Source organism: Henckelia pumila, chromosome 2 (genome assembly GCF_033568475.1).
Source record: "Henckelia pumila isolate YLH828 chromosome 2, ASM3356847v2, whole genome shotgun sequence".
Lineage (NCBI taxonomy): Eukaryota > Viridiplantae > Streptophyta > Magnoliopsida > Lamiales > Gesneriaceae > Henckelia > Henckelia pumila.
The window spans coordinates 122,530,383-122,671,288 of record NC_133121.1 but is presented as its reverse complement, the minus strand read 5'-3'; the positions used below and the strand labels follow the sequence as shown (position 1 = coordinate 122,671,288).

Below are 140,906 nucleotides of genomic sequence, written 5' to 3'. Positions count from 1 at the left end.
TCGGAACGTGGAGGTATATGTGGATGATATATTGGTGAAATCCAGGACCCGGGATTGTTTTATTCTCGACTTGGAGGAAACTTTTTCCACAGTTCGGCGGTATGGGATCAAGTTGAATCTAGCCAAGTGTATGTTCGGAGTTAAAAGGGGTAAGTTTCTGGGGTTCATGGTGACTGAACGAGGGATAGAAGTCAACCCAGAAAAGGTAAAGTTGTTGTAGGAAATGCCTTCACCCACATCAATCAAGGAGATACAGCGATTGACCGGGCGAATTACAGCCCTGGCCCGGTTTATCGCTCGGTCAGCTCATCGTAGTTATCATTTTTTCCAAGTGTTGCGCAAGGCCCAGAGGTTTGGCTGGTCCGTGCAATGTGAGCAGGCTTTTCAGGAATTGAAGGAACATTTGGCTAGTTTGCCTATCCTGGTTAAGCCTGAGCCGGGGGAAAGGTTATGGATATATTTGTCTACTACCGAGAGAGCGGTCAGCACTGTTTTAGTAAAGGAGGAAAAGTGAGATCAGAGGCCTGTATACTATGTCAGTTATTGTAGTGACCCTTACCCGGATCACCTACAGAAATTATGCATGCAATTAACTTAATTAAACAGATATCAGAATAAAACTGCGGAAACCATAAACGTTATACAATCCCAAGTAAAGGAATCTGTAATTTATCCAAATAATATACAACCAAATCGAATAGCTGTATAAACCCAAACAACAGTAATAAAACCTAGACGAAGCTCCAGCTGGCCAACCACTGACTAGCCCCTCCTGGATCCACCTTCCTCGTCCAATCGCAAACCTGCCCCATGGAATTGGGTGTCCAGAAAATACAGAGTACGAGACATGAGCATAAAACGCTCAGTACGAGAGTATGAGTATACATGCATGCAAAGTGAACTCCCTAGAGACTCGAGGTCAAGGATCAGATAACAGAGACAGACCGGGCCCTGGTATGTAGCACGCTGTGCCGTCGCTTCAGGAGGTGGCTCCCATACCGAGATAACCGTGAATACGCCGGACCCAAATCGATGGAAGTCCATCCACTAACAGGATAGGGCACAACCCTACTAACAAACATCTCGAAAGAGATACAGCAAGATGCAAGTGAATGCAACATAATATCATGGCATATAAATCATGCAGTCACATAATACATGCATACTCAGTCAGGATATCTCGAACAGTACTACCGTACCTCAAAAAGAGTGCAAGCTCTACCAACTCTAGGTCCACGCCTATAGTCTGCTCTACACTGCCAAATGATACTACTATCATTAAAGCGCTCTAAAAGCTTTAACTAAGCTGTTGCATACTCCTAAATATTTATAGGAAGCAAAAGCTATACCTTCGTCCGTCGTTAGCCCTTTGATGTCGATGCCTCCAAAACTTGGGCACAACTCCGCTACGACTACCGAACGCCTTGCCGACCGCCGGGTCAAGCCTAGGAAGGCTAGAACAACTCAAATAGACTAGAAAGGAGAGAAAAACACTCGGAATTGGCAATTGGAAATGAAGCCTCGGCCCTCTATTTATAGACAATGATCGGAACTTCCGATCCTTGATCGGAACGTCCGAACCCGATCGGAACGTCCGATCCTACCATCGGAGCTTTCGAAGATCCTGATCTACCACGTGTCAAAATATCACTTGTTGACTTCGGATAGGGGTGATCGGAGCTTCCGATCTAGCCAATCGTCATGGATGACGTAATATCATCGGTGACTCCGATCGCTCATTGGAGCTTCCGATCCTGTTCGGAGCTTCCGATCGTGCCTTCGGAGCTTCCGATCCGTCCGATACCCAATTTATTTAATTAGCATTAATCCTTTAATTACTCAATTAGGGTACGGGCTACTACATTCTCCCACACTTAAGATATTTTGTCCTCGAAATCAGATCTTAAGTACCGAATGCAAATACAGAAATCAGAAACATTCTTTATTCAAATCAAACGTTTACAGAGTTTGCAACTGAATACAACTTAAAGAATGAAATCAAAACAACTCAGGATGGTCTTTACGCATCCTGTCCTCAAGCTCCCAAGTAGCTTCCTCAGTGCCTCGGCGCTGCCACTGAACTAAAACCAAAGGAATGACTTTGTTCCGTAAAACCTTATCCTTATAATCCAGGATACGAAGAGGTTTCTCAACATAAGTCAAATACTTGTCTACCTGAACCTCAGACCGCTGCAGAATATGAGATTCATCCGCCATATACCGTCGCAACAGAGATACGTGGAACACGTCGTGAATACTGGATAGCTGCGGTGGCAAAGCTAGTCGATAAGCCAAATTGCCAATGCTCTTCAAGATCTCAAACGGACCGATAAATCTGGGAGACAACTTGCCCTTAAGGTCAAATCTGAGAATCTTGCGGAAAGGTGACACTCTCAAAAACACTTTCTCCCCGACCTCGAACTGCGAGGGCCTACGCTTGATATTAGCATAGCTGGCCTGACGATCCTGTGCAGTCTTAATCTGTTTCTTGATTTGATCAACAATGTCTATCGTCTGCTGGATAAACTTCGGTCCCTCAGCCTGTCTCTCCCCCACTTCTTTCCAGAAGAGTGGAGTACGACAATGTCGCCCGTACAACGCCTCAAAAGGTGTCATCCCAATACTAGTATGATAGCTATTGTTGTACGCGAACTCGATCAACGGCAAATGATCCTGCCAGGCTGAACCAAAATACATGACGCACGCTCTAAGCATATCCTCTAAAGTACGGATAGTGCGCTCTGACTGAACATCAGTCTCCGGATGATAGGCAGTACTCAAACTGAGAGTAGTACCCATCGCATGCTGAACACTCCCCCAGAATCTAGAAGTAAACCTGGGGTCCCGATCGCTGACAATGCTCACAGGCACTCCATGAAGTCGAACGATCTCCTGAATGTACATCCGTGCCATGCGATCCACAGAGTACTCTCGGCTATAGGCAATGAAATGCGCTGACTTAGTGAGTCGATCCACCATAACCCAGATAGCATCACAGTTCCTCGGGGATAACGGCAAATGGGTCACAAAGTCCATTGTGATAAACTCCCATTTCCATTCAGGAATAGGCAGACTGTGAAGCAATCCTCCAGGTCGTCGGTGCTCTACCTTGACCTGTTGACACATCAAACATCTCGAAACAAACTGATAAACACTGCGTTTCATTCCCTTCCACCAGAAATGAGTACGTAGATCCTTGTACATCTTGTTGCTCCCAGGATGAATACTCAACTTAGTGCGATGCGCCTGAGACAAAATCTCCTCTCGCAACTCTTCATCCTGCGGAATCACAAGCCTACCAGACAAACACAGAAAGCCATCTGACTGATAATGAAATCCATACGAGCTACCCTCGTTAGCTAGACGAGCTAAACGTTGGGTCTTCGAATCAGACATCTGAGCATCTCGGATCCGAGAATACAAGGCTGGCTCAGATAATATTGCAAACATCTGGATACTCTGCATACCTTTCTTATGCTTGAAGGTATAACCTGAAATACAACAGTCACTGATCGCACTAGACATCGAACAAATCTGAAGTGCGGATAGTCGCACCTTGCGACTCAAGGCATCAGCGGTGAGATTAGCAGCTCCCGGATGATACTTAATCTCGCAATCATAGTCCTTAAGCAAGTTCATCCAACGTCTCTGCCTCATGTTCAACTCCGCCTGAGTGAACAAATATTTGAGACTCGTATGGTCGGTGAAGATCTCAAATTTCTCGTCATACAGATAATGACGCCAGATCTTCAAAGCGAACACAATGGCTGCCAATTCCAAATCATGAACTGGGTAGTTGTCCTCGTGAAGCTTCAGCTGTCTAGAAGCGTATGCGATCACATGCCCATTCTGAGTCAGGACACAACCTAACCCCTGAAGAGAAGCATCCGTGTAAACCACATACCCTCCAGATCCTGACGGTAATGCCAACACCGGCGCAGAAGTCAATCGCCGTCGAAGCTCACAGAAATTCTCCTCACACTCGGAGGACCACTCGAAATCCACACCCTTGCCGGTAAGCTGCGTCAACGGTCGAGCTAACTGAGAGAAGTTCAGAATGAAGCGATGATAATACCCTGCTAGACCCAGAAAACTACGGATCTCAGCAACTGTCGTCGGACGCGACCAATTAAGTACCACTTCAATCTTGCTTGGATCAACAGAAATCCCCTCCCTGGATATGATATGGCCAAGAAAGACCACTCTATCCATCCAGAACTCACACTTGCTCAGCTTGGCATACAACTGCTCATCCCGAAGAGTCTGCAGTACCAACCGCAAGTGAGAAACATGCTCTTCCGTATTACGCGAATATACCAAGATGTCGTCAATGAAGACCACGACAAACTTGTCCAAATACTCCCTGAAGACACGGTTCATCAGATCCATGAATATAGCCGGCGCATTGGTCAAACCAAATGGCATCACTAGGAACTCGTAATGCCCATAGCGAGTACGGAATGCAGTCTTGGCTACGTCCTGATCATGGACTCTTAACTGATGATACCCAGATCTCAAGTCAATCTTGGAGTAAACTGACGTGCCCTACAGCTGATCAAACAAGTCATCAATACGAGGCAACAGATACTTGTTCTTCACAGTGACTTGATTCAGCTGCCGATAGTCAATGTACAGCCGCATCGACCCATCCTTTTTCTTTACAAAAAGAACAGGAGCTCCCCAAGGAGATACACTAGGACGAATGTACCCCTTGTCCAAAAGATCCTGTAGCTGATTCTTCAACTCACGCATCTCTGGCGGAGCCAGACGATACGGTGCTCGAGAAATAGGCGAAGTACCCGGCATCAACTCTATGCCAAACTCGACTTCCCTAGCAGGAGGAAAACCCGGAATCTCGTCAGAAAATACATCTAGAAATTCATCCACGACAGGAATGCTCTCTATCCCAATACTCTCAACGGACAAATCAACTGCATAGATAAGGTAGCCTTCCCCGCCAGACTCTAGAGCTCGACAGGCCCTCAAAGCTGATACCAAAGGCATCGGGGGTCGCGCTCCCTCACCATAGAAAAACCAGCTCTCACTCCCCTCCGGATGAAAGCGTACTAATCTCTGATAGCAGTCCACTGAAGCTCGATAGGTAGTCAACATATCTATTCCCAGAATGCAATCAAAGTCGTCCATTGCCAGGACCATGAGATTCGCAATCAAAATGTTACCCTCAAACTCTAAAGGGCAACCCATCACTAGACGCTTAGCCAAAGCAGATTGGCCCGTTGGAGTAAAAACAGACATCACTACGTCTAGTGCAATGCATGGTAACTTATGCCTCTTAACAAAACGTGCAGAAATGAATGAATGAGATGCACCAGTGTCAATAAGTACAAGAGCAGGTATACCATAAAGCAGAAATGTACATGCGATGACTTTTTCATTCTCCTCCATAGCCTGATCATGTTTCAGGGCAAACACCTGGCCAGAAGCTTGTGGCCTCAAATGAGAACTCCCAGCAGACTGTCCCTGTGACCTCTGCTGTACGGTGGCCTGAGAACCAGATCCTGAACCAGATCCAGAACCGCCTCCCCCAGATAGTGGGAAATCTCTCCGGATATGACCAGTCTCTCCACAACGGAAACAAGCTCCAGAAGCTCTACGTCACTTGTCGGATGGATGGTTCTTTCCACAGTGATCACACTTGTACTTCTTACCGAAACGGACAACACCTCCAGAACCAGAGGAAGAAGAAGATCCAGACTTTTTGAAAGTTTGGGCACGGGGACCCAAAGAACTAGCAGGCCTCGACTGAGGAAAAGACCTGTTCCGCCGAATGCTGTCCTCCGCCTGGTGACAACGGCTCACCAAACCCTCGTAGAACATGTCGTCGCCAACCGCCACACGGTCATGGATCTCAGGGTTAAGGCCCTGAAGGAACAGATTATACTTCATCTCTAAACTATCAGCAATCTTGGGGCAATAGGATAGCAGATCAAAGAACCTCTGCTGATACTCATCAATAGACATGGCTCCCTGTCGCAGACTCAGTAGCTCACCTGCCTTCGACTGACGGAGTGCAGGAGGAAAATACCGCTTTTGGAAATATTTGCGGAACTCGGCCCAGGTGGCCACTCCTCTCGCCGCAACAAAAGGTGCAGAAGTAAACCTCCACCACCTGCGCGCACGCCCATCCAGAAGATAGCCAAGGGTCTCCACCTTCTGCTCCTCGGTGCATTGGAAAGTCTGAAAAGTCGTCTCCATGCGGTCTAACCAGTTCTCCACATCCTCCGGAGACTCACCTCCAACTAAGGGCTTAGAACCCATAGCTAAGAATCGACGCACAGTGAAACGCTCGTCATCATGATGACGATGACGCCATTCTCGACGAGGCTCCCGGTCGGCATCACCCCAACGCCCACCAACACTGCCATGAGAACTCCGGTGGTCACGATTTGCCATCTACAAAAATACCTCATGATGAGACTAAATCCCAAGAATTCTTTTGCATGCTCTGATACCATAAATGTAGTGACCCTTACCCGGATCACCTACAGAGCTTATGCATGCAATTAAATTAATTAAACAGATATCAGAATAAAACTGCGGAAATCATAAACGTTATACAATCCCAAGTAAAGGAATCTATAATTTATCCAAATAATATACAACCAAATCGAATAGCTGTATAAACCCAAACAACAGTAATAAAACCTAGACGAAGCTCCAGCTGGCCAACCACTGACTAGCCCCTTCTGGATCCACCCTCCTCGTTCAATCGCAAACCTGCCCCATGGAATAGGGTGTCCAGAAAATACAGAGTACGAGACGTGAGCATAAAACGCTTAGTACGAGAGTATGAGTATACATGCATGCAAAGTGAACTTCCTAGAGACTCGAGGTCAAGGATCAGATAACAGAGACAGACCGGGCCCTAGTATGTAGCACGATGTGCCGTCGCTTCAAGAGGTGGCTCCCATACCGAGATAACCGTGGATACGCCGGACCCAAATCGATGGAAGTCCATCCACTAACAGGATAGGGCACAACCCTACTAACAAACATCTCGAAAGAGATACAGCAAGATGCAAGTGAATGCAGCATAATATCATGGCATATAAATCATGCAGTCACATAATACATGCATACTCAGTCAGGATATCTCGAACAGTACTACCGTACCTCAAAAACAGTGCAAGCTCTACCAACTCTAGGTCCACGCCTATAGTCTGCTCTACACTGCCAAATGATACTACTATCATTAAAGCGCTCTTAAAACCTTAACTAAGCTGTTGCATACTCCTAAATATTTATAGGAAGCAAAAGCTATACCTTCGTCCGTCGTTAGCCCTTTGATGTCGATGCCTCCAGAACTTGGGCACAACTCCGCTACGACTACCGAACGCCTCGTCGACCACCGGGTCAAGCCTAAGAAGGCTAGAACAACTCGAATAGACTAGAAAGGAGAGGGAAACACTCGGAATTGGCAATTGGAAATGAAGCCTCGGCCCTCTATTTATAGACAATGATCGGAACTTCCGATCCTTGATCGGAACGTCCGAACCTCAATCGGAAAGTTCCTATCCTGCCATCGGAGCTTCCGAAGATCCTGATCTGCCACGTGTCAAAATATCACTTGTTGACTTTGGATAGGGGTGATCGGAGCTTCCGATCTAGCCAATCGTCATGGATGACGTAATATCATCGGTGACTCCGATTGCTCATCGGAGCTTCCGATCCTGTTCGGAGCTTCCGATCGTACCTTCGGAGCTTTCGATCCGTCCGATACCCAATTTATTTAATTAGCATTAATCCTTTAATTACTCAATTAGGGTACGGGCTACTACAGTTATGCTTTGAAGGGGGCGGAAGTCAGATACACGGAGATTGAGAGGATGGCTCTGGTTTTGGTAATCACAGCACAGAAATTGAGACCTTATTTCCTGTCTCACCCAGCAACTGTCCTTACCAATAGCCTCCTAGGGCGGATCATGACTCATCCAGATGCCTCAGGGAGGCTCGTAAAGTGGTCAGTAGAGTTAGGAGAGTATGACATTGAGTACCAGCCACGTAAGGCCATCAAAGCCCAGGCCCTATCCGATTTCTTGATAGAGGTGGCCACTTTTGGTTAGGAAGAAGTATGGAGAGTATTTGTAGATGGAGCCAGTGGTGTTGGAGGCAGTGGCGTAGGAGTCATCTTGATTTCACCCACCCAGGAGAAAATCAAAATAGCCATGAAGTTAGATTTCCAGGCCTCCAACAACGAAGTTGAATATGAGGCTGTGATAGCTGGGATGAGACAGGCTCGGAAAGTTGGGGTAAGTCATATTATAATATACTCTGACTCGCAGTTGGTTGTCTAGCAAGTAAAGAAAACCTTTTGTACCCGAGAAGAGAAATTGATAAAATATTGTTAGGTGATTGAAGAGCTCGGGGCTGGGTTCATTACTTGGGGTATAGAGCAGATACCCCGGGAAGAAAATATGGAAGCCGACGTCTTGGCTAAAAGAGCTGTCACTGGGGAAAACGATGATAAAGAATCTTTATTACAAAGGGAAATGATGGATGCTTTAGAGGTCCTGGAGCCGGTCGTCCGAGAAGATACATGGATGGCCCCGATGGTCAAATACCTTACCAGTGGGGATCTTCCGGCAGACAAAGGACGAGCCCGGGACATGCGGAGACAGGCACCCAGGTTTGCTATCTTGGGAGGTAGGCTGTATAGGCGTTCTTATCAGGGCCCTTTGCTCAAATGCTTAGCAACAGGGGAAACAGAATATGTCTTGAGGGAAGTGCACGAGGGATGCTATGGAAACCATGGAGGATCTATGAGTCTGGCTAGACGGATATTGCTGTCAGGGTACTGGTGGCCCACTTTGCAGACGGATGCATCCAAAATTGCCCGGTCTTGTGAAGGATGTCAAAGGTTTGGCAATGTGCAGCATAGCCCGACAACTAATTTGAAGCCGGTATGGGCCTCGTGCCCTTTTGATCAATGGGGTCTGGACATAGTAGGACCTTTCCCACAAGCTCGGGCACAGAAAAAATTCTTGCTAGTGGCCGTGGATTATTTTTCAAAATGGGTGGAAGCGGAGCCTTTGGCAAAAATAACAGAAGGCGAGGTGATGAAGTTTTTGTGGAAGAAAATAGTATGCCGGTTTGGGCTCCCAAGGAAGTTGGTCTCGGATAATGGCAGACAATTTCAGGGGCAGAAATTGGCAGATTGGTGTGCAGAGATGGACATTAAGCAAGCCTTCACCTCAGTCGCCTACCCTCAAAGTAACGGTCAAACAGAGGTAACCAACCGTACTATTGTTCAATCTTTGCAGGCTCGGTTGCATGGAATGGGAAAGGACTGGGTAGAGGAGATCCCGAGTGTGTTGTGGGCATACCGAACCACTCCTCATACTGCTACACAGGAATCACCTTTTAGCCTGGTATATGGGTCGGAGGCTATTCTGCCAGTAGAAATCGGACAGCCTTCAGCTCGGATCAAGGCATATGAGGGTACAGAAGAAGGGGCCCGGGCACAAGAATTGGATCTCATTGAAGAGCGAAGGGAGAAAGCAGCTCACAGAATGGAGGCCTATTGAGCTCGGGTAATGAGAGCCTATAATCGAAAAGTCAAGCCCCGGGAATTCCAAGAAGGGGAGTTTGTGTTGAAAAGGGTTAATCCAGCAGGTGAAGTGGGGAAGTTAGATGCCCGATGGGAAGGGCCGTACAAACTTGCTAGAAAAGTCGGTGCCAATACTTGGTACCTTGAAGATAGTCAGGGACGGCTACTCAAACGACCGTGAAATGGATTACACTTGAAGAAATATTTTGTTTAAATGTTGTACTCAATGTTTATTAATGAAGGTATTTATTCGTTCAAGAAAGTTTTGCCATTATATAAGCCCGGGAGGTTCCAGGCCCCGGCACCAGTCTAAGCCCAAGGCATATATGAGCCCTTGGCATTATATAAGCGCGGGAGGTTCCAGGCCCCGACACCAACTCTAAGCCCAAGGCATATAATGCCAAGATTAAAGTTTCAAATTTTAATTTTTTTATAGGGCTCTAGGGCTATACGGGCTCGAACCGTAGATCCCTCTTTCATAGCCACATATCTTTCCGGCTAAGGAAAGGCATATATAAGCCCGGGAGGTTCCAGGCCCTGACACCAGTCTAAGCCCAAGGCATATATAAGCCCTTGACATTATATAAGCCCGGGAGGTTCCAGGCCCCGGCACCCACTCTAAGACCAAGGCATATATAAGCCCTTGGCATTATATAAGCCCGGGAGGTTCCAGGCCCCGGCACCAGTCTAAGCCCAAGGCATACATAAGCCTGGGAGGTTCCAGGCCCCGGCACCCAGTCTAAGCCCAAGGCATATATAAGCCCTTGGCATTATATAAGCCCGGGAGATTCCAGGCCCCGACACCAGTCTAAGCCCAAGGCATGTATAAGCCCTTGGCATTATATAAGCCCGGGAGGTTCCAGGCTCTGACACCAACTCTAAGCCCAAGGCATATATAAGCCCTTGGCATTATATAAGCCCGGGAGATTCCAGGCCCCGACACCAGTCTAAGACCAAGGCATGTTGTGGGGTCTCGGGTTGCTAATCTCGTCTTAGGGCACCTAATAATTAATTAAACAATTAATCAAACAATTAAAAAAATAATAAATCAAGAGCATAAATTTTTTTTAAAAAAAATTTTGGTCAGGATCGATCCTGGGACTTTAGAAAAGTTTCTGCCCAGCATCATTTTGTGCCAGGATCGATCCTGTGAAATTCCAGGATCGATCCTGGAGCTCTGTTCTGAAAAAAATAATGTTTCAGAAGAATTCTGGTGCTGTCAAATTCGTGCACCAACAATCTAATTCACCAAAAGCATGCTACAATATCTAGGAACATGCATATAATCATATATAACTACTTGAGCATATAATCATACAATTCTTACATCAAACAGATAACGTAAAAGACATTAAATCACAAGCTACACCAACGACATAAGTGAGCTTCAAGTCTCAAGTCTTCTACTAGGTTTGATGTACTCTAATACATATTCGTTCAGCTATAAATCCAAGTCCTCACGTGCTAAATCTTGCTCCCAAGCTGTCAATGTCATCTCAGACCAGCTCCTGCCCCATCTGTTGTGATGCACACATACAAAACAAAACAACAGCCGGATAAAATCCGGTGAAAAATCATTCTCAGTATAATCGACATATAAATGCGTTAAATAAATTCATATCTACTCTAAACATGTCAACTCAAGAATAGAGTAAAAATAACGCATATATCGACTCAAATTTCAAATCAAGACTTCAATTTATATAGCGCGCTTATCTCAAGAATTGATTCTTATCACTTCATTGCCATCAAGATTCGTAACCGATCTTGACATGGATATCCATCTATCGTAGCCATTCCGGACTAGAAAATAAGGTTAACCGCAACCTTGGCATAGAATCAATTCAATATATTATCACATCATATCGAAAGCAATAAAGATCCACTACCTGTGATGGATCGACAATAACATAAGTTCTACCTCAAGAACAAATTACTTAAACAAGTATGTGATTTGTTCGGGATAACTCAAGAGGTATCATTCTTGAGTATCAAATCTCTGACTCTCGATGTCATCTTATACCTGTCATTCTAAAGTTTGCGATGTTCCACATCTGAACAGGAAGTACAAAAACTCATAGAAAATCTGCTCATTCAAACAACATTCAATCTTCAAGGTAGAACAACTTCAAACCTTGAGCTGATCTTAATCGATTCCAGGTTTGCATTCTCAAGTCGTCAAACATCAATATAAATCTGAAAATGAAGTGGTAACAAGTTCTAAACATCAACAACAACTCATCTCATATTCAACTCAATCAACCAATCAATTGTCATACAAATTCCAACTACACTTCAAGTCTAGAAAATTTTAACTTTGATCGAATCCTTCCTCGGTTCAAAACTTGTGATATCGAAGTCTTAACTCGTCACTATCAATCTGAAAATGAGGTATACATAGACTAAACATATCAGCTAAAAGCTCAAGTCATTCTTGATACAAACAACATGCCAAAAGTTTAACAAATTCCGATCCGGCGGCGTAGCGATTGAAAATCGGTAATCGACTCGGTATCGAATTCATTATTAACTTCTTACCAACTTCTAATCAATTCATATCATTTATACTCCTCATATCAGCAGCTATAATCGTATGCTAACAATACAAATACAAGCTGAAATACTCAGAAGTTCATATAACAATAAATCATTTTCGGTCTCGACAACGAAACACATATAAGATCAAGAACATGAAACTATATAAAAGTACTGATCTCTGCCAAATTTCGTTCTTCAAAACATGTCGAGATGATTAAATACTTACATCAAATCGAAGGCCTCGTTGCAAGGATTCCAGAACACTTTTCGGAATCAAAATCGGACGATCGGATCAAAAGTTTTCGACGTTTGAAAATCGAAAATCAAAAGAAATGGAAAAGCTTCGGCTCCTCTGTTCAACTTTAAAAATTCCATATCAAACATACACGTGACATGCGTACAAATCTGATTAAATCGGATATGTATTGCATATTTGCAATTTAACCCCTCAAGTCTTCATTAATTGCAATTCAGTACTCGGCCCTCTTTTTAATTCAATTTCAATCCTAAATAATTTAAGAATATTAGAATTTAAATCAAAACTCTAAATATTCCCAAATTAAATATACTCGGATTAAAATTAAATAAATTCGAATTAATTAAATAATCCCAGCTTTTTGCATTTTAGCCCTTCAAACTTCGATATGTGCAAATCAGTCTCTGATCGGGTTTCATTGTCAAAATCAATCTTCTTTAATTTTCGAAACATGGAAGTTAATCTTAAATTCCATAAATATTCAAATCGAATATTTATTCTTTTAATTTAAGAATTCTCGGAATTTAATTCTCAAAATCCGTAAATTCTCAAATTAAATATTTTCGGCTCGAAAATTAAATCTATCATTTCCATAACTGCTCAAATAAATATTAGCCCATAATATGGAATTTAATTCTCAAATTCCATAATTAATAATTTAATATTTTCGGGCCTTACGCATATATAAGCCCTTGGCATTATATAAGTCCGGGAGGTTCCAGGCCCCGGCACCAACTCTAAGCCCAAGGCATATATAAGCCCTTGGCATTATATAAGCCCGGGAGGTTCCAGGCCCCGGCACCAGTCTAAGCCCAAGGCATATATAAGCCCTTGGCATTATATAAGCCCGGGAAGTTACAGGCCCCGGCACCAGTCTAAGCCCAAGGCATATATATAAGCCCGGGAGGTTCCAGGCCCCGACACCAACTCTAAGCCCAAGGCATATATAAGTCCTTGGCATTATATAAGCCCGGGAGGTTCCAGGCCCCGGCACTAGTCTAAGCCCAAGGCATATATAAGCCCTTGACATTATATAAGCCCGGAAGGTTCCAGGCCCCGGCACCAACTCTAAGTTCAAGGCATATATAAGCCCTTGACATTATATAAGCCCGGAAGGTTCCAGTCCCCGACACCAGTCTAAGCCCAAGGCATACATAAGCCCTTGGCATTATATAAGCCCGGGAGGTTTCAGGCCCCGGCACCCACTCTAAGCCCAAGGCATATATAAGCCCTTGGCATTATATAAGCCCGAGAGGTTCCAGGCCCCGGCACCAGTCTAAGCCCAAGGCATATATAAGCCCTTGGCATTATATAAGTCCGGGAGGTTCCAGGCCCCGGCACCAGTCTAAGCCCAAGGCATATATAAGCTCTTGGCATTATATAAGCCCGGGAGGTTCCAGGCCCCGGCACCAGTCTAAGCCCTTTACATTATATACCCCCGAGAAGTTACAGCCCCAATACTTATTAAAATTCCGATCATTCAAGCCCAGGATACTTCATATTTGTTTTTGAAGTAAAAAGGGGACAAACGAGAAAGCACATACATACGAAGAAAATTAGTTTTCATTAAGGGGAAAATTACAAGAGGAGGGGCTTCAATAGCCCAATTACAACAATATTTCAAACTACAGGATTGTCAGAAGGGCCCCCGTCCTCAGTGGTCATGGTCTCCTTTGAAAGGTTAGCCTCTGCACCCTCAACTCTGTCTGGACTGGGAAGAGATTCAATTGCCTTGTCCAGATCTGGAAATCCTTCTTGGCCAGTGGACCAAAGACCCGCCTCTTCAAACTGATCGCGGCATTTATAAAAGCCGGTCTGGAAAAAGGCATAGGACTTATCCTCCACAGCTTTCTCAAATTCTGCAGAGGTAGGAAAGATGCTTTAAGTTCTTCCTCGGACTTCAGGCGAGTCTCCAAGGCCGACACTGCTTTCTCCGCCTTGTCTTGGGCAGCACTTATCTCGGCCCGGGCTTCCACGGCTGCGTGCTGGGCCATTTCCAGTTGGGATTGGGAGAGAGCGAGGTCTGCATAGGCAGAATTAAGATCCTGCGTAGCCACCTCCCAAGAAGAACGCAGACTGGACAAGGCTCGATCATGGGCCTGCCTCATCAGCTCCATATCTTCCTCAAGCTTTTTTGATAGCTCAGAAGCAACCCGGGACCTCTCTGCCTCAATATATTGGCCCGATCCGTCTCCATCCGACCAAATCGGGTGGCATCCTCATAGCTATCCACTAACAGGTGTAGCCCTTGAAAATACAAGTGTTAAAATAGGGAAAGTTAATACTACTAACACTAGAGGGAAAAGGGACTTACAGACAGAATACGGTTGGTGCCCTCGAAATATGTAGTAACTCGGAACCCATTTTAAGATAATAATATGTTAAACATGATTAAGGGTTGGTAATTGATCTATTTCGGAGTGTTATTGGACTTCGGAAGAAGAATTTGGGCTTTTGACTTTGGGCCAGATCAAAAACTCCGATACCAGTTCGGAAGCTCCGATCCTGACCACTTCGGAAGCAGATCGGATGCACGGTGATCGGACGTTCCGATCAGGAACGGAGGTTCCGATCTCAGCCAGCCAGCAATGCTCGATGACTCAGCCGTGAGTTTTGACAAGTGTTGGTCGGGGGTTCGATCGGAAGTTCCGATCCCGGAACGGTGGTTCCGATCCCGACGTGTCGGACATGCACAGAATGAGCTGGAATCGGAAGCTCCGATCCCGAGATCGGTGGTTCCGATCGTTGCCGAGATTTTGGCTATAAATAGGGCTCATTTGCTTCAGTTTTGAATTACGAATTCCCGCGTTTCCTTCTTCAGTTATATAGTGTGAGATATACACTTGAGGGCCCTATCGATTATAATAGAGGTTCTGGAATAACCAAGGTGTGGTTATAGTCATCCGGGACTAGCGACTCCAAAGGGCTAACTACGGACGAAGGTATGGTCCGGGAATCTATTTAAGTTTTGGGAGTACTTATTAGCTTAGTTAAGGCTTATAGAATTTATGTAGTGATACGGTGAACTTTTGAATATAGGCTTGGAACCTAGGATCCTATTATACTTGAACTAGCCTAGAGGTACGTACACATTGACTGAGATTGCCAGCGAGTATACATGTTTATATGTTGCATTTATTTGGCATTATTATATGGCATGATGTATGATTTACCGTTTTCTATACTCGTATGTCATGTGCATATACACGTTGAGCCTATTCTTTGTTATACCTGATTATAGAGCCGCTCAGCTCTATACTCGTTAGTCTGTCACTGAGAGTACCGCGACGGCGGGGGCATTTATGTCTGTCTACTCTGGTGTACTAGACGAGTGTGGTTGCACCCAGAGGTTGATCCGTGCGGTGGCAGCACTCATATGGCGCCGGTTCTGAGCATGACTTTTCAGATGACCCTGTACCAGTCATCATGTTGCATGCATTATATACATATGTTTACTCATGTCTATGTACTGGGCATAGCGCTCACGTCCTAGTTGTTATCTTGGACACCCTATTCTATGGGGCAGGTCGCAGGATGGACGGAGCTGGTAGTTCAAGGCAGGACTAGGGAGCAGGAGCTTTGAAAGTTTTTATACAGCACGATTTATTAGCTGTATAATGTTTACTTTTAAGAATTTCGATATGGTTGTATCACTACAGATTTAAGCCTGGATTATATTACTAAGCTGATATGTAAATTATGGATTACGTTTCCGCACGTTTTTACTCTGTTAAGTATTTTGCTGTATTTAAGTTTAATGCATGCTATTAGTTGCCAGTTAGTAGGTGATTCCATGCAGGGTCACTACATTTTTGGTATCAGAGCATGCATAGATTTTGGGATTAGTACTTGGGATTTAGTTTAGTCTTGAATAATTCTTGCGCATTTGGGATTTTAATGTGCAATTCTTTTCAGGATATGGCTGACGAGAGTCACGGTAGTGTTGGCCAGGGAAGTGGTCATCATCATCGTCGCCATCATCATCATCAGGATGATCAACATCGTCCTCATGAGGGTCGACGTCGCTATACTATTAATAAGTTTATGCAGGTAGGACCGAAACCCTTAGTGGGAGGCAAGAATCCTGAACAAGCTAGAAGCTGGATGTCTAAACTTGAGAGCACGTTTCGAGCTTTTGAGTGTACTGAGGAGCAGAAACTGGAAGTTCTAGAATTCGTTCTAGAGGATAGAGCACGTTTTTGGTGGGATGCCAAGGTTGCTCAGGCACGTACTGAGAGAGGACAGGTGACTTGGGGGGATTTCTGTCGGGAGTTTCAGAAATTGTATTTTCCTCCGGCTGTTCGCCAAGCACGATCTATGGAGTTGCTTACTCTGAGGCAAGGATCAATGACTATTGATCAGTATCAACAGCGATTTCTTGATCTGCTACCTTTCAGTCCTCATATCAATGAGAGTGATGCGTCGAAATATGATATCTTTCTGCAAGGCCTGAACCAAGATATCTACTCTCAGGTTGTCGTCTGTGATGACCCGGTGTCTTATGAGACTTTGGTGAATCGTTGCCGTCTTGTGGAGACTAGCAACAGGCGTGCACAGTTGATGATGCCAGCACAGCCTAGTGGATCTTTTGAGCCTCGAGCTCAATCTGTTGTGCCATCTGTACCTACGTCTTCTTCTACTCCTACTACTTCGTCTGGATCTCGTGGTTCACGAGGTACTTTCCGCTTTGGGAAGAAGAAGAAGAAGGAGGAGTTTTGTAGCCACTGTGGTGGGAAGCATCCTGCAGCTTCATGTCGGAGAGCTACTGGGGCGTGTTATATTTGTGGTCAGCAGGGACATCTGCGGAGAGATTGTCCTCAGCGTATGGGTTCTGCTAGTGGATCGGGATCACAAGTTGGATCTCAGGCTTCTATTTTTCCACGTCAGCAGCCAGCACCACAGAGTTCTTCTGGTTATCGTCCCCAGACTCAAGGGCAGGTGTTTGCTCTGTCTCAGGAGCAGGCTACTGAGGGAAGCGATCGCATGTTGGCAGGTAACTTCTTGTTATGTGGTATTCCTGCACTTGTATTAATTGATACTGGAGCATCGCATTCCTTTATTTCTAGTCGCTTCGTTAAGAGACATAGATTACCTTATGTATCATTAGATATGGATTTAGTTGTATCTACTCCGTTGGAGCAAGAGATAGTAACTAAGTGTCTAGTGATGGGTTGCCTTCTGGAGTTTGAGGGTAATGTGTTATCGGCTAATTTGATGATATTAGCGATGACGGATTTTGACTGTATCTTGGGAATAGATATGCTGACTTTGTATCATGCTACTGTGGATTGTTATCAGCGTCTGGTACAGTTTCATCCTGTTGAGGGTGATAGTTGGTACTTTTATGGTGAGGGTGCGCGACCTCCGATGCCACTTGTTTCGGCTCTGAAGGCATGTCATGTCTTGGAGTCAGGTGGGGAGGGCTACCTCATCTATGCAGTTGATATGTCCATGAGTAGTACGGGTATTGATCAGCTACCGGTTGTCAGCGAGTTTCCTGACGTATTCCCTGATGAGATTCCTGGTTTTCCTCCGGTTCGAGAGGTTGAATTTGGTATTGATCTAGTACCAGGAACTACGCCTATATCCCGAGCACCTTATCGTCTGGCACCGTCAGAGATGAGGGAATTGAAACAGCAGTTACAGGATCTGCTTGATAAGGGATATATTCGTCCGAGTGTTTCTCCGTGGGGAGCACCTGTTTTGTTTGTCAAGAAGAAGGATGGATCGATGCGATTATGTATTGATTACAGGCAGTTGAATCGTGTCACCATCAAGAATAAGTATCCTTTGCCGCGGATTGATGATCTGTTTGATCAACTACAGGGTACTTCTGTTTATTCTAAGATAGATCTGAGATCTGGATACCATCAGATGCGGGTACGAGACTCAGATATATCTACGACTGCTTTCAGGACCAGATACGGGCATTATGAGTTTCTGGTGATGCCATTCGGTTTGACGAATGCACCGGCAGTCTTTATGAATCTGATGAATCAGGTATTTCGAGATTATCTGGATAGATTTGTCATCGTCTTTATAGATGATATTCTTGTTTATTCTCATGACAAGGATGAGCATGCACATCATTTGAGGATTGTTCTACAGACGTTACGAGATAAGCAGCTATATGCGAAATTAAGTAAGTGTGAATTTTGGCTTGATCGGGTAGTATTTCTCGGTCATGTGATTTCTAATGAAGGGATATCTGTTGATCCTAGTAAGATAGAGGCAGTGCTGAACTGGTCTCGACCGACGACGGTTGCTGAGATTCGTAGTTTCTTGGGTCTAGCGGGATATTACCGTCGGTTCATCGAGAATTTTTCACAGTTGGCCAGGCCTTTGACTCAGCTTACTCGGAAAGATGTTGCCTTCATTTGGTCCTCGGATTGTGAGGAGTCATTTCACGAGCTGCGTAGACGTCTTACTACTGCACCTGTGCTAGCTCTACCTTCTGGATCAGGAGGTTATGTTGTCTATACTGATGCCTCTGGTCAGGGGTTAGGATGTGTTTTGACACAGCATGGACATGTTATTGCTTATGCTTCTCGACATTTGAAGTTGCATGAGAGTAATTATCCAGTGCATGATCTCGAGTTAGCCGCCATTGTATTTGCGCTCAAGATTTGGAGACATTATCTTTATGGCGAGAAATTTGAGATATTTACGGATCACAAGAGTTTGAAGTATTTATTCACTCAGGCAGAGTTGAATATGCGACAGAGACGCTGGATGGATCTCCTGAAGGATTATGATTGTGAAATCAAATATCATCCAGGTTCTGCTAATCTTACTGCTGATGCCTTGAGTCGGCAGGTGAGACTGTCTGCACTTCAGACTAATGAAATATCTCATATGATTCAAGAGTGCTGTTCATTGAGTTTTATGCTCAAGCACAAGAAAGGGAGGAATGGGATTCGTTTGTATACTATTCTATCTGAGCCGGTATTGTATTCTCGGATCAGAGATGCTCAGATATCTGATGTTAAGACTCAGCGATTGGCTCGTCTAGCCAATGGAGTTAATACATCTGGATTCCATTTTCAGGCAGATGGTTTATTGTGCCTATCCAATAGAGTGGTTGTACCTAATGTTGCGGAGCTCAGGAATGATATTTTATCTCAAGCTCACAGGAGTCGATTATCAGTTCATCCTGGAAGTATGAAAATGTATAAGGACTTGCGAACTAGATTCTGGTGGAAGGGGATGAAACGAAGTGTGTATCAATTTGTTTCGAGATGTTTGGTTTGTCAACAAGTCAAGGCTGAATATCGACGACCAGGTGGATTACTGCAGAATCTTGAGATTCCCGAATGGAAGTGGGAGCACGTAACTATGGATTTTGTCACCCACTTGCCTATGACTTCACGTCAGTGTGATGCTATCTGGGTTGTCGTTGACCGTTTGACGAAATCAGCACATTTCATTCCTTATAACCGGGAGTATTCTTATGATCGCATGACACGCTTATATATACAGGAGATTGTGCGATTACATGGGATTCCAGTGAGTATTGTCAGTGATAGAGATCCGCGATTTACTTCACGTTTTTGGGGTAGTTTTCAGCAGGCGTTGGGTACCACTCTGAGTTTGAGCACGGCGTATCATCCGGAGACTGACGGGCAGTCAGAGCGCACTATTCGTACGCTGGAGGATATGCTACGTTCTTCTGTCATGGATTTTGGCTTATCTTGGCAGGATCAGTTACCTTTGATTGAATTTGCCTACAATAACAGTTATCATCGTAGTATTGATATGGCACCTTTCGAGGTATTATATGGTCGACGGTGTCGTACTCCGTTATTCTGGGATGAATTCGGGGAACGGCAAGTCGAGGGTCCTAAATTGGTGCAGCAGATTGTAGACAAGGTAGATTTGATCAAGCATAGGATCAAAGTTGCTCAAGATAGACAAGCCAGTTATGCGAATATTCGCCGCAGGCCACTTCAGTTTGAGCCTGGTGAATATGTTTTTCTCCGGGTATCACCTTTCAGGAAGGTGATGAGATTTGGTGTGAAAGGCAAGTTGTCTCCTCGTTACATTGGGCCTTTCCAGATACTGGAGAAGATCGGAGATGTTGCTTATCGTTTGGCTTTACCGCCATCTCTTTCCAGTATACACAATGTTTTTCATGTGTCGTTGCTTCGACAGTACATAGCTGATGAATCTCATGTGATTCAATCTACTGATATTCAGCTAGAGCCAGATCTGTCTTTTGTTGAACGACCAATCTGTATCCTAGACAGGAAGGAGAAAGTTCTTCGGAACAAGACTATACCACTTGTGATGGTACAGTGGCAGCGCAGAGGCGTTGAAGAAGCAACTTGGGAAACTGAGAGTCGTATGCGAACAGAATATCCTGAGTTGTTTGCTTTGTATTTTTGATTACCATATAAGATGTAATTACCGTTGTTGTAATAAGACATGGTTTGTTGTTTCATATTGTTATCTTGATTTATCTTTAGATGTTATTTCGCGGACGAAATATCTAAAGGTGGGGAGAATGTAGTAACCCGGAACCCATTTTAAGATAATAATATGTTAAACATGATTAAGGGTTGGTAATTGATCTATTTCGGAGTGTTATTGGACTTCGGAAGAGGAATTTGGGCTTTTGACTTTGGGCCAGATCGGAAGCTCCGATCCCAGTTCGGAAGCTCCGATCCTGACCACTTCGGAAGCAGATCGGATGCACGGTGATCGGACGTTCCGATCAGGAACGGAGGTTCCGATCTCAGCCAGCCAGCAATGCTCGATGACTCAGCCGTGAGTTTTGACAAGTGTTGGTCGGGGGTTCGATCGGAAGTTCCGATCCCGGAACGGTGGTTCCGATCCCGACGTGTCGGACATGCACAGAATGAGCTGGAATCAGAAGCTCCGATCCCGAGATCGGTGGTTCCGATCGTTGCCGAGATTTTGGCTATAAATAGGGCTCATTTGCTTCAGTTTTGAATTACGAATTCCCGCGTTTCCTTCTTCAGTTATATAGTGTGAGATATACACTTGAGGGCCCTATCGATTATAATAGAGGTTCTGGAATAACCAAGGTGTGGTTATAGTCATCCGGGACTAGAGACTCCAAAGGGCTAACTACGGACGAAGGTATGGTCCGGGAATCTATTTAAGTTTTGGGAGTACTTATTAGCTTAGTTAAGGCTTATAGAATTTATGTAGTGATACGGTGAACTTTTGAATATAGGCTTGGAACCTAGGATCCTATTATACTTGAACTAGCCTAGAGGTACGTACACATTGACTGAGATTGCCAGCGAGTATACATGTTTATATGTTGCATTTATTTGGCATTATTATATGGCATGATGTATGATTTACCGTTTTCTATACTCGTATGTCATGTGCATATACACGTTGAGCCTATTCCTTGTTATACCTGATTATAGAGCCGCTCAGCTCTATACTCGTTAGTCTGTCACTGAGAGTACCGCGACGGCGGGGGCATTTATGTCTGTCTACTCTGGTGTACTAGACGAGTGTGGTTGCACCCAGAGGTTGATCCGTGCGGTGGCAGCACTCATATGGCGCCGGTTCTGAGCATGACTTTTCAGATGACCCTGTACCAGTCATCATGTTGCATGCATTATATACATATGTTTACTCATGTCTATGTACTGGGCGTAGCGCTCACGTCCTAGTTGTTATCTTGGACACCCTATTCTATGAGGCAGGTCGCAGGATGGACGGAGCTGGTAGTTCAAGGCAGGACTAGGGAGCAGGAGCTTTGAAAGTTTTTATACAGCACGATTTATTAGTTGTATAATGTTTACTTTTAAGAATTTCGATATGGTTGTATCACTACAGATTTAAGCCTGGATTATATTACTAAGCTGATATGTAAATTATGGATTACGTTTCCGCACGTTTTTACTCTGTTAAGTATTTTGCTGTATTTAAGTTTAATGCATGCTATTAGTTGCCAGTTAGTAGGTGATTCCATGCAGGGTCACTACAAAATATTTGACATTGGGGCCCCGATGGTAGAGATAATTCTGTTCTGCCGGGGTCAGGAGACCCTTCAACGTTCGCACTCCTCGGCCAGAGGCCCCAGCTTGGAATATACTCTCTTTAGCACCCGAAGGACTACCACCTAGTGCAGCTTGGTAGAAGGGTGCTAGAAGGGGAAAAAAAGGAGACAGGGGAGCCCTTTCTTCGGGATCGCTCAGAATAACCATGTCTGGATCCCCTACAGCTTTCCTTTTCCATCCTACAAGGTAAGAAGGATCATTAATTGGGGAGGCCGACTCCTCCACCATGACGGATTCAAGGGCGCTCACCGTCGGGGGCACAACCACCGATGAAGGGGCAGTAAACCCTGTAATTGGGGTAGATAGAGGAACCTCCTGCCCTGGTGACCCCCTGGCTCGGCGTTCTTCGGTCAGCTGTAGAACTCGGGTTTTCCTGGCTGCTTCAGCGTCCCGTTCTCCTTCTTTCTCTTGAGCAGCTGCCTTCTCAGCCGCCCTTTTCTGTGCAAAGGCTTGTTTCATCAGTCTGGATTTATTATTTTTCTTGGGAGCTGTTTTCTCTGTACAAAAAATGGTGAGAGTTGGTATATTAGTAAAATCATATAAAGAAAAACAAGCACATAATGGTAATAGAGCATACCAGAAGCTGGGTCCGGGACTTCATACTCATCAATTATCCGTTCTACCGGATCTATTACCCGGGCACCCAGGCCCCAAGCGATCAAACTACTTTCCTCCAACAGAGGAGCAGAGGGAAATTTTCGGTTTTCCACCAATTCTTGGGACCAGAGATAGGGCTCCTCAAATTTATACTTTTTTGGAAGTTCTGGTTGGGAGGGAAGGGCTGTCAGAAACTTGGTGGGTCTTGTCCAGGCTGATGGAAGTTGGATAAAAAAATACCTCTCTTTCCATCCTTTCCAAGAAGAGGGGGTGTCATCTAAGAAGCGAGCGTTTTGCCGAGCATTCAAGGAAAAGGCCATCTCGGTAAACCGGTAAGCATAGTAATAATAAAAAACTAGGGGGGTAATGGCAAGATTATGCGTTTTGAACAGCACATAGGTGGCAGCCATCATTCTAAAGGCATTAGGATGGAATTGGTTTAAGGGCACTTTATAAAACTGGGCGATTTTATAATAAAAAGGATGGACGGGAAAACGAAGCACATTCCTGAGTTGTTCCCTGAAAAAAGTATAAAAACCTTCAGGAGGTTGGTCAGCCCGGCCCAGGGGGCCGGGGATAAGGATAGAATATGAAGGAGGGATGTTACCCATAACCCGGAGCTCTTCTATAGATTCCGGGCGAAGGGTTTGGCTAAACCAAGGATCCTCAGGGCTTGGTTTGGGAAGGGGGGGTAAGAACAGTAGGGTGAGTCACCTTGGCTTTGCCCTTATCCTTAGATGCCCCGGCTTGGGATTTCTTGGGACGAGAGGAAGAAGGGGCGGCTGCCACCGCCTAGGCAACAGAAGTAATAGGAGAAGGAGAATCATGGCGCAACGCTGCGGACTCTACACACGCAGAGCCACGAGCATTGGCCCCAGAAGTGGAGGAGGCGGATTCCGACATTATTTTAATGGGAAAAGATAAAATAAGGGGAAAATATAGTAGAGGAGAAGGGGAAAACTTACAGCAAAGAGGGTAGATGCGAGAAAAATCAAGTAAGTCTAGCTTGAAATGCAGAATCGCCGGAGCCGGAGAAATTTGGAAGCAGGGAAGGAATGCAGAAAGTAAAAAATGAAGGAGGGGGTTTGGTATTTATAGATGACGAACTTACATCCAGGCCGTAGATTTAGAGAGGATCGGATGGTGAGGATGAGCTTGGGAAGTTGAACTGGGCAGGGTAATGATGATGCAGGCAGGTGAAAGGACAGATAACGTCCACTGACAACTGCCCGTCTTTTCAAAATTTTAGGGTTGATGTCAGCCCTATCACATTTTCGCAATCTTTGAAAATATATTTCTCCAATCCCTTAAGATAGGCGCATCAGGAGTGGTCATACACCGGTAAACCAGGGGTAGCAGGGCTATGCGAAGGCAAGGGAGTCAGGGCTGCTAGTCAGGACAGCGAGTAAGACTCTAGCCCGACTATTTTAGGGAAGATGGGTGATACCCCGGTAAGCCAGGGGTAGCAGAGTTATGCAAAGGAAAGGAAGTCAGGGCTGCTAGTCAGGACAGCGAGCAAGGCTCTAGCCCGACTATTTTAGGGAGGAGTGGTGATATCCCGGTAAGCCAGGGGTAGCAGAGTTATGCAAAGGCAAGGGAGTCAGGGCTGCTAGTCAGGACAGCGAGTAAGGCTCTAGCCCGACTATTTTAGGGAGGAGTGGTGATACCCCGGTAACCCAGGGGTAGCAGAGCTATGCAAAGGAAGGGGTGTCAGGGCTGCTCACCATAACAAAGGCAGGCCAGGAGCCTCAGGAGCCCCGGAAGACCAGGTCTTCATGATGTAGACAATGCCCATTTCTCAAGGGCACGATCCCCACGATTACCATCATCCCGAACCTTCCGGTTCCATCGTGCGTGATAGGTAAGCGTGGGCAACTCCTGCACCCACGACCCAGATCGTGGTCACTTTCCTGGAAATGCAGAGTGACTCTCTCACTTCAAGGCCTATAAATACCTTGCCATAGGTATTCGTAGAGGTATGTTCATAAGAGATCTCAAAAACACTATATTCATTTTTTCTAAAGCCCACTCCATTTCTGAGCCTGACTTAAGCATTGGAATGGCTCCGCCGGAAAACTTTTCGGCGTTCCACTAACGTGCTTTCGGTTCTTTCCTTGCGTGCAGATTACCTCAATCGAAAAAGGACGGATCACTTATCATTCTTGTTAGCCCGGTCATTTTGTCAGGCCCACTTTACTATCCTGACAGCCCGGACCCCGGTTTAGCAAACCATCATCAAATATGTTCTATAAACTTAATATAATGAAAGAATAATATATGTTGGGATACAGATGGGTTACCTTTTATAACCCCTCCACATCCACACAACAACTCCGATTTCATAATTTCCTCGTGCAGTCCACTATATATAAAAGCTTGCTTGCATGTATGCTAATGTATCATCCTTGAGCCAACCACCACATCTTTACAAAATCATATATCAGAAAACCATTATTTCAGAATACTATACATTATCATAATGGCCAAAATCAATAATGGGATCATGCCAAGTTTAATTGTTTTGGTACTTATTTCTTGTTCAATTGTTGGTGTTCGAGCTGCAAGTTACACAGTGGGGGATTCGTCCGGATGGTCCTTGGGCGGTAGCTATGGAAGCTGGGCTAGCGACAAGACCTTCGCTGTGAGTGACACCCTCGGTAAGTGCAACGATGGTAGATTTTATGTTACATCGGAAGAATTTTATTCGAGACTAAATTTTTTGTATGATCGATTCAGTATGATATATCAAATGATATTCTTCATACTATCCGAATCGATCATGCATGATATAACTCAATTAAAACAAATTAGTGTTGTTATGTATAATTTTCTTTTGTATAAAAAAAATTTATTTTCAGTTTATAATTATTTAATGAATAGAAGAATATAATGTAACAAATTGGGGTGGCAGTATTCAACTATGCCCCTGGCCACACTGTGGACGAAGTGAGCGCAAACGACTACAAGACATGCTCCGCCAGCAACTCCATAAGCACAGACAGCAGCGGCGCCACCTCTATCACTCTCAAGACCGCCGGCACACACTACTTCATATGCAGCGTCCCCGGGCACTGCGGCGGCGGGATGAAGCTTTCCGTGAATGTGGCTGCAGGGGGTACTTCCTCATCCACTTCTCCACCGTCCACCACCGGCTCTACGCCGTCCACCACCGTTTCTCCGCCTTCCGTAACCGGTGGTTCGGGCAGCACTTTCCCATCTTCTGCGTCGACGATTTCTCCGGCGTGGGTTCTGTTTTTCACCATTTGCGGCATGGTAGTGTTGAAGTCGTTTCTGTGAGAATTAAGCGTGGCCAGGATAGAGGCAGTGCTTCCATTTTCTCTTTACCTACAATATATTATATTTTTTTTTTTTTTGAAGAAATATTATATTATTATTGTTATCTATATAAATGCGCTTTTGGATAATTGGATTGATATCCAATCTAGAATTTGCACTTTTTTTTATTTATCATCATTTTGTTGTACCATTTTAGTTTCCTAGAGATTATTTTTACTTAATAGTATCCAGTCCTATCCTCATGTCTTTATCACGATAAGATGCAACTTTCGGTTATTTCCCTCTTTTTTAGCCAAATAATTACAATATTGTACTCCCTCCGTTCCATATATGTTGTTTTGTTTTAGTTTTCACACGAATTAAAAAAAATTTATTAAAAAAGTAAATTTTATATAAACTTTCTATTTTATCCCTATTTAATGTATTAAAAAATAATTGCACAATTTTCAAGGTGTAGTTAATAGAGGTGTATTAGTAAAGAAGTGTAAAAAAGTATTACTAAATATGGTGTATGACTATATATTTGAAACAAACAAAAAAGAAAACATGGACAACATAATTGGGACAGAGTGAGTAATACTTTTCAAGAATAAAAAAAAATACAATATTGTAATAAAATGTAATAATCACATAAAAATATACTCAAGTGAAACGATTTCATCGGTCAATTTTGTGAGAAGAATCTTTTATTTAATTATTATTGTACATATGAGCATGGTTGATCGCGTTTTACGGATAAAAATACATGATACCGACTTACAAGAGACTTACACAAAAAATATAAGATTAGATTTGGATAGATGAATTTGAAGTTCGAGATTTCAAATTCATTTTAACGGTTTAGTACATGTCACCCGCAGGGTAGTGTCCTGCGGGTGACGTGGCGGCTCATGATTGGTCAAAATTAGTGGATCCCCTATTTTAACATGGATTATGGAGTCATTTAAGATAAGTGCTTCAATTAAATTTTTTCGAGCCACGCACAACCTAAATGAAAAATATGGGAGAATTAATCGAGTTTTGTTAGCATTCTTAACCAATTCCCTTCAGGTTGGACGATGCTTTACTCTCAATCCAACAGAAAAAACTTTTTTTGAAGAAGCGTAGAACTTATGATAAATGAATTATCTTAATATTAATGGAATGATATACTAATTTTAACTGCCTGTTACAAATATATCTATATATAAAAAATATTTTCCAAGATAATTATTTGATTGCATTATTTTAAGTTACCTTAATTGGAAATTTACTCAGAGTTGACAAATGACAATCCTATCCATAGTAGAAGGGCACGGAAGCCCACAAATGCCTACCTAAGTAATAAAGTTAGTTGTGACTGCCACGTCATTATTCATTAGCCAAGCAATAACAGCCGTTGATCTTCTACATGTCCAAGATCATTACCATTTTGGCTTTTGCTCCTTGTTTATTGGCTGTCACGCTCAAACGCCCCCCGTTTCCACTTTCGAAATTATTAGTCGGTTAGTCCGTTCCTCTCTTCAAATACGGACCCCATTTTCTTATTAAGATGAGATAAGATATTATTTAATAATAGTAGCATGTTAAGTTTGATTTTCCTGAGTAGTTTTAGTTTGTTTGTTTCTAGTAATTAGTTAACATAACGCAACTATTGTTATAACTTATAAATAGAATTTCACGAATTAATTTTATAAAACGATTAAAATATCACGTTGATTCATAACGTGACCAGCTGCAGTCCCGTTTCGCTTGTTATGATTTTGAAATGGAACGACACTTGGCAAAAAGCCCGTAAAAGATATTGGCAGGCCACAAAAATATATCTGGTAACTAATTTGATCGATTTGAATATGTTTGGTTTTCTCTTGTTCTCATCCTGCGCATCTTTAAATTAAGACCGTTAGTCAACGTTAATTTTCTTGATCTTGCGTCCCCGTTTCGTTTCAACTCTCTGCCAATCATGCTTGTCTTTTAACATATTTCGTGTGAGTTCTAATATTCTTTTCCTCCGATTTGGGTTTCACTGAAATCAGTTGTCTATTTAGTCTTGATTCTTTTCGCAGCTTTTGTGCTGTGAAGCGTCGTTTGGTGGTAAAAATTGAGTCTTGATGGTGAATTTGAAAGAGAGTGGTGATGCTGAACTTTGGGCTTTGCTAGGAGAGACCAACGGCAATAGATTTCGTGTTATTTTATTGATTCTATAAAGTGGGATTTGAGAATTTGCTTTGAACATATCTGAGGGACTTTATTTTCATTGAGATGGGGAGTAGTTTCAATTTCATGAATTTCGGGAACGATCCTCCGTCAGGGGGCGGCGGCGGAGGAGGAGGAACGCCTCCGGGTGATTTCCCTTTGATTCGGCAGTCTTCCGTCTATTCATTAACTTTTGACGAGTTTATAAGCACAGGCGGCGGAATTGGTAAGGACTTGGGGTCGATGAACATGGATGAGTTGCTAAAAAGCATTTGGAATGCGGAGGAAAATATGGTTATCGGATCCAGCAGTGGCGGCGATGCTAGGATTCAGGAAGGGAGTAGTCATTTGCAGAGACAAGGATCACTGACTCTTCCTCGTACGCTGAGTCACAAGACGGTGGACGAGGTTTGGCGGGACGTGTCCAAAGAGTACGGCGGCGGGAAGGAGGCCAGCGGGGGCGGTGGTTTCGGAATGCTCCCGAGAGAACCTACTTTAGGCGAGGTTACCCTCGAGGAGTTCTTGGTGAAAGCCGGAGTCGTTAGGGAAGAAACTCAAGCAGCTGCAATGCTTAAAAATCTTGGAGTTTTCGCAGATCGGTCGATTCCGACTAGTTCGGGATCAGAATTTGGGTACCAGCAGACTGGTGGAGATGCCAGATTAATGGCCAACAGGACTGCTAATATTACTAATCAGATTACCTTCGAATCTGCTAGTTTACCCCTGAATGTGAATGGGCTGAGATCTGCTTCACCACAGCCTATGCAGCAGCAAAAGCTCCTTCCAAAACAGCCTGCCTTTGCCTTGGGAGTTTCTAGTAATCAATTAGGAGATTCGGGTATTAGGGGTGGAATTGTTGGGGTTTCTGATGCAGTAATGAATAATAACATGGTCCAAAATATGAAGTTACATGGTGGAGGACTAGGGGTGGTTAACTTGAGAGCTAATGAGAAGGGATCTCCATCAGTTTCATCCGACGGCCAGGTTAATAGTAACGGTGGGACGCCTTCCATGTCGCCTGTTCCTTACATGTTTAATGGTGGTTTTCGGGGTAGGAAACGAGCTGCCTTGGAGAAGGTGGTTGAAAGGAGGCAAAAGAGGATGATTAAGAACAGGGAATCGGCTGCAAGATCACGGGCTCGAAAGCAGGTGATGTTCTTTGGCATGATTACTTGTGTTGGCATGGATGTTTATTATCTACTTGTTTACTTTATCACTCCGGTTCAAAAAAACTTGGACAAGATTTCAGAAGAAAAGGTCAATAATCTGGTCGTTAACAATTTGAATCGCTTCGTAAATTTGTACATGCTGCTGTATGGATCTATTATGGATAGCTTGGATGTTATCACTAGTATTCTGTTAGGAGGAATCAAACATGGTGGTACTTTTGTCTTCTTTCAGGCATATACTATGGAGTTGGAAGCAGAAATTGCAAAACTGAAGGAGGAAAATGATGAATTGCGAAAGAAACAGGTTTATAATTTACATCCATCTTCTCTCAATGAATCCTTATTTTATTTTTTGACATTATTTTATCTACTATTATGTGCCTTGTTGATTGTTTTATTTACTCGGTATAGGCAGAGATGCTGGAAATGCAGAGGAATCAGGTATCTCACATTCCTTTCATCCAAAACAAGTATCTTATCTTAGTACCTCCAATTCTGGATCGACCTGTAATAGGAGTCTGTGTCGTAAATCACAAATCATAATACCAATCTGAAATTGAGAAAGATCAAAATCAGAAACTGCGGTTTGGTTTTAAACAAAAATCGACATAACATGTTAGTCATAAAGGTAGAAGTAAAATACAGTCCAAACGCTACGTTTCAATGTTAGTTAATGTTGCATATAGGATATGGGGACAATTATCGCTACTATTTAGTTCTCTAATACTTGTGCTGTTTCTGCAGGTTCTTGAGACGATGGACGAGGAAAAAGGAGCGAAAAAGGAGCGAAAAGGCGATGCTTGCGACGGACGGACGCTGACAAGTCCATGGTAGACCATGTATCTTTACAATGTCATCAAAGCTTACTGATAGAAATATATATAGGTGAATGTACATGTGTTGGAGGAATATATATTCAGTATTCATTCACTGTTGTAGGATTTAAGCTGTAACTAGATGAGAAGTGTTTTGTTGTCGGCTACTTCAAGAATCTTTCACTCCATCTTGTTGAGCAGAATGGATGAATATATACACATCTTTGTTAATATTTATACAAGACATGGATCATTGGCAATAGGAAAGCACAACGAATGTCTCATTTTAGGGAAAAATGGATCGAGTGAGGCTCACATCCAACGGCTCTACAGTGCACGGTAGAATGCACTGTGTGTCGAAATTGAAGACAAGGTGCGATTTTTTATCTCGCATATTCTTGGGTTCTTGCAGCTTGTCGAAGGAAACCCCATCCATTAAAAGATATGATAAATATCTTTAGAGGGAGCATGAAAGGATCCACAAATCTTTTCTTTGAAAAATAACAAAATAGAAAAAAAAATGAAAAGAAAAAAAAGAGGGTCCTTTTTGGTTTGTTCTGTTCATCACTCATCAGACAGTTTCTTATTCCTTCTGCCCCTTCTGATAGCCTCATTTGTATGATTATTTTGTCATGCAATTGGTTGGTAGGCCCAATTTAGATTATTATTATTCCAAATAGTCCCTTCAAGATAGGTGAAAAACAAACCACAGAAATTCACATATTGCTTTTTCTATGATCTCTTATTTCTTGTGTGTTGTTGTTATTATTATTATTATTATTATTCTAGAAAATGTGTTCTAAGGAATGTATTTAATAATATAATGTTTGATCCAACTTTTGAAACTTTAGAATATATTTGACGTAATCTTTTTTAGTTTAAGGAATATTTTTAATATCGCATTAAATGATGTTGAAAAATCTCAAGGCTACATCAGCTTGTCTACAGATGAAACAAAATACTGATAAAAAAAAATTGAAATAAAATTTTACAAAATGCTCCCCAAAATTTTCTACCCAATCTCAACTCTCTAGTACCTCCTCCGCCTACTGAAAATTTCATGATGGGGTCAAATTCAGTTCCTTTTGGTAATTTTGAGGGCACTTTTATTTCCTCCTCAAAAATGACAAGGGCTTCTTTGAAATTAAACAAATCAAAATCTTCCTTGTTGGTTTTCAAAAAAAAAAATCTTCCTTGTTGACTACAAAAATACAACGAGAAATGGAAGTGGAATCACATACAACACAGAAGAATAATGATATTTACATAACCTGGCCATGAACTAACAGTGAAACATGGCGAAAAACCATGATTACGCGTCATCAGTTTCTTGCTTGATCCTTGCCAAAATACTCTCAGTTTGGACACTGCTTTCATATCCACTGCTGTCACCTGGTTCCGTCGCGCCCCTCTCCATGCGATATGACCGTCCATTTTCACGACCACTTCTACGGTCCTGTTAAAATGTACAAGGGAACACGTCTAAGGGAGAGGAGACGGTAACACGATATTGAATCTAGTACACGGCATTTTAAAGTTTAAACTGTGTGCCTCGTGTTATCACAATTGGGGATCACCATTCTAAAGAACAAAAGTTTTATGTAACACACCCGTAAAAAGAAGAGTTTGCGAGGGTGCTACTATAGTATTTCTCAAGAAATTCTGCGTGAGTACTGCAGCTGAATTTTACGGTCGGATGTAGTGTTTCATATCATACCATAGATACTTTAAAGTTGAAACTTACTTCACGGAAAGGGAAATCATCAGCATCAAGCATGTGCACCACATGCCCCATCTTTGGCCTCTTTTGAGCATTTGGGTCTACACACCGTAAGGCTACCAAAAGGGCACGTTTCAATGCTCTCGACGACGGTTTCTCAGCTAATTTTGGATCCAATACTCCCTCTGCATTTCGGTTGGAAACCATAGACTTCAGCCAATCAACAAGGTTCACCTGAAATTTCAGTTTGTGCAAATCTCAAAATATGTTGAACCAGATAAAATGTCAAGCAATTATCAGGAATCCATGCATACTTCACCAGCGGGGCGACTATAATCCACCGGATTCCTCCCAGTTATGATTTCCATTATGAGGATGCCAAAACCATACACGTCACTTCTTTCGTTGAGCATGCCAGTGCTAGCATATTCTGGAGCAACGTAGCTACACAAAAGATATTTAGTTTGAAATAAATGGTAGCTGTGGAGGCTAAAAAAGAAACTATCTTTCTGGACAAACTACTCACTCACCCAAATGTACCCATAACTCTAGTAGTGATATAACTTCTTTCAGAACCTAAAAGCTTTGCCAGACCAAAGTCCGATACTTTAGCACTCCACTGTTTATCGAGCAAAATGTTACTTGATTTAATATCACGGTGAACAACCTTTGGCTCGAGCCCCTCATGCAGATAAGTCAACCTGATCAGAAACTTACCCCATTAGGTTCTGAAAACCAGTATCAATCATCACTGAGATTAATTAACTTAAATGAGCTTTTCCAGATTTGAACAACGACTGTACTTACCCCTTGGCAGTACCAAGCAATATATTCATTCGTATATCCCATGTAAGAGGGCTACAAGGCCCTACATCTCCATGAAGCCACTGCTCTAAGTTTCCATTATCGACATACTCATACACAAGCATCCTGCCATAAAAAACAATTGTGATTTCATTCTAGCACTCTGAAGAACTTCACTCAACGAATGGCCAAAATGCCAATTTGAAATAACAATTGAATTTCCAAAAAAGTTGGTCACTGAACTAAGTACCTGTGAGCTCCTTCAGCACAATAGCCAAGCAATCTCACCAAATTCTTGTGGCGTACCCGCCCAATCGCTTCAACTTCAACCTTAAACTCTCTTTCCGCTTGACCCCTATTCAAAATTAAATAAATTCCGATTTCAGACATCCAAAAGACTAAATATTGATCATCTTGCATAGCTCCTAACTTCTTCAAATCAATCATAGAATGCATTAACATGCACTTGAAGAAATGCTTCGCTTTTTTAAGTGCCTGAACAGCTAAAACTCCAATCACCACTCTCGTATATACATTGGAAAATATCCTACGATGCTGCAATATGCTAAATTGATAATGAGATCTAGTTCCGATACAATATTTCCGTCAACGTTAACAATCATGCATCACATATAAAGATAATATATTAATATTAAATCTGAAATAATTTATTTTATATTTTGAAACCAACAAAAACTTTGACTCAGTATGGCAGTAAGATTCAGAATCACCCCATGATATTGCTCCTTTTTTCTCCCATTTTGACTTTAAATCGGTGCATACACAGATGATGACTAATTCAGGAAAATGAAGAAGGAACAAAAACAAACAGATAACACACATGCATGGAGTTTAAATTACCTGTTATTGAGCAAATTTTTAACAGCAACTTTGGTATTATCTTCCAAAACACCATAATAAACAATTCCGTACCCTCCTTCCCCAATCACATTCTCAGCACTAAAGCCATTAGTGGACTCCTCAAGCTCCCTCAAAGTATACCAATGTCCCCACCCCAAATGCGACACCTCCGGCCCGTTTGTCACAGAACCCGGTTCACTAATGACCCGCCCCTCCCCGCTTCCATTGCCCGACCCGGAACTCTGCCCTCCCTTCTCAGGATAGGATATCCGGTGCCCCTTTCCAATCTCAATATGGATCCTTTGATCCTCTTTGGGGCTTGGCTCAAGATCCGGAGCAGGAAGAAGCAGCTTGAGAGGAGCTTGCTCCAGCCGAGTCGGGGCGGACCTTATTTCTTGAATTTCTCTCGACTCATTAGGTATGGTGGAAATCTTGTTCTTGAGCGAGGTTCTCTTGTTCCGCCTGGAAGTGAACCAAAGCGAGATGAAAAAGAGGAAGATGACAATGGCGGCACCGACGCAGATTCCAAGCAAAACCCACAAACGCAAACCAAAAATGGAAGTCTTTCTCGATAATTCATCTTTCAGAAACGCTGGTTTCCCATCAGACATCTCTTCAAGCTACTAGCTTTGATTATTTTACAACTCAAAATGAACCCAAAGATATGCACATTGACTTACGGCAACCATCTGTGTAAAAGGACAAAATAATGGCATAAGAAGACATTACAAGAGCAGTGGGGCTGCTTAAAGCAAGCTGTGATGATGGGAATAGTAGACTGGGGAAAGGCCCCACTGATGTTTGTATGTATATATTTTCCAACACAGCCGTGGGAACGATAGATTCTATATGTGTTATCTTAGTATTTGATACACATAACAATTAACATCAATGATTTGGATGTCTCTCATTTTATGTACATTATTATATAAAATTCTGTTTGTGAAATTGCAAGATAACCATTTTTTTCTTCTTTATTTGAGGCCAAAAAAAAAAAGTTCAACACATTTTTTAAAATACAATAAAATCATGGGTGCTTGATCGAATATATCTCTTTTGGGAGCTTGATCGAATATGGAGTCAAAATGATTACTTTTGTTAGTTGGTTGGTAATGTATATAAATATAGATAATTTTCGTAAATTTTTGTTATGTTTATTAAAAGTGAATATATCTATAATCCAATCCAATGATTCCTTCACTAAACAAATGCAACACGCTTGGTCAAAGTTGCAAACTTTCTTTCTTTTTAAGCTAAAGTTGCGAACTTGTCGGTGCTTCGGACTTCGGTCCAGACGTTTTGTGAAAAAAATTCTATTACAATATTTAAATGCACAGTAAATAATTTTTTTTTTTTTTACCGGAATGCACAGTAAATATTAAATGCGAATATAAATGAGGACAACGTGTAACGAATTGATTTCTTTGTAATAGTCAAAAGTCAAAACCATTCAAGTTTACGAATATCAAAATATTGTGTTTTTATTTGTCAAAAATATAATTATTTATATTTTTAAGAAACAGAAGCTTTATTTTGATCAAAAACTTAACGAGTTTTGTTATGCTGGTCATCAATCATGCTCAACTCCGTGTTTATCATGTAAAAGTTAACTCATTTATTGTACTGATCAATTCATCTAGTATAAATGGTGGGCACATAGTTGAACATGGTTGGTATGTAGCATAACAAAAGTCAATAATTATAAATACGTTGTTATAAAATTGTTTTAAATTTTTTTTTTTGCAAAATGTTTTAAAAATTGATATTTGTTTGGACAATTATTTTATAAAAATATTTTATCATTTTAAAAGTAATGTAGTTTTGATTTTCATCATTATCTTTCATTCTAAAAACAATTCTCAATTATGCTTTAAAAATTATACTGGATATCACTTTTAAAAAATATTTTTCAAAAACATTTTACAAAAAGTTACATACTTCAATTTTTTTTTTATAAAACGCTAAAAATATTTTTTAAATACAGGTGCAAACCGAACCTAAGTTTTAGTTTTTCAGCCCATAATTAATAATTTTCTCACCGATAACTTAAATGTGTGTACATATTTTGAGTACAAGTTTCTAAAATAAGAATTTTAAAAAATATATGTTTATAACGAATAATCACCATCAATATTGTTGTACAACATAAACAAACTTTACAAAAATGCGAATGCTTATATTTATCAAGAACATTGTACACTAAAAAATTGCATGGCCAGCACATATTACTTGGAATAATAATGAATGCTATGCTTTTAATGTTTCATCCCATCAATACATTATAACTGTTTTGCAGACTGGAAAGAGAAAACCATAATAAGGCAGACAGGGAAAAATATAGCACAGAAGGAAATCTAAGTTAAAATACTTTTTGTGCTTACAAAATCATCTACTTGATCTATTAATCCAGAATATGATGAAGTGCATGAAGCCTCTTTGGCGTGTAAAATTCATCCGAAAACCAAATAAGACAAGTTATCAATTTTCGAGCACTTTTGCAATGAATTGCTCTCTTTTTCTGAGTTGCTCGTCATCCGGTAACGAAAAAGCTGGCTCAAAATTAGGCCCGGATACTCTCTAGTCTCTGGTATGCTCCAAGTAGCGGGAGGCTTTTCGGAAGTTGCATTCATAGTTACAATTGTTTGGTAAAAACGTATTGGTTGTTGTTAACTTCTGCATGTAAGACAGGCAAATCAGGATACAAAACCCCAATCAAATGTGAAGTCACTTATATCTTGTTGGTGCAAAGTAGAAAAGACTTGCACAATAGTGAAATTTAGGCTGTGCCAAATAGTTGGAACTTGGATATGGTCTCCTGCAGTAGAAACAGGACCCCTTGTTCTAGCCTCACAAGCCGTCAAGAAAACAGCAAAGGAAATTGTTTCCCACCTTGTAAACATACCTCTTTCAAGGATTCCCCATTTTAAACTCTGAACCAAGAGTTTTTCTTAAGCTATTCCCTTCACAAGAACTTGCCAAATAGCTCCCGATGTAGAGGTTCAATATCATCTTCTAGTTCAACCTGCTCGAGTCCAGTCTTTTATGGACATGCTGCAGTGCAAATCTAACTGAAAACTGAAGTCCAGAGTTGAGATATTTGTTTACTCTACTTAGCCACTGTCTGAACTTTCAAATCGAAATGGAACCAAAGGATTTAATAATTCATTGAGATGACTGGATGCCCATTCTCCTAGACTAGCACACTTGTGCTTTCGACTGAAATCAAATACTTTGGTCAAGATGAGGGCAGTAGGCTTGAATGGCATGTCGTTCATAAAAAGTTCAAGTTCATCCATATACCCATACTGACCATATAGCTCAATCACTGCATCATAGTGCTCCAACTGTGGTGTCAAACAATATTTCTCACTCATTAATTCAAAATAGTGCCTACCCAATTCAATTCGACCTGCAGAAATACAGGCTAGCAAGATACCACGAAATGTCACATCGTCCGGTCTCATACCTTCTTTCTCCATTGTCTCAAACAGTTCAAAAACTTTTTCACTCAGTCCATTATGTAAACAACCCAAAATCATTGTATTGCAAAGAATCACATCCTTTGAAGCTGCACCATTAAAAATCTTAATGGCAGATACAATAGAACGGCATTTTGAATACATGTCAACTAAAGCTCCATTGATCACAATATCTATATCATAATCGTTTCGAATCATAAATGCATGAATTTGTTTACCTAGTTCAAGCGCAAATATATTTGCACAAGCAGCCAAAAGTGTTCCAAAGGTGAATTTACTCGGTTTTGCCTCTCCTAGCATCTTTCCAAAAATCATCATTGCCTGTTCACTCAATCCATGGCGAGCATAGCTTGTCAATAGAGCATTCCAAGAAACCTTATCACGCAAGTGGCTCATTTCGTAAAACCAGATTCTTGCACGAGTCAAATTCCCACACTTGCCATACATGCCAAGAAGTGCATTACCAACAAAGAGGTCGGTGTAGAACCCATTCCTGTAAACATATCCGTGTATCTGTTTCCCCAATTCAACATCTGGAATAGCTGCACAAATATTCAGAATCAACCCAAGAGTTACATGATCAATTTCTTTAGTGTTTCTACGCATCATGATGACAAAATCCAGTGCTTTATCCCACATGAGGGCACGAGTGTATCCTGCCAACATCACATTCCAAGATATCACACTCCGTTCTGTCAGCTGATCAAACAACTCACGAGCCTCGGCGATCTTGCCGTTCGCAGCATACCCTGATACCATAGTAGTGCAACTAATGAGATTCTTGGAACAAGGAAAGTTGAATATCTTAATTGCACTACCCAAATCTCCACACTTAGCATACATCCCAATAAGGGTACTTGAAACCACTTCATCCTCTTCCATGTTAATCTTAATGGCAAATGCATGAATTTGAGCTCCTTCTCTAAGTCCACCGTAACTCAAACAAGCAAGAATTGCATTGGATACGGTAAAACTCATCGGGCTTGCTTTCACTCGAACCATTTTTGAGAACATGTTCACTGCTTCCGTTCCATACCCAGTATCAAGATACCTCCTAACAATCACATTCCATGAAACATCATTAGGGTGCCTGATTTCATCAAACATCCTCCTCGCATCACTCATCACGCGACACTTCCCATATACATCAACGATTGAGCTCTCCAATATAACATTGCCAACAAACCCGTATTTCAGAATAAGGCCATGCACCTGCCTCGATAGCCAAAGTTCCAATGCATTGCCACAAGAACCAAGAACACTTGCAAACGTGATCTCACTAGCAAAAACACCCTCTCCAATCATCCTTGAAAACAAACCCAATGCATCCTCCGCGAACCCATTTCTTGTACATGCAGTAATGATCGCATTCCAAGAACCGCCATTCCTGCTGGGCATTTCATCGAAAAGTTCCTTGGCATCCCGCAAACAACCGCATTTCCCATAACTTTCAATGGCCCTGTTGAGCAAAAACACCGGCGGATTGGGATTTAAAGCGATCAAATGCGATTCCACTTTCCGGGTCTCAATAATGGCTTTATTCGAGGCGCATATTCTGAAGAGATGTGCATACAGAGAGAAAGGTAACTGGACATCGGATGCGAACAGAATAGACACTGCTTTTGGAAGGCGGCCGAGGCGCAGATTGTTGAGGATGTCGGTGCTTAATGCCTTGGCGGAGAGCCTGAAGTTGGAGTTCCCGGAGTTGCTGGTTATGGCCGGCGAGTTGACTAATTGGCTAATTGAGCCGGCATTCGATCCCATGTAACATAAGAATACCAAGCACGAGAATTCTGAAATCTAGATTTTAGAGGTATTTAAATAATAATAATAAAATTATTATTATTATTATTATTATTTGCTTTATGATTATATATAATAATCTTTTTTTTGAGTCATAATAATATATTATTACTATATTAAAGACTAGACATGTATTGACATCCTGATATGATCAATGGTGAAATTCTCGTTCGGCTTTTGTCAATTTTTATTATTATCATGTTGCGTCTACTTTTGTTTAAATCACGAAAATATATACCTTCTGGCTTCTACGAGCTAATTACGAAAATTGATGAAACAAAACCACTATAGTAAAACCACACGATGCCTGCTCTGGAGCGCTGCTATTAATATATATGTGTGAGTTGTATCGATCGTATTTGTCCCGTCTATGGATATGAATTATGATACTGCAAAGCGAATAAAGTGTGATTTTGTGGCTCATCCACGATACTATAAGTACATATTAACATGCACATACAATATTTTTGGTGCGTATGTATGTTATACAACAGTTTAAGCCACTTCTTGAGAAGCAGGAGACGTGTATTTAAGAATGGCACCGAGTATTCGTTCTTTATCTCTCGTAGGAAATGCTTCCAGTAGAACTCCGTTTTTGTAAAAATGGAAAAGAGGAACACTCTGCATCAAATCACTCTAATCTTTGTTACATCCAAATATATGCATCTTTTTTTTTTTTGAGAAAAAAAATTTTTGAACTTCGTTAGGAGGGGATAAGCTACCCGTATTCGCAGACGATCAGCAACCTCTGATTCTTCATCATATTCATCGATCACCTGAATTAGTTCACACGCAGTACAGGTAACATTTTAGTTACTTCATCATAAAAAAGGCTTTGTTTTATAGAAAATCCATGGCAGCAACACTCACATTGTGCTTTAGAAAAACTACCGGAGCTCCCTGATCACCGGATCCCTTGCATAGTTTAGTGAAACCCTGTTCGATATACTTGCAGCTGCCACATGAAGTTCGATAAAAATCCACTACTACTAATGCATTTGATTCTTTACTTTTTTCCAGAATCCTTAAAAATTCGTCATCTGTGTAGAACTCTCTAACACAGTCAACCGGACAGAGCTCGTCATCCTCGGATAATGCTTCAACATTCTCATCCAGAATACTTCTGATTTCTGATAATCTTGGCGTATGATCTTTCTTTGTGTCAACTGTGATTAAACTCCTAGAATGGCCAAGACTTGTAGGCTTCCAGTCACATGAATATGTGATGCTTCTACCCAGAAACAAAGTGGCTGATATAACCGGATGTTGACAATCTAGTTGCCCGTTGATTTTCCTAACATGATTAACGAGGGACATCTGATGAAAAATGCGTTGCATTTGTATGATAAGTACACGAATTTGGTTAGCACCCACGAATGTTTAGAACTAGGCAAAAGCTTTTTAAATGAACAAAAAACACTTGTTCCACAACCACAAGTAGGGGGTGTATTCGAATCAAGAATTCGCTCTGTTCGAACTGTCATTCAGATGGCAACGGCCAATTATTCTTCTAGCAAACGGAACAACTAACATCAGAGAGCATGAATCTGCGGGCACGAGTAATGATCAAAAGATCAAGTCAAAATGCAGTCCCCTAATCAATGGTATCAAAACGTAATAGACAAATGCAAGTATATACTGGTGCATTAAGTAATTGAAGAACAACAGACACCAGAAGAAGCTTCAAGAGGGAATAGGAAGGTAAACGGAGAAAGAAATAGAACTTAGAATATTTGGAGCAAAAATGGTGTCAAAACAAGCAAGCAAAGAGTACAACAGATCCTCATTCAGTACTTGACTAAGTAACACAAAGCAGGGGTAGATCCATCATGGGAACCAAGCAGCAATCACCTCCCAAGGGGGAAAAAGGTCAGAACTTTAATGCATAAATTTACAAAAATTCCGACTCCAAAATTTATAGAAGCAACCACGACCTGGCCCTCAAGCTAAATGCAATTTTGGGTTCGCTCCTGGAGCAAGGAGAACATATGAAGTATATGCATTGTTAAGGGAATGTGAAGTGCATATCTTTATCAGAAAATTCTGAAATAAAAATCACAAGAATCAAAAACATTTTTCACACAGCCGTAGTACTTTACCACCAAATGCAACTAATTGAACACAAGAACAGTCTACCATGTACGTGCGAAATGAAAATCAGAATAAACAGATTAATGGGTCTTCATGAATGTTGGTCAACAAGAATTTTGAGAAAGATTAGCTTACTGGGTATCTCTGCAATTGTGCGTACCGACGAAAAAATCGAAACTTTTTGGATAAGAAAATGGAAGACAAACAACTACCATCCATACACAAGGAGCTCCTGTGCTGTTACAAAAATTCTAATGGTTAATAGCAATTTTGCCCCACCACTTAATGAAATTTGAAAAATCACCCCTAAATTGTTTACAATTGGAAATTGAATTTACAATATTTTCAACCTATATTTCGGTATTTCCTTGATAAATTGCACCAATCTCTTACCGTGTTAGGTAACTTCCAAATCCTCAAGTTGAAGTCATTTGCAATTCAATCTTTGTCATTCAAAAAAGGGTGAAAAGAATCAATCTTTGTATTATTTATGAAATTCATACTCACCGAACCAGTCAGAAACTTATCCTTTACGTTCACCAAATGAATTCCTCCAATTTGTCATCATATTTAAAAGCATTAATGCACCCTATTATTATGAGTACTAGCGACTTGCACATGCAATGCGTGTGTTTGTTAATGTATGTATTATTAAATTATAGGATATAAAATATATGTACTAGTTGTTGTTGTTGTTATATTTTTATTATTATTATTATTATTATTATTATTATTTATTTATTTATTTATTTTTTAAAAAAATATCCTCAAACAGTTAAACACATAATAAAAGTTACTTTTCAAAATCTGAAAATCAACACATTTGATTTTTTAATTAAAAATTATTTTATTAGGTGGAGGGTAATTTTGAAAATCTATATCTATATATCTATATATGTATATATATATATACCTATAAAAGTATGAATATTGGAGAGTGTTTTATGAATTGACGCATTTAACCTCCCACTAAATTATCCACATTTTTCTCAACTAATTATTTCCACTAATATAATTACTTGCCATTAAAACATAAAAAATCAATATTCTTTATAAATTTTCCCACTAACATAATTAATTGTCATTAAAACATCAAAAAATCAATATTATTTATAAAATCAACTTTTTACCACGCTTATATGTTTAAATATAAAACTTCTATAGTTACATTATATTTTTCATTTATTCAATAGTTATACCTATAAAAGTATGGATATTAAAAAGTGTTTTCTTATTGTGAATTGACGCATTTAACCCCCCACTAAATTACCCACATTTTTCTCCACTAATTATTCCCACTAATATAATTACTTGTCATTAAAACATAAAAAATCAATATTCTTTATAAATTTTTCCACTAACATAATTAATTGTCATTAAAACATCAAAAAATCAATATTGTTTATAAAATCAACTTTTTATCCACACTTCTATGTTTAAATATAAAACTTCTATAGTTACATTATATTTTTCATTTATTCAATAGTTATACCTATAAAAGTATGGATATTGGAGAGTGTTTTTTAATTATGAATTGACGCATTTAACCTCCCACTAAATTATCCACATTTTTCTCAACTAACTATTCCCACTCATATAATTACTTGCCATTAAAACATAAAAGATATGAAAATTTATATTGCTCCACTTTCAACTTTAATTTCATGGACAAATTAATGAACCGTATATATTTAATTCCTATTCATATTAATTATATGTTTATTTCAATCTAGATTACAATTAGCTTGCTATCTTTGATTGTTATGTTATACACACTTCTATGTTTAAATATTAATTATTATTAGGTTGACTCACCAACTACTTATCCACATTTTCCTCAACTTAGCATTACCGCTAATTAATTTTTATTATAACTAATAACTATCTATAAAATGAAAAAAAAAATAATTAAAAATCAAACTTAAAAAAAATATATCTATAAAATGAAAAAAATAATTAAAAATAAAACTTTAAAAATCAATATGACACAGTATGAAGAATTAGATATATATTTTTTTAAAAAATTTAAAAGACATGAGAATTTATATTCTACTTATCAACTTTAATTTCATGGACAAATTAATTAACCATATATATTTACTTCCTCTTCATATTAATTATATGTTTATTTCAATCTGATTACAATTAGGTTGCTATTTTTGATTGCTATGTTATACACATGATTTATTAATAATTGGCTATGCATGTGAGTTTTTTGTGTTATTTTCGTAGGAGTTTTATTTAATTACATTACATTGATTATTTTTAATAATTTATTAAGTTTATTCAACGGATATAAAATAGCCCCGTAAATAATATTATTAATTTAATTCATTATTTAAATTGGAGTTCAAGAGAATTATTAAAAATAGAAATGTAAAGTTGAGTTATATTTATATTTAAGTTTGTAGTCATGTATATTTTAATTTGAAATTATACTCCTCTAATAATACATAATACTATGATAAAATGGAAAAAATTGATAAACAATTAAACGTAAAACTAATGCGATATTTTCAAAGGTTATTTCTATTTTTGCTTTTTATAATTTATTAAATCATTTTAATTTAATTTAAGTGATGTAAATTTATTAAATCATTTTATTAAATGTCTTAACTTAATTTTACTCAATAGAATATAAAGTAAATTTAATTTAGAATTTATTAAATGGAATCTGTAAAATAGCAACATGATTTTAGTTAGGATAATGTCACCTAATTATATTTTGTAATCATTATCTAAAATTATACAATTAGAAGTCATGAAAAAATATGAATACTTTGGTCAATTTTTTTATTAATATTCTAATTTATTGATAATAAACCAAGTATCATGGTATATTAAAAATTATATTAAATTAAATTAATAAAAGGGTTAGTTCAATATCCAATAGTTTCCACCTAAATAACATTAAGAACCAATAATTATGAGCATTTAAAAATAAATTATTTATCTCATTTATATAAATGTACCAAAGAAATTAACAAGATCGTAGATAATTTAACTTAATGTTATATCTCTAACTTTTTTTTTATAGATGTTCTTTATATTATATTAAAAAAATAATAAATTTACACCTTATTGTATACGTCTTAGCTTAGACTCGCTTAAAATTTCGCTCATTAAATAAAAAAATACCTATAATAAGAAATAAATATCTTGTTGATAAAATTTTTTTTGTAATTAATAAGTTAGGTGTAAACCAATAAATCTCAATTGTATCCATTTTAAATTTTAATTATTATCTAATCAGTTTTTTTTTTCAAGAATTGTTTTATCAAGGCTAACGCCGTGACGTCTACTCTTCACTCTATTTATTATTTATAATCAAGTCATTGCCAAAGGAGAAAAGAACCGCAGCGACCATAATGAAGACTCTTCTTTCGTCTCTTTTGTTTCTTCATTCTTTCTTGCCGGCTTTTGTCTCTGCTACTCTATTGTTTCAGGTGCATTTCAATCTTTTTTTGCTTGATTTCAGTATCATTTACATGATCATGCCGTAGATATATAGAGTCTGATGATTTTGTTGGGGTACTTTTTGTTTTTTTGTTTGTTTGTTTATGGTCAGGGATTCAACTGGGAATCAACAACAAGGAAGGGGGCTGGTACAACTCGCTTATGAACGTCGTGCCCGACATAGCCAGTGCTGGATTCACTCACGTTTGGCTGCCGCCACCTTCGCATTCAATTGCACCCCAAGTTGAGTCCACCTTTTTTCTTTTTTCAGTTTGCTCCTCAAATTCTGTTGTTCTATTTTTTGACACAAGGAAAACACTTTTGAACATGTCGCACATCCGCGTCCACGATTCTTTTTTTTGTCTGCCTGGTTTTTATGTTGTTGGTTTGTCACACTATTGTGGTGTGTGCCACATGTTTTCGAGCCATGTCCGTGTTTGCAGCTTGTATGTTACAGTTCCGAGTAGTTTTAAATGTTTCAGTGCATGCCTAGCGCTTTCGGGCAATAAGAGACATATGTGGTGGTGATGAAATTATAAGTTGTTTTTGGAGCTCATATGATGGATGAGCCTTGCTTCATTAAAAGCTTCTCTTTTACCAAAAAAGAAATCTGTGTAGAAGTACTTTGCAACAGCTTGATTATTAATATAGATTAGGTATTAGTTCATAAACATAATATTATCATTCATGCAGGTTATCTGCCAGGAAGGCTATACGATCTTGACGCATCAAAGTACGGAAATGGTGGGCAACTTAAATCATTAATCAAGTCGTTCCATGAAAAGGGTGTCAAAGTCCTTGCTGATATTGTTATAAACCACAGAACTGCTGAGAAAAAGGATGGCAGATGTATATACTGCATCTTTGAGGGAGGAACTCCAGATGATAGACTCGATTGGGGGCCGCCATTCATCTGCAGGGATGATACCCAGTATTCAGATGGAAATGGGAATCTTGATTCAGGAGAAGGGTATGAACCTGCTCCTGATATTGATCATTTGAATCCAAAGGTACAAAATGATTTATCAGATTGGCTTAACTGGCTCAAGACGGATATTGGGTTCGATGGGTGGAGGTTTGATTTTGTGAAGGGATATTCTCCCAGCATAACTAAGATATATATGGAAAATTCTTCCCCAGATTTCGCAGTTGGGGAACTCTGGAATTCCCTTTCCTATGGACAGGATGGAAAACCAGAATATAACCAAGATAGGCATCGGAACGAACTGGCTCAGTGGGTTCAGAGTGGTGGCGGGATTGTTACAGCTTTTGATTTCACCACAAAGGGAATACTTCAAGCTGCTGTGCAAGGAGAATTGTGGAGATTGAAGGATTCGAATGGACAGCCTCCGGGGTTCATAGGCATTTTGCCTAACAATGCCGTCACGTTTATTGACAATCATGATACGGGATCCACTCAAAACATATGGCCATTTCCATCTGACAAAATCATGCAAGGATATGTTTATATCCTTACCCATCCTGGAATCCCATCAGTGGTAATATTTCCATTGCACGCATATACATTCAAAACTTTTTACTTGCTCATTTTACTGCATTATGATGCCTGATTATGTTGAATGGGTGATGTTTAATTTAGTAACACAGTGTAGCAAAGAGCAATATCGATTATTATATCATGTCACAATAGTATCGAATACTGATGATGGGAAAAAGACAATGGGATATTATAATCATTAAAGGACTTGTCGCAAGACAAAAATGCTGTTAATGAACGAGGTGGAGTCTAGCATGCTAGATTAGCTAATGTGCTTGAACGAGTTGGTAGTGAGCATGTCAAGGGTGTATTTATCTGTACTTTTACCAGATGCGCTTGAACTTTGCGCGAAATGACACCAGTTTATCTTGTGCACAGTTTTATGACCACTTCTTTGATTGGGGGAAGAAGGCTGAAATTGCTGTCTTATGTGCCATTAGAGCAAGAAATGGCATTGCAGCAACAAGTAAAGTGGAGATTTTGGCTGCTGATGCTGATCTCTACGTGGCAAAGATTGATGATAAGATTATTTCAAAAATCGGACCAAAGTATGATGTTGGTAACCTGATTCCACCCAATTTTCAGGTCTCAGCTTCTGGAAATGACTATGCAGTTTGGGAGAAGAAAGAGTAGTACATATTTGCTTTGAGTAAAACTATTTAAGCAGCAGCGTTTTCTAAAACAGCGTGGTTTCAATAAAATGAAGTACTGTCACATGATCCAACTCCATTTTTCTTCACAAGATCTAAATAAATGTGAAATTTTTGCAAAACCCCCTACTATTTAAGCATATTTGCTTCGAGCAAAACTATTTAAGCAGCAGTGTTTTCTGAAACAGCGGGATTCACTAAAATGAAGTACTACTGTCACATGATCCAACTCCATTTTTCTTCACAAGATCTAAATACATGTGAAATTTTTGCAATACCCCCCCCTACTACACATTCATCTTCAGAGATACAATCAAGTTAACACCGGTCCGTCTATGGTTGTATCAGCATTGGCAGTCTTCTCAGAGCTCTCCACCCTTATTATAAACACCTAGTAAACCATTGTAACGACACATGGAGTTACCACAAACAAGGTAGTATGAGTGGACTAAACACGGCAGCAAGGGAAAATTTGTTCTTATTTTGAAGAAAAAACACCTTAAATTTCATTGCTAATAGTTCTGAAATTCAAGTTATCTGAAAACTACTATCAAGCCACGGCATCAACTAAACAAAACTGGCATTCAACAGTTTTTGATGCAATAATATAAAGTTTGTACCTTTAGAACTGTAGGTCGAGTTAGCTGAAAAACAAGTGCATCACCATCCACCAAGTGATGATCGACCGCGAACTTTTTCCACCCACCACTAAGTCCTGATTTACGAGCCAGGTAGATTACTGGCCACTCTTCTCCTTCTTCATCTATCAATGAAATTACTCCATCGTTTCTTGGAAGTGTTCTTTTGCTGACATGAGATGAAAGCCCCTGCATTTATCATGAACACGGTACTTGATTTTTATTTATATATTCCAACTTAATGATCATCAAGCAGATTCTAAGAGGAACTAACTAAAATAGTGAAGCTCTCACCAGCCAAAATCCGCCACTGACATGGGAGGGAAGCATTGATCGGACGAATGAAGGGTAATCGGACCCCATAGTTAATTCCAGTTCCTCTGCTTTCTTTATCGCGCACTCCCTTGCTTCGTCTGATGCATACACTCGATTCAATATATCCTTCGCGCGACTCGTTATCCTACGGCAATCAGTGCACACTAACATAAGAAAAATGTATGAAAAGATAATGAGATTTCAACTAGCATGAATCATCATTTCATCCAACCCAAGTCAAGATCGAACCTTCTAGGAATCTGCACACGCTCGTAAACATTAACCTGCGAGAGGGCATACAAGTTTAATCCAGATTCTTGAAAAAAAAAGACGAAATTAAAAGCAAATAATCGATTAGGAAAGAAGAGGGAAAAGGAGAGAAGCAGTGCCTCCTTGTATATGGTTACTGGTTTGCTGGAGAATCTTTCCGATCTTCGTACAGGAACAAGCTCTGTTCTTGCCACCCGGGGTTTCATTTTCTTCATCTTCCCATTCATTAAAAGGGAAAAAAGAGGTTACTTGAGTTAACATACACAACACGAAAATGAAATAATACGAAACAAGAGTGAGAGAGAGTGAGAGTTGAACTGGAGAAGTTTTGGGAGACGAAGCATTTTTGAGGGCCTGAGAGAGAAGAGGGAGATGGAGCTGTTCCATTCTCTTCTTGTTTTCTTCCAATCTTTGCTGCCGTACTTTCTCATATTTCACCATTTCTTGTTCAGAAAATATTTTCGATTCTGCTAAATTTTATTTATGAACTAAAGGAAAGAAAGTAGAAGAGAAGGAGAAATGAGCAAGAAGAGAACTTTGCAGATTTGAAATGCGCAGCTATGTTTTGGATTTTGACCGTTGGAATGTCACCAATTACTGTCTCTTGGGTTTACCATGAGAATTCGGAGTTTTTGAATTTTTTTTAAATAATAATAATTAATAAATAAATTAATCTTCATCAAACCTTGTTTTCAAAAAATAATACTATCTCTTTCAAAAATAATAATAATAATAATAATAATAATAATAATACTATCAAATATATTTGCGTGGGCTTATTTTTTAAAAAAAACAAAATTTAACCAATGTCATTTTTAAGTTTCCCTTTTGAAAAAGAGAGAAACTTTTGGTTATCAAGGAATGTTTCGCTATTTTTGGTTTTATATATATATTTGGAAATATTTTTTTAAAAATCATATTGGAGAATGTGTTCTTATTTGATGGTGTATATGAGTATATGACTTTATGAGAAAAACTTTTGGTTATTAAGGAAACTTCGCAATTTTGGTTATATGTTTGTTATATTTGGAAATGTTTTTTTCTAAAATCATATTGGAGAATCTATTCTTATTTCATGGAAGTGTATCAAAGCATGTGTATTTTTAGGTTCTCATGATATTCTAATTATTATATATTTTAGAAAGTTTATCGCGTTTTGATTATTTAAGAATTAAAACATAACACAATAACAGGATACAAAACTAATTTTAAAATTAAGTGAGGAAAACAAATTTCCTGAAACTTTTAAAGTTCATCCGACCGTGAGTGGAAAAAAATACTGAATTTTTTTATGTATCGAGGATACCGTATCGAAAAAATACCGAATTTTCGATACGATACGGTAACGTATGAAATTTGAAAATTTCAGTATCGAAATATAATTTTTCTTATATTTTTCTCGATTTTTCTCGTACAGTAATTTTCGGTACGATATACGATATATGTTTTTCCATACGGTACTTTACCTACGCTACCTACTCCGACCCAAACGCTCAGTACAAATACCGATATAACGACGAAATATCTCATCTTATCTTATTTTGTAAATATGTTGAATTTCATTATTTGAGCACATTGTTAACATGGTGAAATGTTTACAAGTGAATGTAAGTGCTTTCATAACATTCCTTAAAAAAGAAAAAAGAAAAAAGAAAGATTAAGAAGCCAAACACATTGTACAATCAAGATCGAGTAAAAAGATTACAGTATATGAATATGGAATCTTGAATTGTTTACTAATATTTAATCAAGCCTAAGCTCTTCAACCATGGAAGCATCTCTGTTAAACCTTCTTCCAAACTTCTTGGGTTATAATCGAGCTCTGTCTTAGCCTTTTCGCACGAGTATGCCCACCGATGCCTAAGAACGTTTACAGTCTGTATATCAAGGGCAGAATCAAGCATAAGTCGAGGCACGTGCTATTACAGTTTCACGATAAAGACCGTTCACGTCAGATAGACACCAAACAGACTTCAACACTTAGCAAGGTTCTAAAAAGCGCTGGGCAGTTAGCAATTGGCTGGTTGGAATCTGGTATTTGGGGAAAAAAACAGCAATTTATTTTGAACAGGCTCCAGAGTTATAAAATTCAAACCATGCAATATGATATACACAGTCTAGTTTCTCTGAGAAGAGAATCTGCCAACAAATTGAGAACTAATCCAGTGATCCTGATAAAATCCAGTATTTGCCAAAAACTGGAGGGAATAAATTGTAGTTGCAACAATATCTATGATTATTTATTAATTATTCTTGGCCTGTAAATCGCAAAACCCGAAATTTTCCAACCTCGGTTATTACATGGAATGCTTCAATTGTAAAATGCATCTTGCTTATGGGGAACAAGCACTGTTTTTTGCGTCTGGAGTTCAGATAGTAGGGGTTCCAAGTTTGAAAAAATGACTTTGTTGACACACTAAATAGAGAAAAAGAAAACAAAGTTAACAGAAACACAATAAAATCCATACCGGTGGACTGATCAAGGGAAGCTTCCCCGTTAATCTCGAGAAAAGAACAGACAACCAACCATAAGCCTCAACGAGCCAAAGTGGGAGACCAAACAAAGGTTTTGCTGTATGAGTTATGGATGCAGCTATATCAAACACATCCTTAAAGGACGCATTTTCTCCTGTCAGAAGGTATCTTTCACCCACTCGACCTTTGTTCATTGCTGCAATGTGACCCTGTGCTACATCATCCACGTGACAGAATGAGAATCCTCTTTCTTGGCCAACGTAACCAGGCAACCGCAAATTAAAACGTTCCACGAGCTGACAGAAAGAATAAGCAAGCAAGAAGTGACTACAATGGGGGAAAAAAACTGTCCCCTGAAACATGAAGATACTTATCAAGGATGAACATCCAAAACATATCACCTGAGTTTCACCTAATCAAAGACTTTACTAACAGTCATATCATAAAGATAAAGCACAATGACAAAGCAGAAACAAGTCCAAATGAGAGAAATGTCAAGCGTTTATAACAGAATCGAGGTTTTACATCCACATATAGCAAAGAATCAAAGTGACTGCCAGAGTCATATAATCACACCTAAATCGTCAGCATTCACGTTCTATTATTGCTAGACAATATGCATCAACTACTCCACAAACTAATACCTCAATTTTCAACAAAATCAACCACATCTCCAACTTAAAAATTCATGATACATCTCTAAGGAATATCATTTCTGAAGAACACAAAGTATCCACATCATCCATTTTGATTAACTGCAATCATCAATGCCCAAATAGTCCATAAAATACACTGCATCAGAGTAAGATCGCAAGTATTTTTACCAGTTGCGCCACCACGTTTCCGGTAGTGACTTTGCCAGGTCCATATATAACTCCTGGATAAACCGGAACCATAGGTATCCCCTCTTCTGCAGCTTCTAAAGCAATCTTATCAGCTATTACTTTAGATTTCTCATATTCTGTACAGAAACCCCCGGCAGGATGCATCTATTGAAATTAACAACAAAACAAATATCCTCAAAGATTTATTTTCCCTCTAAAAATTCACGGAAAAAAAATCAATCTTTAACTTAATTTCACAGTAAACAATTTTCCACACCTGGGTTTCATCTGCAATACGCCCATCAGTTGATCCCAAGGCAAAAAACGATGATGTGTAAATGATTTTCTCTACACCATTGGTCTCTTTATATGCTTGCAAAACGTTCTTAAGTCCTCCAACATTGACCTATCACAATCGCCAATTGATTATCATGCACCAAAGTCAAACAACAGCCAAGTTTATATACAAAGAATCGGTTTTTATTGCCCAATAATTTCGTCAAATGGAAGCTTACGACAGAGAATCTAGATGGATCCGGAAGCCATGGCTCGACGAGTGCAGCAGCGTGGACGATGAAGTGGCATCCGGAGAAAGCTTCAAGAACAGAGTGGTAGTCGGTAACATCACCGTAAGCAAGTTGAAGAGTCCCGCCGGTTGCACCGCCGTGGCCCGGCTGAGGTAAGCCGGAGATATCGCTGGTTTTGCGAACAAATGCCTTGACTTGGTAGCCTTGGTTAACAAGGGCGTGGCAAATTCTACCGCCCAAGAAACCAGAGGCTCCGGTCACTAATACTACCTTCTTCATTATGCAAATGCTTTCTTGATTAAATAAATTGGAAGTCGGCTCTTTATCATCCTACATTGTGAAATTGAATCATATTATTTTATGTATTTGGTTGAAGAATAATGAATACCTTTAAAACGAAATATTTTATATGAATATTTTAGAGTTAATTGCATCATATCTTGAAACCTACTCAAAAAAAATATTATATCTTAAAAACAATTCTTATGATTTCGTAAAAAAAAATACAATTCATAAATAATTTAATTTTGGGATACGAATCTTTTACTTGATCTGAATCATAAAAAAATATTAATTAATTTTTATTTTTATATGTAGATTAGGTCGACACTTCTCACTGATAAATATATATGAGATTGTAGATTAATGTAAAAAAAAAAAAACAATCACATTTGCTTCATCGTGAAGAGTTTTTATGTCTGATTTTTTTTAAAAAATATAAGATTTTAAATACAATTGATTTTATAAAATGAGGATGCTAATATAATTTATCCGGATATTTTAATGATGAAAATAAGAATATATATTACAATGAAATAGGATGAGGAGAGCCCGTTGAAGCATAATTAACCGTAAATTCCCCTTAAATGCCCAAACCCAAACTCATGTTTGTGCACAGTCCCCATGTCAGTCAAAATCACTTTCAACTACCTTACTCATTATTTTATTATTTCAAACTCCCCAAATACATTATACACATAAATTATATTATTTTTAAATTGTATATACCTTATGAATACATACATAAATAATAATAAACTCCATTTCCTCATTTACCGGATCTCTATTTCCTTCTCGGCTCTTCTTCTCACCGTCGCCCTGTCGTTTAGTTCGTTCTCGTCACCAGAAGGCATCGTTTCAAAAAGTTGCACCATGAAGAATTTTTCTCAGCCCAAGAAGGTTAAGAAAAAATTGAGATTTGAAAAGCATGAGATTACTGCCGATCGTAAATCAAAAAAAAGTTTGCATCTCGAAAATTTTCTGTTAATTCGTACTCGTTTCAGGAAGATTTGGAAGTAGACATTGCTATTTGTGTGTTTTTGAGTTTTTTTTTCATCTCATTTGTTAACCATTTTATCCCCAAATTTTAGGGTTACGTTCTTCGCGATGTCTCTGTTAATCCGTATTAGTTTTACGAAATTTTGAATTATTCATTGTTATTTACGTGTTTTTGAGTATTTTTTTCTCATCTCATTTGTTAACCCTTTTTTCCCAAAAAAATATAGGGTTATGTTTTTGGCCATGTAGTTATTCGTTCGTTTTTATTATATTTTTGCTAGGGTTCTGATGATATGATTATTTGTAAATTTAAAGTGAATGATTACTTTTGTTAAAAATGTTTTTGATACTGAAATTGATTTTTTTTGATTTCTTGTTTACTGATTATGTATAAATTTATAAGTTTTGTATCTTATTGTTGTTTGTATTTATTTAGGAATTGTTATTGAAGGAAAAAAAATTGATGATTTTGCGAAGAAAGAAAGTGTTAAAGAATATTGTAGTCGATGCTCTCCTATTATGTTTAAAGATGTGATGACAGAATTAAAACCAAAAATAGGGGAACAACAGAGGATTAGGATAACAGATACTCCTCTTGGTAATTGGATGGACATGCCCGAACTTGCAACCAGCAGCCGTAGGATTGATTTCATCTTGAATAGATTTGAGGTTAATTCATGCTCTTTGATTGTGGGTGATGATATTAAGATTTCTTTCACTCCAAGCGAGTTTTCAGTTATTCTTGGTTTGCAAAATTTTGGCCAACCAGTGGATTTGGATATGAAAATGGAGTCTAAATTTCTTGCTCGGCAATTTGGAGGACATCTGGGCAGAGCAAAGCGAGCCGAAATCCATGAAAAACTTATTTCTCTTGCATGTAGTGACAGTGAGTCAGAGATTGATGATTTTGTCAGACTTTACATCTTGTTCATATTCAATTGTGTAATATTTTCTACGGAAAATTATTATATCCCTAGTTTTATATTCCCTTATCTCGATGACTTGACCACATTTTTTGACTATGCTTGGGGCGATGCTGCATTTCGATATCTTTGTCGATCAATACGCAACATCGAAAGTAAAAGTTATTTAGATGGATGTGTTAGATAATATTGTACAGAATATCCTTAGAGATTTGTTTTGATCTTCTCCATGTATATCTTTGTTTATATTAGGATATTAGAGTATATCTACGTTATCTACATTGTTGTATAAATATGCTTCTATTGTGACTAATAAAATCAATTGATTCACAAATCCTCATATGGTATCAAAGCCCTAAGGCTAACGCCACATTCCTAAACTCGATTCTTCTTCATGGCTGCCGTCATCACCAATTCACCCCTTGCCGCCCCTGCTTCTCTCATCGCCATTAATGTGGCCGCTCAAGCCCCTCTTAAACTTACCTCCACCAACTACCCTGCCTGGAAACTTCAGTTTCAATCTCTTCTCATCGGATATGATTTGATGAGATTTGTTGATGGCACACACTTGTGTCCCCCCGCCACCCTCATGTCCACTACTGGCACCATTGACAACCCTGCGCATGCCCTCTGGATTCGTCAAGATCAGTTGCTTCTTAACGCTATCATAGGGGCTCTTTCACCCACCTTGATACCGTTCATTGCCGCGTCCACCACCTCCTTTGATTCCTGGCATACGTTGGCCAAGACATATGCGTCTCCAAGTCGGGGCCATATTTTACAGCTCAAAGCCCAGATCTCTAATCCCATCAAAGGCGCCAAATCAATTACTGAATTCATGCAAAGCATCAAGGTTCCTGTTGATGCTCTTGCTCTTATGGGTGTCACGATCGACTCTGAGGATCTAACTCTCAAAGTTCTCCATGGCCTTGACGACTCCTACAAAGAGCTTTCTCATGATATTCAGGCTCGCGATACGGCAATTTCCTTAGACGAACTACATGAAAAACTTCTCACTTTTGAGGCACAACTTGCGGCTGCCGTGCCTCCTTCTCCCGCCCCGACCACAGCCTTCACGGCCTCCCATCCTGGTCTCTTCTTCTCGCATGGCTCCTCTGGTGGCTCTTCTCGCACACATGGTGGCTCGCGCGGGCTTGGCTCGCATTTTCATACCGACTCCCAGCCGCGACCACCTGTCAGCCCCTTTACTTCGCGCCCATATCTCGGGCGTTGTCAACTGTGTGGTGTTATCGGGCACTCTGCGAAATACTGCCCCTCTTATCAATATTCACCATTGCCGTCGCCCGCCTCCTCCACGTCCCAACCAGCGTACACGGCACCCCAAGCTCATACAGCCTCCCTTCCTCCAGCCGCCACCATGAATCCCTCTGAGTGGCTATTGGATATGGGCGCCTCTCATCATGTTACCACTGACCTTGCCAATTTGTCTCTCCACTCGCCGTATGATGGTCTGGATTCCATTGTTGTTGGCAATGGCACTGGTTTGTCTATCTCTCATACTGGCACTATCACCTTGCCTACACCATACATGGAGTTTGTTCTTTCAAATACTTTATGTGTCCCTTCTATGTGTAAAAATTTAATCTCTGTTTCTCAGCTTTGTTGCACTAACAATGTGTCTGTGGCCTTCTTCCCTTCCTCTTTTCAGGTGAAGGATCTACGCACCGGGGCCATTCTCCTCACGGGACCATGTAAGGATGGGATCTACACCTGGCCTTTGTCTCCTCCTTCCTTCCAGTCACCCTCTTCTTATGTCTCTACCTCCGAGTCTCTCGCCCTCTGGCATTCCCGTCTAGGTCATCCCTCCCCTGAGATAGTTCATCACTTAGCGTCTTCTAGAGTTTTCTCAATTTCGTCGTCTGCACTTTCGCAGTTTCATTGTAATTCCTGTCATATTAATAAAAGTCACAAACTTCCATTTTTTACATCTAGTCTTACGTCCTCCTCGCCTCTAGACTTAATATTCTCAGATGTATGGACTTCTCCAGTTATTTCCACTGATGGATACAAATATTATTTAGTTCTTGTTGATCATTTTTCGAAATATATTTGGCTTTATCCCCTCAAACGCAAATCAGATGTTCTCTCTGTGTTCACCAACTATAAAACTCTTGTGGAAACTCATTTTAAACGAAAAATAATTACATTGTACACCGATAATGGGGGCGAGTTCCTCGCTCTCAAATCTCTCCTCTCTCAATCCGGTATATCTCACCTCACCACTCCGCCCCACACCCCTGAACATAATGGCTTTGCCGAACGTCGTCATCGTCACATTGTTGAAACTGGTCTCACCCTTCTCCATCAGGCATTTGTTCCTACCTCTTTCTAGCCTTTTGCTTTTGCTACTGCCACTTACCTTATCAATCGTATGCCCAAAGCCAACCTCTCCATGCTCTCCTCCTTCAAAACCCTCTTCCATCGTCCCCCTAACCTCACAAAGGTTAAAGTTTTTGGTTGTCTATGTTATCCCTGGTTACGTCCTTATGCCAATCATAAACTTGATCCTAAATCCTCTGCTTGTGTGTTTATGGGTTACTCTCTTACTCAAAGTGCTTACCTATGTCTCGATTTATCATCCTCCAAGCTCTTTGTTTCTCATCACGTTCGGTTTATTGAGTCTGTATTTCCATTTGTGTTGCCATCACCTCCTAATCTCCCCCTACTCCCGATTCCACCTCTGACTCGAATCCTACTGCCCTGGATCCCGTCCCTAGTCCTGGAGTTGCCCCTGTTCGAGATCCTTCGCCGCCCATCTCAGCATATGTGGTTGTCCCACCACCTCTGAGTCATCATCCAATGAACACTCGCTCCAAAAATCATATCACCAAACCCAATCCTCGTTACTCTCTTGTTGAATGATATTGTTTCAGATATTTTTGAAAGAAGAAATGAAAAGAAATTATATGAGATAATTTATTTTAATTGAATTTTGGAATGATTATTTGTTGATCTTGGAACTGATTACATGTTTTACTTGCAGGTTAATTTGTATGAAATGGAGAAAGAAATTAATGAGGGTGTAGGTACTGATTCAAGAAATGTATCATGTGATTCGAGTCAGATTAATGCTTTGTTGTTGAATGTTATTACTGATATTCAAAAAGAAAACAATGATGATGTAAGAGGTGATAAAGAAAATGATGATTCTGGCACCTCTGATTTGAACAAAGGTGTGATATGTGCTGGTACTCCTGAAAAAAATGAAATGGTAGGCTGTGAGAATTTTTCTGAAACGGGTGACAATAGCAAAGGTTTGAGCTATGTTTCTAATGAGGTTGGAGCATACAATGGTGTGGGATTTGAAAATGATTCTAAAATAGGTGATGATAGCTAAGGTGTGAGTTGTGGTGCTACCCCTGATGTGGTGAAGGAAAAAGATGATGTGTTAGCATCTGATTATGATTATGAAAGTGGTGATAATAGCAAAGTTATGAGTTCCAACTCTACCTTTGATGCGGTCAAAGGTAACACTCTTGGGGTAGGAGTTGAGCAAATCCCAGCTATTCAATCTTCAATTATGGATACGGTGAGGACAAGGGTTGATCGCAAGAAGAAAAGAAAATCGCGATGTTTGTGACACCGCCTAGTTCAACGCCCAGACCTAAGAGGAAGTGCAAAAAGCTGGTTTGACTATCAATTTATCGTAGTTTATGTTCTACTGTATCTATATCTATATATCTATATATATATATATATATATATATATATATATATATATAATAACCATTTCATTTATGTTTTTTTCAATTGTGTTCTTGTGTAGGATAACATAATTGAGTCTATTGATGATAATAACAATAGTCCAGTAGAGGATGATCTACTGAGATACAAAGATAGACTCGATTACTGTGGCCATGAAGAAGCAACTGAGGAAGAGAAAAATTTATTGGCAAACTATCTTTCTAGGGAGGCTTTGAAGTACGTTCTTTATTTAATAATTTTGATTTTGGTTTCTAATATATATAGATGTATATATTTTGATGTTTTAATACAAAAATACATGTACATTCTTATATACAGTGTCATCATTTGGGAGGACGACGCAGTATTTTTAGAAGGAAAAAAATTTTGTGAATTTATGTTTGGTAAACCTGTTGATTTCGAAATCATTAATGTTTATATGCGGATTATGCAAAAAAAGAGTAAGGAAAATGGGTCTGAGATATTTTGCATGGACACAACGGTTCAGGTTCGTAGAAATCAAAATATTTTGATATTATTATGATCATGTTTTGCATGGACACAAATATGAGGCTTTGGTTTGTGTGGTTTGTTAGAGGGAAGTCTTTTCTCAGTTGAAGAAAAGAGGCAGTAGATGTAAGTTGCATAGCGATGATGATTATGCCGCCTTTGTTGCCAGTCTGACAGTTTACACGAGGGGAAGACTTCAAATGTTGAATGAGGAACTATTTAGAAGATGTAAATATATAATTTTCCCTCTGAATGAAAAGTGGCATTGGTTTCTACTTGTTTATAGAACTTCAGACGGTGTATTTAGAATTTGGAACTCAATGCATGACCCAACTGCAAATGGAACTACCACCGTTTATGTGAGTAAACACTATGACCATTTTACATTGTATATTTGATATTGAGAATCAGTTTTTAAAAAATATAGCTTTTGCAGGCTACGTTTTTGGCTGGATGCATCCGCTCCCAATCAGGTTTTGTTGTGGACAACGAGTCATTGGTGAGAGTAGCGTGTCGTGATCAAGGTGACATACTTGAATGTGGCGTCTATACATGCATGTGGGTCGAGTTCTTGGCACGTGACACAGATATAATGTGGGAGTATCAAAAAGATGTCACGATGAGTGCTTATCGAGCCCGTGTTGCAGCCTCTATATTATTCGATGCGAATGGATTATTGAAATAGTTATTAGTTGTGTGAATGTTTTATGGTGACAAACATATGCATGTTTTGATGGTGGCATGCATATGCACATTTTGGTTTTGGTTTTGGTTTCATTTTGACGGTGATAACCATATGCCAATTTCACATTTCAAAATTTTCATTCCATATAATTGACTAAAAATATTAATGCTTGTAGTATTCCATGTAGTAGTCTGAATGTACGAGTATTTACAAACTCTATTTAGTGCAGGTACATATGACATATTAGGTACAAATGCATGCATAATAGGTAAACTTGATCGTAATAAATTTACGAGATACAAATGCATGCATATTGGGTACACTTGATCTCTTTTAAAGGTAGAGATCCTTAGAAACCAGGCACACTCATAATTTTTGACCGGTTGTAGATAATTTAATTTTCCAAGTACGCATCATGAGCCTACGAGGTACAGATGCATGAATAATAGGTATAATTTAGCTTCAAATTCAGTACACATGAGAGTAAATCGAGAACAACATCGAGTATATATGAATATGAGTCGAACACATTCATGTATATGATATGTTTACATAAGTATGAAACATGTGATCAAATTCTTTGAAATTACTAGAATTCTTTATGGATTGTGTTCTATAGTATGAAACAAGTTTTGAACTTCATTGTAACTAGTACAAGAATGTATATGATATGACTTCATGTAGTGACCACAAATATCCAATGCATGTAATGACATGTTGAAATATGTTTCACATACTTAAATATCTGAGTTTTAGATAGGACAAGGGTGAATAATTTCAAATCCAAAGTATTGAATCTCACAAGTACTCATAATAAATTTACGAGGTACATATGCATGCCCATTGGGTACAATTGATCTCTTATAAAGGTACAGATCCTTTGAAACCAGGCACACTAGGTAATTTTTGACCGGTTGTAGATAATTTAATTTTTCAAGTACGCATCATGAGCCTACGAGGTACAGATGCATGAATAATAGGTACAATTTAGCTTCAAATTAAGTACACATGAGAGTAAATCGAGAACAACATCGAGTATATATGAATATGAGTCAAACACATTCATGTATATGATATGTTTACATAAGTATGAAACATGTGATCAAATTCTTTGAAATTACTAGAATTCTTTATGGATTGTGCTCTATAGTATGAAACAAGTTTTGAACTTCATTGTAACTAGTACAAGAATGTATATGATATGACTTCATGTAGTGACCACAAATATCCAATGCATGTAATGACATGTTGAAATATGTTTCACATACTTAAATATCTGAGTTTTAGATAGGACAAGGGTAAATAATTTCAAATCCAAAGTATTGAATCTCACAAGTACTCATAATAAATTTACGAGGTACAGATGCATACCCATTGGGTACACTTGATCTCTTATAAAGGTACAGATCCTTTGAAACCAGGCACACTAGGTAATTTTTGACAGGTTGTAGATAATTTAATTTTCCAAGTACGCATCATGAGCCTACGAGGTACAGATGCATGAATAATAGGTACAATTTAGCTTCAAATTCAGTACACATGAGAGTAAATCGAGAACAATATCGAGTATATATGAATATGAGTCGAACACATTCATGTATATGATATGTTTACATAAGTATGAAACTTGTGATCAAATTCTTTGAAATTACTAGAATTCTTTATGGATTGTGCTCTATAGTATGAAACAAGTTTTGAACTTCATTGTAACTAGTACAAGAATGTATATGATATGACTTCATGTAGTGACCACAAATATCCAATGCATGTAATGACATGTTGAAATATGTTTCACATACTTAAATATCTGAGTTTTAGATAGGACAATGGTGAATAATTTCAAATCCAAAGTATTGAATCTCACAAGTACTCATAATAATTTACGAGGTACAGATGCATGCCCATTGGGTACACTTGATCTCTTATAAAGGTACAGATCCTTTGAAACCAGGCACACTAGGTAATTTTTGACCGGTTGTAGATAATTTAATTTTCCAAGTACGCATCATGAGCCTACGAGGTACAGATGCATGAATAATAGGTACAATTTAGCTTCAAATTTAGTACACATAAGAGTAAATCGAGAACACATAAATGTGTAAATATTTGATGAATGTAAATAATTTCATTTCACAAGTACACATAATAAATTTACGAGGTACACATGCATGCCTATTGGATACACTTCAGCTCTTCTATAGGTACAGATAATGGGAAACCAGACACACTTAGTAATGCATGCATATTGGGTGCACTTGAGCTCTTCTATAGGTACAGATAATGGGAAACCAAGCACACTCAGTAATGCATGACTATTGGGTACACTTGAGCTCTTCTGTAGGTACATATCGAGGGAAACCAAGCACCTTCAGTACATATTGCTGGACAGCTGTACAACCCATTATTATATTATTATATTGTGGATATTATTGCATAACAGCTGTAGAATCTAGCAGCTTTATCCATCCTTTTTACACATGCATATCTCACCTACTTCAACTCATTGAATGTTGACCAACCAAACTTTAGACGGCCCAATCTTACTACTTCATACATTTTTGCTTCAAGGATTTTCTTTGGTGCTTTCCGAATTCATCCAGGTATGTGTTTCTTCAAATTTTTTTGAACATCGTCCTCTCATCTCACAAAGGAATTACGGTTGCAGAATGGAGTACAAGGATGCACCACAGTGCCAATGTGGTTTTGGGAAAATGATTTTAAGACAAGCTGAAACTCGAGCTAGCCGATCGGGAAAGTATTATTACATTTGTCCTTGCGATCTTTGACACAAAAATTGATTTTATTGGTGTGATGAATATCATGGTGATATACACGACACCATGACAAATTCCAACAAGAGCACAACAATGAATCCAAGTTATGGTGAATCATCGGATCAATAATCATCATCCACCTCGGCACTTGGTTTAACTGAGCAGCTTGATCACCAACTCCCTAAAAGCAACGACATGATGGGTGTTTACATTGCACGAATATGTTGTTGTTTCGGTTGTTCATGTTTTTTCATTGCAGTTGTTCTCCTTCTAGTTCTTCTCATTGTTCTAATGAGACATTGATGAATGAAACTAATCTTTCATTTTAGTAATAAGTTGGATGTCATATTTGAAAAACTTATTGTTTGTTAGTTGTATACCCAATTTGGGTTCAAGGGTACCTTATATTAGAAATTAGTATACCTAATTTAGCTATATTTGTACTTTTTTTTTTGGTCTCAAACTTTGTAAAAAAAACTATGGTGCTAAAAAACACAGACACACACCATCACATTAATCAACCTAATAACATAGAAAAAAATCAAACACAATAATATCAAAAAATTTTCAGAATACAAATTCGACTTAATATAACAACAAAAAAGTTTGTCCACAAATAAAAAATGTTCTCAGAAATTAAGCCACAAATAAGAGTCCAACTACTTGAGGCTATCAAAGCAAAACACAAGAGTTTTGTTTTGAATCCCTCAAAACAAAACTTCCAGAAAATGTCATCAAAATGAGGCTATCAAAGCAAAACACCACCAATGCTACGACCAGAACGTGTATGCCTCTTCTTTGGTAAATCCACGGATGTATGTCAATAGTGTGTGTCATATAATCTATGTTAGAAAGCAAAATAACTAAGCAAGCAAGACATATAACTGCACTAAACAGTAAGACTGATTCAAGAAAAAGTATAAAAAAAAACCTATTCTATAGCTTCTTTGCAACTGCGTCTATTATGCCCTCGCTTACGACAACGACCACACTTTGCAACACGTGTTTCAACCTGGGACGGTATCCTCTTAGTCTTCCTACGACCTGGTTGACTGCGTACATCAGGAGCATTGATTATAGATCCTTCACCAATACTGTCTTCATTCATGTCAAATGTAGGTATGGGATTAATAATTCCTTTGTACGCTTGACGATACATATCAATTTGAAAATACCGATCACAGAAAGAATATAACGACAAAGACTTCGACTTAATAGCTGCACAAGCATGCTTGCACGGTAATATGTTGATCTCCCAAGCTCTACATGAACAACTCCAATCATTCAAATTGTAGTGACCCTTACCTGGATCACCTACTAAACAGAACTTAGGCATGCAATTAACTTAATTAAACAGATATTAGAATTCAACTGCGGAAAACATAAACATTATACAATTCCAAGGCAAGGAATCTGTAAATACTCAAATAATAATACAACCCAATCGAACAGTTGTATCAATCCAATAACAACAGAAATAAAACCTAGGCAAAGCTCCAGCTGACCAACCACTGCCTAGCCCCTCTTGGATCCATCCGCCTCATCCAATCGCAAACCTGCCCCATAGAATAGGGTGTCCAGAAACACAGAGTACGAGACGTGATCATAAAACGCTCAGTACGAGAGTATGAGTATACATGCATGCAAAGTGAACTCCCTATAAACTCGAGGTCAAGGATCAGATAACAGAGATAGACCGGGCCCTGGTATGTATCACGATGTGCCGTCGCTTCAGGAGGTAGCTCCCATACCATAATACCAGTGGATATGCCGGACCCAAATCGATGGAAGTCCAACCACTAACAGGATAGGAAAAAACCCTACTAACAGACATCTCGAAGGAGATAGCTCAGTATGCAAATGAATGCAGCATAAATCATGACATATAAATCATGCAGTCACGTAATACATGAAAGAGTGGGTGCCCGGTTAGCCAACTTGTGGCTAAGGGCTTTTATGACTCTATGTAAAACAATCTTTTGTTTAATATAATTTACACTTTTATAATGGCATTGACTTTATCTTTCTTCATATTGTTATATTATGATATACTATTGTTGTTTTGATAAAGACCTTGAATATACTATAGTGTATGTAAGATGTGGTAGCAGATGGGGATGGCTATCATGAAACACATCTTATAGTCACTGTATATTCTAAACTGTTCCTAGTCAATTGAGCCGTCCGCAAATAAGGATAAGGATCGCTCGAGATTGAGACTAGCATTTGCGATGCCGAGTACCACGTTTCATTGGTATGGAACATAGAGATGTTCAAAGCATGCAAATGGATATTCATATGATGAATGATCGAACTACCCTATTCGGACTTTCCAAGTGGTTATCACTTATCGAGTGGATAAAGTCCGCGGTTTTGGTTGTACACCATTAGTCCTTATTACTTGAAATATCATTGAGACTCTATATGCTAGTACTGTACTTTGACTCGTTTACCGACTCTATTGGGGTCATCAGGTGTCGGGATTGGATACAATTACGACACATATAGGAGTCGATGCTTTGTTGTCAAGGATTCACCACATACTTGCGAGTGTGGATATCCTATGCGATCTGAGGAGATATTAGTGTGACGAATCTCTGGCCAGAGTACATGATGTGTTTTAGGTTAATGGGTTATCCTAGTAACGCATGCGATGTCACTATTTGATCTCCAAGATGTTATGCATAGTTATCGAATCTCGAACGACTCTCGATATACCAATGGTTGTTGATTCGATCAAGATATTTGGATGAAGGGACCGTACTGTACGCTAACCAAAATCTACTGGTTCTTGCAGGCACTATCAGTAATACCTAGGGAATCATGGGGCGATGTTGCTAGGCGCTCTTACCATGATTCGATGGGTAAGTCGGAAATTGTTGTTCCGAGTCACAAGGAGTTGTGAGCCCACGGCTAGCTGTATTCCTGAACCATTGAAGGTTACACAAGTAATGGATTACTAAAACCCCGTAGAGATAGTTAAATTTAAAGAGTTAAATTTAATGAAAGAGAAGTTGGACTTCTTAACTAAAGAGAGTGAGATTTCCTAAAATGACATAGGGATGAGCATTTTTGGAAATCACTGAATTCAGATTCAGAAAAATTATCTTGACTCTAAAAGATGCAGAAATGGTTTCTGTGCATATTGGTGAAATCAGTTTATCAATCGGAGTCACGATAAATTTTATATTAATTTCTATAACAACAGGCTTGGCTTGTTGGGCTTAAGTTATGGATTGTGGGCTTTAAGGAGTTAGAGTCCTGATACAATTATAACTAGAAATTATCTATAAATATATGTGCAGTGTTCGAAAATTGCATGCAATTAATTCATCAAATTTTCGAAAAACACACATATTATTTTCTAAGGGTTTTTCGAAAATCCTTGTCCCTTTCGGAGAAAATTCGGCTTGTGATTTTTATGAAAAATTACAATCTGAATTAACAGATCATATCTGTTTATTCTCTACGCAAACTTCTGATTGATTTCTAGTGCAGTCAATCAGAGGGTTTTGTTTTCTATTCGTGGACCTGATTGAAGAAACATTCGTTCATCAGTTCCTGGGATATACAACAAGAGCAGATTAAATTCTGTTGGTGTCCATAATCTCGCTTCGAGATTTTAAGGTAAAATATTTAATTGTGATTATTTATTTTACTTACACAAATTTAATCGTAAAAGTTTTGATACCCAGATATGGAATCGTTTCATATTAATAAAATAAAATTTTTAAACTTCCGCTGCACCGGGTATCAATTCTAATTGATCTGAACACCGATATCCAACAGTGGTATCAGAGCCAGGTTGCTCAGATCAAACGATTAAATTAATCGATTGTACAAAATTTTTAAGCCTCGGTTTTTTGAAACAAAACAAATTTTTTAAAATTAAATTTTTGATGGGCAAAACACGGGCAGCGCACGGCGCTGCGCAGGGCAGCGATGTGATCGCTGCCCAATGGGTAGCGACGGGCTGCCCAGCCCGAGCCCCGGTCGGGGCACGGGCTGCCCGGGATTGTCCCGGGCAGCCCGGAAAATTAAAATTTTAATTTTTGAAAAAATTTTGAATTTTTGAAATTCTAGTGTTTGATCCGATCGAAAATTGTTTTTGATTAGATCACGAGGCATCGGATCGAATTGTTCGAGTCCGAAATTTTTAAAATTGATTTTTGATAAATTTGAATTTTTGGAAAATTTATAAATTTTATCCGTTAAATTAGATTTTATAAAATTAATTATTTTGGTACAATTGATGATAAGATATGATCTTATGGATGGATAAGATAAAATATGATTTTATCTTTTAATTATGATGCCATTGCATGTTTATCCAATTATTTTAATTATTGAATTAATTATTGGATAAAAGGATGATCGATTGCCATGACCAATGTTTTAGGTGTATGTTAGGTGATTTACATTTGTCTTATTGTTGTTGGTGTTTATTAATGGGCTTGGTTTATAGCCCAATATGATTGTCATATGTAATAAAAGTGGGTCTGGTTTATGGCCCGTTCCCACCCCTAAATGTATCCCATATTTGTCATCGAAATTTATTGTAAATTTATTAGACTTAGTGGGAGACAAAGATTTGAAGAAATGGTGGGCCCAGCAGACAATGAAGACCGAAGAAATGTAAATTGGAAGCACAATGTAATAGGATTGCATTGCATACTTACATATCACCTAAGATTAGACTTAGACTCGTGATTGGCAACCACGGGTCGATTAGTTAATGGGATCGATCATCCTTAAATAATATATGATATTATTGATGTATGCATGTTTAAACAAAATTGTATGAATCCCGCAAGCATACATAAATTGCATGATGAGACAAATTTTCAAAAAAATAAAATCCCTCATTTTAAATATGATTTAAAATTGATATCAAGATAAACAAAAGGAATTTTAAATATTTTTTAAATATTCCTACCTTCCATCAACGATCAATGTATGTGATGCTACCCGCGGATACGGTCCGGCTCATATTATTGGGGGGGCCCGTTCGTCGGAAAGCTGTACATTGGATCGACACATGTTGTAAGTTGGGTGGAACTCCCATGGGATTGGCTCATATTATTGGGGATCCACATGGCGACCGTCCATCACAACTTAATATTGATGGGTCATCTTGACATGTCACAATAAACGACGTCATATTATTGGGCCCTTATTGGACATGAGGTAAAAACATGGAAGTTGCTTTGGAAGCAATTGGGCTCTACCTTTTGAAAATTATGGTTGACTGATATTATTCGGGACCATAGTTTGTCAATTGGACTCCATGTTCCCACTAAATAAAATGTTTCTCGTTTTCACTAGAGGGTAGTGAAATCGTCAAAATAGTGGGAGTGTAATTCATAAAATGAAATTCGCCATATTTTATGTCTTAGTAAATTAATTAAACAAATCATTGATTATTGTCTGTTTCTTTTTCAGTATACTATTACAATGACTTCTCGCAATCCACTGTTTTCAATTCTCGAACAAAACAAATTGACTGGCGCAAACTATACGGAATGGTTCCGTAAGTTGAAAATTATTCTCACTTCGGAAAAAGCTTTCTACGTGTTAGAGAAGCCGCCTCCGAAGGAAGCCCCGGCTAATACAAGTCCGAAAGAGTTGGCCAAACTTGATTTATGGTGGGACCATGATATCAAGGCCAAATGCTACATACAGGCTTCGATGTCTGATGAGCTTCAAAGGAGATTCGAGGATGCCGTGAATGCTGCTGACATTCACAAAAACCTCAAGGAACTCTTTGGAGCTCAGTAAAGATCGGAGAGGTATGCCACCGTCAGAGAGCTCATGACAAGCCGCATGCGAGATGGGACTTCGGTCCGTGAGCATGGCGTGCGCATGATTGGGCTCATTGAAAAGTTGGTAACACTCGACTTGACTTTGGAGCATGAACTTAGCGCGAACTTGTTGCTTCTATCACTTTCTTCATCGTTTGACGGTTTTGTGATGAACTTCAATATGAACAAGATAGAGGCCACCCTTGAAGAGATGGTCGATATGCTTGTCACATATGAAGCCACACTAAAGAAGGATAAACCGGTACTCTTGGTTGGCTCATCTTCTAACTTTAAGAAAGGACCAAGTGGAAAGGGTAAGAAACGTTTTGCCCCACCCAAGAAGATTGTACCAAATAAGAAGGGAAAGGCCAAGGCTTCAATTGAGATAAAAGATGAAAACGTTTGCCATTACTGCAAGAAACCCGGTCATTGGAAACGTAACTGCAAGGAATACCTCGAACAGTTGCGAACTGCAAAGGGTATGTTTTACATTGAAATAAATGTTTCGCTTAATACTTCTTCTTGGGTATTGGATACCGGATGTGGATCTCACATTTGCAATGATTTGCAGGTGATGACAAGAAGTCGTAAGCTAAGGATGAGTGACCCAGCTAAGGCTCGGGAATGGTTCTAGAGTCGAAGCCAAAGCTATAGGAGACATTTATTTAGTTTTGCAGAACAATTTTAAGTTATTTTTGAGAGATGTTTTATATGTTCCGGATTTGGTCAAAAACATTATATCTATTTCTATGCTTGATAGAGATGGTTTTTCTTGCAATTTTGTGAATGAGATTTGCAATATTTACAAGAATGAATGTTTGATTGGAAATGGACAACTTGAAAATGATCTATATAGCTTAAAATTAAAAGACGTTCCAATTAATTATGTTGATAAATCGGTAACAACAATTAAAAGGAAGGACGATAGTCAAAACCCGGCAAACCTTTGGCATGCTAGGCTAGGTCATATTTCCTCAAAGAGGATGAACAAGCTAGTGGGAGAGGGCATGTTTGATATGTCTGATATTAACTCTTTACCTATTTGTGAGTCCTGCCTAAAGGAAAAAATGACTAAATCTCCTTTCAAAGGGAAACCTGAGCGTAGTCAAAATCTGTTGGATTTGATCCATACAGATGTTTGCGGTCCATTTAGGATTGGTACTAAATGTGGCAACACCTACTTCATTACCTTTACTGATGATCATTCTAGGTATGAGTATTTATATTTAATGAAATATAAGTCTGAAGCATTTGAAAAGTTCAAAGAATTCAAGGCTGAAGTAGAAAATAAACTAGGTAAAAGTATTAAGGCACTTCGATCGGATCGAGGTGGAGAATACTTACCGAGTTTTTGGACTATCTAAAAGAGAATGGGATTCTCTCTCAGTGGACTCCTCCTATGACACCTCAGCTTAATGGTGTTTCGGAGCGTCGCAATCGAACTTTGTTGGACATGGTTCGATCCATGATGAGCTTCACTGAGCTCCCACCTTCGTTTTGCGTCTACGTGCTTGAAACGGCGGTATTGTTGTTAAACAACGTCCACACTAAAGCAGTAAATAAAACACCATACGAGTTATGGAATGGCAAAGCTCCTAAGTATTCGTACTTGAGGATTTGGGGATGTCCTTCTTACGTGAAGCAGACAGTGGGAGATAAGTTGGATAGTCGATCCAATTTATGTTATTTTGTAGGGTATCCGAAGAATTCAATCGGATATTATTTCTATCATCCTGCTGAAACAAAAGTGTTTGTTTCAAGGAATGCCACCTTCTTGGAGAAGGAGTTCTTATTGAATAAGAAAGGCAAGATGATGGAACTCGAAGAAATTCGAGAAGAACCCGAGATACAAAATAGTGATCCTACACCTCAAGAATCATCACAAGACACGCCTATTACTAGGAGATCCGAGAGGACTTCTAGGCCTCCTATTAGATATGGTCTTCTTCTTGAAGGGGATCAAAGTGAACCCGTCATTGGATGTGATCCAAGAAACTTCAAGGAAGCAATTTCTGATGCGGATTCGAATTTATGGCTTGAAGCTATGCAATCGGAAATAGACTCGATGCATTCTAACCAAGTTTGGTCTTTAGTAGATCCTCCCGATGGAATTGTTCCAATTGGGTGCAAATGGATCTACAAGAGAAAGCTTGGGCCTGATGGAAAGGTATTGACCTACAAGGCACGATTGGTGGCAAAAGGTTATACTCAAAGACAAGGAGTTGACTATGATGAAACCTTTTCACCAGTCGCAATGTTCAAGTCCATAAGAATCCTTATTGCCATAGCAGCATGGTATGACTATGAGATATGGCAAATGGATGTAAAAACTGCATTTCTTAATGGAAACATTAAGGAAGAGATCTATATGACGCAGCCTAAGGGATACACATCCATGGAAAGCGAGCATAAGGTATGCAAGCTTCAGAGATCAATCTATGGTCTCAAACAAGCATCAAGAAGTTGGAACCAGAAATTTGATGAAACAATAAAGGATTTTGGTTTCATCAAGAACCCGGAGGAACCATGCGTGTACAAGAAAGTAGTTAAGAATGCGGTAACATTCTTAGTACTTTATGTTGATGACATCCTACTCATGGGGAATGATGTAGGGATGTTGCAGTCAACAAAGATATGGTTATCAGGTAGATTCTCGATGAAGGATTTAGGTGAGGCATCCTATATTCTAGGAATTCAGATCTATAGAGATAGATCTAAAAGAATGATAGGACTCACTCAATCAACCTACATCGACACCATATTGAAAAGGTTTTCTATGGATGAGTCCAAGAGAGGACATCTACCTATGTGTCATGGAGTTTCTCTATCCAAGTCTATGTGTCCCAAGACTGAAGAAGAGATAGAGAAGATGACACACGTGCCATATGCGTCAGCCATAGGTAGTATCATGTATGGGATGATATCTACCAGACCGGATGTGGCCTATGCTCTGAGCGTCACGAGCAGATACCAAGCCAATCCTGGTCAAATGCATTGGAAAGCCGTGAAGGATATTCTTAAGTACTTGTGAAGGACTAAAAATTTGTTCATGGTTTATGGAGGAAGAGAATTGAAGTTGGAAGGCTATACCGACTCTAGCTTCCAATGTGACGTGGATGACTCGAAATCAACCTCTGGATTTGTATTCGTGCTCAATGGCGGTGCTGTCTCTTGGAAGAGTTCCAAGCAGGACACCACAGCGGATTCCACCACTGAGGCAGAATACATTGCAGCATCAGCTGCTGCTAAAGAGGCGGTTTGGTAAGGAAATTCATCCAAGAGTTGGGTGTAATTTCTGAAGCTGTTGGTCCAGTCTCGGTGTACTGTGACAACACGGGTGCCGTTGCTCAGGCAAAGGAACCAAGGTCTCATCAGAAGTCCAAACACGTACTGAGGAAATACCACATCATCCGGGAGATCGTGGAAAGAGGAGACATCAGTGTCGAGAGAGTGGCCTCTGCAGACAATATCGCTGATCCGCTTACTAAGCCCTTGCCAGGACCATTGTTTGACAAACATCGCGAAGCAATGGGATTACGTAGTATGACTAGTTGGCTTTAGGGCAAGTGGGAGATTGAAAGAGTGGGTGCCCGGTTAGCCAACTTGTGGCTAAGGGCTTTTATGACTCTATGTAAAATAATCTTTTGTTTAATATAATTTACACTTTTATAATGTCATTGACTTTATCTTTCTTTATATTGTTATATTATGATATACTATTGTTGTTTTGATAAAGACCTTGAATATACTATAGTATATGTAAGATGTGGTAGCACATGGGGATGGCTATCATGAAACACATCTTATAGTCACTGTATATTCTAAACTGTTCCTAGTCAATTGAGCCGTCCGCAAATAAGGATAAGGATCGCTCGAGATTGAGACTAGCATTTGCGATGCCGAGTACCACGTTTCATTGGTATGGAACATAGAGATGTTCAAAGCATGCAAATGGATATTCATATGATGAATGATCGAACTACCCTATTCGGACTTTCCAAGTGGTTATCACTTATCGAGTGGATAAAGTCTGCGGTTTTGGTTGTACACCATTAGTCCTTATTACTTGAAACATCATTGAGACTCTATATGCTAGTACTGTACTTTGACTCGTTTACCGACTCTATTGGGGTCATCAGGTGTCGGGATTGGGTACAGTTACGACACATATAGGAGTCGATGCTTTGTTGTCAAGGATTCACCACATACTTGCGAGTGTGGATATCCTATGCGATCTGAGGAGATATTAGTGTGACGAATCTCTGGCCAGAGTACATGATGTGTTTTAGGTTAATGGGTTATCCTAGTAACGCATGCGATGTCACTATTTGATCTCCAAGATGTTATGCATAGTTATCGAATCTCGAATGACTCTCGATATACCAATGGTTGTTGATTCGATCAAGATATTTGGATGAAGGGACCGTACTGTACGCTAAACAAAATCTACTGGTTCTTGCAGGCACTATCAGTAATACCTAGGGAATCATGGGGCGATGTTGCTAGGCGCTCTTACCATGATTCGATGGGTAAGTCGGAAATTGTTGTTCCGAGTCACAAGGAGTTGTGAGCCCACGGCTAGCTGTATTCCTGAACCATTGAGGGTTACACAAGTAATGGATTACTAAAACCCCGTAGAGATAGTTAAATTTAAAGAGTTAAATTTAATGAAAGAGAAGTTGGACTTCTTAACTAAAGGGAGTGAGATTTCCTAAAATGACATAGGGATGAACATTTTTGAAAATCACTGAATTCGGATTCAGAAAAATTATCTTGACTCTAAAAGATGCAGAAATGGTTTCTGTGCATATTGGTGAAATCAGTTTATCAATCGGAGTCACGATGAATTTTATATTAATTTCTATAACAACAGGCTTGGCTTGTTGGGCTTAAGTTATGGATTGTGAGCTTTAAGGAGTTAGAGTCCTGATACAATTATAACTAGAAATTATCTATAAATATATGTGCAGTGTTCGAAAATTGCATGCAATTAATTCATCAAATTTTCAAAAAACACACATATTATTTTCTAAGGGTTTTTCGAAAATCCTTGTCCCTTTCGGAGAAAATTCGGCTTGTGATTTTTATGAAAAATTACAATCTGAATTAACAGATCATATCTGTTTATTCTCTACGCAAACTTTTGATTGATTTCTAGTGCAGTCAATCAGAGGGTTTTGTTTTCTATTCGTGGACCTGATTGAAGAAACGTTCGTTCATCAGTTCTTGGGATATACAACAAGAACAGATTAAATTCTGTTGGTGTCCATAATCTCGCTTCGAGATTTTAAGGTAAAATATTTAATTGTGATTATTTATTTTACTTACACAAATTTAATCGTAAAAGTTTTGATACCCAGATATGGAATCGTTTCATATTAATAAAATAAAATTTTTAAACTTCCGCTACACCTGATATCAATTCTAATTGATCTGAACACCGATATCCAACAGTGCATACTCAGTCAGGATATCTCGAACAGTACTTTCGTACCTCAAATCAGTGCAAGCTCTACCAACTCTAGGTCAACGCCTATAGTCTGCTCTACACTGCCAAATGATGCTACTATCATTAAAGTGCTCTAAAACCCTTAACTAAGCTATTGCATACTCCTAAATATTTATAGGAAGCAAAAGTTATACCTTCATCCGTCGTTAGCCCTTTGATGTCGATGCCTCCAGAACTTGGGCACAACTCCGCTACGACTATCGAACGCCTCAACGACTCCCGGGTCAAGCCTAGAAAGTCTAGAACACCTCGAATACGACTAGAGTAGAAAGGAAATCCGGAATTGGCAATTGAAAGTGAATTTTCGGCCTTCTATTTATAGACAACGATCGGAGCCTCCGATCCTCGATCGAAACGTCCGAACATCGATCGGAACGTCCGATCCTGACATCGAAGCTTCCGAAGATCCTGATCTGCCACGTGTTAAAATATCACTTGTTGACTTCGGATAGGGGTGATCGGAGCTTCCGATCCAACCACACGTCATGGATGACGTAATAACATCGGTGCCTCCGATCGCTTATCGGAGCTTCCGATCGTGTCTTCGGAGCTTTCGATCCGTCTGATACCCAATTTATTTAATTAGCATTAATCCTTTAATTACTCAATTAGGGTACGGGCTACTACATTCTCCCCCACTTAAGATATTTCGTCCTCGAAAACAGATCTTAAGTACTGAATGTAATACAGAAATCAGAAACATTCTTTATTCCAGTCAAACGCTTACAGGGTTTACAACTGAATACAAATCGAAAATGAAATCAAAACAACTCAGGATGGTCTTCACGCATCCTGTCCTCAAGCTCCCAAGTAGCTTCCTCAGTGCCTCGGCGCTGCCACTGAACTAAAACCAGAGGAATGACTTTGTTCCGCAAAATCTTATCCTTATAATCTAGGATACGAATAGGTTTCTCAACATAAGTCAAATCTTTGCTTACCTGAACCTCAGACCGCTGCAGAATATGAGACTCATCCGCCACATACCGTCGCAACAGAGATACGTGGAACACGTCGTGAATACTGAAAAGATGCGGTGGTAAGGCTAGTCGATAAGCCAAATCGCCAATGCTCTCCAAGATCTCAAACGGACCGATAAACCTGAGAGACAACTTGCCCTTAAGGCCAAATCTGAGAATCTTGCGGAAAGGTGACACTCTCAGAAACACTTTCTCCCTGACATCGAATTGCAAAGGCCTACGCTTGGTGTTAGCATAGCTGGCCTGATGGTCCTGTGCAGTCTTAATCCGTTTCTTGATCTGATCAACAATGTCTATCGCCTGTTGGATAAACTCCCGTCCCTCAGCCTGTCTCTCCCCCACTTCTTCCTAGAAGAGTGGAGTACGACAACGTCGCCCGTACGCGATACTAGTGCGCTCGATAGCTGTTGTTGTTCACGAACTCGATCAATGGCAAATGATCCTGCCAGGCTGAACCAAAGTCCATGACGCATGCTCTAAGCATATCCTCTAAAGTACGGATAGTGCGCTCCGAATGACCATCAGTCTCCGAATGATAGGCAGTACTCAAACTGAGAGTAGTACCCATCGCACGCTGAACACTCCCCCAGAATCTAGAAGTAAACCTGGGGTCTCGATCGCTGACAATGCTCACAGGCACTCCATGAAGTCGAACGATCTCCTGAATGTACAACCGAGACATACGATCCACATTGTACTCCCGGCTATAGGCAATGAAATGCGCTGACTTGGTGAGTCGGTCTACCACAACCCAAATAGCATCACAGTTCCTCGGGGATATCGGCAAATGGGTCACAAAGTTCATTGTGATAAACTCCCATTTCCATTCAGGAATAGGCAGACTATGAAGCAATCCTCTAGGTCGTCGGTGCTCTGCCTTGACCTGTTGACACACCAAACATCTCAAAACAAACTGATAAACACTGTGTTTCATTCCCTTCCACCAGAAACGAGTACGTAGATCCTTGTACATCTTGTTGCTCCCAGGATGAATACTCAACTTAGTGTGATGCACCTGAGACAAAATCTCCTCTCGCAACTCTTCATCCTGCGGAATCAAAAGCCTACCAGACAAACATAGAAAGCCATCTGACTGATAATGAAATCCAGACGAGCTACCCTCGTTAGCTAGACGAGCTAAATGCTAGGTCTTCGAATCAGACATCTGAGCATCTCGAATCCGCGAATACAAAGCTGGCTCAGATAATATCGCAAACATCTGGATACTCTACATACCTTTCTTATGCTTGAAGGTATATCCCGAAGTACAACAGTCACTGATCGCACTAGACATCGAACAAGTCTGAAGTGTGGATAGTCGCACCTTGCGACTCAAAGCATCAGCGGTGAGATTAGCAGCTCTCGGATGGTACTTAATCTCATAATCATAGTCCTTAAGCAAGTCCATCCAACATCTCTGCCTCATGTTCAACTCCACCTGAGTGAACAAATACTTGAGACTCTTATGGTCGGTGAAGATCTCAAATTTCTTGCCATACAGATAATGACGCCAGATCTTCAAAGCGAACACAATGGCTGCTAACTCCAAATCATGGACTGGGTAGTTGTCCTCGTGAAGTTTCAGCTGTCTAGAAGCGTATGCGATCACATGCCTATTTTGAGTCAGGACACAACCTAACCCCTGCAGAAAAGCATCAGTGTACACCACATACCCTCCAGATCCTGACGGTAATGCCAACACCGGCGCAGAAATCAACCGCCTTCGAAGCTCACAGAAATTCTCCTCACTCGGAGGACCACTCGAAATCAACACCCTTGCGGGTAAGCTGCGTCAAAGGTTGAGCTAGTTGAGAGAAGTTCAGAATGAAGCGACGATAATACCCTGCTAGACCCAGAAAGCTACGGATCTCAGCAACTGTCGTCAGACGCGACCAATTAAGTACCGCTTCAATCTTGCTTGGATCAACAGAAATCCCCTCCCTGGATATGATATGGCCAAGAAAGACCACTCGATCCATCCAGAACTCACACTTGCTCAGCTTGGCGTACAACTGCTCATCTCGAAGAGTCTGCAGTACCAACCGCAAGTGAGAAACATGCTCTTCCGTATTACGCGAATACACCAAGATGTCATCAATGAAGACCACGACAAACTTGTCCAAATACTCCCTGAAGACACGGTTCATCAGATCCATGAATATAGCCGGCGCATTGGTCAAACCAAATGGCATCACTAGGAACTCGTAATGCCCATAGCGAGTACGGAATGCAGTCTTGGCTACGTCCTGATCATGGACTCTTAACTGATGATACCCAGATCTCAAGTCAATCTTGGAGTAAACTGACGTGCCCTACAGCTGATCAAACAAGTCATCAATACGAGGCAACAGATACTTGTTCTTCACAGTGACTTGATTCAGCTGCCGATAGTCAATGTACAGCCGCATCGACCCATCCTTTTTCTTTACAAAAAGAACAGGAGCTCCCCAAGGAGATACACTAGGACGAATGTACCCCTTGTCCAAAAGATCCTGTAGCTGATTCTTCAACTCACGCATCTCTGGCGGAGCCAGACGATACGGTGCTCGAGAAATAGGCGAAGTACCCGGCATCAACTCTATGCCAAACTCGACTTCCTTAGCAAGAGGAAAACCCGGAATCTCATCAGGAAAAACATCTGGAAATTCATCTACAACAGGAATACTCTCTATCTCAATGCTCTCAGCGGACAAATCAATTGCATAGATAAGGTAGCCTTCCTCGCCAGACTCTAGAGCTTGACAGGCTCTCAAAGCTGATACCAAAGGCATCGGGGGTCGCGCTCCCTCACCATAGAAAAACCAGCTCTCACTTTCTTCCGGATGAAAGCGTACTAATCTCTGATAGCAGTCCACTGAAGCTCGATAGGTAGTCAATATATCTATTCCCAGAATGCAATCAAAGTCGTCCATCGCCAGGACCATAAGATTCGCTAACAGAATGTTCCCTTCAAACTCTAAAGGGCAACCCATCACTAGACGCTTAGCCAAAGCAGATTGGCCCGTCGGAGTAGAAACAGACATCACTACGTCTAGTGCAATGCATGGTAACTTATGCCTCTTAACAAAACGTGCAGAAATGAAGGAATGAGATGCACCAGTGTCAATAAGTACAAGAGCAGGTATACCATAAAGCAGAAATGTACCTGCAATGACTTTCTCATTCTCCTCCACTGCTTGATCATGTCTCAGGGCAAACACCTGACCAAAAGCTCGTGGCCTAAAATGAGAACTCCCAGCAGGTTGTCCCTGCGTCCTCTGCTGAACGGTAGCCTGAGAACCAGATCCTGAACCAGAACCAGAACCTCCTCCCCCAGATAGTGGACAATCCCTCCGGATATGACCAGTCTCTCCACAACGGAAACAAGCTCCAGAATCTCTACGGCAACGGTCGGTCGGATGGTTCTTTCCACAATGATCACACTTGTCCTTCTTACCGAAACGGACAACACCTCCAGAACCAGAGGAAGAAGTAGACCCAGAATTCTTGAAAGATTGGGCACGTGGACCCAAAGAACTAGCAGGCCTCGACTGAGGGAAAGACCTGTTTCGCCGAATGCTGTCCTCCGCCTGGTGACAACGGCTCACCAAACCCTCGTAGGACATGTCGTCGCCAACCGCCACACGGTCATGGATCTCAGGGTTAAGGCCCTGAAGGAACAGATTATACTTCATCCCAGAGCTGTCAACAATCTCGGGACAATAGGATAGCAGATCAAAGAACTTCTGCTGATACTCATCAATAGACATGGCTCCCTGTCGCAGACTCAATAGCTCACCTGCCTTCGACTGACGGAGTGCAGGAGGAAAATACAGCTTCTGAAAAGCTGTGCGGAACTCGGTCCAAGTGGCCACTCCTCTCGCCGCAATAAAGGGTGCAGAAGTAAACCTCCACCACCTACGGGCTCGCCCATCCAGAAGATAGCCAAGGGTCTCCATCTTCTGCTCCTCGGTGCAGTGGTAAGTCTGAAAGGTCGTCTCCATACGGTCTGACCAGTTCTTCGCATCCTCCGGAGACTCACATCCAACAAGAGGCTTAACCTATCTGCACAAATCGCCATACAGTGAAACGATCCTCATCACGACGACGATGATGACGGTCCCGACGATGCTCACGATCGTCATCTCCCCAGCGTCCACCTCCACTACCATGGCTACTCTGGTCATCGTAGTTCGCCATCTACAAAAGCACCTCACGGTTACCTTATGCAGAGTCTAAATCCCAAGAATACTATGCATGCTCTGATACCATAAATGTAGTGACCCTTACCTGGATCACCTACTAAACAGAACTTAGACATGCAATTAACTTAATTAAACGAATATCAGAATTCAACTGCGGAAAACATAAACATTATACAATTCCAAGGCAAGGAATCTGTAAATACTCAAATAATAATACAACCCAATCGAACAGTTGTATCAATCCACTAACAACAGAAATAAAACCTAGGCGAAGCTCCAGCTGACCAACCACAGCCTAGCCCCTCTTGGATCCACCCGCCTCATCCAATCGCAAACCTGCCCCATGGAATAGGGTGTCCAGAAACACAGAGTACGAGATGTGAGCATAAAACGCTCAGTACGAGAGTATGAGTATACATGCATGCAAAGTGAACTCCCTATAAACTCGAGGTCAAGGATCAGATAACAGAGACAGACCGGGCCCTGGTATGTAGCACGATGTGCCGTCACTTCAGGAGGTGGCTCCCATACCATAATACCAGTGGATATATCGGACCCAAATCGATGGAAGTCCAACCACTAACAGAATAGGGAAAAACCCTACTAACAGACATCTCGAAGGAGATAGCTCAGTATGCAAATGAATGCAGCATAAATCATGACATATAAATCATGCAGTCATGTAATACATGCATACTCAGTCAGGATATCTCGAACAGTACTTTCGTACCTCAAATCAGTGCAAGCTCTACCAACTCTAGGTCAACGCCTATAGTCTGCTCTACACTGCCAAATGATGCTACTATCATTAAAGTGCTCTAAAACCCTTAACTAAGCTATTGCATACTCCTAAATATTTATAGGAAGCAAAAGTTATACATTCGTCCGTCGTTAGCCCTTTGATGTCGATGCCTCCAAAACTTGGGCACAACTCCGCTACGACTATCGAACGCCTCGACGACTCCCGAGTCAAGCCTAGGAAGGCTAGAACACCTCGAATACGACTAGAGTATAGAGGAAATCCGGAATTGGCAATTGAAAGTGAATTTTTGGCCTTCTATTTATAGACAACGATCGGAGCCTCCGATCCTCGATCGGAACGTCCGAACATCGATCGAAACGTCCGATCCTGACATCGGAGCTTCCGAAGATCCTGATCTGCCACGTGTCAAAATATCACTTGTTTACTTCGGATAGGGGTGATCGGAGCTTCCGATCCAACCACACGTCATGGATGACGTAATAACATCGGTGCCTCCGATCGCTTATTGGAGCTTCCGATCCTGATCGGAGCTTCCGATCGTGCCTTCGGAGCTTCCGATCCGTCCGATACCCAATTTATTTAATTAGGATTAATCCTTTAATTACTTAATTAGGATACGGGCTACTACACAAATAAACAGCAAATGATTTATCACCATCAACTACATCAAATTTTGAACCACATGATCTGTGAACTATCAAGTTTCGAGATTCAATATATGTGCTTGTAAGAGTTTTCTCCTTCTTTGGGCTTAATTCTTGAACCATGGCTAAGGTTGTTTCACGACGCTGGTGCATTATGTTCATGATTTGAACACGTATACGATCCACCATACCCACAATTGGAAGATAACGTGCTGGTTTAACCCAATTATTCCAAGATTCAGCCATGTTATTATTCATGACACCCCAACGTTTTCCACGAAACAAAGCATTCGCCCAACTTTCAGGTTCTGAATTTGTAATAAACTTTCTTGCAAGAGGCATAGATTCTGAGATATTGTTAATGTGTTGCATAAACTCCTGATGAGAAGGGGCATATGCAGCCTTTTTAAACACAGAAGACCAATGCTTCTTGTTGTGTAGCGGATAGCTTCGCATAACCTACAATAACAACAAAATTAATGCATTATTAACATTGAAAAAAAAAACAGACTTCTAGAAATTCATATTGCAAATAATTACTAACCTGCTTCACAAAATTGTCCACCAAGTGCCTCAAACAATAAGCATGGTGACTACCAGAAAATAATAAATTAACAGCCTTGATGATACCAAAATGTCTATCAGAGAAGAAGGTGAAATTTTCGAATCCACTGATATGTTGTGAAAGCAGAACACTTCTCAAATTAATACAAAACCATTCCCAGTTACAATCATTCTCGGCATCCACTACAGAATATGCCAATGTAAAAAGATCATCATTAGCTTCCTTTCCCACAGCAACTAGGATGCTACCTTTATACTTGTTTTTGATATGAGTGTCATCCAAAAAAATCATTGGTCTACAACCTGTGGCAAAACCACTAGCACATGCATTGAAACAAATGAATAAACATTTAAATTTATTAGTTAAAGCATCAATCTCGTACTCTGCCACACTTCCTGGATTTTTTTCTCGAACATTACGACAATACCATCTCAACTTATCATAACAATCCTTTTCAGTACCATAGATATCATGCATCGCTAATTCCTTGCCCTTCCAAACCTTGCGGTACTCTAATTCTACTCCATAATCCCTATGTATATCTTTCAACAATAAAGATAGACGATAAGATGGCTCTGCCCTTAATTTTTCTTTCATCAAATTTGCAACCCAAGTTGCATCAGCTTTTGGATGTCCTCTGCCACATAAATTATCTTCTCCACATGTATGTTGTAAATTGCACTTTCGAATACCAAATAGATTGTCTGCTTTATGTCTAGAAGCATAAATTCTCCATTTGCAATTTACTTCACTACAAACAACATTAATCTTCTTGCTATCATTTTTCTTATAACAAAATGATCGTCGAGTTGCAACAGAATAATTTTTAATATACGTTCAAAATTCTGTAGCATCCTTAAATGTCTGCCCTTGCCCGCGAATGCAATGTAACCAAGATTCAAGTGAATTTTGTACGTGGATTTGTTCAACCTCATTATCACTTCTAGATTGTGTGTCATCTTCTTCATCCCTTACGAATTTAATATTCATAAATTCAGAATTCAACATACTACGACAAATGTATTGCACATATATAAAACTACTACTTCGAACTTAAAAATGTAGAAACAATTTCATACGCATCATCATGATTGAAAAAAGAACTTAAAGGTGTACAAATAATTTATTAGCTCAATCATGTTTCATAAAGGACTAACAACTAATATAGAGTTATAAAATTAATATTTTGAACTAAAATATGTATAAACAATTTCACGTGCAAATTCATGCTTCACATGAATTACAGAAGCAAACCGATTATAAAAAATCAACACTAATAAGGTCATAGGGCAGAATAATGAAGAAAAAAATGTATTTTACCTCTCCATATTGAACCCTCCTCGAATCTGATCTTTCAATTCAGCCCTCAATTCGATCACACTCAGCTTCATACACATGTGAAGATGGATCATATTACGGACATCATCGTTATCATTTAAGGTAACATACATCTTGTGCTGGGGAGCTAGGTATTGTAATGACATAGACAAAGGATTTATTTCTTCATATTTGCTAGACAAGCTCAAAAATATATCCTCCAAACTACATCCACTAAAAATTGAGATGACAAAAAGTTGACCTTTGCACTTATAGGTACCTAAAAATGCAAGGTTGGAAGAAGACCCAACTCCAGATTCCATTCTACCGACAGACAACAAGGCTTTTCTCCAATTAATCAACGATGAAACCTGCTTGAAGCTTCTTTGATTTTTCGTAGCATTCAGCCGAGATTGTGTTACAAACCTCGAACTCGACTCCTAAAAAATGAAGATGGCTTCCAGAGTTCCAATTTAGGGTTGCTTATCGTTTGCCTTCTTGCCCAATTTTCCAGCGTTCATGAGAATTCTTGCGTGGGGATGTCAAGAAAAATTGGGGATATGGTAAAATTAGTAGAAATCGACGGAAATGGGGTGACCTGAAAATGGGAAAGTTGATCGAGAAGAAGGTGACGGCGATGAGATTTAGGAGAGATGAGGGAGTTGGAATCGTGATGTAGATAAAGGGATTGTATAAGGTTTGTATAATGTATTTAGAGAATTTAACTTTTAAATTTTAATGTAATATGTATTTAGGGAGTTTAAAATAAAAAATTAATGAAATAGGTAGTGCAAACTCATTTTTTCTGACGCAGGGACTGTCCACAAACATTTGTTTGTCCATGGGTATTTTATCACAATTAATTCAAGCTAGACTTGAGAGAGATTCCATCAGCCGAACTCATTGACCAATTTGATCTAGATTTATATTTACCTAATTTTCTAAAACATTATTCACTTGAACCATAACTAAGTTCAATTTTCACAAATTCGTGATATGGCAATTAATTTTGAAAAGATTTCAAAATCATTTTGTCATTTTAAATTATTTCAAATAATTTCAAGCATATACAAATGACTAATGAGTTGGAATGCTAAACAAGAAGTTGGATTTCTTTCTAGAGCTGACTTTTTGAGTTTTACCAATTTCATCTTATCCTTTGGAGCATGAAACAATTGAGTGACCAAATAGGAGGGTAAATAATGGGAGTAGGAACGTTCAAATTTATTCCAACACAGGGATCTTTCATCTACATCATACTAATTTACAGAGTTTTTATTGCATTCGTTTTGTTTGGATAAAAATTATCAAACCTCAAGTATCCATAGGCAATAAAATCGACAAATACTTCAACCGGAAACTTCATAATCTTGAGCGGCGTAAGCATTTCATAGGGTTGAAGGCAGAATGTCTCCGACCGGACGTAAATGTGTCTCTTCTCAATGTGTGTGATGTTCCTATATCCCAGTTCTCCACATTTTTTGGGACACAGACATCGAAAAGGAATTGACCAAGAATCCCATGGACACCGATTTTCGGTGGGCTTGATAGGGGAATATAACGTTCCTTGCGTTCATCTTGCACCGACCCAACTCCCCTATCCTCGTGATACTCTACAGAACCGGGCACAACGAAATGGTTGTTTAAGTCAAGGGTGATTCTTTCAAAGCTCTGATTTGATCTTGAAGCTGCTTTTCTCAAGTTGTGAAATGGATCCGAAATCTCTGCGTCTGTTCCTTCTAAGCCCATTTTCTCTCCTTCCAGTTGTCGTATTCTTTGAGAGTATAATGCAACAGCTTTTCCGAGAAGCTCGGTCACAGCCGCTGTGTATTCTACAGGATAATTTCGAAAATGGCCTGCGTAAGATACAGTGACTGAATTAGAAAACTCATGGTTCTTCGACTTATAGAATAAATATTTCCAGAGAAATGCAATCAAGGTAGAAAGGTGAAATTCAAATTTTCATGCCTAATTACTTAATATGAGCATAAACCAAGGTAACGAACATAAAAGAAGTGAAAAAACCAGAAACATACCAACGTGAGATGAACTGTTCCACTTGACCATTTTAACGTCCGCTCCAAGGTTTTTAAGCCTCGTAGCAAAATTCAAAATTATTTGAAAAGGAGCAAGATCATCGTCTTCCGAGCACAATATGAGATATGGAGCACCCATGCTCTGATCACAAGATGACAATAAAAGTGATTCATGGACTAACAGTTAAAGAAGCAGCTTTCAATTAAATATGATAGATTCTTACAACTGTGGAGTACAGTGTTTGCCAGTACTCGGCGCGTTGTGATTCAAATCTGCTAAGAAAGAGTGCATCTAGACTGGAAGAGATGCCATTGGCAATCCATGTCACCATTCGGGGAGGACGTGAAATTTTAAGAACACTTGGATGGAGAACAAATCGAGTGCCCAAGTCGCTAGTAAAATCCACCGGAGTGGAATCAAAAATATTGCCACAAAGACAGTCTTTAACAAGCCGGAAGTCATGCTTCACAAAGATATACAACCGTGAGTTTGAGGAAATTTTTTCCTAAGATTCTCGTAGAACCAGGATTTGCCAACAATGAAAATATCTTTAAGCAAAATAAAAGATGGATACAAGCACATAAATCATCAAGATATGCAGAAGAAAGTATACCAGATTAACTTGAGTGTCACACTTGCCTTCGATTATCTGCAACCACATGGACATAGTAAGATCTCAACTTTTTTACCTATTTGCTATACTTTGGCGGAGAAAAGTTATAAAACATCCTGTAAACAGATGGACAAAACAGTATCGATATTTTAATTTACAAAAATGGCACTTACATGGAGAATCTTATACATGCAAGCTTTTGGCCCACCGGAAAAAGATGCAAAGACAACAGGGCATGGCTGAATTTTTAGCTCCTGCATACAGAAAATACCTAGGATGTCTGTGAACAGAGGCATTTGAAAAGGACATCGCAACAAGGTTTTTGCAATTTAGTAACCAAATAGCATTTTTGTTCTCTTTGCATGTTTGCTCTGGTTTTTTATTTAATGCTGATTTGTGTTCTCCTAGATGACATTAACACACACATATATACAAGTATGTTATCTTTTATATAGATAAACAGCATTCAGATTACATTTAATTTTTCAAAGTAAAGTCCAGAGACAGTAGGCCAATTCCACGACTCACCTGAACAAGCTCGCTGACAATTTCTAGAGCCAATGACTCAGCTTTATCTGGAAAGAATCTGCAAAGAAACCAGATACAGCTATTGACATTCGAACAGTAAAGCATGTACCGATGGAAACAATTCTGACAGTATATACAACCGATGGTACATACATAGTGAAGCAACTAGATTCTTATAGATTCATCAGACAAGTAAACAACCAGATAAGATATATGAGATGAGCATAATTCTATCCGATTAAAAAAATGGTAAACTGAATGTAAGGAACATTCATCCATGAAGCATACTTTCTTGGCTAATGAAAGGAACTACCTTCAAGAAGATTTTGTTCCCCACATATAAAAAAAGAACTCTCACGAGCAATTATTTGAGTTCTTGATGACAAACATATTGAACAAGACTCTAGGGATAAATTTCATTGCCATAAAATGATTCCTCAAAACGCAATTTCAAAACTGTGTCAACAAGAATCTATTCTTACTTAATTCTAAAGTACCCATCGGATCATCCCATATTATTCACCTAGCAAAGTTAAAGTAAGTAGATTCGAATATCCCATCAAACCAAAAAGCCGTCAATCATACAAACAGGTAATAGTAAAAGGACTACAAATAAATCCCAAACCAAATAAAAGCATTCAACTTCATCGAATGAACAAAACACAAGAAAACACAAAAAAGATAAAATCTTTTTCAAACTTGATCAAGCTCAACACTACAAGAAGCAATCAATAAAATAATCGGAACCAAAGTGCGGCAATGCCAAAAAAAAAAGAGTAATCTTTTTTTCCAGCTTACAGATTGAGGAATTGGGAGTGGCAGACCAGGGAATTCCATCCAACAGAAGAGTAGAGATCGACATAATTCTTCAAGTGCTTGTCTTGACTCGACATCCACGCAAACACCACGACTATTCCTTCCACTTTTCCCCTCTCCTTTCTTCCCCAGTAATGCCTTCCTCCAAATCCCCACATATTGCAAATCTTCCTCCTCAAAAATTCCAAGAAAATTGACCAATCTTTCTTGAAAATCACAAGCGGATCGCGAGAGCAGATTCCTGGTTTTAGCTTTATTCAGGAGATTGATAATACAGTACGCTGATTGATATGTAATTTTTTTTATGATTAATGTAATGGTTTGCGTATTTACTTTTCTTGCGTGTTGGTGTTATTTTAAGAGGTAAAAGTTCACCGCGATTCTTTTACTACTCGCAGCATATTATCTGCGTTCTGAATTAAATTTTAATTTTTTTTAATTTAATATATCTATTTTTCATCATACCGAAATCTTCGCAAAACACAAATTTGCATTAACCAATTAATTACACTGAACAAATCATATCGCAACAAATTTGTTTGAGAAAATGTTGACATGAGACTCAAACTTCTTAGCATTGTTCACGGGGGAATGTTTTATACTGATACAAAGGTCCGGATTATTCAATTTTCGAGATTATGGCATCCAATATTATGTAATCCGATTAAAAAAAAATGAAAAAAAAAAGGGATTTGGAGACTGGAGTATATCCCAAACTTTTGAATCTCATGTCTCCATCAATGAGACGCACAACGCATTATCAAATATTACTTTTTTGGGTTTTGACCAAAAACTTGGGATGAGTTTAATTTGTGACACTAGTTCAATGGTAGGTAATTAACATGGGTTCAATTATTTTTTGAGTTATCAATCATTGTCTCGCTGGTATCTATTTGGTGGATGTACTTATCCGAAGATGCCAGTGGTGAATGATCCAATTGGGTGAAATCTTTAAAATGATTGGTGGTCTCGACTCTCGACGTGCCATCAAATTTTCGGTTTGTTTCTATGCTCTTACACCCCTAAAAATAGCTAACACTGCACCCAATTTTGCTTAATTTTAAAAAGATAATGTAGTCATATATTTTTCACAAAAGTTTTTGTCAAAGATATCACGTTGATTTTATGAGATAAATTTTTAATTCAATCAAATCTATGAAATATTACATTTTTTATAACAAAGATAATACTTTTAACTGTATATATCGATCGTGAATATGTTTTATGAATATATATCAAATAATTTAAAAGTCAGACGCTGGTAGGCAAGGTAACTATCAAATTCAATGGGCTAACATAGCATGCTCAAGCTCAAGAATGTGGCCAATGCTATGATAAAGAGATGCCAATGTAATGGAAAGCTAGGCCAGGTTCAATCATCAACGAAATCGGCCCACGACAAAGACATTGTTGTATCTGAATTAAGTTTTTTAAGTTTTTAATATGATTTTTTCAACTTTAAGGATTGATATCTGGTAGCTTTTAGTTTATACAACTTCTTTTAAAAAAACTATACCACTGTACTAATAATTTTATTGAGATAGAGATGTTGGCAGATATTTATAATTGAACGTGGACAAGGCATTTCGGCCATAAAAGTATTTAAAGACAGCTTCCAGTAACTTTCCATTGTTTTGAGGCCTCGAAATAATAAATTGGAGAAAGAGAGTGAAAATTTCATTATATTTAAAAAGAGAACTTTTACAATAATATGACTACATACTGAGTTTACAATATCTCAATTTTCTTTTCCGCCGACATGGAAACCGAATTGTTCTTCATCTTCCCAAGGGATTATACGAACATCTCATAAATTAGGCAATAATCAGACGATTGAAATAGGAAATAATCAAATTATTGGACTAAACCTGCAGCGTAACCTCTGCATCAACGTACAACAAAACTTTAGTAGAGCAAGATCCACATGGAAGAACAATTGATGCTGGTAAAGATCCTGATGTCTGTAAGGATATTTTACTACCATTCCTAAAAAATGTATGTCCCATTTCTTCCAACTCCAAAGAATCGAGCAGGAAACAATCACCGCACCTGCAACGGTAGGATAATTCAAAACAATCACCAGCATCTTCAACAGTCATGTCCTGTAACCTGAGATCGTAAGCTGTTGCAGAATTTTGTCTCAGTATTTGCAGATCATTGTCATAAAGTGCACGAGATCTTGGATCACTGAGGATCTCCCATGCTGTCTGCACCTCTAAAAACTTGTTTTCAGATCCATGTATGTGATTGGATGTTTCTGAGGTCATCTGTAGTTGTTTATCAGGATGACAGTTGAGGATGGTCATTCGGTAAGTTTTGCGGATTTCTTCATGGCTAGCATCTTCCTTCACACCCATAGTTTCATAGTGGGTTTTCTGGCTGAACTTGGTTCTAAGTATCATGACTGACCAGTGATTGGATCCAAAACTTCACTCTATAAGAAACAAAGAAAATCAATTAGAAATATTCACCAATATGATGTTCCAGCTACAAAACAGGGATATGAGTAATGAAAGAACTATCAACCTATGCACACTAGAATTGCCTAGGATAAATATTTAATCAACAAAAAAAAAATGGATGTATATAGAACAAAATTGATTGAATTTACTTTGTTCTCGCAATTCAATAGGTTAACCTGGATCCTACGCTCATTTAACCACATCACCAATGATCATATTTTCACTATTGGCTCAGCCCACTCAGCACAGACATACGAGTCAGAACCTAGAATATTAAACACTTGGAGCCAAGGTTTGGTTTTGAACAAGGAGTAAGAAAGAGAACCCCCATGCACCTCATCCTATACATTTGCAAATAATATAATTGTTTTATCAGACAAGCAGTGATACATATCCAAATGGAGAACCTATATCCATATGTTTTAGTACCCAATACATCAGTGATAAATAAAGCTTGAGCCAAAATATAGCCAATGCAAAGAGTGAAGCCAACACCATCTACTAAACACTCATTCTTTCCCACGCCAACCAGCGATTGTCTGGCCTCAAATAAAGAAGCTGATCACGTATATGCTAAGCCCTCAGCCATTGAACATTGCCAAAGATGTGAAGTGGCATTTACAGATTGCATTCCATTTTCAGTTTCATCATTGTAGGTATGGCAACAGCTAGATTGATTGGAATATGCAATGAATCAATCGTACATAACTCCTTTGCTCTGACGATGAACAACAATCTAACCGAATGAACGTGGCTTTACTAAATACCTGACTGACTCAATACAATGTACAACTTAATCAAATAAATTTAAGCTGGTCCCAAACCCAATCACTGTTTATCATCTGCCCATAAGCGTATCTCATGAAACACGAGCACGAGCCACCTAAACGTCTAAACCTCGCCATTCAAGGCCATTAAGCCATATCATCTAAACATACAATTTTTTTTAATCCTTTCAATCAAACCCTTTTCACATGTCCGACTCTCCTGCTAGCACATATCTCTTCCACACCACAAGATATTATCTTATAAAATCAAATAACGAAATAGAAGCAAGGATGGCAAAAAATTCGACGGTGTTTACAAATTGTTAACACAGAATCAAAACTCGCGAGAAACAATTCACTATCACCTCGATGCGACGTCGTAGACGAGCTTTTGATCCGTGCGAAACCGTCGCCGTAGAGGAGGTTTCCGGGAGAATTCCGTGTTAGGGTTTAAAGTTAGCCACTGATTAGGGAACCATTGCTGGAGATTATTTATATTTTGGTTAATTTGTTTGTTCGATGTTGAATGTTTGTTTTCTCACATTAAAAACCTTATATGGAAGGGTATAAATGTGCCGAGTTTGTATAACATAAGAGTGAAATGTGCTACATTTTAAAAAATTGAAGGATGCATTAGCCTATTAATATTTCTTAGGGGTTTTTATGATTATTAGACTTTTCACACGGGAGATTAATGCAATTAGCCCGTTTTTTTACTATTATTTATTGCTCCATCCGTCCCAATTATATTGTCCACGTTTCTTTTTTTGTTTGTCCCAAATATATAGTCATACACCATATTTAGTAATACTTTTTTACATTTTTTTACTAATATACCCCTATTAACTACACCTTGAAAATTGTGCAATTATTTTTTTAATACATTAAATAGGGATAAAATAGGAAGTTTATATAAAATTTACTTTTCTAATAAATTTTTTCTTAATTAATGTGAAAACTAAAACAAGAAAACATATATGGAACAGAGGGAGTATTATATAAAAAAATGCACTATATAAATATATTTACACTCAAAACTAATTTTCCAAAAAAAAAAAACCTAGTATTTATAAAAAAAAAAAATTGGTGTAGAGTAAATCTATTCATCAAATCTAAAATTTCAAAATTCGCAAACAAAGACTCTAATTAAAATATTTAAGTAACTAATTTTATGAGATGAATCTCTTGCTCATTGTATCCACGAAAAACTATTATTTTTTTATACCAAAAAAATATTATTATTTTAATTATATATATGGATCATGTCAAAGTATATTAATGTTTAGAAGTGTTCAAATTTTAGTAAAAATTATAAATTCAAATCGAAAAAAAACAAAAACAAAAACTGAGAAGGGAGGATAACACAATATACAAGGACATCTCGCAGATTGCTCCACGTAACACTCGCTCCACAACTTCTTCAGCTCTCTCATCTCTCTTGTAGCCAGAAAGAAAATGGGGGTGCTTTCCTTTATCTCTACTGTTCCTTCTGTAATTCCCTTACTTCAGTCAACACCTGCCACCGCCATTGTCCCCATTCACCATTCCGTATGTCCCTTTTCTTGATCTTGTTACTGCTATGCTCAACTTCAGTCCTCACCAAGATAACATCGGCCTTTTTTTGTTTTTATGGGATTTTTCAGCGAACGATAAGTTGCAAAGTGGAAGCTGATCCCGAAAATGATGAGTATCGCTCCTCGCGACGCCACGTTTTGCATTGTTTTGGAGCTACCGTTGGAATGGTCAGATTTTTTTGCTTCCTCCACATTTACTCTTTCGCAGTTTGTCGTCTTGATTCGTGCGTAATGTATATTTGATTTTTGTGTTGAATTGCTGTGCTCGTGGTGATGACAATATTGTAGAAATAACAAAATGAAATTTTTGGTGCGTGCTGTTTGTAGCAAAATTCATTGTGATGGATGATCATTGCACTTCTAAGGCTGGGATTTGAAACAAGATTATAAGTTTGTTTTGATCCCACACCGGCTACACACGAAATTGTGGAGTGTCTTGGATTTGGGCTCTCTGGTTTCGCTCATGACTTAACATTGATGTTCTTGTTCATAATAGACCCAAATGATGGGGTGATTGTGACAATGGCTACTAGCAGAACAGTGTCAATAATGTGGGCCGTATTCATGTTATAGATTGAAATACACAGATTGCATATCGATAGGTCGTTGAAAGTTATCTAGAATGAGCTGCCATCAGCGGCTTCATAAAGGGTTTGCAATTTATAATCTCCATCGGTTTCGTGAAATCGATGGAGTAAGTAACAAGTTTGAATTGTTCTCCCATTTAAAAGTTAGTCTTTTGGATTGTCGATCCTTCAATGAACGTAGATCTCTTGATGATTAATTAAATACCTGACAATCATGTTATATAGGAGTGTTATTGAAATAGGACAATGGAAATAATTTTCAAAACTCCAACCCACAGGCTACATGATTCCAACCGAAAACACACACACACACACACACACACACACACACCCCACACACATGGACTGACAAACATTCTTCACTCACACACAAGTGAAAAATCAAAATATTGTAGGCTTCAGATCTTACTTCACCAAGATATTGGCCAGTTTTGATTATTTTGAACTTATGCAAGTGGCAGAATGATGAGTTTTTGCCGATCGACTTTCTCAGGACTTGATAGGAAGATCCAGTTCTTTCATTGAAGTGGCTAATGCTGCTGATTTGATCCAGCGTGGACAACGCTCGGACTTTCAGTGTAAGCTTTATGAGAATTTACATTCGTTGGTGATATGTTAAAATTTTCTTCCTTTTGGCTGTAAATTCGTGCATTTATCTATTTTTCAGTGAAGATCAAGGCAACTCTTTCTGTTGCACTGAAGGTATATCTCAGTGTTAAAAGACTTTGATATTTTTTTCCTTTTTCACCGGAAATGAGATGAATTACATTTTTTTTTGTGCATGTAGGGGAACCGGGATCTTGTGCCATCAGTATTAGCTCTGGCACTCAATGACGCCGTGACATATGACAAGGTTAGGTATAGTCTACTGCATTGTCTGCTGAAGATTAGGAAAACAAAAGAGTGATGTATTTGCTCATCAAGTTTGCAGGCAACAAAATCTGGAGGCCCCAATGGTTCAATTCGCTTTAGGTAACATTATGATTTCTATAATGATATTAGTTTGCTGTAGTGTTTCGTTTCTTATATTGAATAAATGTTAAGATTTATCAAACATCCTGACATAAATATACGTGTCACCACTTTCAAGTGAGTTTATTTTGGAAACACCCTATCCATCCTTTTCATGTAACACTCTTATCACATATCTTCTATCTATCTGAAGCATTAGAACATGGAGTTGGTAACGTAATTTGAACTGATTTGTTTTTTTTAAGCATTTAACTTTGTAAAAGGTCTTGCATCTTGCTCGAAATTATTTGGTCTTATTTTATTTTTCTGTATATTTCTTTCTTGAAGCTCAGAGATTAACCGACCAGAAAATAAGGGGCTTTCCGGAGCTTTAAATTTGTTGGAGGAAGCAAAGAAAGAAATCGATTCATATTCAAAAGGTGGACCTATCGCGTATGCAGATCTTATCCACTTTGCAGGTTAACTTTTGAATAAATTTCTATAAAACCCACTGTTTCAATCATATATTTGTGCCACTTAGAAAGGAGATGACTGAAGGATATGCTGGCATTGCAAATTGTCCATTTCAGTTGTTAAATTGAGGAACAATATTAAATGAAATTCCTTGTAGACTAACATCGGCCATACATACTTTAGCACTTCGTTACGGGGAAAAAAAGGAACTGGTGCATGTTTCTCTTATTCATTACTTCCAGCTATTCTATGGTTGTACTAAGATTATGTTTTTTCCCTCAATGCAGCACAAAGTGCGGTCAAATCAACCTTTCTGGCTGCAGCTATTAGAAAATGTGGTGGGAAAGAAGAGAAAGGGGCCATACTGTACTCAGCATATGGTTCAAGTGGGCAGGTTTGTTGCAATGCCGCAGCGGAAGATTTATTTTCAGTTACATGTGTTTCCTTTATGTTACATTAGCAACTAGATATATTCAGGATTTTTGCTTCATACTCTATGGGAAAAAGAACTTAAATAATGATAAGAATGAGAATGGAAAAATACAGCTAAGAAGGAATGATTATAGAAACTTATTTTGGGTGCATTAATCTACAAGCCAATCAGTCTATGTAGAGCTTAAATCGACCTTTGAGGTTACGTTTAAACCTGTGGAATTAGAATATCTCAGGCAGATTGTAACATGAATACCTTAAATCAAAACAGAAGCAATCTTAATTTGCCATCGTATTATTTTCTGTTATTTCGTCGATTACATTCAAAATTCAGCTTATTCTTCTTCCTTCAGTAAATGACTAGTGCAAAAGAAGGGGAAATAACAATATTATATGATGGCTGCTAGACATCAAACGTAAATCGCATCGATACTAATCACTAAATCATGCAAGTTGTGACCTCGATAACTGGTGTATTCTATTTTTCCAGTTGTCCCTCTAGGAAAGATTATTGTATCCAGCACACTTAATTCTTAAGCATGACACAACTCATGGATGAGAAACTATTTGTTTTCTCTCGGCTCTGTACTATCTTTTATTTTTTGTTTTTTTGTTCGGATAGTGGGGCCTGTTTGATCGGCAGTTCGGAAGGTCTGATGCCCAAGAACCTGATCCAGAAGGAAGGGTCCCTCAGTGGGATAAGTCAAGCGTTAAGGAAATGAAGGATAAGTTCTCTTCTCTTGGCTTTGGCCCCCGACAGGTAAACAAGACTGCTCGTTTCCCTGCTTCATCCCCAACACCATAGATTCTTCCTTGGGGTTGCCATATTCTGGTATCTCCAATTAAGAAATAAACACCAAACTTTGACAAAATGTCATGTCTGAGTATATTTTCAAGCCAAGTACTTGGGAACATTTTGCTCTTAATAATATGAATATGTTGTATTGTCCTTTACCGGTGTTACCATTTTGCATGTATTCTGTTCAGGATAATTTCATTAACTGCCCCTAAAACACTCATGAAAACAAAATGATGCATCAACTCCCTGTATTTTTCAAATCTTGAGAACACATACCCTTTGAAAAAACATACGGGCAAAGGTGAGTGTGCTCAAGATTTGAAATCAAACATGAGGTGTCATAAATTAACTTTTCCGTGGGGTGTTTTTGGCAATATTGAGATTTCACAGGGGTAGAGTTTATGCAATGAACCCATTCTGTTATACTGTAGCTTGCTGTCATGTCGGCATTCTTGGGTCCCGACCAATCTGCAACAGAGGCATTACTTGCCTCAGATCCAGAAGTTCTTCCATGGGTTCAAAAATACCAACGTAGCCGTGAAACTGTTTCTCAGACTGATTACGAGGTATTGTTCGACGCGAATTTCTTTTTACTTTTGACATTTACAAGGGGGATATATATCTAGATCCGGACTCATTGTGGTGGCAAGCAAATTATCCACACAACTAAGCTTGATAGATTTGCTTTTTGCTGAGTACAATTGGTTATTCCTTGCAGGTCGACCTTATCACCACTCTAACAAAATTGTGTTCTTTAGGCCAGCAAATCAATTATGAGGCCTACACATATCCCGCCAAACGTATTGATTTGGGCAAACTCAAATTGTAGATATGCGGCCAGCAAGCGAATGGGGTGAGTGGGGGGAAAAATAAAAAAAATTTATTTAATTTTTGTAAAATTTTAAATTTTGGCCCTTAAATTCAATTGAGTCATATTCTTCGGTCATGGAATTCTTGCATCCATATCGAGTCGGGCCATCTATGAGTGAGTAACATGCTGAATGGCAAGTTGATTTTTTGAATTTAGAACATTTTTAAACTTTGATACATGAACATGGACATTTCCTATGTTGGATGCATGGCAACAAAGTCCTTCTATACAAATGTATGCTCTTTTGGGAACAATATATTGTATGAAGTGTTGGAGAGAGATTATGAACTTGTACTACTAGAAGACATATTAATCGATCGCAATCTTCAAGCACATTGAAGTGTCATGCTTATTCCTCTATAAAGGAATTGAAGTTAGCCGATCCATCTACTTATCCATCCATATGATGCATCGTAGGCTGATTCCTTGTTGTAACAAGTCAAATGCTCTATTAATGTCTTCAAATTTGATCTCATGCGATATGAAATCATCCAAATTAAGCTCCTGCAAAGCATATATGTGGATATATGTGAGTCAAAGACGGATCAAGATGTGATAATTGGATTGAATTCAGAATCACACTCATGTTGCAGAGCTTGAACTTGATCGTATTTGCACGAGTCTCGAGCTCGAACCACGGGTACGCCATTAATCATGCATAGAATTTCAAAAGATATACCCAAAATGATGGCTACTAATGATGAGAAATGTAGAAGGTAGAAGAAAGTGGCATGCATGCATAACTTGTTTAATTACCTTGTCTAAATATCTTTGAGCCAGGATTGGAATGTCAGATTTTGGCTTCATGCCTCCCAAAAGACAGCCATAGATAGTTTTGCCCATCAGAAGATCTAAAGTATTTATGCTTAATGGCTCCCCATGCCTCTCCACGCCAAGTATTACGGTCTTCCCACGCCCCTATATATATAATCAATATTAATAAATACTTTTTCCCCATGCCTCTCCACGCCAAGTATTACGGTCATTCCATTTACTAACAATGTCACTATAACGTAGAGCAGATCAAGAAATGCATACAGCAGCTGATATTGCGCATCTGATGAACTATTTGAACATTAGTTATCGAGGCACACGCGTCTAATCCTGGAGAGCGTGAGTTGCCAAGTTGATACAGATTCCGGAACAGACGACATACCTGGCGACAACTGTTGAAGGCATCTTGCATCACGGAGGCTAAGCCGATGCATTCGAAGCAGTAGTCGGCTCCACCATCACTCATTTCCTTTATAACCTATTTCATACATATAGTTGTTGACTTAATATTAATGTCAATTATTAATATATTGTCCAAACTGGGATCAAGTAAAATTAAAAGACCAACCTGGCAGACTGATTTTTCGTTACAGTAGCTTGGATTAATGAAATCCGTGACTCCAAATTTTTTCCCTAAGCAAATTGTAATTTGTCTTAGTTATTATGCACACAACATAGTAAGGAAATTATAAAGAGCAATCCCACGTACCTTACCTATTTCAAATTTTAGTTGGTTAATATCAACTCCTATAATTTTGGAAGCCCCCTGTAGCCTTGCGCCTTCTGCAACCTGTACATTAATGCAACCTCTCATTTCTCTTCTGCGAGATCTTGCATGCATACTTGGTGATATAATGCATTTTCTTCAAATTCAATAACTATATGATTCGTTAGAATCATAAGGTATATATATACAAAGCGCTCACTGGATAATATTATGTAACATAGATATATAGGTATGATAATGATCAAAATTACCGCAAGTCCAATGGATCCAAGTCCGAAAATTGCAACCGTAGACCCCTTCTCCACCTTAGCAATCTTGCATGCTGCACCAATACCTATGCGTATACATATATATGGGGTGTACGTGTATCAAAACTTAAACTTCTTGTTATGTTTCTCATGAACATAACTTGGCTCATGCATACCTGTGGTTACCCCGCAACTCAATAAAGAAGCTTTCTCGGCCGGAAAGCCAGGGCTAATCTTCAGGACATGCGTTACATCGACCACCGTGTACTCGGAAAAGCTCGAGACACTCAAGAAATGGTGTATCGGGTTTCCATCCCTGTCTATGAATCTCATCGTCCCGTCTCGTGGCATGGCGCCCAAGAACTCGTTCGGAAACTTGGAGCAAGCATTCCCCTCTTGGGACACGCAGTCCCTACATTCCCCGCAGTTTCTTTGGAACACCGGTATCACCAAATCTCCTTCCTTCACTTCCTCCACATGCTCCCCCACACTCTCCACAACACTATATATTAGTATAATTATATGATACATATATGAATCCATCATGTATTGTATCTTGCTATATCACTGGCTAGCTAGAAAAAGTAATGAATCGATATCATTGCATTAAGTATACTATGGACATACCCGGCTGCTTCATGGCCAAAAATTCTTGGAAAGAAAGTGACATTTTCCTGGTAAATTAATAAGCTGATTTTAGTATAAAAATTTCATATATATTTCATTATTTTGAGTTGATTAAAGTTTACATGACGTACGATATGACTTAATTTCCACATGGTGACATCAGTATGGCAAAGAGAAGTGCACAGAATCTTGATTCGAACCTCCCAAGCCTGGGGAGCCAAAACCTCAATCTCCTCAATAGCCAGTGCTTCTCCAGCTTTCCTGGCTACTGCAGCTGCAGCACAAGCACATGACCAAGCAAATTAATTAAAGTAGTGCTATATATATATATATATGTAATTTTTTTGATCGTGAATCTTAAGTTTAATTGACTGGCTGGGATAAAACAAAACGCTAAAGAATCAAAGGGATAGAGTAATTAATGTGCGTAATTATACCTTTGCATCGGATTGGTTTTCCTGAAGTTGATGCATATTTGGTTCCCATTTTGATTTAATCTTGTGTTTTTGGACAAGTGATGCATATTTCAGAAGAGTTGTTGGCTTATTATGACGTGGGAATTGCATTTTACACCCTGTAATATTCGGTTTCTTTCTTTTCTAATTTGATGTGTTGAATTGTAGCCGTCCTTCATCACTTTATTCTAGAGAACATGGGATACATGATGATATATAGTATTAGCAGCCATCTTTAGTCACTTTAAATTGACCACATTATTTAAGGACCTTTTTAAAAATTTAAATGGGTCCGATCAGTTTATAAAAACACACAAAAATCAAAATTTATCAGGTGAACGTCATTATTTTGGTTGATCTTTAATTTATGTAGTATTTGAAAATTCTAAACATAAGTGATTATTAGTTTTTTTTTTCCTTAACAAATTAGGAGGTCAAAATATATGTAATAGCATTCTGTTGTTATTCATAATTAGGAGGACAATATGCTATTAAAAGTCTCATCTCTATATAAATTAGTGCATCCGCATATGAGTTGTATATTTATACAAAAATTTTTCATTAATTTGTTTTATATTAAATAAAAGTAATATTATCGTCGTAAACATAATAACAGATCGTAGTATCAGAATTGATTTTATTTATATGAAGATCGTACATTCGTACCATAATTTTAAAAATTACCAAAAGACAAAACTGCAATCTGAAATGTTGAATTTTTTTATTTTTTTTAAAAAAACCTTTTTTTAAAAAAGAAACTTTAAATTTATATTATATGAGGACAATTTTGGGGAGAGAAGAAATTGATTTCCCCCTTTGTCTCATGATTATTTATGTATAAAATATAATTATTAATAAATAAACGATAAGAATGTGCGGCACAACTCGCATGTCAATTGTAAACCAAATACAGTGAAGTGCATTATTTCAAAAAGAAAAGAAAAAACATAGTGGAGTGCACACTAGACATTGTAAGATCTATTGTTGTACCTTCTCACAAATATAGACTATTATAATTTAAGGACCTTTTTGAAAATTTAAATGGGTCCGATCAGTTTATAAAAACACACACAAATCAAAATTTATCAGGTGTCATTATTTTGGTTGATCTTTAATTTATGTAGTATTTGAAAATTCTAAAAATAAGTGATTATTAATTTTTTTTTCTTAACAAATTAGGAGGTCAAAATATATGTAATAGCATTCTGTTTTTTTTTTTTTTTTTTTTTGAAAGGAAAGAGATCTTATAATATTATTGAATCAAATCCTTAATTACAACACCCTCATCTCATTTTTTCAGATTCTCTAATTGCAGTGCAAGCAGTCACTTCTCAAGAAAAGGATCTTACTTATTCTGGATCTTTGGCTTTGGTTATCAACAATCTTTTATCTCAAAAGGGTGTTGTTTCTCTTCGTCTTGTGGATAATAAGGCGAATACTGTAGCAATTTCTCTAGTTGTTTTTGCTTTTAAATCCCAGATTCCTTTTGTTTGGTCTCGTGGGCAATTTCCGTTTTGGATGATAGATTTAGGAGGCCAAGATGCTATTAAAAGTCTCATCTCTATATAAATTAGTGCATCCGCATATGAGTTGCATATTTATACAATTTTTTTCATTAATTTAATTTATATTAAATAAAAGTAATATTATCGTCGTAAACATAATAACAGATCGTAGTTTCAGAATTGATTTTATTTATATGAAGATCGTACCATAATTTTAAAAATTACCAAAAGAAAAAAACTGCAATCTGAAATGTTGAATTTTTTTTTTTTAAAAAAAAGAAACTTAAAATTTATATTATATGAGGACAATTTTGGGGGGAGAAGAAATTGATTTCTGTTGTGAAAAATTAAAAATTTATGGTAAAAAGTAAAAACTCCAAAACTCAAAATATATCAAACTCTACACTTTATAATAATTTTTTCTCAACTCAATTGTATTTTTCATCACAAATGAAGACCTATTTATAGATCCACATTTGAGATTAGTCCAAAAATTAATATATCATCACTTACATTATCACACACTAATTTTCAACATTTTACAATTCAATATTCAACAATAATAAAATAATATATTTTCAACACTCCTCCTTGTGATGATGATCGTCATATGATGATTGTCTTTACTACGTGTTTTATGCTGCCTCGTTAAAAACCTTACTAGGAAAAACCCAGTGGGATAAAAACCATAGCAAGAAAAAAAAAAGTGCAGCCACGTAAACTCCCCCTCATGTTAACATGAGTCATTCTTCACATATTCCGTAGATTGCGCATCTCATTGTTATATATATGTGACCGCTTAATTCGGTATTAACTAGCAAGTGCACTAGGTCAAGTAATATTAAAGTTGACAGAGAGTCCAAGTATCGATCCCACAGGAACTGTTGTCAATTCTCAAGATTTAATTATTTTACTTAATCTAGACAAAATCAATAAGAGCAATTTAATTTAAATAAAATAAGAATTTAAAATAAAAACTGGTTAAGAAATAAGAATTAAAATATATGAAGATAAAAATAATTAAAACGAGACAATCAAGACACACGTAGGTACCGAACAAATCATGTAACAAGTAGTCGATTCAGGACTCAGATTTAATCTTAACTTACGAAAATTCTCCTATCTTGTTCAAAGGACTATTTCTAGAACAATCAAAACTATTCAAATATTGATGAACTAATCTTTCATAATTCTAATCAAATTTGAATACATTAAATATTTATGAAAATTCAGTTTACACCCAAACCGCACACTGAAACCGAATTCTATTTCTAGTCGGTTTTATCATGTGTTAATTATCAGAGTGATCAAAATCAATTCCTCCTCTGTCGACTTGGAATCGATTAACATGCAAACAAACAGTTGATCAGACTATTCACAAGACAAATATAAATCTGACAATCAATAAAATAAAATCAACTCTGAAAAATCCCAAACAAACATCCAAGTTTTCTACATAAATTTGTTCGGCCCAATCACGCGGTCTTGGTTGAAAATAAACTACTCAATAATTGAAACTAGAATTCAAAAATAAAAATAAGAAGAAAAAAAGAAAAGAGAAATCTTCTCTCCCAAGACTGTAGCCGCCTCCCTCTGTGTTGTCTGTGCTCTGGAACTTTGGAACCCTCTAAAATATGTTATATCTTGTATATATATGGTCCGGAACGCCTACCAGTTATTTTCCTTCACAAAATAGGACTTTTCGGAATACATCTGACCCCAAAACACATGCGCGCGCACGGGGAATAGGCCTCGCGCGCGCGCAGAAGTAAAAAATAGAGGTCTGAACATGCAACTCGCGCGCGCGTAGTACAAATTTTCTACTCCAAGCGACGATTTTCAAAAATTCATATCTCGAGATCTAGCAATCGGATTGAGCTGAAATTTGAACAGCAGCTTCAAAACATCTTGAACTTTAATCTGAACAGTGGAGATTTGATTTGGATCTCTCTAAAATTAAATTTGATTTTTCGAACAAAGCTGCTCTGTAATTCACACTTCACAAATCCATTTTCCTACAAAATCAACCCGAGGAGTGAAATACACACATATGCACTAAAACACATAAAAACACATAAAAATAATATAAATGCACACAAAATAGACATAAATCTATCACGAAATAATGCACACAAAATGCACTTATCAACACCCTCATACTTAAACCTTGCTCGCCCTCGAACAAGACATACCAAAAAAAATATGCAAACAACGACATAAGTAAGAATGAATCATGAACAACATAGCCTTCGATAAATCCAACTTCAACAACTAAAAACCATAAAAACTTTTGATTTTTCACAATACACTGTCAGTTTAACGTAAACGTGTGTGTGTGTCATGTCATTCTAGCTTCATGCAACTTCAAAAGACTCTATCCTAAGAATGCTTAGCGACCTATGACAATTCAATGCAAGTATCACAATCCAGCACTCCGTCATCTCAACAATTCCAAACAAAAACATGCATTTTCTTGAGATTAATTCCGTACCTAAGGATTTTGCAATTAGTTTTTTTTATGCCCCAATAATTACCCGCAAACTTAGCTATAACTAAGATAGGATTCGAATTTTAATCCCATCGTCTATAGCCCGGATGGAGCATCAATTCCATTTAACCCGCAAACTTAGCTATGAAACAAATATTAGGATTTCAATCATTGTCCAAGCCCGGATGGAATTGTTATTTTAAATTTTCAAAATTTTTAACCCCATGAGATCCGCATACTTAGTCAAGAACAGAGATTAGGATTTCAATCTCTGCTCGTAACCCGGATGGAGTTAATTTAATTTTCAACAAAAGTTTTTTTCAAAAATTTTATAGGTACGCTCAAGATCATACATATAATGTCTAACAATTATCAAGAATCCAAAAACTCTATCATGATCAACAAACATCTATTGTCGTGCAATGGTCAAACAAACACGAACATCATCAATTACATCGCTACACTACACCAGTCTAACATGCGTGCTTAAAAATATTCACGATTCAACCAACAGCTTCTCATGTTCAATAAAAAGCAACATTTTCTCAAAAGAAATTTTTTCAACTCTATCATCATCGGCTATTATGACTCATCCTACTCATGCAACACAAAACAAAAAAAAACAACAAAAATGAACGAGATGCAAACAAACACAAAACATTGCTAATACAACACAAACACAACAAACAATAAAATAAACTAGTCTACCCCCCATACTTATCCAAAACATTGCCCTCAATGCTTCAGAACAATGAACATAATGCATAACAAACACACAATGCAAAGACGAACAAAAAACACAATGAGAACAAAAATAACACTCCTCTGGTTTTCGATTCATCCTCTTCCTTCTTGACAGTATCAGTTGGGACAGCAGCAGCAAACTGTGTATATCGGCAGGATCGGCAAACTGGAATGGGAAAGAAGTAAAAATTAAATAAAAAAACAAAAACCAAAAATAAAATAAAATAAAAAAAACAAGGGAAAGAACACTGGGTTGCCTCCCAGTCAGCGCTAAATTTATAGTCTAATGTCCGACTATGCAGAAGCAACCATCAAAGAGCGGCTGCCGCCCATAATAAGAATCATACGACTCTACGTATGGGTCTTGATTTCCTTCGCCCTCAAGCTTGGCGTGATATATGCATGGGAAGCTTGTCGGTCCAACAACACTAAGTCGGAACTGATCAGTTTGGAAAGAGATTCGGATTGCAGGCTGAAGCTCATGGAGGATGGAATATTTTGGAGGTGGCGTCAATGGAAAGAAAAAATCTTCTAATGGTGTACATGTAACGACCATTGACGAGGTAAAATCTATAGCTTTGTATGTTTCTTCCTCCTCCAAGTCCACTATTGGCTCTTCTTCACAAGAAAATTCCTCAAAAATTATTTCTTCATGCGCTGGCTCAGTTACTTCACTCTCTTGGCAGATCTCCAAATTTGGTTCTCTAAGAAGCGCAATCTGTTAATCTAAAAGACTCCAAGACTTGATACGGCTTTCTAAGAATTGATTTGTCTTTGTCTGTTTTCGCAAAATATTTTCCAACTGAGCCACATAATCTTCAGAACACCCTACACACTCTTCTTGACTCTCCGGTGGTTGGTTTTCATAATTTTTAGAGTTGATATCTGGAGGATATTTGTGACTCCAACCTTGCAATGAAGGATCACAATGGCAATGGTAGTCGAAATCTGCCATATAATTTAACAAGTGCATCGCACTGTTTTCATCTCTGCTGAACAAGTGACTGTCAATGGTCAAAGCTCCATAATCTACCCAATGCCTTGTTAACTCATCAAAACCACCATAAAAAATTTGAACTAGAGTGTAGTTCGAAAAATCATGACATCTAAATCTGTTAGCCAAATAATTGAATCTCCCCCAAGCAGCATAGAAGGGCTCCGAGTATTATTGGCCAAACCTTGTGAACACCTGTCGATGATCCATCTCCAAGTACCTCACAAGTAAGAAAAAAAATAATTAATAATTAAAAATAAAAAAATAATGCAAGAAAAAAATGTCTAGTCTCAAGCAAATAATCTATCCTAATATTAACTGAACAGTCCCCGGCAACGGCGCCAAAAACTTGACCGCTTAATTCGGTATCAACTAGCAAGTGCACTAGGTCAAGTAATATTAAAGTGGACAGAGAGTCCAAGTATCGATCCCACAGGGACTGTTGTCAATTCTCAAGATTTAATTATTTTACTTAATCTAGACAAAATCAATAAGAGCAATTTGATTTAAATAAAATAAGAATTTAAAATAAAAACTGGTTAAGAAATAAGAATTAAAATATCTGAAGATAAAAATAATTAAAACGAGACAACCAAGACACACGTAGGTACCGAACAAATCATGTAACAAGTAGTCGATTCAGGACTCAGATTTAATCTTAACTTACGGGAATTCTCCTAGCTTGTTCAAAGGACTATTTCTAGAACAATCAAACCTATTCAAATATTGATGAACTAATCTTTCGTAATTCTAATCAAATTTGAATGCATTAAATATTTATAAAAATTCAGTTTACACCCAAACCGCACACTGAAATCGAATTCTATTTCTAGTCGATTTTACCATGTGTTAATTATCAGAGTGATCAAAATCAATTCCTCCTCTGTCGACTTGGAATCGATTAACATGCAAACAAACAGTTGATCAGACTATTCACAAGACAAATATAAATCTGACAATCAATAAAATAAAATCAACTCTGAAAAATCCCAAACAAACATCCAAGTTTTCTACATAAATTTGTTCGGCCCAATCACGACGTCATGGTTGAAAATAAACTACTCAATAATTGAAACTAGAATTCAAAAATAAAAATAAGAAGAAAAAAAGAAAAGAGAAATCTTCTCTCCCAAGCCTGTAGCCGCCTCCCTCTGTGTTGTCTGCGCTCTGGAACTTTGGAACCCTATAAAATATGTTATATCTTGTATATATATGGTCCGGAACGCCTACCAGTTAATTTCCTTCATAAAATAGGACTTTTCGGAACACATCTGACCCTGAAACACGCGCACGCGCAGGAAATAGGCCTCGCGCGCGCAGAAGTAAAAAACAGAGGTCTGAACATTAAACTCGCGCGCGCACGAGCTTGATTCTCGCGCGCGCGCAGTACAAATTTTCTACGCCGAGCGACGATATTCAAAAATTTATATCTCGAGATCTAGCCGTCGGATCCAGCTGAAATTTGGACAGCAGCTTCAAAACATCTTAAACTTTAATCGGAACATTGGAGATTGGATTTAAATCTCTCTAAAATTAAATTTGATTTTTCGAACAAAGCTGCTCCGTAATTCACATTTCACAAATCCATTTTCCTACAAAATCAATCCGAGGAGTGAAATACACATACATGCACTAAAACACATAAAAACACATAAAAATAATATGAATGCACACAAAATAGACATAAATCTATCACAAAATAATGCACACAAAATGCACTTATCAATATGCTTTCTGAATATTGACGTAGAAAGTGACTTTGTGAAGAGATCTGATGAGTTCTTACTTGATTGAATGTAACAGATATCAATATCTTTGTTCTTCTCAAGTTCTTGAGTGTAGGCAAAGAACTTTGGAGGGATATGTTTTGTTCTATCACTTTTTATGTATCCTTATTTCATTTGAGCAATACATGCAGCATTATCTTCATATAGCGTCACAGGCTTCTTGTCTACTGATAATCCACAAGAAATTTGGATATGTTGTGTCACTGATTTTAGCCAAACACATTCACGGCTTGCTTCATGTAGCGCAATAATCTCAGCGTGATTTGATGAAGTTGTTACGAGTGTTTGTTTTTGTGAATGCCAAGAAATCGGGGTGCCTCCACGAGTAAATACATATCCGGTTTGGGAACGTGCCTTATGTGGATCAGATAAATATCCAGCATCAGCATAACCAATGATACTTTGATTGGTGTCTTTTGAGTACAAAAGTCTCAAATCTGTCGTTCATCGTAGATAACGAAATATATGTTTAATTCCGTTTCAGTGCCTCTTTGTTGGATATGAACTGAATCTTGCCAATAAATTTACAGCAAAAGTATATCAGGTCTAGTGCAATTTGCAAGATACATAAGGGCACCAATGACACTTAGATATGATACTTCTGGACCAAGAATAACTTCATCATCTTCACATGGACGGAATGGATCATTTTCTATATTTAATGATCTTACAACCATTGGAGTACTAATGGATTTGATTTATCCATATTAAAATGTTTAAGGATCTTTTCTGTATAATTTGTCTGGTGAACAAAAATTCCACATTCTTTTTGTTCGATTTGCAAACCCAGACAGTACTTGGTTTTTCCAAGATCCTTCATTTCGAATTCTTCCTTCAAGTACATCATAACTTCTTGAATTTCTTTATTCGTTCCAATGATGTTTAAATCATCAACATATACAGCAATAATTACACATCCGGAAGTTGTTTTCTTGATGAAAACATAAGGGCATATTGGATCATTTACATATCCCTTTTTCATCAAGTGCTCACTTAGCCGATTATACCACATTCGACCGGATTGCTTTAACCCATATAATGATCTTTGCAATTTTACAGAATAAAATTCTCTAGGTTTTGAACTTTGTGCTTCAAGCATCTTAAATCCTTCAGGAATTTTCATGTATATATCACTATCAAGTGATCCGTATAAGTAAGCTGTAACAACATCCATCAGACACATTTTCAAATTTTCAGACACTGCCAAACTAATCAAATATCGAAATATAATTGCATCCATAACAGGAGAATACGTTTCTTCATAATCAATTCTAGGTCTTTGAGAAAAACCTTATGCAATAAGTCTAGCTTTATATCTTACTATTTCATTTTTCTGATTTCGCTTTCGAATAAAAACTCATTTGTATCCAACAGGTTTTACACCTTCAGATGTGAGGACTATAGGTCCAAAAACATTGTGTTTATTTAGCGAATCCAATTCAACCTGATGACATCTTTTCATTTTGCCCAATCATGAATAGTTTTACATTCACCAAAAGATTTTGGTTCATGATCCTCATTTTCATTTATGATGTCGCATGCCACATTATAAGAAAATATCTCATCAATATCTTCTATATCTTTTCGGTTTCATATTTTTCCTGTATTAATATAATTGATAGAGATTTCACGATTCTCGTCAGTTTGTGGTTCTGACAGAACATTTTCATCATCAGGTGTTTCTTCTGGAACGCCATTTTCTATTTTATGATCATCGTGTTTCTCTATGCCTTTTCTTTTTCGAAGATTTTTATCCTTGGAACCGACTGACCTTCCACGCTTAAAGCGTTTTATGACATCATGAGTGTCTTCAATTTGTTTCTTTGAAATTTTAATTCGAGCAGGGGCATTTACAACATGTATATATGATTTTGTTATCCCTTTTGTGTCTGCAAATGCATCTGGCATTTGATTTGTAATTCTTTGCAAGTGCACAATTTGTTGTACATCTTTCTCACATTGTTTGGTCCTTGGATCCAAATGTAACAATGATGGTACATACCATGTGATTTCTTTTTCGATGTGTTTCTTTTCTCCCCCTAACATTGGGAAGATTTCTTCATTAAAATGACAATCAGCAAAGCGTGCTGTAAACACATCGCCTGTCTGAGGCTCAAGATATCGAATGATTGATGGACTATCATACCGATATAAATATCGATTTTTTTTAGGACCCATTTTTTATCGTTGAGGTGGTGCAATAGGCACATACACCATACATCCAAAAATACTCAGATGAGAAATATTTGGTTCTTTACCAAATGCAAGCTGCAATGGGGAGAATTTATGATATACACTTGGTCTGATGCGAATTAATCCCGCAGCATGTAAAATTGCATGTCCCCATATAGAAATAGGGATTTTTGTTCTCATAATCATTGGTCTAGCAATCAGTTGTAGACGTTTAATCAATGATTCAGTTAATCCATTCTGTGTATGAACATGAGCAACATGATGTTCAACAGTAATTCTCATTGACATACAATAGTCATTGAAAGTTTGGGAAGTAAATTCTCCAGCATTATCAAGTTTTATTTTCTTGATTGTATAATCGGGAAATTGATTCCGCAATTTTATTATTTGAGCCATTAATCTTGCAAATGCCACATTTCGAGTTGACAATAAGCATACATGTGACCATCTGCTAGAGGCATCGATCAATACCATAAAATATCGAAATGGTCCACATGGTGGATGAATTGGCCCACAAATATCACCTTGAATACGTTCAAGAAATATGAGTGATTATGTTTGGATTTTAGCTGGCGATGGTCTTATAATAGGTTTTCCAAGAGAACATGTTTTACATTGAAACTTATTATTCTGAAAGATCTTCTGGTCTTTCAATGGATGACCATGTGTATTTTCAATAATTCTTCGCATCATTATTGAACCAAGATGTCCCAATCGATCATGCCAATTGGTTAATATTGAAGAATTATTAACCACCATATTTGATTCGATTGACCTTATGTGTGTATAATGCAATCCAGTAGGGAACATTGATAATTTTTCAACTACATATTTCTTTCCTGATTTATATGTGGTAAGACACATATATTTCTGATTTCCATAAGTTATCGTCTCAGTATCATATCTATGAGAATATATGTCATTAAAACTCAACAAATTTTTTCTCGATTATGGTGAATGTAAAACATCATTTATCAGAAATTTTGTACCATTTGGTAACAAAAATTGTGCTTTACCACAACCTTCAATCAAGTCTACAGGACTTGATATTGTATTCACCATTATTTTTGTTGGTTTTATTTCCAAGAAATATCTTTCATCTCGCAGAATAGTGTGTGTTGTACCACTATCCGGTATGCAAATTTTCATGATATTATTTCCATATTTGCTCATAGCATTTTCCATATCAAACTTCACAAAAATGTAATAAAGAAAAATTAAGTACAATACAAATTCAAAACATAACATGCTTTATAATACAAGAATGCATGAAAAATACAAATTTGTTACAATCTAGTCCCACCAATCTTTTAATCAATGTCTTCGAAATCATTCAAAAAATCTGCAGCATTGAAACTAGTTGAACCAATTAAATGTTCACTATTTTCAACAAAATTGGTCTCTTTTTCTTTCCCCTTTATCGATTCTTTATAGAGCTTACAAAGGTGCTCAGGGGCTCGACAAGTACGTGACCAATGTTCCGGAGTGCCACATCTATAACAAACACTCTCAGTTCTTTTTGAGTGATTTTTATTTTCACTCATGTTTTCATGATGCCTTTTTGGTGGGTGATTTGTGACGTTCTTTTGAGATGAGTTATTGAAGTAACTATCTCGATTATATCCACGGCCTCGACCACGACCGTGATCATTTCTACGTCCACAACCACGCCCACGTCCTCGTCCTCGTCCTCGCCCACGACCAAAATCTTGTTTATGCCTTTGATTTTGGTTTTCATTTTTCATTACGACATTTGCTTCAGGAAATGTCGTTGATCCAGTAGGTCGGGATTGATGATTTCTTATTAACAATTCGTTGTTCTTTTCCGCCACAAGAAGACATGCAATGAGTTCAGAATATTTCGTAAAACCACGCACTCTATACTGTTGTTGTAGAGTTATATTTGATGCGTGAAAAGTGGAAAATGTTTTCTCAAGCATTTCAATCTCTGTGACTTCAAGTCCACATAATTTTAATTGCGAGACTATTCGATACATTGCAGAATTATAATCACTGACTTTTTTAAAGTCTTGGAATCTCAACGTATTCCATTCATCATGGGCGGTCGGAAATATCACTTCCCTTATATGCTCAAATATTTCTTTCAACCCTTTCCATAAAATCATTGGGTCTTTTTCTGTGAGATACTCACATTTCAATCCTTCATCAAGATGTCTACGTAAAAAAATCATAGACTTTGCTTTTTCTTGTGAGGATGATATATTATTTTCTTTGATGGTATCACTTAGACCTAATGACTCAAGATGCATCTCTATATCGAGAGTCCATGGCATATAATTCTTTCCAGTGATATCGAGCACAACGAATTCAATCTTTGCCAAATTTGACATGGTGGTTCTAGAAAAATAACAATGCATTTTATTAGTTAATTTCCATTAATATGACAATACAAAATAATGGAAGAACGAAGATTACAAGTGCGTGTACAAATAGAGAAAAAGTATGTGGTGGAAAATCGCTGGTGAGTACAAGACTCGTATGCATGATGATCATAGTCGTTATGAAAAATAGCCTTAGAAACGACATCATCTTCATTTTCGAAAAAACCGAAGAGAAAATATTTTGAGAGAAAGAGTGAATTTTGGTGTCATTGAAAATGAGTTTGAGTGAACATATTTATAGGTAAAAAACTAGCCATTTTGTTACCGTTGGGGGGTAAGGAAAAAAATCGAGTATGTGTTGAATAAAAATTCGTGATAATCATGTGATACATATAATGATAATGATAATGATAATTAAATAATTATGTATATCATATCACATTATTATAAGTTTGGTGTCATAGACATCCTTTTATATAATAATATAAGATTATACGAATATGATTAGTATATAATATACAATAATATATATCATATCACGTTATTATAAGATCAGTGTCATAGACAACCTTTTATATAATATATGAAATTATATATTAATATATTTAGTGTGTATATATATATATATATCATATCATATCATATCATATCACGTTATTATAAGGTCGGTTTCATAGACAACCTTTTATATAATAACATGAAATTATATATTAATATATATACATAAAAAATATATAAACAATAAAATAAATATACTTACTTGTTGAATATTTTTGTCTTCTCTTTATGTTTTGGAGCGTCGAAAATTATAGAGAACCTTCGAGCGATCGTGCTGATAACATGTTGTGAAAAAGTAAAAATTTATGGTAAAAAGTAAAAACTCCAAAACTCAAAATATATCAAACTGTACACTTTATAATATTTTTCTCTCAACTCAATTGTATTTTTCATCACAAATGAAGACCTATTTATAGATCCACATTTGAGATTAGTCCAAAAATTAATATATCATCATTTACATCATCACACACTAATTTTCAACAATTTACAACTCAATATTCAACATTCAATATTCAACAATAATAAAATAATATATTTTCAACAATTTTCCCCTTTGTCTCATGATTCTTTATGTATAAAATATAATTATTAATAAATAAACGATAAGAATGTGCGGCACAACTCGCATGTCAATCGTAAACCAAATACAGTGAAGTGCATTATTTCAAAAAGAAAATAAAAAACATACAGTGGAGTGCACACTAGACATTGTAAGATCTATTGTTGTACCTTCTCACAAATATAGACTATTATAATTATAATAACTTAAGCCACCGTTCTGTTCACGGTATTACTAATATATATATAACTCATCTCATCTCATCTCACGTTCTTCTCATCATATTATTAATCTATATATTAACTATTTATTTTACATCAATCAAATCATTAATTATTTATCTTAAATCAATCAAATCATTGATTTCAAATTACTATATTACCCCTTATAAATAATATAATTTTTATTTTATTTATTGTTAAAATGACAAAATAGTCATATAAAATTTAATCAATCAAATCAAATAAACCATACTCTATCAATCAAATCCAATACAATTTTAACTATCATTTTTTATTTACTTTTTTATTACATTATATTACTTATCTATATATTACTTATACCATACCTCAAACCAAGCAGTGCCTAAATCTATAATTTTTTTTCATTGTAATTGTTTTTAAGGCAAACAAAAAAATTATGAGGAACGTTATTGTAAGAGCAATTTTTTGCTCAAAAATTCCCAAATGCAAACATGTTTTTGTTTTGGGGTCCCTAACCATAAAATGTGATACAAAACAATACAAGATGTAATACAAAACCATACAAGATGTGGTACAAATTAACAAAAAATATGGTACAAAAAAATGTCTAGAAAATGCAGAGCAAAACATATTTGCATTAGGAATTTTTGAGCAATTTGCACTTATTGTAATAACCTTAAGTAATACATTTTAATTTTTATCTTACTTTATAATCAATTAACTTATGTGAGATGCGAGTAAACAACAGGCATCAAGAGTTAGACGACTTTTTCGGAGAAATATATAATGATAATAAATATATTATAACATATTAAAAAAAAGGAAATGAAATGGAATTACATATTTGTGCCTATGGATTGAACAAAACACTCAATTTGTCATTGACCAAATAAAAAAAAACCCATACATTTAAATTAAATTAAGGTTGAACACGCGCGCGGGCGCGTTGTATAGAAAGCGATTCAATCCATAAATAACCCAAATATAGGAGGTCTTAAAACAAGGGGAGAAAATAACAAAGAAACTTCACCAAATAAAAAAACACAATGGAGAAGGGATGACTCTGTTTTAGGCCACTATCTCCTCACTGTTGTGCATCATCAGGTTTGCTGGCTTCTTTGATATCATCAGCTCCATCATCCTTCAGCAGAAGACAAGAGTGAGAAGCAATAAATATTTTCGATTAGTTAATCAAGATAACTGCAGCTGGAAACTAATGAATCAAGCCAAGCTTTACAGCCGGACGAAAGTATTATTTGAGATTGAGCATCTTCCAATTTATTTTTGGCCAAATTCGATCTTAAATTGTTTAGTTTAGTAAAACCAACACGGAGCTTTTAATGTTTCCTTATACTATACAAGGACAGGGTTGTGGAGAAAGGAATACCTGCATGTCAGAGGTCCAAAGAGTGAGGTTGTCACGAAGAAGTTGCATAATCAATGTGCTATCTTTGTAGGACTCTTCGCCGAGGGTGTCCAACTCAGCAATGGCTTCATCGAAGGCCTGTTGATAAGTAAAAGGAATCATACAACTTACATCTTCGGTAGTACAACAAGTAATAGCTCGTGCAATTGAGCTTAAGCGTACCAAAAACAGGTGCCAATTTTACCAGATTGAGGTAGAACTTTCTTGGAAATTTTTGGAAGAAAGTGGAGTGAAACGAGAACTAGAACTCAGCTCAAATTTGTTAAGACTTTTACCTGCTTCGCCAGATTACAGGCACGATCAGGAGAATTTAAAATCTCATAATAGAAAACAGAGAAGTTCAAAGCCAGTCCAAGTCGGATTGGGTGTGTTGAGGCAAGTTCTGCATTAGCAATGTCCTGCAAAAGCATAAAAATAGGCAATTGTTTTATAGGCTGTGTATTTGGTTAAACAGAGATTATTTCAGAAATCATCTAATTTTTTTCAAATCTGGCAAATGATCTATGGTGCGGCAATCAGTAGAATAGATGTATCAGTCGCAACCAAATGTTTCCAATTTGATGAACCAGTTGCTGTGTTTTGATTGAAAATTTTGATTTACGTGGACAACACAGAAACTAAATTTTTTTAAAAAAAATTACACAGTTTGATTTGTGGGTTGGATTGCATTTTTGAGATATCCACCAATTTTCTCTCGTGCACTTACTCAATAAAAGAGTTTCTTGAGATATGATTGCCATATTTTGCAAGATTCCTCACTCAAAAGATCAAATTGCAAGCATGAGCTATCAATGTTGCTTTCTAAACATGCAAGCAAGACAGAAACAAAAAGGCAAAAAAATTTAAGCAATTGGTAACCTGTTCTTGTTTACTTCGTCGACTGCTTCGTGGCGAATAGAAGAAATTATATATAAATTATCTGATGCAACATAGCGAATTATGTTCGCATAACTGTTGAAGACTAAAAACAGGCCCTAAAGTATATCCTTGCGATCAATGATAATATAAGAACAAACGTATGTTTCTGAGGATCCAGAGTAGAGTTTGAATGGAATTCAAGTGTGAACATTCATTAAATTGGTACAGATCAATCCATAAAAAGGGGGGAAAAGACAAAAAAAAAATCAAACCTGAGCAGCCTTGTAGGCAGTGAGGGTGCTTTCGGCAGCTTCTTTTCTTTCAGCACCGGTTTTGAATTCAGCCAAATATCTATGGTAATCCCCTTTCATCTTGAGATAGAAAACCTTAGAATCGGCGGCGGCCGCAGAGGGAACGAGGCGCGAGTCAAGCAGCTTCAGAATCCCATCACAGATATTGGATAGCTCGGTCTCGATCTTGGATCTGTAGCCCTTAATCGTGGTAACATGGCCCTCATTTCCTCTGGATTCCTCCTTCTGCTCTATGGAGGAAATAATCCTCCAAGACGCGCGGCGGGCGCCGATGACGTTCTTATAGGCAACTGACAGCAGATTCCGCTCTTCAACCGTCAGATCCTCATTCTCAGGCAGAGACATCGACACTTTCTCCATGAACTCCACCATTTCCTCGTAGCGCTCGGCCTGCTCGGCCAGCTTGGCCATGTAAACGTTCTCCTCACGCGCCGACATGGTGACTGCGAATTCGGGTTCTCCGGGAAGAAAATGGAATGCTGGAGGGTGAGGAAGCGAGATCTGTGCGATGAAAAGCTAAGATTTTTGCGTAGATAAGAGTGAGTGGAGGGATCGAGGGAGAGGGAGCGGTTTTGAATTTCTGGGGCAAGGAGTTGATTTAGGGCATATTTTCAAGGGATGCCCATTAATATTTTTTAAAATCGACGTGCGCCGTTGGATGAGCGTCGTGGCATGAATTTTCAACGGCTGACGCAGGCTGGACTGACTTTGAAATAGTCCAATGGATTTACATAAATTTTGGGGCAAAAACAGAATTTCCCATTCGTTCGGCTAATACTCCTAATTCTTCGATTGATAATTTTATTTCAACTTTATCGGTTTTTATTTTTAAAATAAAATATCGTCTATAAATTTTATCATTTATATAACTCCCTATATGTAAAGAATCTTCCTCCTACACACCATTTTTTGTTTTCCTAAAATTGTTCTTATATGATATAGATATTACAATTTTGTTTTTTTTTTAAATTTCGATAATTCAAATTACAAATTAGTCTCTAAATAATTTTTACAATTATGATATTTCTTTTATTTGAATATAAATCAAATTAATTACAAAAATATTATGCAAGCACGCAACGCGTACACCAATACACTAGTATATAATAATAACTGTCGTAATAATACAATTTCAAACGAGTATATTTTTGGTAACATTTTATCAACTTATTTCTACTCCGTATATTTATTTATTTCTAACGTTAAAATGTTTATAAACTTTTCCTAAAAAAAATGTTTATAAAATTCTTTCCACTCGATATTTTTTTTTATTTCTAACAATCATCAATTTTTTTATTTATATAATTTTTTATTTATATTACATATGCATCGCGTGTGCATCAATAGCTAGTATATATAAAAAGATTTCAGGTGGTAAATATATATCCAGGTACAATCTTAAAGTTCCAATTAATTTTTAAAAAAACACCACAATGAACTTTTATTATGGGTTTGAAATCCCCACCTTCAAATTCATCATTCCAGATGCAACCTAAAGTATATTGTATCTATTTGGTTCAACATTAGAATTAAAAATGTAAAATCTCTTAAATCCACTGCTCAACATAATTATCTCAAATCCATAGATCTCCCACAAATCCAAACACATTTTAAGATAATTTAATTCGATTATTTTGATTAATCCATTATTTCTTTTTTAAAAAAATAACCTTAAAGATTATTCAATTAGATTGCTTTGATAAATCCAGTGTTCTTTTTACAAAGATAATTATGTATTCGTGGGTTTAGTCGATTCTAGCATATGACTGCTCATATACTAGATCTAACGACTCATCTTTTTATGCACGCGAGATATATATGAACATCTCGCGTGTAAAATAAAAAAAAATGTTGGATGCCCCCATTGAATACTGTCTCAATAGCAGCTTGACCTCTTCAATTCATACAAGCTCCGCTTTTCCACGAAAATGCAGTCATTTGCCTAACATACGCAATGAGTTCCTTTCGAGTAAATGTATACGGAAACTTGGGATCAATCAAGTCAGTTTAAAATTTTCATTTCGAGTATTTTCATGAACGCAAAATGAATTTTAAATAATCTCTTCTCTAAGAAATGAAGAGAAACTCGTTTTATGTTATATCAAAAGTGTTGTTCTCAGTGTAATTTTTATATAAGATATTTGCACGAACATCTAAATTCAAAACAATCGATATGAATGAATGATTCACATTCGAATCTCATATATGACACGTTAAAAATGCTACTCACCGGTGTAGCATTGACCAAAGCAACCGATCCATGCATGTGCTTTTTCATAAATGATATTTCAATCTGGTGCTCTGACACGCTCTCAGCTTCGAGCAAGCCAGTGAGGTTATGGCCAAAGTAAAGTGATCCAAGACACAGAAATATTTGTCATTGTTTATTCTTTCTCTCCACTCTTTTAGTATACACATACGGTACAAAGCATAATTGTAACAAACTTTCAGGATAACTTACTTTTGAAGAAAAGCAAACGCAAACATCAGAGTTTTAATTAACTAATGAGAGTTGCGAACTCAGTCTCCGCTTCCTAAGCCGCTCAGCGATAATAAACGCCAGCTCGAGAGATTGAGAGGCGTTGAGCCGTGGATCACAATGAGTGTGGTAGCGAGAGCTCAAATCGTCAAATGTCACCGTTCGTGATCCACCAATGCATTCTGTGACGTTTTGCCCCGTCATCTCCAAATGCACGCCTCCGGGGTTACTTCCCTCTTGCTCGTGCACATCAAAGAAAGCTCTCACTTCCGCCTGAGGCAATAAGATGTATATAAGAACACGGTGCATATGTTGTTAAGATTCTTGTAGAAAATTCTCAAGAACACGAGTTGTCTACTTTGATACAAGAAATAGGATGTCTGGAACTGCATCACATCACAATACAAGATTCATGCATATAAGCGTGGAAGGAACGCTAGAAATTAATCAAGAGAAACGAGGGCCCACCTACCATGGTAGGTTATCAAAAGCAACACAAAGTCGAGTCTTTTTCCTACCAACTCTATCTAAAGTATCCTTCTTTAAGTTCGAAATATTTAGTCATGACTCATGATTAAAGCTCCCGACCTACTCTCAAACCACCTAAAACACAAGGGTCAACTTAAACAGGAAGATCAAAAGGTTGTTGGATTTAAAAGTTATGTTCCACGAGAATTCTCTAGTAAATGGTACATGTAAAAGTTCATGCTTTGCATATTTTTGGGGGTGAAAAACATGTATCATGCGATCCCTCGCTAATTGAATTTGTATATGAAGTAGTGATCACAACATAATTCATGATAAGGAACTTTTACCCTGATGGCGTCGAAGGGGCGAGTTTTTAAGCCACAAGGAGCTTTGATAGTGTTTCCATGCATAGGATCAGATACCCAGGTGACGATTTGCCCAGCCCTGCGAACTGCCCTGATCAAATTAGGAAGTTTCACTCTCATGTTCTCGGCTCCCATTCTTGTAATGATAGTAATTCTTCCAGGCTTCTTATTCGGATTCAAAATCTCAATGAGCTTGACAAGTTCATTAGGATCCATTTTATCGCTAACCTGTGAAAATAAAAGTACACCATTAGTAGAAAAATCACATAATCAATTTTTTTTTAAAATACTGTGTCCAAATTTTGAGTGAGACGTCTTTATGAGCTATCACCTTGATACCGAGGGGATTAGCAATTCCTCTAAGGAACTCGACGTGAGCTCCATCCAATTGTCTCGTTCTTTCCCCTACCCAAAGGAAATGGGCAGAACAGTCATAGTAAAGACCTGACGTAGAATCAAGCCGAGTAAGTGATTGCTCATAAGGCAAAAGCAAACACTCGTGAGATGTCCAGAAATCTGTAGTTTTCATAACCGGATGGTCCAACGTAAGTCCTGCAGCTTGCATGAATCCTAGGGCCTCATCAACTCGGTTGGCTAGTTCACGATACCTGTGTTGCAACAACCAGAATGATCTTACCATAAGTCCCACAGATAGCTTGTTATGCCAGCCTTGTGGCCGTAGTGGCGTAGCCAAAAAAATTAACAAAAGAATTATGAAACTAAAAGTTAAAAATTTAGAACACGTGATGATTTCTCCTTTGTGTAGGAAAAAGGCACAAGTCTCAAATATCAACGAATGAAAGTGCTAAAAAATGATTTTGTTTAAGGAGTTCTATATCAATTATCCCGTATTCATATTGCGACCTAAATGAGAAAGACAGTTAAATTAAATTCAAGGTGGCATTGAACATACCGATCACCCTGCTCACTGTGCTCTGTGAAATCCAAGTTCCATTGAGTCACCCTCTGCATTGCAGCATATCCTCCAGTTGCAAAAGCCCTCAACAGATTTAGAGTAGCAGCAGATTGACAATAGGCCCTAATCATCCTTTGCGGATCAGGTATTCTCGATTTTGCATCAAAACCGTCTCCATTCACGTTGTCTCCTCTGTAACTTGGCAACTTTACACCATTCTTCTCCTCAAATGAATCTGATCTAGGTTTTGCAAACTGACCCGCCATTCTTCCCACCTATGTTTCATTACCAACAAACATTAAGATCACATCACACAACGATGGCAGAAACCAAATTGAATCAAAAGAAGCGTGTTAAAGTACACAATTAATGATGATCAACACTCATAAAAACTCAAACTTTTAGGTTGTGCTTGGATTGGATTGGTGGAGGTAAGAAGAGGTATTTCAAATCTATTGATCTCGATTCCTTTGATTTGCTTGGATGGATAAAAATCAAATGGATTTTAAATCCATTCTATATCAAGTTATGTAATACTAATTGCGAGTTTCAATACACACAACACATGCCAAAATCCTTCCTACAAAATCAAATCCATCAATCCGACCACAACCTTGTTTAGTACCGACTACTTAAATCACATGCATATAATAGAAACAAAACTAATGCCAAACTAGCTGGGAAATTTAGGAAAAGTGGTTTCTATCAACTCGAAAGCATTATCCATTTGGCAGTTTGCAAAAGCACAAGAATAAATTACTTTTCCACGAAAGGGACATTAGAGGGTAACAACAAATTTAATCATATCAACCTAAAGCATGAAAATCAACAAAAACCCACTATCCAAATTTATATCTTAAATGTTAAAATAACCACAAGAGACAAAATGAATCCGCCAAACATCTGGTAAAGACCGAAACAGGTAAAAAGAAAACAAAAAAATAAAAATCGAACCTTGATGACATTCAGTTGGCCGCCAAACATCAAAACAACGCCCATTTGCAGAAGGATTCTGAAAGTGTCCCTGATGTTATTGGCATTGAACTCCTTGAAACTCTCGGCGCAATCTCCTCCCTGCAAGAGAAAAGCATTTCCCATGGCCGCCTCACCGAGACGCTCCTCGAGATTGCGCGCCTCACCCGCGAACACAATCGGAGGGAAGGCGTCGAGAGTCTTGAGAACCGATTCCAATTCCTCTTCATTCGGGTACTCGGGTAGCTGCAACGCCTTCTTCAATTTCCAGCTCTCCAACGCCCATTTCTTGGACTGAGCCTTCGTTTCAACAGCAGCAGTGGGGGCGGCGGCGGCGGATACGGAAGCAGCAGCCGGGGAAACAGGGGCGGTCTTGGAATTGGAAGAATCCGCTGCATGGACGGCCGAGATGGGCTTCAGGGAGGTGGATCTGACGGTAAGAGAGGAGTGATTGGCGTAGAAAAGTGGTTGATGCTGCGGAATGAGAGACGATTTGTAGGAAAGAAGAGAGGTTTGGGCGGTGAGTGCCATGGCCGCGGGCGGAGAAGGCACGCCGGAGAATGAAAGAATTAGGTGGCTGTCCCTGCGAACCCAATGCGGCAATGTATGGGGATTTTATATAAATGGATCGTAGTTGGTGGCATGGGCCAGGGCCACCCTAATGCTCCATTTTATTCCCTTTGTACTCACTGCTGTTTCATTAAATTTTAATTCCAAAAAAATAAAATAAATAAATAAAGTAGTATTTTGGTACCTCATGTCATGTGCAACCTTATAAATTTGCTGTCTTGGTTGAATATTTATCACGATATCACATGAATATATAGATAAGGAATTTAATTAGGTCGTGATTAGATTGACATATTTAGATTTGAAAGTATATTGATGAGTTACACCTAAAAATTCGACTGTGCCTGAGCCCAATCACGTAGGTTCATTTCAAATATTTTTGAAGCCCAAGCTTGTTTCAATATTATATATATTTACTTCAAGCAGACCTTGAATTCTACAAAAGTCCATAAGAGGCTTAAGCCCGTGAAACTTTTCAAATATTTATAAATTACTCAAGTCACCTCATTATTAAGGTACACATTTTCTTTAGCACTAAAGCGCTCTACTCTTGATTATTATTCCTTGAATAATCACTGACTTGAGCGTCGGAGTGCCTTCGTCGGGAATCCTTCCGGCGCCTCTGACTTTGTTTTGTGACGTAGGAACAACACACTGAAGATCTCTACAGGGAACATACAAGGATTTGTTGGTACTTCAAACTTTGCGAAAGCAACATGGGGAGTACAAGTGATTTTTAGCTACATCATATATGATTTGAGGAAAATGAACAATTGTCGTTAGTTGGCTCGGCTCATTAGTGTATAACGGTAGATTTTAGAGTTTGATACATGTTCAGATTATAGATTTGACTCAACTCTACTTCAAAAGTTTTCTAAGATCATATATTCAACTTTCAATAGTTAATTCAGCTGACCTGATATATTTAACAAGTTGATGTGAATCTTGATTGCATAGAATTGCTACCATGGAATATGTAGGGTTGGTTGGGCCATGGCATTTGAAATTATGAGTTGGTAGAAGAAGGGAAAGGGGGTAGGAAAATGTTAGTTCACAAAGTGGTTGAGAGCAATTTTGGAAGTGAATTTACACGAAAAATATGGTCAATGAACCCCATAGTTTGGTCTACGGCCACCAACCTTTTCTTTTTTTAAGAGGACAAAAATTTGTTAGAGTGGCAAGTCGAAAATTATAAATTATATTTGCCACCAGAATTCCAAGTCCCAACAACTTTTGTCGAATAAGAAATCACAAGCAACTATTTTCTTTTCTTTTGCGTTAATTAATGGTCGATTATCCGAACAATTATTTATTTTAAATACTACTCTTATAAAATTTTGATTGAAATTTCGAATTTTTCATGCCAATAGAAATAAATTGTTCCAACTCGTAATTTATTTGATATCAAAGTATAAGGACGACGAATGAAACGTTGCTAGTTCTTTATATAAGATTCACTTTCACGTGAAATCTGTTCTGTACGTTTTAGGATCAACTAGTGTTTGGATTACTTTAATTTTTTACATTTTTGTTTATTTATGAGACTATAATTGGCGTATTATATTCTCTTAAACATATACTTTTTAGAAAGAATATTATTTACATATTTCGGAATACAATGTGTTTGTTTTTTTAATACAATGTGGTGTATTTATAAATTTTCGAGTTTGAATTTTTAGCCTAAAAATATATTGTTGCGAATTTTGAGAAAATAATCTATTGTTTGCGATATTTGAGAAGATTGATATAAAATTATTATTGGGCTTGTATTGAGATTTTTTAGCTAAAAAAACCAAAAGTTGAATAATTGTGAAATTTGAAAAATAATTGTTTTTGAATTTTTTTGAATTTACAGCTGGGTAAATCATAAAATTAAGAGAAGAAAAACCATGAACTTAATTTTAAACAAAAAACATATATTGATTTTTTTTATTTAATTTATTATATAATTTATAGTTTAACGTTGGGCGGAGCCAACCCCAAATAATTTTTAATCCTGCTGCGCCCCTATATGCCCCATAGATTATAGGGCACTCTTTCTCTCTAAGCTAGAGATATGTGTTTCCATAACGTTCCCAAATTTTAATTTTCAAGTTTGTTTTTAAATTTTTTTATTTGTTTGTTTTTGTTATGTTTATTAGGTTAATCGGCTCATGAGGTTCAATTTTTTTTAATTTGTATTGGTGAGCTCAAGCTAGGTTGTTTTTAAAGGTGACTAAATATTTCTCTTCATCATGAGGTATAGACATTAAGCATAGATATTTCTCATGAAACCCAAAACTAAAATTCTTTTAATTTTATTTTTGCTCTTTTTTCGTGTTGAAAAAGATCTTTAAAAAATAGTAAAAAAAATTCTTTTGAAATGACAGAAAAAAGATCTTGAAAAAAATAAATTAAGGTTTTTATTTAGTACAAATTTGATTTAGCGAGTAGTGATATATCTCATGCAACCTCCGAAAATTTTTAAAACCTTATTGGTATATAAAAATTGTTTTTTCAGCTGGCTAGTGTGTGTATGCAGTATATATGTTTATGTGTGTGTGGACGTGTGTATTAGTGGTGAGATTTCAGATTTCTCCTCTTTTATTTTTACACAATGACCGGTAGACTTAAGTTTCGTGTTCTCTAGTTCTCAAATTTTTCCCTATATTTTTCATAAACAAGTAGAAAGTTTTAGGAAACCATGCAGTTAGCATACCACAAGCCTGAAGAGCGAAATCGACTACCTCCATTTAAATTTGTTAGCTTGCATATTGCAGTCATTTAGTATGCAGACCTCAAATATAAAATCCTAGATTCGCTTATGAAAACAGAAACAATGAGGCGAACAAATTTTCTGGAATTTAGGATCTGTTAAAAAAAAAAAAAAGAAGGAAAATCCTGGTCCATACGAGGAATTTGGAAGCAGTCACAATAAATCATATATGAGTTGGTCGTAATGAACGCGTGCCTCGTGAACGTAATTATTGTGTAAATAGAATAATATTTTGTAATTATGATTTTAAATATTATATGATCGACTTAATTTGTAATGGAAAAGTATTAAATTATTTGTATAACTTAATATAAAACAAAAAACGTAAGACGATTTTACGGATCAATTTTATGAAACAAATATTTTATTTGAGTCACTCACGAAAAAGTACTACTTTTAATGCCAAAATATTACTTTTTAGTTTTTATTGTAAATATTAACAGAGTGAACTTATCTCATGAATAAAGATCCAATACTCATAGCCTCATTTTGGGTCGAAAAAATTATAATAATGGAATTTCAAGATTTTACGGATCAAGATAGGTTGGGTATAGTTTGAGAAGGCGTATGATCTATTGTACATTTGTACTTGAAAAATCTTGTCATCTAATTGTAAATAAAAAATCTAATATATGCATGTATGTAGGTATGTCGTGGAAGAAGTAACGTAACATAAGATCGGTGTACTATCTTATAAAGCATGTGGAGTGACGTGGACTTTAGACTAAACTAACTTTGGCTCTTTGATGTAATATCATCCGTTTTCCAAAAATTTCAAAATTTCTCAAAATCTATATATCTTTATTTATATAACTCATACCATATTATTATAGTAAAGATCTTTTAATTAACCAACATTCAATTAATTGGTGAATTTGAGATAAAATTGTGATTATATTTTAACTTAATTCCCAACAAAACAAAAATTATTAGAAAAATTAGTCATTTTACATAGTTACGTCTTTTTTTAGCCATTAGATTTTATCTTATTTTATCAAAATGACACTCGCTATCTATTTTTTTATTTTAAAATTTTAAGATTAGATAGTTATCATTCTTAGAATTTTTAAAAATTTAATTGATATGTGAGTTCTAAAAATAACATGATTATTAATTAACATAAAAATTTATATATATACACGCATCGCGTACGAGGAACACGGTGTATATTATTAAATTTTTAGATATCGTATCAATTGAAAAACAATTTAAAAATCAACAATTATTATTAAAGACAATATTTTGGTTGAATAAATTACAAGTTTCACCTGTCAAAAAAAACTATGTAAGCACGCATAGTATGCATCGAAACACTAGTTTAATAATCTTTCGCTTTTGGTCCAACCGATTTTTACATTTTAAATAGACAGGGACGGATCCAAAAATTAGAGCTGAGGTGTGCTAGAACTTAATCAATAAATTATATATTATAAAACAAATTCATACATTGTACTACTCAGAAAAAATAGAAAAATTTTGTTTTTAGTCATATATGTTTGTTTTTAGGATTTTGATCATCTGTGTTGTCAAATTCAATTTTAATCCGTTATCTTTTTTTTTTTTTGGCAACATTCATTTGTCTTCTGACTTCCCTCTGACATGGAACAACTCAGTACTAGTATAGTACTGGTATAACACTAGAGTGTATAGTGTCACATTAACATTTCCAATAAAAAAGAGTAGAATTATCAAAAAAAACTGTGTGACTAAAACTAAAATTTGATAACATAGAGAATCAAAATCAAAAAATGACAAATTTGCAGGACCAAAATGCAATTTTTCTCTAAAAAATGAAGTTGTGCATTAAAATTAAGAAGATGAGCTAGGCTTCCGGGGTCAAAAGTAAGTTTTATTGGATTAAGTAAAACAACTTAAATATGTAATAAAAAAATTTTGGGGTGGACTACAGCCTAGAACTGTCCTAAGCTGAATCCATCCTGATAGATGTTCGTATAAGTGGTATTTCAAATCCACTTGGAATTTGGGATATCTGAAAATCTATACTTCAAACCACTGCTCCAAATTAGATCACTTCATTTAAGTAAAATCATTTAATCTAAACCCAATAATTGATCCTTGGCACCTTGCTTGCTTTTGTTTCGTACTTCTAATTAATTATTTGTCATTATTCAAGTGCTATTTAATTCCCGTTGAAAGACAATCTTTCTTCACTACTTATTATCTGTACTAATTTGATCAAAGTATCATGCATCACGCCTCCAAATTAACCTGCATATTTTCTTATAATAATTAATATATAGAGCATGATTCGGAATTGGAAAATCGTTAACACTGGTGCTAGCCACTAGCCAGAGAAATTCAATCTCAACAGTGAACTCCCATGCTAAATTCATGACCATTTTTCAAGTTCAAGAATTAATTAATGCATGTTTGTGCGTTTGCATGACATAAATAATCAAGATCAAACCCGTGATTAAGATATATAATTGTATGCTACATCAAAAGATTTACCAGGTCCGATGAATATTTGAATCCATCAATACGTTACAGGAAAATTATATAATATTGATGCCCCGGCAAGACAGGGGAGCAGGGCCATGAATGCCCCGGGGAGCAGGGACATTAAGATTCAGGGATTACAGGGTTGTATTAAAGCAAGGGTGGCGGAGCTGTAAGTCAGGACAGCGAGTAAGACTCTAGCCCGACTATTTTTGGGATGAGTAGTGATGCCCCGGTAAGCCAGGGGGGCAGGGCCACGAATGCCCCGGAGTGGTAGGGCCGTATTAAGGCAGCCCAGTAGCCTCAGGAGCTCGGGAAACCAGGTCTGCAGGACTTATATAAAGCCCGTGTTTTAGGGGCATGATCCCCACGATTATCATCAACCCGAGCTTTCCAGGTTCATCGTACGTGACAGGCAAACATGGGCAACTACCACACCTACGATCCAGATCGTGGCCACTACCCTGGAATTGCGAAGTGACACTCTCACTCCAAGGCCTTTAAATACCTGGTCACAGATATTTGTAGAGGTATGTTCACCTAAACTTCAAAAGCACTATACTCATTTCTCTAAAAAGCCCACTCTATTTTTAATTCTGACTTAAGCATCGGAGTGGCCCCGCCGAAAACTCCTCCGGTGCCCCACTAACGTGCTTTTTATTCCCTTCCTTGGTATGCAGATCATCTTGATTAAGAAAGGGCAGCTCATATATTACTTTCATTAGCCCGGTCATCACGTCAGGCCCACAACACTACCCTGATAGCCCGGGCCCTGGTTTTACAAACCATCATCATTGGCGCCGTCTGTGGGAAAGCTTGTTCTATAGACGTAGATATGGCTTCTCATGATCAAACATCACCTGGAGACCATCAGCCAGGACGGAATGTTACCATTCCCTTGGAGCAGTTAGAATCATTTGTCCAAGATGTGATACGGAAGTCGTTGATAGCTGCAAAACAGCCACAATCAAAGGACATAATAGTGGAGGAAGAAGGGAATCAGGGTAATCCAAACCTTACTGCCCAGGTTCAAGAAGGAGAAGAAGAAGAAAGCTCTTGGATGCACTCAATACAGCCGTCCATGGCAGATGAGTTGCATGAGCTCAGGAGGAAGGTACAGAAGTTGGAGGAGGGAGGTTCCCAAATGGCTTGCCCTATCAAAATTTCGGGTTGCCCTTTTTCACAGGAGGTGATAGAGGAACCCTTGCCACTAAATTACAAGTCGGCTAAAATCCGAGAATACGATGGGAGCACAGACCCAGAGGAGCACCTGGCTCGGTTTGAAAATGTAGCCATGTTACATTGCTATGGAGATAAGATCAAATGCAAAGTCTTCCTAACCACTTTAGTGGATTCTGCCCAAAGATGGTTTGAGAAGTTGGAGCCCCAGAGTGTTCAATCATTTGCAGAATCAAGCAAGTGTTTTTGCAGCACTTCGGCAGTAGCAAGAGGTATAGAAAAACTGCCTATAGCCTTTTTGAAGCAAAGCAGTCAAGAGAGGAATCTTTACGAACCTATATCAAAAGGTTTAACAAAATTGCTTTGGAGGTCCCAACTTGTGCCCAGGAGACCAAGATCACGGCTTTTACTCAAGGTCTTCGGGAAGGGGAATTTTTCAAATCACTAGTGAAAAAAGCACCCCGAACCTTCGAAGATTTGCTGGCTCAGGCTGAAAAATACATTAACATGGAGGAAGCTCAGAGGCAGAAAAAGGAGGTGGCCCGGCGGGAGGGAGGCCGGGAACAAGGAAGAAGTAGAGAAAACCATGATCCCATGGAGCGATTGTCCCGGTATGCTCCGTACCGAGGGACCCGAGATAAGGCTGTCCATATGTGTGAAGAAAGGGTGGACACGCAGGCCCCTGTTTCTAAGGAGAAGCTCTGAAAGTACTGTGCACTTCATCAAGAGTGCACTCATGACACCAGTGAGTGCCGAACTCTGCAGCAAAGATACCAACTGCCTTATGTTAGAGATGGTAGGCCGGTCCCAAAAAAGCCCCAAAGCGTGCCTTGGTTTCGGGGGTCGCAGACGTCGATTCCTCCCCGGGATGCCACCAGCTCTCGGGAAAAAGGGAAACAAGAAATGGATCATGCAAAAAAAGACAAAACATCTGGGGACGGGCCAGCCAAAGGTATCATTAACATGATATCGGGAGGATCTACGGATGGAGATTCCAACCGGGCTAGGAAGGCCTGGAGTCGGAGGGAAAGTTTAGGGGTGGAGGAAGGAAGGCAGGGTGCGGGGCCAATCATCACATTTGGACCCCAAGACCTGGAGGGAGTAAACTTACCCCATAATGACGTCTTGCTTATACAAGCTCGGATCGCCAATTATGATGTTCGAAGGGTGTTCGTTGACTCGGGAAGCTCAGTGAATGTCCTTTTTCAGGAAGCATTCGAGCAGATGGATTTGCAAGGGTATGAGTTGAGCCCGATAAAAACCGCCTTGTATGGTTTTGCCGGGCACACTGTCCAACCCCAAGGGGAAATGTTGCTGCCTATCACCTTGGGATCAGGAGATGAGAAGAGGACGGTCATGACAAGATTCACATTAGTGGAAGCACCTTCTTCCTATAACGTCATCTTGGGTAGGCCGGCTATGAACTCTTTCAAAGCCGTAGCCTCAGCTTACCATCAAAAGATCAAATTCCCAGTGGGAGATAAGGTCGGAAAAGTTCGAGGAGATCAGCCTTCCTCTCAAAAATGCTATGCCGAGACAGTGAAGATAGACTACAAAAGGGCAAAACAGAATGGAAAGGAAGGAGCCTTGGGGGGAAGAGAAGTCTGTTCTGTGGAGGAATCTAAAAGCGAGTATGAAGAGGTAGAGATAGAGCCCGGGCAAACAGGGAAGTCTGTTAAAATAGCTCGGGATTTAGACGCATGGTTGATTGAAGCATTGAGAGGCTGCCTCATTCAGAATAAGGATGTGTTCGCCTGGGCTCAGGGTGATTTGGTGAGAGTTTCATCTCGGGTGGCAGAACACAAACTAAACATCAGCCCGGGTTCCCAACCTGTCTTACAAAAGAAGAGGCATTTTGGGGCCGAGAAGGATAAGGTGATAGCGGAGCAGGTTCAAGAGCTACTGCGGGCCGGGCACATCAAGGAAATACAATTTCCTACTTGGTTGTCCAACGTAGTGCTAGTACCAAAGGCTACGGGAAAGTGAAGAATGTGTGTGGATTTCCGGGATTTAAATAAAGCCTGTCCCAAAGATTGCTAACCTTTGCCCCGAATTGACCAGTTGGTGGACTCCACATCCGGGTGTGAGTTGCTGAGCTTCATGGATGCATACCAGGGCTATCATCAAATTTCTTTAGCCCTGGAAGATCAAGACAAAGTCAGCTTTGTCACCTCGGGAGGTACTTTCTGCTACGTAGTGATGCCATTTGGTTTGAAAAATGCAGGAGCTACGTATCAGCGGATGATGGACAGAGTGTTCTGGGAACAGGTGGGTCGAAATGTGGAGGTATATGTGGATGATATATTGGTGAAGTCCAGGACCCGGGATAGTTTCTTACCCGACTTGGAGGAAACCTTTGCGACAGTTCGGCGATATGGGATCAAATTGAACCCGACTAAGTGTATGTTTGGGGTGAAAAATGACAAGTTTCTAGGGTTCATGGTCACTGAACGGGGGATAGAAGTCAACCCTAAAAAAGTGAAGCTGTTGCGGGAAATGCCTTCACCAACATCTATTAAGGAGGTACAGCGATTAACCGGCCGGATTACAGCCCTGGCTCGGTTTATAGCTCGATCAGCTCATCGCAGCTATCATTTTTTCCAAGTGTTGCATAAAGCCCTGAGGTTTGGCTGGACTGAGCAATGCGAGCAGGCCTTTCAGGAGTTGAAGGAGCATCTGGCTAGCTTGCCTATCTTGGTTAAGCCGGAACCAGGGAAACGATTGTGGATATATCTATCCACTACAGAAAAGGCGGTCGGCACTGTCTTGATAAAAGAGGAAAAGGGAGATCAGAGGCCTGTGTACTAAGTCAGCCATGCTTTGATGGGGACGGAAGTTAGATATACGGAGATTGAGAAGATGGCCTTGGCTCTAGTAATAACGGCCCGGAAATTGAGAGCTTATTTCTTGTCTCACCCGGTAACTGTTCTTACTAATAGCCTCCTGGGGCGCATTATGACTCATCCAGATGCCTCGGAGAGACTCGTGAAATGGTCGGTGGAATTAGGAGAATATGATATTGAGTACCAGCCACGTAAGGCCATCAAAGCCCAGGCTTTATCTGATTTTTTGACAGAGGTGGCCGTTTTTGGCCAAGAGAAAGTATGGAGGGTTTTTGTAGATGGAGCAAGTGGTGTTGGAGGCAGTGGTGTGGGGATCATCCTGATCTCACCTGCCCAAGAGAAGATTGAGATAGCCGTGAAGCTAGACTTCCAGGCCTCCAACAACGAAGCTGAATACGAGGCTGTGATAGCTGGGATGCAACGAGCCCGGGATGTCGGGGTAAGTCATATCATAATTTATTCTGACTCTCAGTTGGTTGTTCAACAAGTAAACAAAATCTTCTGTACTCGAGATGAGAAATTGATAAAATATTGTAAGATGATTGAAGAGCTCGGGGCCAGTTTCAACACTTGGAGTATAGAGCAGATACCCCGGGAAGAAAATAGGGAAGCAGACGCCTTGGATAAAAGAGCGGCCGTGGGGGAAGGTGATAGTAGAGAATCCCTTATGCAAAGGGAAATGGTGGCTGCCATAGAAGCCTGGGAGCCGGTCCTCCAAGTAAACACATGGAAGGCCCCGATTGTCAAGTACCTAACTCAGGGGAACCTCCCGGGGGACGAAGGACGAGCTCGGATCATACGAAGATAGACAGCCAGGTTTGCTATCTTGGGAGGAAGCCTGTATAGGCGTACCTACCATGGCCCTTTGCTCAAATGTTTGGGGGAAGGAGAAACCGAATATGTCTTGCGGGAAGTGCACGAGGGATGTTGTGGAAACCATGGAGGGTCCATGAGTCTGGTCTGAAGGGTGTTGCTGTTAGGATACTGGTGGCCCACTATGCAGGCAGACGCATCCAAGATTTCCCGATCTTGTGAAGGATGTCAGAGGTTCGGAAATATACAGCATAGCCCGGCAAGCAACTTGAATCCGATATGGGCATCTTGCCCCTTTGATCAATGGGGTCTGGACATAGTGGGACCTTTTCCACTAGCCCGGGCACAGAAGAAGTTCTTGTTGGTAGCTGTTGATTATTTTTCCAAGTGGGTGGAGGCAGAGCCTTCGGCGAAAATAACAGAGGCCGAGGTGATGAAGTTTTTATGGAAAAGCATAGTATGTTGATTTGGGCTACCGAGAAAGCTGGTCTTTGATAATGGCAGGCAATTTCAGGGCCAAAAATTGGCAGACTGGTGTGCCGAGATGGGCATTAAGCAGGTTTTCACCTCAGTCGCCTATCCTCAAAGTAATGGCCAAACAGAGGTAACCAATCGTACTATTGTTCGATCTTTACAGGCGCGATTGCATGAAATGGGGAAAGATTGGGTTGAAGAGATCCCGAGTGTGTTATAGGCCTATCGCACCACCCCACACACTGCAACACAAGAATCACCTTTTAGCCTGGTATATGGGTCGGAGGATATTTTTCCAGTAGAGATCGGACAGCCTTCAGCTCGGATTAAAGCATATGAGGACACAGACGAAGGAGCACGGGCACAAGAATTGGATCTCATTGAAGAACGAAGAGAGAAGGCGGCTCGTAGAATGGAGGCCTACAGAGCTCGGGTGATGAGAGCCTATAATCAGAAGGTCAGGCCTCGGGAATTCCAAGAAGGAGAATTTGTGTTGAAAAGAGTTAATCCAGCAGGGGAAGTAGGGAAGCTAGATGCCCGATGGGAGGGACCGTATGAGCTTATCAGAAAAGTCGGTGCTAATACTTGGTACCTACAAGACGACCAGAGACGCCCCCTCAAGCGACTATGGAATGCTTTACATTTGAAGAAGTATTTTGTGTAATGATTTGTATTCAATGTTTTATTAATGAAGGAGTTTTATCATGAAAGAAGGATTTCCATTATATAAGCCCGGGAGGTTCCAGGCCCCGGCACCCATCATAAGCCCAAGGCATATATAAGCCCTTGGCATTATATAAGCCCGGGAGTTTCCAGGCCCTGGCACCCATCATAAGCCCAAGGCATATATAAGCCCTTGGCATTATATAAGCCCGGGAGGTTCCAGGCCCCGGCACCCATCATAAGCCCAAGGCATATATAAGCTCTTGGCATTATATAAGCCCGGGAGGTTCCAGGCCCCGACACCCATCATAAGCCCAAGGCATATATAAGCCCTTGGCATTATATAAGCCCGGGAGGTTCCAGGCCCCGACACCCATCATAAGCCCAAGGCATATATAAGACCGGGAGGTTCCAGGACCCGGCACCCATCATAAGCCCAAGGCATATAAAAGCCCTTGGCATTATAAAATCCCGGGAGGTTCCAGGCCCCGGCACCCATCATAAGCCCAAGGCATATATAAGCCCTCGGTATTATAAAAGCCCGGGAGGTTCCAGGCCCCGGCACCCATCATAAGCCCAAGGCATATATAAGCCCTTGTCATTATATAAGCCCGGGAGGTTACAGGCCCCGGCACCCATCATAAGCCCAAGGCATATATAAGCCCTTGGCATTATATAAGCCCGAGAGGTTCCAGAGCCGGCATCCATCATAAGCCCAAGACATATATCAGCCCTTGGCATTATATAAGCCCGGGAGGTTCCAGGCCCCGGCACCCATCATAAGCCCAAGGCATATATAAGCTCTTGGCATTATATAAGCCCGGGAGGTTCCAGGCCCCGGCACCCATCATAAGCCCAAGGCATATATAAGCCCTTGGCATTATATAAGCCCGGGAGGTTCCAGGCCCCGGCACCCATCATAAGCCCAAGGCATATATAAGCCCTTGGCATTATATAAGCCCGGGAGGTTCCAGGCCCCGGCACCCATCATAAGCCCAAGGCATATATCAGCCCTTGACATTATATAAGCCCGGGAGGTTCCAGGCCCCGGCACCCATCATAAGCCCAAGGCATATATAAGCCCTTGGCATTATATAAGCCCGGGAGGTTCCAGGCCTCGGCACCCATCATAAGCCCAAGGCATATATAAGCCCTTGGCATTATAAAAGCCCGGGAGGTTCCAAGCTCCGGCACCCATCATAAGCCCAAGGCATATATAAGCCCTTGGCATTATATAAGCCCGAGAGGTTCCAGGACCCGGCACCCATCATAAGCTTAAGGCATATATAAGCCCTTGGCATTATATAAGCCCGGGAGGTTCCAGGCCCCGGCACCCATCATAAGCCCAAGACATATATCAGCCCTTGGCATTATATAAGCCCGGGAGTTTCCAGGCACCGGCACCCATCATAAGCCCAAGGCATATATAAGCCCTTGACATTATATAAGCCCGGGAGGTTCCAGGACCCGGCACCCATCATAAACCCAAGGCATATATAAGCCCTTGACATTATATAAGCCCGAAAGGTTCCAGGCCCCGGCAACTATCATAAGCCCAAGGCATATATAAGCCCTTGGCATTACCTACTCTTTTATTTATATATATCAGGCATTAAATAATGGATAACAAGAACAGAGGAGGTACATTGACAACAGATTATGAGAGGAGGGGCTCCTACGGCCCAATTACAAATAATAATTCAAAGTGCGGGGTTATTAGAGGGACCGGCATCTGCAGTTGTCTGACTCGGTGCAGCCTTCGCATTTTCAGCTCCTTGGGTGGCGGGCAGGGAGTCGATGGCCTTATCCAAATCGGGAAAATGTCTCTTGTCAGAAGACCATAGGCCAGCTTCCTCAAATTGATCTCGGCATTTGTAAAATCCGACCTGGAAAAAGGTGTACGATCTATCCACCACTGCCTCTTGAAACTCAGCAGAAGATAGGAAAGTTGCTTTGAGCTCTTCCTCTGACTTCAGGCGAGTTTCCAGAGCTGACACTGCTTTCTTCGCTTTATCCCTCGCACTGGCCGCTTCAGCTTGAGCCGCTGCAGCTCGGTTTTCAGCCGCCCTCAACTCATCCGTAGTGGTGGCTAGAGCATCTCGAGCCTGTCCTAGATCAGCTTTAGAGCGGGCACGGTCTAGCTGAGCAGAGTGAAGACCTTGCTCGGCTGCCTCCAGGGCTGAACGGAGACTAGACGCCACTTGATCATGACTTTGTTGTGCCATCATCAAGTCCTGTTCCAGTTTTTTTATCAACTCCGCGGCAGCCCAAGACTTCTCAGCTTCTACGTGTGCCCGATCAGTCTCAATCCGACCAAATTTGGTCGCATCTTCATAGCTGTCCACCAGCATATGCAGTTCCTGAAAGCAGAGGTATTAGAAATAGAAAACAGAACACGTTCGAGACTAGGAGAAGTAAACTTACGGATATAACCCGGTTGGTGCCCTCGAAATACTTCACGTTCGGGTTTTGGTTATAGAGGTGAAGCTGTTCCGCAGAAATCAACAGGTCCTTCAGCATCCGCACTCCCCGGCCAGAGGCCCTGGCTTGGAATATATTTTCTCTCGCACCGAAGGGACTAGATCCCTGGGCAGCCTGGTAAAAGGGGGCCAACGGGGGGAAAGAGGGAGAGAAAGGAGCCACCTCTTCTGGGTCACTAAGAATGACCATTTCTGGCTCCTCTATGGCTTTCCTCTTCCGCGTCAAAGGAGAGGAGGGACCGGCAGCAGAAGGAGCCTGATCATTCGTCCACCCTGCCTCCATAGATGGAACTGGCAGGGGAACAGTAGAAGTTGAAGGAGCGGGGACCTCGGGGGTGACCACTGTAGTGGCAGCCTCCTCACCTATGGCTTGTTGAGCCCTGTGTTCCTCCGCTAGTTGAAGGACTCGGGTCTTTCTAACTGTCTCTGCAGCCCTGGCTTCTTCCTTTTCCCGGGCAGCTGCCTTCTCGGCTGCCCGTTTCTGAGCAAAGGCATGCTTCATCAGTCGAGATTTTTTCTTCTTAGGCGGGGCTGGGGATGCTGCGCAAAAATGATAAACATCGGTACATTAGAAACAGCATGTAAGAGAAGCAAATACATGGTAACAGTAAAGCATACCAGGGACTGGGGCCGACTCATCATATTCATCAATAATCCGGTCAACCGGATCAGTTACCCAGGCACCCAGCCCGTAATCATTCAAACTTTTTTCCTCAAGGAGAGGGGCTGAGGGAAACTTCTGGTTTTCCACTAGCTCTTGGGTTCGGAGGTAGGGTTCCTCCAACTTATAATTTTTAGGGAGCTCGGGTTGAAGAGGAAGGGCCGTCAAGAATTGGGTAGGTCTGGTTCGGGCATCGGGGAGTTGAATATAAAAAAATCTTTCTTTCCATCCCTTCCACGAGGACGGGGTATCATCTAGAAACCGGGCATTCTGCCGGGCATTCAAAGAGAAAGCCATATCCGTGAAACGACAGGCATAATAGTAGTGAAAGATGAGAGGGGTGATGGCTAAGTTGTTCGCTTTGAAAAGAACGTAAGTAAAAAAGGCAGCCATCATACGGAAGGCATTGGGATGAAATTGGTTCAAGGGAACCTTGTAAAAAGAAGCAATTTTGTAATAAAAGGGATGAATAGGGAAACGAAGCCCATTCCTGAGCTGTTCCCTGAAGAAGGTATAAAACCCCTCGGGCGGCTGGTCAGCCCGGCCTAGGGGCCCCGGAATGAGAATAGAGTACGCAGGAGGAATGTTACCCATAAGCCTAAGTTCCTCTATGGATTCTGGGTGGAGGGTACTGGTAAAGTGGGAGAACCAGAGACCTTCGGGGTTTGGTTTCGGCAAAGGAAGGAGAGGCCCAGGGTTGGATATTTTAGCCTTACCCTTATCCTTAGAAGGCCCGATTTTAGCCTTCTTCGGACGAGATGAGGAGGGAGCTACTATGTATTGGACATGGGAGGTGACAGGAGGGGGAGAATCGTGGCGTAAGGCCTCGGATTCTATATCAGAGGAGCCACGAACGTGGCCACCGGAGGTTGAAGATGTGGAATTTGACATGTTCAAAGGACAAGAAAACTTTAAGGTAAGATAGACAGAAAACTTACAGAAGAAAGCAAGCTTGCTACGCGTAGTCGCCGGAGCCGGAGAAGCTTAGAAGCAGGGAGGAAATACGTGAATAGGGAAGTAAAGAAAAAGTAAAGAAAGGGGCCTTGTTTTTATAGGCGAAGAGCTTTAATGCTGGCCGTAGATGAAAAGATGATCGAAGGATAAGGGTGATCTTGGGAAGTTGAACCGGGCAGCGTAATGATGATGCGGGCAGTCGAAAGGACAGGTAACGTCCTCTGACACCTGCCCGTCTTTTCAAATTCTAGGGTTAACGTCAGCCCTAGAATTTTTGGACATTACTGGACGATACCCCCAGAAGGCCGGGGTAGCAAGGCTTTGAATAGCCAGGGGCAGGACTGTAAGTCAGGACAGCGAGTAAGATTCTAGCCCGACTATTTTTGGGATGAGTAGTGATGCCCCGTCAAGACAGGGGAGCAGGGCCATGAATGCCCCGGGGAGCAGGGACATTAAGAGTCAAGGATTACAGGGTTGTATTAAAGCAAGGGTGGCGGAACTGTAAGTCAGGACAGCGAGTAAGACTCTAGCCCGACTATTTTTGGGATGAGTAGTGATGCCCCGGTAAGCCAGGGGGGCAGGGCCACGAATGCCCCGGAGTGGTAGGGCCGTATTAAGGCAGCCCAGTAGCCTCAGAAGCTCGAAAAACCAGGTCTGCAGGACTTATATAAATCCCGTGTTTTAGGGGCATGATCCCCACGATTATCATCAACCCGAGCTTTCCGGGTTCATCGCACGTGACAGGCAAACATGGGCAACTACCACATCCACGATCTAGATCGTGGCCACTATCCTGGAATTGCAGAGTGACACTCTCACTCCAAGGCCTTTAAATACCTGGTCACAGATATTTGTAGAGGTATGTTCACCTAAACTTCAAAAGTACTATACTCATTTCTCTAAAAAGCTCACTCTATTTTTAAGTCTGACTTAAGCATCGGAGTGGCCCCGCCGGAAACTCCTCCGACGCCCCACTAACGTGCTTTTTATTCCTTTCCTTGGTGTGCAGATCATCTTGATTAAGGAAGGGCAGCTCATATATTACTTTCATTAGCCCGGTCACCACGTCAGGCCCACAACACTACCCTGATAGCCCGGGCCCTGGTTTTACAAACCATCATCAAATATAAATTTATAAGACGTTGTAATATCTATATTTTATCATGTTCCAATTTCGAGATTCAATTATAATAATATTTTTTTTCAAAAAAAAAAAATCCACTTAATGTTGAAATTGTATAACTTGATATATATGTAGATGGCAGTAAATTTGAAACCCAATCGAATTTTGTCCATTTATGTGAATAAAAAACTAGCTTGAAATGTATTATCCTAGAATCTATCAATCCAAGTGCAACCTTGATATTACATTACTATATATCAAATCAATGGTTCATTTCAACTTACTTTTACAGACATTACCCTCATAATAGATCTAATAGTCCTTATTTATCAATACATGCGGGGCCCATTAAAAAATAATGGACCTCACATTTATTGATAAATGTCAATCGTTAGATCTATGTCAAGACAGTGCCTGTAAGGTAGGAGATCTAACTTACTCACATCAAGATACGTGAGATTATCTCGTTCTCTCTTTCTCTTGGAACATTACGACTATGGCTAATTTATAATGTAGATAGATTAGATGGCTCTAAAATTAATAAAGACTAGTAGATGCATGGGCTAAAATATCTAAGGTTGCGCTTGGATTGAAATATTTCAAATTCATGGATTTCGATTATAATTTTAGTGTTAACAATGAAATATAGAAAAATATCAAATTCATAATTTAATTATTTACACATTACTTAGATGGATTGAAATGGATTTTAAATCACCACTTTATTGAATGAACTTAAAATCCATCTTAACTACCATGAATTACCATATAAACATAAAAGAAGTGGATTTGATGTTTGTGGTGCTACTTTCCTAAACAACAAATCCATGGATTTGAAATACTTATATCCAATAAGAGAAATCAAACTTCAGCTGGAGCCAAGTAGATTTTTTATTAGATTTTAGAGGATACCAAAAATAATTTTAAATTACAATTACAATTAAATAATATCTATCAAACAAAATCTTAGAAAAATGTAACATTAATGATAAAAATAAAAATAATTTGTCTGAAATTGTCACACTACTATGAGTTTTCCCCCAAAATAGATCGATAAATTAAAGTCAAGCATTGCCTTTATTTTTTTTAAATGCATTGTGGTTCGCGGATTGTGACGGTACGCCGAAAATGAGAGTGAGATGCCACCGGTTCAGGTTCGCCGTTGAACTGGCGGTCTAAGGTGGAGCCACGTCGTTCCGTCCCGGCCCCTAAACTTTGGGAAACACGCTTGCGCTAATTGTACATTGTGCTCTACGTTTTGTACTCCCGGAACTATATTGTCAAAATGATTGCAATCAGTTTTGTACTCCCAGAAACTATTTTGTAACTATATTGTGGATTTCCTTGTCAATATTTTCTTGAGTCTATCTCTCGTATAGGGTTAGCTCAGTATAAATTATTTGAGTAACCTAGTTTTATAGGTTATTGTGTTAATCCGAGATTCATTCAATATACATCAGAGATGACGGTTTCGGATCCCCTATTATTAAAAAACCAAATATTTAGATTGCAACACTATAAAATATCGCCATTAACTACATTGAAAGGGAAACAATGATTAAAGAAGAAGTTTAAGATATTTTTAATATGATTGACTAAATTAGCTAGGTTTTGAAAGTTCGGTATTTATATTTTCTTTCTGGTATTAATTAATTAATTAATATTTCCTTCATATGCATGAAAAAGGTCCAGTACTCTCGCTGTCTTTCAATAACTTTGAATTTTGTGTAATTTGTCCATGGATATTATTATTATTTAATAAATATTATATATATATATATATATATATATATATATATATAGAGGTGTTAAAATGGGTTAGGCTCGTCGAATTGGCCCGCCCCGCCGTTCAAAATTGGTGGGTTGGGCTGAAAATTTCCCAATCCACCTAAAAGGTGGGCCGGCCCGCACCGCCCCGCCTAAAGGTGGGTTGTGGTGGGTTGCGGGTTGGCCCGCAAAAACCCGCCAATTTACATGTGAACCCGCCTGGTTGGCCCGCCCCGCCACCTAAAATAGATGAGTTGGTTTGATGTTTTCCCAACCCGCCTAAAATGTGGGCCGGCCCGCCCCGCCCTGCCTAATGGCGGGTTGCGGCGGGTTGTGGACCGGTCCGCCCCGTGGCCCGTTTTGACATCTATATATATATTATTCTTCCTCTTAATATTTTTTTAATTTTTAATGAAAAATTAAAATACATAAAAGAAAATTGGAAAATATAATAAAATATTCCTCTTCAACAATTAACCTGGTTTCTTTTTCTCTAGAAATTCAAAAACAATCATAGTTATTATAATTATTTCTGAAATTCATTATAGGGTTTTCGCAACACAAGAATTGATATTTTAATGGATCTTAATACTTATTTTATTGAACAATTTATTACCAAAACTACCACGATTTTTCAACAACATTGAACAGTTGCATGCAAATAAATTTTGACGTTAACATACAACAGAAACAGATGGACATTAATTCATTAACTATGCATTAACTAGTTATGGAGCCAAATTTTGTAGCGAGATGCCTATGATAATGATGATTTTTTAGATTATAAAATGTTGAAAGAAGAATTATTTTTTGAATATATTATTCTCCGTACATGAAAACCCTTTTGCTTCCTCTATATATATAATTGGTACCCGAATCCCACTTTTCTCATCTTCAATTCTTTTGATCCTTTCTATTAACTATTAAATTCCTAGCTTTCTAGCAAAAGTGAAATATGGAATTTGACATGTTCAAAGGACAAGAAAACTTTAAGGTAAGATAAACAGAAAACTTACAGAAGAAAGCAAGCTTGCTACGCGGAGTCGCCGGAGCCGGAGAAGCTTAGAAGCAGGGAGGGAATACGTGAATAGGGAAAGTAAAGAAAAAGTGAAGAAAGGGGCCTTGTTTTTATAGGCGAAGAGCTTTAATGCTGGCCGTAGATGAAAAGATGATCGAAGGATAAGGGTGATCTTGGGAAGTTGAACCGGGCAGCATAATGATGACGCGGGCAGTCGAAAGGACAGGTAACGTCCTCTGACACCTGCCCGTCTTTTCAAATTCTAGGGTTAACGTCAGTCCTAGAATTTTTGGACATTACTGGACGATACCCCCAGAAGGTCGGGGTAGCAAGGCTTTGAATAGCCAGGGGCAGGACTGTAAGTCAGGACAGCGAGTAAGATTCTACCCCGACTATTTTTGGGATGAGTAGTGATGCCCCGGCAAGACAGGGGAGCAGGGCCATGAATAACCCGGGGAGCAGGAACATTAAGAGTCAGGGATTACAGGGTTGTATTAAAGCAAGGGTGGCGGAACTGTAAGTCAGGATAGCGAGTAAGACTCTAGCCCGACTATTTTTGGGATGAGTAGTGATGCCCCGGTAAGCCAGGGGGGCAGGGCCACGAATGCTCCGGAGTGGTAGGGCCGTATTAAGGCAGCTCAGTAGCCTCAGAAGCTCGAAAAACCAGGTCTGCAGGACTTATATAAAGCCCGTGTTTTAGGGGCATGATCCCCACGATTATTATCAACCCGAGCTTTCCGGGTTCATCGTACGTGACAGGCAAACATGGGCAACTACCACACCCACGATCTAGATCGTGGCCACTATCCTGAAATTGCGGAGTGACACTCTCACTCCAAGGCCTTTAAATACCTGGTCACAGATATTTGTAGAGGTATGTTCACCTAAACTTCAAAAGTACTATACTCATTTCTCTAAAAAGCTCACTCTATTTTTAAGTCTGACTTAAGCATCGGAGTGGCCCCGCCGAAAACTCCTCCGGCGCCCCACTAACGTGCTTTTTATTCCCTTCTTTGGTGTGCAGATCATCTTGATTAAGGATGGGCAGCTCATATATTACTTTCATTAGCCCGGTCACCACGTCAGGCCCACAAGACTACCCTGATAGCCCGGACCCTGGTTTTACAAACCATCATCAAATATAAATTTATAAGACGTTGTAATATCTATATTCTATCATGTTCCAATTTCGAGATTCAATTATAATAATATTTTTTTTCAAAAAAAAAAAATCCACTTAATGTTGAATGTATAACTTGATATATATGTAGATGGCAGTAAATTTGAAACCCAATCGAATTTTGTCCATTTATGTGAATAAAAAACTAGCTTGAAATGTATTATCCTAGAATCTATCAATCCAAGTGCAACCTTGATATTACATTACTATATATCAAATCAATGGTTCATTTCAACTTACTTTTACAGACATTACCCTCATAATAGATCTAATAGTCCTTATTTATCAATACATGCGGGGCCCATTAAAAAATAATGAACCTCACATTTATTGATAAATGTCCATCGTTAGATCTATGTCAAGACAGTGCCTGTAAGGTAGGAGATCTAACTTACTCACATCAAGATACGTGAGATTATCTCGTTCTCTCTTTCTCTTGGAACATTACGACTATGGCTAATTTATAATGTAGATAGATTAGATGGCTCTAAAATTAATAAAGACTAGTAGATGCATGGGCTAAAATATCTAAGGTTGCGCTTGGATTGAAATATTTCAAATTCATGGATTTCGATTATAATTTTAGTGTTAACAATGAAATATAGAAAAATATCAAATTCATAATTTAATTATTTACACATTACTTAGATGGATTGAAATGGATTTTAAATCATCACTTTATTGAATGAACTTAAAATCCATCTTAACTACCATGAATTACCATATAAACATAAAAGAAGTGGATTTGATGTTTGTGGTGCTACTTTCCTAAACAACAAATCCATGGATTTGAAATACTTATATCCAATAAGAGAAATCAAACTTCAGCTGGAGCCAAGTAGATTTTTTATTAGATTTTAGAGGATACCAAAAATAATTTTAAATTACAATTACAATTAAATAATATCTATCAAACAAAATCTTAGAAAAATGTAACATTAATGATAAAAATAAAAATAATATGTCTGAAATTGTCACACTACTATGAGTTTTCCCCCAAAATAGATCGATAAATTAAAGTCAAGCATTGCCTTTATTTTTTTTAAATGCATTGTGGTTCGCGGATTGTGACGGTACGCCGAAAATGAGAGTGAGATGCCACCGGTTCAGGTTCGCCGTTGAACTGGCGGTCTAAGGTGGAGCCACGTCGTTCCGTCCCGGCCCCTAAACTTTGGGAAACACGCTTGCGCTAATTGTACATTGTGCTCTACGTTTTGTACTCCCGGAACTATATTGTCAAAATGATTGCAATCAGTTTTGTACTCCCAGAAACTATTTTGTAACTATATTGTGGATTTCCTTGTCAATATTTTCTTGAGTCTATCTCTCGTATAGGGTTAGCTCAGTATAAATTATTTGAGTAACCTAGTTTTATAGGTTATTGTGTTAATCCGAGATTCATTCAATATACATCAGAGATGACGGTTTCGGATCCCCTATTATTAAAAAACCAAATATTTAGATTGCAACACTATAAAATATCGCCATTAACTACATTGAAAGGGAAACAATGATTAAAGGAGAAGTTTAAGATATTTTTAATATGATT

At 38.7% G+C, this 140,906-nt stretch overlaps 18 protein-coding genes across 22 annotated transcripts in view; 7 read left to right on the top strand and 11 right to left on the bottom strand.

The window, feature by feature from the left end:
• The window catches only part of LOC140878316 (uncharacterized), a 12,163-nt gene extending 2,618 nt beyond the window's left edge, over positions 1-9,545 (top strand). The window contains exons 5-9 of the mRNA XM_073281919.1: positions 1-205; positions 344-481; positions 7,785-7,973; positions 8,085-8,270; positions 8,370-9,545. The exon at positions 1-205 is cut by the window's left edge and continues 49 nt beyond it. Of these exons, the coding sequence (XP_073138020.1) occupies positions 1-205; positions 344-481; positions 7,785-7,973; positions 8,085-8,270; positions 8,370-9,545 (1,894 nt within the window). The remainder of the gene's footprint in view (positions 206-343; positions 482-7,784; positions 7,974-8,084; positions 8,271-8,369) is intronic.
• A 15,781-nt stretch (positions 9,546-25,326) lies between these two features.
• Positions 25,327-26,489, top strand: LOC140884683 (blue copper protein-like). Its single transcript, XM_073291515.1, has 2 exons — positions 25,327-25,659; positions 25,914-26,489. Exons 1-2 carry the CDS (start codon positions 25,482-25,484, stop codon positions 26,297-26,299), a joined length of 564 nt encoding a protein of 187 aa, XP_073147616.1. The 5' UTR covers positions 25,327-25,481; the 3' UTR covers positions 26,300-26,489.
• A 1,684-nt stretch (positions 26,490-28,173) lies between these two features.
• LOC140881221 (ABSCISIC ACID-INSENSITIVE 5-like protein 5) lies at positions 28,174-30,739 on the top strand. The gene is made up of 4 exons (XM_073286357.1): positions 28,174-29,623; positions 29,876-29,947; positions 30,055-30,084; positions 30,388-30,739. The coding sequence occupies exons 1-4, from the start codon at positions 28,541-28,543 to the stop codon at positions 30,475-30,477; spliced, it is 1,275 nt and encodes a 424-aa protein (XP_073142458.1). The 5' UTR covers positions 28,174-28,540; the 3' UTR covers positions 30,478-30,739.
• A 742-nt stretch (positions 30,740-31,481) lies between these two features.
• LOC140879470 (probable serine/threonine-protein kinase At1g01540) lies at positions 31,482-34,554 on the bottom strand. Its single transcript, XM_073283173.1, has 7 exons — positions 33,844-34,554; positions 33,233-33,337; positions 32,986-33,108; positions 32,709-32,879; positions 32,493-32,622; positions 32,203-32,412; positions 31,482-31,914 (listed from the first exon to the last, which is right to left on the bottom strand). Exons 1-7 carry the CDS (start codon positions 34,452-34,454, stop codon positions 31,771-31,773), a joined length of 1,494 nt encoding a protein of 497 aa, XP_073139274.1. The 5' UTR covers positions 34,455-34,554; the 3' UTR covers positions 31,482-31,770.
• A 1,512-nt stretch (positions 34,555-36,066) lies between these two features.
• On the bottom strand, positions 36,067-39,089 carry LOC140882832 (pentatricopeptide repeat-containing protein At3g26540). Of its 2 annotated transcripts, XM_073289044.1 has the most exons (2): positions 37,541-39,089; positions 36,067-37,411 (listed from the first exon to the last, which is right to left on the bottom strand). In XM_073289044.1, exons 1-2 carry the CDS (start codon positions 39,084-39,086, stop codon positions 36,954-36,956), a joined length of 2,004 nt encoding a protein of 667 aa, XP_073145145.1. In that variant the 5' UTR covers positions 39,087-39,089; the 3' UTR covers positions 36,067-36,953. The 2 variants fall into 2 exon arrangements, with proteins under 2 accessions (XP_073145145.1, XP_073145144.1); XM_073289043.1 differs by having other exon boundaries at positions 36,067-39,089.
• Positions 39,090-39,486: 397 nt separating this feature from the next.
• LOC140883828 (thioredoxin-like 4, chloroplastic) lies at positions 39,487-41,453 on the bottom strand. 3 transcript variants are annotated; one of them, XM_073290421.1, is made up of 4 exons: positions 41,352-41,453; positions 39,996-40,672; positions 39,848-39,901; positions 39,487-39,746 (listed from the first exon to the last, which is right to left on the bottom strand). In XM_073290421.1, the coding sequence occupies exons 2-4, from the start codon at positions 40,461-40,463 to the stop codon at positions 39,621-39,623; spliced, it is 648 nt and encodes a 215-aa protein (XP_073146522.1). In that variant the 5' UTR covers positions 40,464-40,672; positions 41,352-41,453; the 3' UTR covers positions 39,487-39,620. The 3 variants fall into 3 exon arrangements, with proteins under 3 accessions (XP_073146522.1, XP_073146521.1, XP_073146520.1); XM_073290420.1 differs by having other exon boundaries at positions 39,996-41,095; positions 41,262-41,369; XM_073290419.1 differs by lacking the exon at positions 41,352-41,453 and having other exon boundaries at positions 39,996-41,337.
• Positions 41,454-44,554: 3,101 nt separating this feature from the next.
• Positions 44,555-46,938, top strand: LOC140881938 (alpha-amylase). Its single transcript, XM_073287620.1, has 4 exons — positions 44,555-44,662; positions 44,785-44,916; positions 45,366-46,171; positions 46,549-46,938. The coding sequence occupies exons 2-4, from the start codon at positions 44,835-44,837 to the stop codon at positions 46,801-46,803; spliced, it is 1,143 nt and encodes a 380-aa protein (XP_073143721.1). The 5' UTR covers positions 44,555-44,662; positions 44,785-44,834; the 3' UTR covers positions 46,804-46,938.
• Positions 46,939-47,080: 142 nt separating this feature from the next.
• LOC140881939 (B3 domain-containing protein At5g42700) lies at positions 47,081-48,543 on the bottom strand. Its single transcript, XM_073287621.1, has 6 exons — positions 48,362-48,543; positions 48,163-48,258; positions 48,023-48,057; positions 47,753-47,918; positions 47,441-47,647; positions 47,081-47,211 (listed from the first exon to the last, which is right to left on the bottom strand). The coding sequence occupies exons 1-6, from the start codon at positions 48,482-48,484 to the stop codon at positions 47,134-47,136; spliced, it is 705 nt and encodes a 234-aa protein (XP_073143722.1). The 5' UTR covers positions 48,485-48,543; the 3' UTR covers positions 47,081-47,133.
• A 1,057-nt stretch (positions 48,544-49,600) lies between these two features.
• LOC140883651 (uncharacterized) lies at positions 49,601-52,206 on the bottom strand. Of its 2 annotated transcripts, none has more exons than XM_073290209.1 (5): positions 51,858-52,206; positions 51,620-51,748; positions 51,343-51,507; positions 50,512-50,727; positions 49,601-49,920 (listed from the first exon to the last, which is right to left on the bottom strand). In XM_073290209.1, exons 1-5 carry the CDS (start codon positions 52,146-52,148, stop codon positions 49,780-49,782), a joined length of 942 nt encoding a protein of 313 aa, XP_073146310.1. In that variant the 5' UTR covers positions 52,149-52,206; the 3' UTR covers positions 49,601-49,779. The 2 variants fall into 2 exon arrangements, with proteins under 2 accessions (XP_073146310.1, XP_073146309.1); XM_073290208.1 differs by having other exon boundaries at positions 50,512-50,814; positions 51,858-52,203.
• Positions 52,207-79,583: 27,377 nt separating this feature from the next.
• Positions 79,584-81,827, bottom strand: LOC140878315 (uncharacterized). The gene is made up of 4 exons (XM_073281918.1): positions 81,508-81,827; positions 80,615-80,719; positions 80,167-80,503; positions 79,584-80,081 (listed from the first exon to the last, which is right to left on the bottom strand). Exons 1-4 carry the CDS (start codon positions 81,825-81,827, stop codon positions 79,584-79,586), a joined length of 1,260 nt encoding a protein of 419 aa, XP_073138019.1.
• An 857-nt stretch (positions 81,828-82,684) lies between these two features.
• LOC140883662 (uncharacterized) lies at positions 82,685-85,859 on the bottom strand. The gene is made up of 7 exons (XM_073290218.1): positions 85,481-85,859; positions 84,683-84,740; positions 84,328-84,408; positions 84,155-84,190; positions 83,765-84,004; positions 83,541-83,682; positions 82,685-83,360 (listed from the first exon to the last, which is right to left on the bottom strand). The coding sequence occupies exons 1-7, from the start codon at positions 85,654-85,656 to the stop codon at positions 82,867-82,869; spliced, it is 1,227 nt and encodes a 408-aa protein (XP_073146319.1). The 5' UTR covers positions 85,657-85,859; the 3' UTR covers positions 82,685-82,866.
• A 1,308-nt stretch (positions 85,860-87,167) lies between these two features.
• Positions 87,168-89,235, bottom strand: LOC140883843 (uncharacterized). Its single transcript, XM_073290440.1, has 2 exons — positions 89,093-89,235; positions 87,168-87,932 (listed from the first exon to the last, which is right to left on the bottom strand). The coding sequence occupies exon 2, from the start codon at positions 87,898-87,900 to the stop codon at positions 87,361-87,363; it is 540 nt and encodes a 179-aa protein (XP_073146541.1). The 5' UTR covers positions 87,901-87,932; positions 89,093-89,235; the 3' UTR covers positions 87,168-87,360.
• An 873-nt stretch (positions 89,236-90,108) lies between these two features.
• LOC140880297 (thylakoid lumenal 29 kDa protein, chloroplastic) lies at positions 90,109-94,490 on the top strand. The gene is made up of 11 exons (XM_073284624.1): positions 90,109-90,275; positions 90,371-90,469; positions 91,382-91,466; positions 91,556-91,590; positions 91,676-91,741; positions 91,820-91,860; positions 92,188-92,318; positions 92,601-92,707; positions 93,368-93,505; positions 93,976-94,110; positions 94,263-94,490. Exons 1-11 carry the CDS (start codon positions 90,183-90,185, stop codon positions 94,371-94,373), a joined length of 1,041 nt encoding a protein of 346 aa, XP_073140725.1. The 5' UTR covers positions 90,109-90,182; the 3' UTR covers positions 94,374-94,490.
• A 52-nt stretch (positions 94,491-94,542) lies between these two features.
• LOC140880296 (alcohol dehydrogenase-like 2) lies at positions 94,543-97,332 on the bottom strand. The gene is made up of 10 exons (XM_073284622.1): positions 97,229-97,332; positions 96,923-97,065; positions 96,792-96,838; positions 96,341-96,666; positions 96,168-96,250; positions 95,904-95,979; positions 95,758-95,822; positions 95,572-95,667; positions 95,172-95,333; positions 94,543-94,919 (listed from the first exon to the last, which is right to left on the bottom strand). Exons 1-10 carry the CDS (start codon positions 97,275-97,277, stop codon positions 94,803-94,805), a joined length of 1,164 nt encoding a protein of 387 aa, XP_073140723.1. The 5' UTR covers positions 97,278-97,332; the 3' UTR covers positions 94,543-94,802.
• A 14,181-nt stretch (positions 97,333-111,513) lies between these two features.
• On the bottom strand, positions 111,514-113,825 carry LOC140885143 (14-3-3-like protein B). Its single transcript, XM_073292077.1, has 4 exons — positions 113,179-113,825; positions 112,324-112,446; positions 112,010-112,126; positions 111,514-111,763 (listed from the first exon to the last, which is right to left on the bottom strand). Exons 1-4 carry the CDS (start codon positions 113,653-113,655, stop codon positions 111,707-111,709), a joined length of 774 nt encoding a protein of 257 aa, XP_073148178.1. The 5' UTR covers positions 113,656-113,825; the 3' UTR covers positions 111,514-111,706.
• Positions 113,826-115,588: 1,763 nt separating this feature from the next.
• Positions 115,589-119,039, bottom strand: LOC140880760 (phospho-2-dehydro-3-deoxyheptonate aldolase 1, chloroplastic). Its single transcript, XM_073285499.1, has 5 exons — positions 118,400-119,039; positions 117,443-117,720; positions 116,861-117,137; positions 116,512-116,757; positions 115,589-115,969 (listed from the first exon to the last, which is right to left on the bottom strand). Exons 1-5 carry the CDS (start codon positions 118,946-118,948, stop codon positions 115,712-115,714), a joined length of 1,608 nt encoding a protein of 535 aa, XP_073141600.1. The 5' UTR covers positions 118,949-119,039; the 3' UTR covers positions 115,589-115,711.
• Positions 119,040-128,204: 9,165 nt separating this feature from the next.
• LOC140878314 (uncharacterized) lies at positions 128,205-129,032 on the top strand. Its single transcript, XM_073281917.1, has one exon. It carries the CDS (start codon positions 128,205-128,207, stop codon positions 129,030-129,032), a length of 828 nt encoding a protein of 275 aa, XP_073138018.1.
• A 189-nt stretch (positions 129,033-129,221) lies between these two features.
• On the top strand, positions 129,222-130,175 carry LOC140878313 (uncharacterized). Its single transcript, XM_073281916.1, has 3 exons — positions 129,222-129,467; positions 129,552-129,641; positions 129,732-130,175. Exons 1-3 carry the CDS (start codon positions 129,222-129,224, stop codon positions 130,173-130,175), a joined length of 780 nt encoding a protein of 259 aa, XP_073138017.1.
• The last annotated feature ends 10,731 nt before the right edge of the window (positions 130,176-140,906 follow it).

Bases quoted from the DNA above. Each gene is read 5' to 3' on its own strand.
- LOC140884683 (XM_073291515.1), top strand. From the start codon at position 25,482: ATGGCCAAAATCAATAATGGGATCATGCCAAGTTTAATTGTTTTGGTA. The intron at 25,660-25,913 runs GTAAGTGCAACG...TTGGGGTGGCAG, and splicing joins CGCTGTGAGTGACACCCTCG to TATTCAACTATGCCCCTGGC.
- LOC140881221 (XM_073286357.1), top strand. From the start codon at position 28,541: ATGGGGAGTAGTTTCAATTTCATGAATTTCGGGAACGATCCTCCGTCA. The intron at 29,948-30,054 runs GTTTATAATTTA...TACTCGGTATAG, and splicing joins ATGAATTGCGAAAGAAACAG to GCAGAGATGCTGGAAATGCA. The intron at 30,085-30,387 runs GTATCTCACATT...CTGTTTCTGCAG, and splicing joins TGGAAATGCAGAGGAATCAG to GTTCTTGAGACGATGGACGA.
- LOC140879470 (XM_073283173.1), bottom strand. From the start codon at position 34,454: ATGTCTGATGGGAAACCAGCGTTTCTGAAAGATGAATTATCGAGAAAG. The intron at 33,109-33,232 runs GTACTTAGTTCA...TTTTTATGGCAG, and splicing joins TGTGCTGAAGGAGCTCACAG to GATGCTTGTGTATGAGTATG. The intron at 32,413-32,492 runs GTATGCATGGAT...CTGAAATTTCAG, and splicing joins ATAGTCGCCCCGCTGGTGAA to GTGAACCTTGTTGATTGGCT.
- LOC140882832 (XM_073289043.1), bottom strand. From the start codon at position 39,086: ATGGGATCGAATGCCGGCTCAATTAGCCAATTAGTCAACTCGCCGGCC.
- LOC140883828 (XM_073290421.1), bottom strand. From the start codon at position 40,463: ATGCAACGCATTTTTCATCAGATGTCCCTCGTTAATCATGTTAGGAAA. The intron at 39,902-39,995 runs GTGAGTGTTGCT...GAACTAATTCAG, and splicing joins TAGTTTTTCTAAAGCACAAT to GTGATCGATGAATATGATGA. The intron at 39,747-39,847 runs GTAGCTTATCCC...GATTTGATGCAG, and splicing joins CTGATCGTCTGCGAATACGG to AGTGTTCCTCTTTTCCATTT.
- LOC140881938 (XM_073287620.1), top strand. From the start codon at position 44,835: ATGAACGTCGTGCCCGACATAGCCAGTGCTGGATTCACTCACGTTTGG. The intron at 44,917-45,365 runs TTGAGTCCACCT...TCATTCATGCAG, and splicing joins GCATTCAATTGCACCCCAAG to GTTATCTGCCAGGAAGGCTA. The intron at 46,172-46,548 runs GTAATATTTCCA...TCTTGTGCACAG, and splicing joins ATCCTGGAATCCCATCAGTG to TTTTATGACCACTTCTTTGA.
- LOC140881939 (XM_073287621.1), bottom strand. From the start codon at position 48,484: ATGGTGAAATATGAGAAAGTACGGCAGCAAAGATTGGAAGAAAACAAG. The intron at 48,058-48,162 runs GCACTGCTTCTC...GCCCTCTCGCAG, and splicing joins CAGTAACCATATACAAGGAG to GTTAATGTTTACGAGCGTGT. The intron at 47,648-47,752 runs GTGAGAGCTTCA...TGATAAATGCAG, and splicing joins TCAGTGGCGGATTTTGGCTG to GGGCTTTCATCTCATGTCAG.
- LOC140883651 (XM_073290208.1), bottom strand. From the start codon at position 52,148: ATGAAGAAGGTAGTATTAGTGACCGGAGCCTCTGGTTTCTTGGGCGGT. The intron at 51,749-51,857 runs GTAAGCTTCCAT...CGATTGTGATAG, and splicing joins ATCCATCTAGATTCTCTGTC to GTCAATGTTGGAGGACTTAA. The intron at 49,921-50,511 runs GTATGGATTTTA...CTTGATATACAG, and splicing joins TTCCCTTGATCAGTCCACCG to ACTGTAAACGTTCTTAGGCA.
- LOC140878315 (XM_073281918.1), bottom strand. From the start codon at position 81,827: ATGGAATCTGGAGTTGGGTCTTCTTCCAACCTTGCATTTTTAGGTACC. The intron at 80,720-81,507 runs GTAAAATACATT...AGATATACATAG, and splicing joins GGAGGGTTCAATATGGAGAG to GGATTATGGAGTAGAATTAG. The intron at 80,082-80,166 runs GTTAGTAATTAT...TTGTTATTGTAG, and splicing joins TGGACAATTTTGTGAAGCAG to GTTATGCGAAGCTATCCGCT.
- LOC140883662 (XM_073290218.1), bottom strand. From the start codon at position 85,656: ATGTGGGGATTTGGAGGAAGGCATTACTGGGGAAGAAAGGAGAGGGGA. The intron at 84,741-85,480 runs GTAAGCTGGAAA...GTTTCTTTGCAG, and splicing joins CACTCCCAATTCCTCAATCT to ATTCTTTCCAGATAAAGCTG. The intron at 84,409-84,682 runs GTGAGTCGTGGA...TTCTGTATGCAG, and splicing joins TTGTCAGCGAGCTTGTTCAG to GAGCTAAAAATTCAGCCATG.
- LOC140883843 (XM_073290440.1), bottom strand. From the start codon at position 87,900: ATGATACTTAGAACCAAGTTCAGCCAGAAAACCCACTATGAAACTATG.
- LOC140880297 (XM_073284624.1), top strand. From the start codon at position 90,183: ATGGGGGTGCTTTCCTTTATCTCTACTGTTCCTTCTGTAATTCCCTTA. The intron at 91,467-91,555 runs GTAAGCTTTATG...TCTATTTTTCAG, and splicing joins ACAACGCTCGGACTTTCAGT to TGAAGATCAAGGCAACTCTT. The intron at 92,319-92,600 runs GTTAACTTTTGA...CCCTCAATGCAG, and splicing joins AGATCTTATCCACTTTGCAG to CACAAAGTGCGGTCAAATCA.
- LOC140880296 (XM_073284622.1), bottom strand. From the start codon at position 97,277: ATGGGAACCAAATATGCATCAACTTCAGGAAAACCAATCCGATGCAAA. The intron at 97,066-97,228 runs GTATAATTACGC...CTTGTGCTGCAG, and splicing joins AAAACCAATCCGATGCAAAG to CTGCAGTAGCCAGGAAAGCT. The intron at 96,839-96,922 runs GTACGTCATGTA...TTAATTTACCAG, and splicing joins TGTGGAAATTAAGTCATATC to GAAAATGTCACTTTCTTTCC.
- LOC140885143 (XM_073292077.1), bottom strand. From the start codon at position 113,655: ATGTCGGCGCGTGAGGAGAACGTTTACATGGCCAAGCTGGCCGAGCAG. The intron at 112,127-112,323 runs GTAAAAGTCTTA...ACTTATCAACAG, and splicing joins CCTGTAATCTGGCGAAGCAG to GCCTTCGATGAAGCCATTGC. The intron at 111,764-112,009 runs GTATTCCTTTCT...CTTCTGCTGAAG, and splicing joins TTTGGACCTCTGACATGCAG to GATGATGGAGCTGATGATAT.
- LOC140880760 (XM_073285499.1), bottom strand. From the start codon at position 118,948: ATGGCACTCACCGCCCAAACCTCTCTTCTTTCCTACAAATCGTCTCTC. The intron at 117,721-118,399 runs GTTCGATTTTTA...AATGAAACATAG, and splicing joins GCCAACTGAATGTCATCAAG to GTGGGAAGAATGGCGGGTCA. The intron at 117,138-117,442 runs GTATGTTCAATG...GTTGCAACACAG, and splicing joins CACAGTGAGCAGGGTGATCG to GTATCGTGAACTAGCCAACC.
- LOC140878314 (XM_073281917.1), top strand. From the start codon at position 128,205: ATGGGGACGGAAGTTAGATATACGGAGATTGAGAAGATGGCCTTGGCT.
- LOC140878313 (XM_073281916.1), top strand. From the start codon at position 129,222: ATGCAGGCAGACGCATCCAAGATTTCCCGATCTTGTGAAGGATGTCAG. The intron at 129,468-129,551 runs GTGATGAAGTTT...AGGCAATTTCAG, and splicing joins CGAAAATAACAGAGGCCGAG to GGCCAAAAATTGGCAGACTG. The intron at 129,642-129,731 runs GTAACCAATCGT...AGTGTGTTATAG, and splicing joins AAAGTAATGGCCAAACAGAG to GCCTATCGCACCACCCCACA.